This window comes from Tachypleus tridentatus, chromosome 2 (genome assembly GCF_004210375.1).
Source record: "Tachypleus tridentatus isolate NWPU-2018 chromosome 2, ASM421037v1, whole genome shotgun sequence".
Lineage (NCBI taxonomy): Eukaryota > Metazoa > Arthropoda > Merostomata > Xiphosura > Limulidae > Tachypleus > Tachypleus tridentatus.
Window position 1 is genome coordinate 78,180,088 of NC_134826.1, and position 118,831 is coordinate 78,298,918.

A 118,831-nucleotide genomic window follows, 5' to 3' on the forward strand; every position below is an offset into this window, starting at 1 on the left:
TGAGCCCACTCACAAGCTTTAATGTAAAAATTAATCTGAACCTGTATTTGCATGGGTTATTAGGTTAATATATTTTAGGAAGTGCATAAAACTTGTCATGAAAGTAAAAATATTAATCCAATTTAACCTTAAATTTTTCTAAAATAAGACATTTTCTATTATATCACAAACATTTTAAATAAAAACAAACCTCATGAATTAATGATGATAATAAATCAACAAATATTTTTCTAGTTTTTATTTATACATTTTATTTTAAATTTTTATACATTGAGTAACAACAATATCAGGTCATACTTTTGTTTCAACTCAACATCACATAAAAGCCATTGTTGGAATGCATTGTTACCAAAACTATTGGCTTTTTTATATATTAGAAGTTTTAATCTAAATGATATACTGCAGAGTATACTTTGTGGCACTCATGTGTTCACGCACATTGATAAGTAATAATACACAGGTGCATACCTTTAGGGTCCAATAAGTATGGGTGCAACATTTCAAGTTTCTAGGTTCTTTCCTAGATATGTCCTATTATTATTATAGCTACACTCATATCAGTAAATTAAAATTAGTTTTAAAACAAACTAATATGAATTGGTAGGTGAATGTAAAATGTCATAACAGGCCTGGCAAACCCTCACAGGAGAAAATAGCTTTTCTCTTGGAACAGGGGTCATTCGATTGCAACACTGGTTGCAAAAAACCTTCCCACAGTGCCTGAAAAAAAAAGATAAGCAAATTATTAAAAAAAATTATAAACTGTTTTACAAAATGAAAAAATACTTCATCTATAACCTAAATTTAAAAAGGAAAAAAATACAGTCATATACAGTTAGAATGAAATGAACTTGTTTTACTACTAAAATACTGACTCCATGTCAATTTCCAAAGTAACAATGACACAACCGATCTCCACTTACTTCTAGCAAAAACATTCTATATATGTTTAGAAGCTCTTAATGTTTTTGCTTTTCAAACAATCTTGGGTTCTTCACATAATTTTTAAAGAAAGCTGTTCACATCGAGCATAATTTGTATTTATTGCTTTAGTAAATTCTACGTTTACATATATTTTAAAAATATCACTTAGAAGAACAAAATATTAAAGTAACACATTTAGAAAAACTTAAAAATTTGAAGATAAAAAGTTTAACTTTTATTTGTAATTATCAAGGTTAAAGTCACAGCAGTTGAAAAATTGTATCAAGTAATACACAATGATTCTTAATCACTTAGATTATCCTTATTTTGCTAAAGAAAGAGATGCTGAAACACAAGATAAAATTTAGCAAAGTATAGATACTTAGTGAAAGATAGTAATTTATAGAAGATTTGAACAACTACACTTTTATATTTTCTATCCCTTAATAGAAATATCTTTTCTGAAAGATACTGAAAGTTATACACTTAGTTTGATTTTTATTCTTTAAGCTGAAAAAAAAAGTTGTTAAAATCATGATCTAAATAGACTAAGCTTATGTAACACAATCCCTGTATTTTCAATGGGCTTAAATTTCAACCAAATATGATAAAAAACAACTATCAATTATATTTATATTGCACTATGCCCAGTGCAATATAACATACTTATTATAATACAAAAAAAAAGTGACACTGTAATCATGTTGCAAAATTATACCAATGTAACACAGCAGCAAGATGTCTATTTATAACAGGGTTCACACTGTCAATGTCTAAATGAATCAAAGAACACTTCTAGTACCTCACAAACATATTTCCAGTTGTGTATTCTAATACATAATGGATCTAATGTACATTTTCAGCAACACTTTGTTATTATAAACCAACACATCTGAATAACTATGTAAGATATAAAACAATTAAGAAAATATGTGTGCATGACAAAAAAATTTCAATTTTTTTATAATGAGTAAAGATTTTTTTGAAATATTGTACTGTCAATTTTGGTTTGTATTTTAGTGAATGCTCCTGAAGAAGCTGTAATGTGAAACAATGAATGTCTAATTAGTTAAAAACAACACTTATTTCTAGTAGCAATAAATTTTATAAAAATTCAAATAATAAAGTTACTTCAGTTCAGGTTAGTGTTGATAGAAAATCCTACATAAAAACTTTTGGGCTAAATATGAATTGACTAACAAATGTTTACAAGTATCTTTTTAACACTAAATATTGTTAAACATGTTCCAATGAAAGTCAATACAAATACATATACAGACACGTATGCAGTTAATTGAAATGTAAACATGAATTCCAACAAAAAAATGTTACTGCAACAACTGAAAAATAATAAAATCAGTAATAAGTAAACTTATGGATTAGCTCCATAATACATATTTAATTATGCTACAAGTTTTTAAAAACAGTGGGCTGTTAAATGTTTATGAAACATACTAAAACCAATTTCCCATATTCAAATAGTAGTAGTGGTATATCCATTCAGATGGATGAGTAAGTAATATGAAAATGACTATAGGGCCTCAACACGTTACAGTTCATGTTGTTATGTCTGGTCATGCTCTATCTGATAACAGCTCTTCAGTGTAATTTCTACACAAAAAGGTTCAGTTGTAAGACTTTCAGGTCCTAGACCCTCATCATGTCTGGGTTACCTTCTAGCCATCCTTTATAGGGAAGATGGGGCACACCATATATGTAAGGATACCCCCAGAACCACCTAAAGTCTGCCTTTCAGTGTTGACTTTTCTAGCTTCAAAACTGTGTGAAAGTTTGTGCACAAAAAAAGGAATTTACAAGGACCCATTGTGAATTAACACAGGGATTTCCTCCAATCACAAGTTAACAGTTACAGTCCATTCAATATTTATGTTAACATATCTTTTGTTTGCTCAACTGTAAATTTATTCATTCAGTTTAGATTGATAGTAATGCTTGCAGTAATTTAGAGAATACTGAATGATTCTCAATCTTGAATAGACAAAGAGTCTGAACCTAGTAACTGTTAGAAAGGGTTCTAAATTGAAGCTTTGTAGTCAAGAATACAATAATGCTACTTGAAAATCAGTTAAGTTTTTGAAATAATGTTGAAGTTGGTTTTCATCAACAAGCAATCCTAGAACAAAGTTTTGAAATACTTTCAAGTAATTAGTATTGTGGAATTTTTTTGTATGATTAAGTTTTTTATATTAGATGCATTAAAATTCCTGGAAGACATCAGGTAATGGTATTAAGGTTTTTTAAGTACAGTAAGCTAGGTACATGACAGCAAACTACTCAAATGACATAAATACTTTTATATTGGAAACATAAGTACCAGATATAAATTTATCATGATCAAAACTATTGTTGATAAGATCCCTGACAAAGGTAATGGTGAGGATATTTTGTAAGATAAGGCATAAGATTTATTGCAGCAATGTGACTGCTTCAGTCACCATCGAAAAAGGAATGTTCTGGTAAAATTACAAAAAACAAGGAAAAGTATTATTATTAATTTTTCCAAAACAATTTTTCAAGAACATTTCATTAATTTTATAACAAAAAGAAATTAAACAAACACTAAATCAAATTCCATAAATTTTCCCATACAGCATATCAATACTTTTCAGAAAGTTTATACAGGTTTTATGATATTTTAGTGGATATTTACAAAGGAAGAGGGGAAAAGAAGAAAAACTGTCCTCAATCTCAAAATGCAATAAAAATTGTTTTACTTGATAATTTTACTGAGAAACAGTCTAAGACATGAAAATATAAAATCATTTTTTTACTTTCATTAATATCTTTGTATTACTGCTTCTAACATTTCTTTTGTGTTTTTCACTATTTTAAATTTCTTCCAGTTTGTCTTATATAAACATTTTCACATATGCATGTTATTCTGTAGACACCAGTTCTTTTCCATTAACTCACTATTTTTCTTCAGTTATATTAAGAATCTTGCTACTCTTGTTCTTTGTTCTATTGAAAAGATGTTTTTAAACTGTTGCATTATTTGTCAAGGTAAACCAGGTATCATACTATAATTAAACTCTTGCTTACATAACACTAGAAAAACTTTTTTATTGCACAATGTAACAAAACTTTTATCCTGTGTACACGTAGATTTAGAATAGGGGTCACGATTTTCCCATATCACCTCTATTTTCTATCATGGAGAACTCTATTTTCCTCCATTCTCAGGGTGCTGATATGATGCCATGAATATGTCTTATGCATATCTAATGCACTGGCGCCATCTATATAAATATAATAGTACTGTCTGCTGTATGTTTATGTAAATACTTCACAGGATGTGGATATACAAGTGTTTTTGCAGGGGTTTTTTTACCACTACTTCACCCCTGTTGATGGATCTTTATCAAATTTAACATGAAGGTTTCTTGGGTTCCTGAGGAAATACATGCAAATTCACAATTTCACATTTTGTGTTTTGCTGTTTTTATGGGCATTTTGGTTGTTTTTTCAAAATTATATATATAAAGGAAACAACTTTTAATCTCCTAAGATAACCTTCATTAACCATGAATTTATGTAACTTCCGTACAGGGTATGGGTGACCCAGCTAGTAAATGGTAATACATTTCTTTCTTTTGTTCTTTCAGCAACTGGTCTTAACATAATAATTTTCTCCCCATTGTTTTTGTTTCTTGACAACTCTGTCAACAGGACCTCTCTCTCTGCTACATACTTAATCAACACACTGTAATAACTTAATATCTTCCTGTTTATAACATAATTTTAACATTCTATCTACAAAGGAATAAAAAGTAGTGAATTTTTAAGAATTAGTTTCACATGATTTTTTATTAGAACCTGGTAAATAACAGTTATTGATTTTCCTTACTTTTAGTTACTCAAATGTCCAAATTCAAAGTACAGTTTATAAACACAGAATCAATGTTTAACAATAGATTCTCTTTTTGCCTCCATTATTATGTGATTTAATTATGGACGGTTGTAAACTTGAACCATTATGAATAGCAAAAACAGGAATTTGGTTATGGTGTGTTGATGACACCTTTTTGATATGTTAGCAGTGTGAAAGTACTTTATTTTACAAATTACCTTAATAACATTTACAACTCTATTACATTTGCACATGAATAGAGGAAAATAATTGTTTAGCTTATTTTGGACAATTTAAAGAAGGTAGCTGGACCTCCATTGGTCCTGCTGTCAAGAAAAATGATTTTCTAGAGACAGAGCAATGAATGAATATGAAACCTTATTTTTAAAAGCCAGCAACTTTGATTCAGAAAAAAGGACAGAAACCCCTCGTTTTCCACGATACTCCATGGAAGATGTTTGTTGTGGATCAGCCAAAAGAGTAAATACAGATATATGTATATCAATGAGATAACTTAAGTGGTATTGTGGAGCACTCCATTTCACAGGGGCACATGTACAACCAAGGTGGACAGCATGAGCTCTTTCCCTTATCCTAGCTCAATGCAGATTTTGGGTATATATATCCTAGAAGAGAAAGACCAAATGCTTGCTTGCTTGTAGGCTGTATGACCTTATCCATGAACCATTAAACAAGAGATGTAAAAATATGAAATGGTTGATGAAATTGAATATGAGAAAAAAAGAAATACTCTGCAATAACAGAGTAGGGAAGTGTCAGAGTGAGAAGCAATAAACAGACAGGAAATCCAAATATATCAAGCAGACCAGAGATAGGGAGGTCAAAAAAGTACCAATAATTCAGTCCAAAACACATAAGTAGTATATAAATCTGAGGCTTAGAAGGAGGAGACAAATAAAGGAGTAGGCATAGATAAAGAGATAAGATCAGGCCTGAATGAGAAGAAAACAGCCAGAGCACAATGATGAAGACCAGAAAAGACCATCTGGAGTCAAGAAGAATGACAATATCATCCAAGATGGATATTTCTAAACAAAGATAAACCCATGGAAGATCTGTTGAAATAGAGGTTATTCCATAGAATATGAACTATGTGGGAAAAGGAGCTGATCACCAAGACTTGAGCTCCTGGCAAAAGATATGAATGGACTCAGAAGTATATGGTTAATACCCCAAACAAAAAGGATTTGAAACAGGAGCCATAAAGATGGTTTTGAGCAGGAAATAGACTGAGAAATAGGCATAGTGGAACATAATCAAGTAAACATCAATAGCAGCAGGAAACATGCTCAACAACAAGTGAAAAGGTCAAGTGAATGCTTCTCCATCATTCAAACATCAGAAGTCCAGTTTTCATAAAAATATGCCATTCAATAAGAGAGAGAGAGAAGCATTAAAAAAGGAAGAGATGCAATACTGGGATGCAGGAAGTAGTACGGGTAGGATCTAGTCACCACGAGAAGTCCTTATGGAGAGGCTAATAAAAGAAGTCAAAAGATGACATTCATCAAATACTTACATCAACAAAGTCTACTGTAGAAGATGAAAGAAGGATAAAACAAGAAATGTAAAACCTGGTGATCAAAAATGTCATGGCTCACAGACAAAGAAAGTAGGCTGAAATCAGTGAGAAGAAAATGCTCAAAGTATCTAACACTAAGTGGGTGTGAGAAAGGGCTGAGATCCCAAAATTAGTCTCTCTTCCAATTAAATAGCTATGATAAAAAAAGAGAGGTAGGAGAAGAAGAACATCAGAGAATAGGCTAGCAAATATAAATAGTCATAGAAAAGGGATGCTGGCAAGAAATATCCAAGGGGCCAATGCTGAGTTAAAGGAAAGAGCAAGGAATGGGAAGATGTAAAGAAAGGCAAACAGAACAGAGAAAATAAAGCAAGGATGAACCAAGAGAGAGAAGTCAATGAAGGTGTCTAACACATTAGTCATGGCTAACCAGGGGCAGAGTAAAAAAAAAAATCATTGATGGGGTTGGAAAGGGAAGAAACATGGAAGGAGGCTAAAATGAAGAAGTAAAAAATAACTGTTGGTAGAAATTGAGGCCAACATAAGAAGAAAAGTACTCACGGAAGTCACTGGCAAGAAGAATGATGAATGAAACTTTTGATGAAGAGGAGACAAGATCAAAAAAAGAGAAAGTCTAAAATTTAGAATGGTAAAGTGAGAAAAAGACTGATTTAAATTAGCAACAAATTTATTGGTGCAAATGCACATGTGGAGTTAGATTTACCAGAAGATGTGTCACCCTCCTATTGGTAGAGGGCTTTTGTCACATGTTGACATCATTATGTAGTGGTGCAATTGCACCAAGTGAAATTTGCCTCAGGGCTAATGGGATCCAAATATCTTTGGCATACATTGTGGCAACGAGTTATTGTTTCAGAATTATAAATGTATAAATACTTTTACACTATTTTTTATTCTCTTTAAGCCAAATCAAAAAGGGTAACAATGTTATTTTTGTGGAAATTTTTATTATTAATTTAAAAACTCAAGCAGTAGAAACCATAATAAGCATTGCAACTGTGGTGCACAAATCAGCATATAAATACATATTCATTTTATTCATTTACCTGCAGTGATGTTTTCGACAGAAAAATCCAAATTTATTACCACACGACATACAATGGGTTACTGCATGATCAGGCACCCATAATGTAGCACTCACATCAGACTTCTCAACTTTTTCCCACTCCTGATCTGTCTCTAATTCAGGAGATGATCTCTGGGATAAAAAAAAAAGTATCTTTATACACAACGATAAAATTACAGAAGACAGAACAAGACTAATATACAGGGCATCATAAAGTTAAAATAATTAAAACAAATGAAATATAACATTGTTTTAGTACTACATGAAGAGTATACAGTTCAAAGTCTTTTTCTGTTCAATAACAGAATTGTCAGTTGGGCTGAATGATGAGATACTGTGAAATTCAACTTTGAGTTTTGTAGTATGAATCTACAAACTTTCATTTTTTTTCATACATCATTACAAATAAGCAGATGTCCCTCTGAAATATGCAAGGTATTTTCTTGCTGAGTTACTCTCACACTGATAACAAAAATATGATTAAAGTTCTGAACATTGTTGGTACAATTCAGAGTGTGTATCAACTTGTGCACTCCACTTTTCCACCTTCAATATGACTTGTGTTCCTTGGGAAGGTGTACATATATAAGCTTTGGTTTCTCACCATAATCAAGCTATTCTTGTTGACAGCCTTTCTGTTAGCATTACTCACTATGAATTTAGAAGTCAACATTAACTGCTGCTGCAAACATTTCTACTAATATCATAATTTTTGTAACTTATTTCTTTGGTGGCCTCACTCAAATAGCTTGGCTTTAATGTACAGGGAATTCCTGTAGTTGTACATTTGGCCCTTACTAATTCATGTTTTCAGACATTTGTTCCATATTGGCTACTGGTGTCCCTGGCAGGCTTCACATGTATGTGCAAGCTAAATTACAAAAACTCTTTTTCTTCTGATGATTCAAATATCAATAAAATGAGCATCAAAAGGAAATTTTAAAACGTCTATACAATACAGATTAGGCAGTACATTGGAAGCTCAACAGCATAAATCTGCTTCTTTCTTATGATGATGATAATAACAATAAAAAAAACCCATCTTTTGCTCAAGTCTGTTCATCTTCATTACCTGAAGAGAAGGATTAAGGATTTCTGAGTTTGTTCTGATCTGATTTCTTTTTTTCTACTCACGTGTTTTTTAAAAAGTTAAATCTAGAACTAACTTCTGTTGTGCCTGAATGTGTGAAAATTCGGTTGGCACCATTTGAAGTTCCAAATTCAAACAAAAAATACACATATGTAACATTTAAAATGCAAACAAAAATATAACAAGGTAGTAAATGATAAAATGATGACACAATTAATTGATGTAAAGTTAAAAAAGAAACAATCAGTATAAAATAATGAGTGAAAATACGACCTACCAGTAAGACTACCAATCAAGAAGTGATCATAGAAGAAAGGGTGTTAGTGACAACAGGAATTGTGTCACTCCTATTGAATACAGATAAGGGTAGATAGGAGTATTAAGACTAGTGACATGTGAAACTCTGCACATGCAGAAAGCAGTATAAGTCAAGGTAAAATAGTGTGTTAAAACTATACTGTTTCAAGTTTCTTTTTTTCAATTCTACTGAATCACAGTTTGAATTTTTGTGGTTTAGATTGATTTTCTGCTTCAGATACCACATTTTTGTAAACCTATGGGTCCTAACAGCTCTCTCCAACCCCCTCCTCCATCTTCATGGGTCTTCTGGCTTTGTGTATTTGAGTTTACCTTGATGAAACTTACTTTAATGGAAGACAACATCCTGTTGTAGAAATGCAAGTGTAGAGAATAACATTTTGAAAGTATTCCACCTTTGATCTTCAAGTCCAGGTGTATGCTGTGTTGTCAATTTTTATAAAATTCTGGTGAACTGTGTATGGTATGCTATGTTTGGTTTGTTTATTGCTGTTTCTGATTGCTGGTAACCACAAGTTACTCACAACTATTCTAGAATATCTGTTTAGAGAAAGTTTTATTGTTTAATATCTTCCAAAATTTTTCTGTATTGATAATTCTAATTTTTTTACCAGTTTGCTTTGTGTTCAGTTGATGTGATGTGTTCTGCAATAACTGAATTTTGTGATTTTCAAGAGCGTTACATGATCTTCATGTTATTTTATTCTTGTTATGGGTCTCCTTTCCATGTTTCAAATGCATGTTTTGTTCAGAAACATAGAATTTCATAACATACATTTTTGTTTTTCTCATTGGTAGCTTTTCATCTGTTTTTCACTAGAATGGATATTGATATTTTGTAAGGTTTCCATTGGATGGCTATGCTGAATTTCTTGGCTATGTGTTTGAGGCTTTTACTAAAACTTTGCAGATAGAGAAGGTAAATGGTAGTGGTAGTAGTATTTTCCTTATATTTTTTATGTATTGTATTGTTCTTCAGGGAGTTTTTGAAGAAGGAGGAAGAGAAAGTTTATGAAATTTTGTGTTCCTGCAGTGAAACATACATTGTATAAATGGAAAGAAAACTTGTAACAAGAATAATATAATATAAAGACAATACAATAATCTCAAAAACACAAAATTCATCCATTGCAGAACACACCATGTCGACTGGACACACAATAAACTGGGAAAAACACTGGAATCATCAACACAGAAAATTTTTTGTAGACAAGAAAAATTAAATAATAATTTTAGATTAACAAAATAAAACCCTCATTAAACAGAGATTCTGGATCAGAGGTGTGTAACCTTAGGTTATCACTGACTGAATCTACAGGATGTCTATACAACAACTAGACAAGGACAATTAAAGAATCCTTTTACATTAGCACAATAAAACCTTCACTAAATGGAGATTCTGGATTAGAGGTAAGTAATCTTTGGCCACCACTGGTTGAATCTACAGCTTTTCTCTCTGCCAATTAGAAGCAAGAACCAATCAACTAATCATAAGATGCCTTCCAAAATCCACTAGAATACTATAAAAACTAACACAACAATACACACACACACATACACTGATCTGAAGATGAAAGGTGAAAGACCTTTGAAACATCATTCTCTACATGTACTTCTACAACAGGCAGTTTCTATCCATTCAACTTTATAAAATTGTTCAGGTAGAGTATTCATAATAAAACTAAGAAATGAGTCAATCTTATTTAATTTTATGTTTTTAGAATTAAAATTAGTTTCAAACATGTACTTATTTCTCTACAATCTCCATGAAACTGAAACTACAAAATCTGGATTATTGCATGAATACAGAGTTTAGATAATTCTCCTACATTGGTACACTTTAAACTTTCCAGTTGTTAACTTTTGTTTACAAACTTGTTTATTTATTTTAATAATGATCCAATTAATAGTAAAAAATAACTTCAATTTTAAAACTGTTGTCTAATAGTTTTTTATAATAACTAATGAGCTGATAATAGAAATGGCAAGAACAAAAATAAATGTCAATTTAAAAAAATGTCCATGTAATATGAGTTTCTTAAGAAGAAGATAAACATAAATTATATGAGATATTTTTAAAAAAGTGACATAAATGAAAGAAAATTTTTTAAAAATTTGGAGCTGGAAACCTTTAGAAACAATATTCATCAAAATAAATGTATGTAATACATTAATGACTGTATGTAAATTCTGTGCTGTGCCAGAATTTTATCATGTAAAAACTAAATGATACATAGAAAAGCATATTTTTATTAGCTTGTAAATGAATATTAACTTTTTGTTATATTTCATAAATTTAGCAGAAATTCATAACTGAAGTGGTTTCATTTATCTGTTAATTAGTAAAATCCCTTTTACACAGAAACTGTTCCACTCACTGAAACATGAATGACTTTGCTTTCATTCTATAGTTGTGTATGAACACAAGCTAGAAACAATCTTGTGTAAAACTAACATTTTTCTCTGCACTTTAGCACTGGTTCTATCATCTATGATTGGTATCTGAACCTTTTTTTAGTCTGTTTTCTTTATATAACAGTGCCTGGCATTTTAAACTTCAGTTGTAAAACTTTTAGCCAATCCTATCCAGAGGTGTCAATTTCAGTACCATATTATTCCAATTGCTGCATTTCACATTTAACAAATCATAGAATGACAAGCAAAGCATGTGAAGAAACTTTGTTCTCTAGTTTTTACAATAAGAATGCATATTTGCTTATTTAAAATTTTGTCTATAATAAGTTATTATAGTAACTACCATTTAATGTAGAGGCTCCATTTAGTAGCAGTCAATTATATTTTTTTTTGTACAAGTCTTAAAAAATTGCTTCATGAAAAAGAACTGTATCAGATATACGTATATATGTAATGCAGTATTAAAAATTTATTTATATTGATCACTAAATTGAAAAATTAACTGAAATAGATATTTATTTTTGGGAAAGAAGTTGATCCACAAACATTAGGGTTAAGATCTATCAAGTGGCAAGTGCATGGTCTTTACGTGAATTTGGCTTAGTGATTTTAATTAAAAGAGTTTGTGATTTTTGTATTCTTTTACATTTAAATTAGCAGTGTTAAATTCAATAATTTAGGGTAATTTTATATTTAGTTCATAATAAAATATGATTTAGTATTCAAAAGGATAACCTTTTGTGGTTTGTATGTACAACTAATACTGTATAAGAATTTTCTATTCTTCCTTCTTACTATCTTTACTTTGTAGTAAAACACACACTTCTGTTGTTGTTGTTTTATAACTAAGACAGTATAACTGATATATAAATTGTTTATTCTCATATTTTCCAAAGGGTTTAAAACTCAGGGTGAAGGTGACAACAGTGAAACCCAAATATGTTGATGTTAAAAAAAACAACACATTCACCTCAATAACAGAGAGGAAGCTGTGACATTCTCACAACTGGGTAGTCAGTACACTTAACTTTGGTATTACAGTATAAATCTTGCCTATAATAAGAGGCATGTGACCTGGAGTAATTTTTTTTTTTAAGTGCTGTAAAGTGATGTTCCTTGTAAGTTATGGTGTCTGTGGTAATCACTTGTAACAGGATGGTCAGGTGGCCTTAATCAATCCACATACACTGTAAGTTATTACATACATTTACTAGTAGTGGCAATTGAAGTTTTGTCTCTGTAGTAAAACAACATACAGTACTGCACAAGAGTGTTAAGACAAGAGAAGATTTTGTCATTATTTCCATTTTATGAAGTTACTTCTTCCATGTCATTATGAATACACATGTCAACACCATGGTAATATTTCACTGGTCTCTGTTGGCAACTGAATGAGCCAGGGTGAGAATACTTATCATTCTTTAGAATCCCAGTATACTTGTACCAAGGGCATGTCATACAGTTACAACAGAAAGTGTTCGTACCCCTGTGTCATGAGTAGTTTTTCCTCATAACTTAAAAAGTATTATGAGTAGGATAATGAAAGTGTAGTATATTATAAATATTATACTAACACACATCTACATAAATTTTTATGTAAATTGAACAACAAACTGTTTATAAACAAATAACCAAACAGAGGAGGGGCAGAAAGTGTTTGTGCATCTACTTTAATGGTCAGTTGTGTAGCCTTTCAGGTGAATTACTTGGCGCAATCTCTCCTCATAGCCCTCCATGATCGTTTGACAGTAGGCGACTGGTATTTTCTTCCATTCTTCTTTACAGAAGGCCTCCAACTCTTGCAAGTTTTTCGGATGACGCTGATGAACCTTGGTCTTCAACTCATGCCAAACGTTTTCAATTGGATTGAGATTGGGTGACTGCGATGGCCACTCCAGAATGCTCATATGGTTCCTCTGCAACTAGGATTGCAGATATTTCGATGTGTGCTTAGGGTCATTGTCATGCTGGAAGATCCAACGACGCCCAAGTTGCAAGTTCTAAGCATCATTCTTGATATAAGTGCCTAATATATCAACGTACTCTTCTTTTTTCATGATTCCGTTGACGCGGTGAAGGCTGCCTACACCAGAAGAGTTGAGGGAACCCCATAGCATGATCGAGCCACCTTCATGTTTAACTGTAGGGACGGTGTTCTTTGGAAGATTTCATTCCCCCTTTTTATGGAAAATATAGCAAACATCATTGTGGCCAAAATGCTCGATTTTAGTCTCGTCTGACCAAAGAATACTCTTCCAATAGGTAAAGGGTTTATCTACATGCTTTCTTGCATACCTCAATTGTGCTTCTAAATGAACAGGCTTTAAATATGGAGTTATACAAAGATGGTATGCTTTGAACCCAGAAGATCTTAACATGCTCGTAGCTGTAGAGGTGCTTACTTCAACCCCAGTTTCCCTTACCCTTTCTTGCATACCTCAATTGTGCTTCTAAATGAACAGGCTTTAAATGTGGTGTTATACAAGGATGGCATGCTTTGAACCCAGAAGAGCTTAACATGTTCGTTGCTGTAGAGGTGCTTACTTCAACCCCAGTTTCCCTTACCAGTTTCTGTATGTCATTACGTGTTAAACGAAGGTTCCTACTAACTTCTCTAAGAACCTACCTCTTGGTTCTCTCTGGAATTTTGTTGGGGCATCCGGAAAGAGGGAGGTTAGCAGTTGATCCTGTCAGCTTAAACTTGACAATTATGCTTTGAACAGTATATTTTGGCACATTAAGTTATGTAGTAATATCAAAGAGAGACACGTGAGACTTGTATTTTACAATAATTCAGTTTTTTAAATCACTGGACAGTTGTTTCCTGTTTGCCATGATGACCAAGCAGATAATGATGGAGATGGTGCTAAATTGCCAGAAGTACATTTTTTGCTGGCTAAACTCCAATAATTATGAACCCAGTGTCTAGTTCTGGAATGGTATAATGTAGTTTATTCGCCAAACTAAACAAAATTTTTACGGGAATATCAGTTTTTTTCACAAGTTCTGAACTGTATGAACACTTTCTGTTCCTCCTACATTTGGTTATTTGTTTATAAACAGTTTATTTGTCATTTAATTTACATAAAAAATTATGGAGATGTGTGTTAATATAATATTTATAATATACTATACTTTCATTATCCTAATCATGATACTTTTTAAATTATGAGGAAAAACCTACTCACGACGCAGGGGCAGGAACACTTTCTGTCCTAACTGTATGAGTTCTGCTTGAATGAACATACTTATCAAATTTAGGGTCTGAAATAACTGTTATAGTACCCCAAGCAATGTCTTAACTGTATAGGAAAAAGCTACCTGGTACTGATATATGATAGAAGAAAGCAATTTAACTGCACTCTATAAATAAATAAAAAAGTAAAAACATATAAAATTTGAATTATAATCCATGTTTTCATGTCAATTTTATTGACATACACTGCTAATAAACTTTTTAAATTAAATTTTGAAAATAACTCTAACATGTTGTGATATGTGCTACTTATCATATCTGTAGTGAGAGGGTTAATGTATCCATGTCTAAATCAGTTTGAATATGTTTACTACACAGTGTTAATCATTTCAGATTTTCCAGATAAAATGAAAAAGAGAAACACATTTGTATTTCCAGCAGTGCTAGGAAATCCAAATTTGTAATCATAGTAAATTTAAAATGTAATAATTATTACACAACTTAGATTTTCAAGCATTACTTTTTCTCTCATATGTTTTAAAATATCACTTAGAACTCATCTGAAAATTCATACTAAAATAACAAACTAAATTTGTAAAAAGAGTCCAAATATTCCATATTTTAATTATTTTCTGTGCAAATTCACATTACTGATGTAATTATCATTGTGTAGTTTCAAATATTTAGATTTTTATGCATTCTTCATTTGATTTTCAATCATTTTAATATATGGTTTTAGTTGCATTTCATGCTGTTCATTTTCTTTGGGTACTGTTCTAATGTTATGGGGTGTATTACATTTTTGATGTTTTACAATTTTCTTTTGTATGTTTAGCTTTATATACATTCTTTGCATTTTGGTGCATTACACATTTCAGTCTTTTTTGGTATGTGTGATATAATTTACATTACATATTGTTTATTTTTTCTTGTTAATATCCTTACCTGGATTTAAATAATTGTTGATTATTTGGCTAAAGACCTTATAATAAATCTAGTTTTCTATGGTAGTTCTTTTGTTGTACTAATGAGAACTAGTATGCCAGTGGAATGATAAGCTATATTAAGAAGATTAGAATAAAAAAAATAGACAAAATCTTTCAACAGCTCATACTAAATAAATGTACAATAAACTTGAGAATATATATTTAATACTTGTAAATCTTAGAGGCTAACTAATAAACAATTTTAACTTATCTTGCATAAATGTTGTTAATATTTATACGAAAAAAATTACCATTTTGCTGTGAGTTTTGTAGGCCAAATGCTGTTCCACTGAATGAATTAACTTATGCTTCAACCGGATTATTTCTTGCCTTAGACTTCCCACTTCTGCCTGATGGATGAAGAATGCTTTTTAACATACACACAATACACTTCTTCATTATAGTTTTGGTATATTAATCATAATGAAAACGTACAGTCAATTACTTTTCAAAAGTTTTTTTTTTTACAAAAAAAGTTGAAATATCAAAAAAGGCAAAAAACCCCAACAACACTGAAGTTCCCAACACAAACAAATAAAAATGCATGATTCTTATAACTAATTAAGCATTCATATAATAAAGGTTGTTTGGCAGTTCTTGTCACGAAGCAACAAGGCCAATCTGAACCAAACAACCAGTAAAAAAGGTAAAATGATTACAAGAGATAAAAAATAAATCAAGTTAAGAAAAAACCAATGTTCAAAAGTCAGATGAAAGATCTAAATAGAATTTAAAAAGCTAATGGCCAATAAAAAGTTTAAAACACAAGCAAGTTGAACAGTTTCACCACTGCCAATGACACTGTCCAACATCAGAGATAAATCCACAGAAAAGGCATGATGAAAATGGTGCTTTCACTCATGGTTGTAGCAAAGGCACAACAGTAAAACACTGGCTATTGTTACTTGAGTGTCACAAAGGCCGTACATTGGTTCATCAGTCCCAGATAAAAGAAAACAATGAGTTAAAAAACTGTGACTAATGCATAGCTTAGTAAGGACACCTTTCTCCTTCCAATTTTTAAGGAAACAAGACACCCAAAGAATAACAGAAAGTTTGATCTGGAAAAGCTTTTTACAATGTTGTATACCCCAAGTCAACTACCAACTGGTGTGAAGCTGAGCCTTCAAAACAAAACTGTAGTCCATATATGGGGCAGACATGACTGTAATGGCACCAAAGCAGACAGACTTAGCCATGGTATCAGCATGTTTGTTCCTGCAGACTGATGTGGCCAGGTATCCAGAAAAGTCGGTTAGAAATAGAAAAGAAAGAAGGATGGGCTAATGTTTTAGAACATCAATGAAAACAGGTTCAGAACTAATACTGAGCAAATCCAGAGCCAGTAGAGAGCTAAATGTGTCAGCGTAAATAGTACAATTGGTGTACTGCATAGGTAAACAGAAATAGCATACAATTTGGCAGTGAACACAAACTGTAGAGGGGATCAAGTGACAAAAACAGGGTGGGTACATGCTGGTCAACCAATAGTGCTACCCCTCTGCATGATATAACAAAAACTTGTCCATCACACAACCTATCATTTTCATATAAAAAAAGCTGAGGAAAGGTGTCTGTATCAGCAGGTTTCAGAAATGTTTCCTGTAAGGAAAGACAAACAGGATGATAGGAATCAATCAAGGCCTTATTGCCATCCAGATTAGATTGACTCTTTGACAGTTCTACTGTATAAAAGGGGCCATTTATATTCAGGTGGAGATAAAATGTTTGGAGAACCCTTCGGATTATGACCATGTTATTTTTTGTTTTATTAGAAAAAAGTCTGTCGACCTCCATAGATTATGCCCTGGGTCAAGTGGGCAGGTTTCTGTCAGTAGATGTAGATTTCAGTGACTGCCTGGGTCTGCTTCCTTTGGCTCTGGATTTTGGAATCTGTTCGGGACCACTTTCTTTGGCCCTGAGATGTAAAATTATTATTGGTTCATGCCATTGGTCACAGGAGAAGATGTTGACTTGTCAACTTATTTATCCATAGAGGGCAAAAGACACTTCACACAGTTTGAGAATGACTCTGTTGGAGGCACGGAAAGATCTTCCTGCAGATCTGTAGCAATGGAATGAAATGCAGCAGCAAATGCCTGAGATGGAGACAATAACTTCTGAGCATCAGGGTAAGATATGTGTTAACCATTTTCAAATGTTACACCATAGAAAACACCTAGATACTAAGTAGGGAAACAAATGCAAGATCAAAAAAGCCCTTCTTACACAATAACTCAAACCAAAATTGTACTAATATAAAGGAACACCATTATACCTATACTAGTTAATAACCTAACATCTAACTGCAATGCCCCCTGCAATCCTGCACTCATTTATACTTTTGAACCTAAGACGTGCCTGACAATAGTCAGTTGCAAACTCTCTTGTTAACTTGAAGGTGACCTAAGAAGGTCGAAATGTTGTTCTGTACATTATTTTAATTAAAGTTTAATACTCATACCAGCCGTCTTGAGAATACAATTTTATTTCAAAATGGGTTTCTCAACATTACAAAACACATAGGTGGACATTCATATCCAAGAGGAGGTAAACTGAAAGGACAAAACCTTCTCTGGGAGGTCCCCTCATCACATACAAGCATTCACCATATATTAAAGAAGGATCATAATGTTGGTATATTCTAAATAAACAAGCATGTTTGCTTAAGATGTTTTGTAACTACAAATAATTTGATAACAATTACAGTAACTGTCTTCAGCCAGCTGAATAACTATTAATCAGTCAAAAAGGAATGGACTTTTAAAACCAAACCAGTAAATCAAGTTAACAAAGTGTCACTAGTTATCATTTTGAAATAAAACTTATCATAATAACATCTTGCGAGGTTTTCAAAGTAAAATACAATAACAACCTATATTTAAAAATAAAAACAATAAACTCTGCTTAAGCTGTATTATTAAACATGTAAGCAGCCCTAATACAGGCCTTAATGAAGAACAACCATGGTAAGATCTGAAGTTAGTTTATAACACATACAAATCCTCATTATAATCAGATTAAGAGTTTTATCACAAATAAACACTTGAAAACCTCTATTTTCTTGAGACTTACGTAGATGGCATTATTTTATAGGCACTATATATTACATGCTATAAAGATGTTGTGTTTGATTTGTTACTGATATCTCCAACTGTCATCATAAGAATAGTTAATGACAACTGATTTAAGATAAATGTAGCAGAAATAAAAATTTACAAATATGTTAATTTAAATGTATTTTTCATTTGTGTTTCTCAAAGAAAATACTTTTGGCTTATTTTACAAACAAATGTGAAAAATACAAAACAGTTTTTTTAATATTGTCCAAATCATTTTTTAACAGATTCTACAATGTATATATTAACTTTGACAATTACACATTCTTATTATGTACAAATTTTAGATAAATTCCTTTTTTTTCCCTTTTGTATATGCAAATTTATTAAATTTTAATAGTATAAACATACCTCATGTGAGATAGCTATTTCCTGTAGTCTCATTTGAACTTTATCTTGGAATATTCCAAGTCCATCTAAATTTCCTGATATCCCAAAATCTCCATTCATGTTGATTGTATTTATGAAATACATATCATGCAGTTTCCCTATATAATTGTTTGTCCTTGTTTCTTTTTTAAAGGTTTTTTCACTTCTTGTAATCAAACTGACATCATTGTTATTAGAACTTGTTTGCTGTTCTACTGTTGACTTAAATGATGATGGGAATATAGTTCCAGATACAAATTCTGATGTTGATTTGCCATCATTTGACATGCTTGGTATATTACCAATAGGTAAACAGTTGTGAAGCTGGAATCCATAACCTTGACCTATATGAGGCTTATGTTTAAAACAGGATTCAGCCAAACAACCTAAAAAAGATGACTCTGCAGTTTTATCTAACCATACACTTTCAGTTTCTTTCTTTAATGGTTCTTGGAATGCCTCACATATACATGTATTACCCATTTTTTGTTCTATGGTAGTTAAGCACATGCATTTTTTTTTATGTTTCAGAACTAAGTTATCATCCTTCTCCACAAAAGAGTCATCTTTAGGCCATAAAGGTTGGGCTGTCAACCTTATCTGCTTGGATTCTGGTTGAGACTGAACTAATGATGATTTTACACTTTTTATATTATGATTAAATGTCTTCATATTTTTTCCAATAGATGAATCACTACAGCATCTTTGCTGGTAGATAGTGTTTTTCTGTTGCACTTGGGTCAAACTTTCATAAGAATTTGCTCTGTATGTTTTTTTTGGTTTGGCAAAATCCAAGAGTGGAAAAATCTGCCCACCAGTTTTAAAGGTAAGATGTTCCTCTGGACGAATATACAGTTCCTCCCAAAAAACAAGATGATTTAGTCGACATGATGGTCTTAGAATCTGAAAAAAATACCTTTGATGTTTCAAAATTTTATATATAAGTTGCAAAGATGTTTAATACAGTTTAAGAGGAGTTCAACACAAATGATGGCTTTTACATACAAACTAACCAACTGCACAAGTATCACATGACAATTTAATAAATAGTATAAATTATGGCATTCATATAGAATTTAATATATTAAATATAGGTGATAAAGTTAACATTTTTTACTTCAAAGTGAAATATGCAAATTGGATATTCATACTGAAGTAAGAAATATGAATTTTACAACTAGTGTCATCTTTTGATGCTGAAAAAAACAAAAACTGTTTTATGTATCTCAGAATGTATTATTTCTATTGACTATAAACATGTCCAATAGCAATATCAGAGAGAATAACAGATATTTCTTAAAGGTTAGAGGTTATCTATTATCTCACAGTCTAAGTGTGGTGTAACTAATGGACATCAGTTCCTCAAATAAATTAATGGCTGCAACTGCACTACAAGTCATCCAGCAAATAGCCAAAAATATACTCCAAAAGTTGGTCCTTTAACTAGACAACTAATGGTGTTGTATATTCCTTTAAACCCCTGCCATAAAACAACTAATCTTCAATGGATTTCTCATGCTGTTTGAGCAATCTATACAAGTTCACAGAAAAATTATGTTTCACACTGTAGCCACATTTGAGATTTATAAATAGCTGTAAAACAGCCTAAAGCAAGATTCTATACCATTTCCACAAAGAAATGAAAAGCACAGTGATGATGGCAAACTATTCTTGGTAACCATCAAGTATTGGTAGCCATATTTATTTGGAATTGCTAAGACATGGCACTATGAATGTTATATTGTACAAATGCAGTGTCTTAAAACCATTAGTGATGACATATACAATTAATGTTGGTTACGATAGTCTCTAAATGATGATAATGTGCATCTGTAACACACTCGAATGGTTAACAAGGTCTTAGAAGAAGAAAGTATCAATTAACTAGATTAGCAGCAAGCTCAACAGCTCTGAATCTGACTAAAATTATGTGGAAAATAGTAAGTGTAACTTAATTGACCTCCAAGTAATTCTTATGTAGGTGTAGTCTGGGCAGTATTATTCAGCAGTTTAATGATTCAATAATTTTGAGCACGTTACATCAACCTATATGTTACGTTTTTGTCCAACATCATCATACACTTACCAAAAATGTTTTTCTATTAATTCACTAGAGGTACAAAGTCAGTAATATAAAATGAACAGTTATATATGTGGACTCCAAAACTACTTTACTTTGTACATTAAATCACATGAATGGTCAGTTGGTACTTGTTTTATAAAAAAAATGAATTAATGATGATATTATTTAATAATAATAGTTGTGCTTTATCATACATGTTGTTAGGAAATAAAATTTTGACTATCCATTACTGTTTTGAGCAGTGTCAACAGCTTTGGAAAATATAGTTAAAACAAACAGAAATAAATAGTTCAAAAGCATTTTAGTAGTTTGTTAATAAAAGTTAGACTACATAAAGTTCATAGCTCTCTTTCTAAACTTATACTACCAAACTGTCATTAAGTGATATAAAATTGTATAAAATTATAAAAAATATAAAACAACAATAAATTTGTTTTTATGATAAAAGTATTTATTTACCTCTTTGTTGTGAATAAAAAGGTAGTTCAAGAATGCATCTACCTTGGAATTTAAATAAGCCCATACTGAAAATGTCTGTTGATTAACACATTCCTTCTGTCGTTGTTGAGCTGTGTTACACAAGAATGTTCCAAAAAGATTTGAAAAACTATGTTCTGCTAACTTTAACTGAAAAAACAAAACAAAACACATGATGTATTTCTTAGAAGTAAAAAATAATACTGTTGTATAATGAAATTCCTAATTTAAAAAAGTTATGTTAACAAAGCATTAAAGCACAAATTTCTTTATTTTAACTGTATTAATATTTTTATTCATCTGTTCACTGAAAAAACTTAAACTGAATAAGTAAAAAGAAAATCACATGAATCTAATCAGAAATTTAATTACATAAAAGTATGAGGTCAAGTTCAAACCAGACAAAAAAATCCCAGAGGGCCATCTCTAAATGTGGACGATTATGACTGAACAATAAAATAAAACTTTACATCATGATAAAGCTATGTTGTTAGCAATTGTATTGATCTATCAGATGGAAAGAGTCTCAAATCAGGTATCAATATAAAAGAATGTAAGGAACAAAGAGCAAATGACAAGGTATATTTAAACATTTCAATCTTAGTAGTTGCTTAAAAATAAGCTACAATCTGGTAAAGCTATGTTGTTAATAATCATAATTAGCTATCAAATGAAAATAATTTCAAATCAGACATAGCATAACCATGTAAGGTACAATGAGCAAAAGAAACAGTATCAAATATATTTTAAAATATGACTAGGCTTTTAGAAATAATCCACTTAAATTGTAAAGTTTCAGTACAAGTGGCCTCAGCACTAAATTCGATTGTTACTATTTTATTCATTTAAATATCACATAAATAGAACTGTGTGAAAACTAGTGTTTAACAGTATTAAATTTACTATTTTTTTATATTTACACTATATTAGAAAAACTAAGCTTTATTCTTGTGGTCCACAATGTCTGAAGTCTGACATCTGATCCCACCCAAAGTGTTGGAAATAGTGTACATCCCAAGCTATACTTCATATTCAAGCCAACTGGTATAAACTTTTTATTAAACATGTAATTATATACTTTAAAATTGCTATATTTTTATTTCATTGCTTAGCATTAAACTAGTCTCAAAACAACTAAAAAGATCTGATAATAAAACCTTGTGGTAATTACCTATGGCAATTTTATTTTACAAAGTAAAAATAAAAATTTATCATTTTCAAACACTGCAAATGAATTTTCAATGTTGCTCTCTATGTGCAAATGGTTATTCTCAGAATTTAGCCTTGAGAATGGCAAACACAGGTTAAGACTGATAGACAGTGTATCCCCACAGCTGTGTGGGTCATATTTCTGCAGTCACCTCCAAAACCTAGGGTGCATTTTATAATCCTACATTGTAGCTTGTACCTCGGGATCTTTTCAGTTTATGCAGCATGCTTTGTTTAATTTGTTTTTGTTTTTCAGCTTGTTTTTGAGTTAAAATAACAAATTATATAACGTTGAGGTCGAATTCCTGCATCTCGTAGATGGTTGCGTACAGTCTGATCGGAAATCCTACGCAGCCCTGGTATGGTTGAGGCAGTAGACGTCGCAGTGGTGGTCCTATCCCGAAGGTGACGTAACCGGATGTAGCGATCTTGTGCAGGCGTGGTCACACGAGGTCTGCCAGATCATGGACGGTTACAAGTTGATCCATGTTGTTGGTGATGATTCCATAGCCTTGTGATGGTGCTTGGGTGGACATTTACAGTTTTGGCAACATCTGATCGAGATTCGCCTGCTTCTAAGCGACCAATGGCGTTGTTGCGTTGTGCTTCAGTCAGTCTTGGCATAACTGTATTGCGTGTCGGTGGCTTAACACTGAGCTATGGAAACCGAGAACCCGTCACTTTTATAGGGATTTTGCATATGTTGCACTTGCAGAATATGCAAATCTCTCAAACAAATTTATTGGACACGAATGCGTTATGGCGAAAAATCCGATGTTTTCCTCCGTTTTCAAAGTGCACAACTTTTATTGTCATTTTGGTCTGACAATCAGTGCCTTAACACGTGTAACATCACATACTCTGAGCTTGTAACGTTATTACATATATTTCTCTTTAAAATAAAAAAAATATCCCTTTAGTGTTTCTTGTTTTGAAGAGTATATATATGTACACAACCAAACTGACTAGGTGCTTGAGAATATAGCCATATTGAGTATATAGTGGCAAGTTTTAAAGTGTAATAATCACAGACTGTATTGTAATAACAGAGTAGAAAAAATAATTAACCCAATAAACTGGGTTCTAAAGCAACTGAACCAACCTGTATGGACTCTTGACAAAAAAGATAATTATTGAAAGCTCTGAATACAACTATGTAACAAAAATTCATATATATACATGTGATGTATTTTAACATATTATTTTAAAATAAGTGGATTATGTGTTGTTTGTTTATTACTGCAATTTATCACAAAGTCTGAGATGCCTATTGTAAAGAATTGCAGCCCCATAAAAAAACTAATATGGGTACGTTAACCAAGATTATACAGTGGAAACAGCAGCAAAAGATGTGAAAAATGACAGAAAAAGGTTTATATACACAACTGTAGTAGTAATGAAAATATTGTAAAGATTACAATCAGACTAAACAACCATGTCAAGTGACTTTAATAAATGGATAGAGGGAGATGAGAGACTTGAGCTCAAAAACACCATAAAGGAGAGTTTATTACATGACAACAACAAAAAACTAGAGAGAAAAGGGTGTCAACAGAGGAAGAAAGGATAAGTATACAAATACAGTAAGGAGAAGATGAGAAGAGAAAGAGATAATAAAAATACAAATTGAGAAAAAAGAAAAGAGTGCAAAGACTAGAAGTTGAGAGAATAAGAGATACAAACTGAGATTATAAAGTTCACCCAACACAAAGTTGGAATGACAATGGAGTTAGAGGCCAGTCAACTCAAGCTGCTTAAATTTAATGAACAAAGAGACAATACATATGCTATTCTGGAGATATAAGAAAGATTTAACCAAAGTCAGAGCAATAACAAAAGAGTATGCAGGTATGATATCAGAAGATGCCATGGACTATGACAAGTTAAAAGTAGTGTTATTAAAATGCAATAAACTTATCAAAAAAAGTGTTTGCTGGAAATTCAGAGAAAGTCATACCCAATACTGGAGAAACTGTATTTAAGTTTATAGTACATTTAAGGCAAAACTTCACTAGGTGGACTGACATAGCCAAGTCTGAAAATAGTTTTGAAGGACTAGCAAATCTACTAGTCTACAGATGATAAAAAAAACAGTATATGAAAACCCATGAAGGGAATGTAACTGGAAAGTCTATGAATAATGAGTTAATGTTGAAATTAGAGGTGGTTAACCAGGAGCAGGATGCCACCAAAGATGACAAAATATTAGAAGACAAAATGGAGAAATGATGCTATGCTTGTTATAGAATGTTATAGAAGATAGCATTTTCTTCTCTGGTGAATATGACATATTGTCTCTATTCTCTTGTTTCTTGCACTACCATCTTTCTAGGTAACTTCATCTGCTTTTATTGAAATTTCTATTTCTATGAATAAGAATAAACAGTGCATGACTAATGGTCAGCTCATGTTAGCAAATGGGTCAACAGTGCCAGTGGTGATTGAAGCAAGCAACAAACATTGTGAGAAGCCACAAAATTATAACATACCAGTAGGTGAAGGCTATCTATGTTAGGGTCAAGAACATGAAGGTGCTATAAGACACTGGGTGCAAGGTACCTCCATGTGTATGTGATTCATGAGGCATTAGAAAGTTTCCCAAAGCAAGAATAAAGTTGGACACTCAATACTGTGTGGAAAACCTAAAGCCATATGTATGAAGGCACCCATCGATGACTTGGAATTACACAAGGCAGTAGAAGTTTAGATAAACCAGACATGAATAAAATTGATGAAGCACCTGCAATCACTAGTAGATTTAAAAAAAAGAAAAGAAAAGCAAGCAAGACATCAAGCCTCCTGAAAGTATGGAAAATTGATATCATGAATGGAGGCCAAAAGGAACTGAAGGAAACACAGAATAAAGACTTTTTATTCCAGAAAAATTTCAGACAATATCCATGAAAAGGTTGAGCACAAAATAAAGGAGTAAAGGGACTTGTAGAACAGAAAACTGAAAGGAAGTGCTGTTATGGATCTATCTATGCAGTTCTTCTGAGGAAATTAAACAGATTCTAGTACCAACTGAATACTGGACTCAAGAGAAGAAACTGGCTCATATGTCAATTGTGGGAGAACATCTAGGAACAAAAAAGATTGTAGACTGAATCACCAGCAACTTTCATTGGCTGGAGGATCATTAGAGAAGTGAGCAGATTATGCTGGTCGTATGGTATATTCCAAAGAGCAATACCTAGAGTGCAAGCAGCTGAAGTGCAACTCAGTGAGATGCTTCTCATACAAGAGAACAACCTGTACATTCTGAAAAAATCGACTCTGTGACAATGTTATGCAGATGCCACAGCACTGTTGAAGAAAGAGAGCAGTAGAAGCCCTCAAGGATGTGTTCTGCAGAAAATGCTTCCTAACATAAGTCTTCAGTGACAGAGTAACCTGCTTTACTTCAAAACTGATGCAAGAAGTGTGCAAACTCATAAACATTAGGCAACTCTTAATCACCCCATATAGCTCCAGATGTAATGGAATTTGTGAGAGAGTCAGCTACATGAGGGCTATCTGTGCTAGCCATTCCTAATTTAGCAGTGAGACTAGAGAGAAGACAGATAGCCATCATCACCCACTGTCAACTTTTGGGCTACTCTTTTACCAATGAATAGTGGGAATGACCATCACATTATAATGCCTCCATGGCTGAAAGGGGGCATGTTTGGTGTGACAGGAATTTGAACCCTCAACACTCAGATTGTGAGTTGAGCACTCTAACCACCTGGCCATGCCAGGCCTCCAGAACCTGCATCAGGCTCACAGAAGTGCTATTTGTGTATTGTGGCTAGGATATATCACACTGTGCATAGTGATATCAACTCCAGTCCAAAACGAGTCAGCACTGACAATTAATCATTTGGTCTTCCCTTCAGTCCCAGTGAAGCATAACATGAAAGTAACATTTACCCTGCAAACTAAGTGAGAGCATATGTTAGTTGGTCCTGTGCCAATTCAATACCAGATCACTAAAGAGTCTAACATTTGGGCAGCAGTAGGATGGGGAAAGCCAGCTAGGAGGGTGAACTGTAATACACTGTCAGAACTCCACTGCCTTAATCTCTACTGAGTGACCAGGACAAGTGAGAGGTAAGTAATCCCATGCTTTACTAGAGATAAAAAGGGGATGCAATCACACCAAAGAGCACACAGGAACACATCACTATAAGACAGTGTAAAAGGAGACAACAGAAATCTGTTTACAAAGGTAAATTTTTTAAGAAAGTGGGAAGAGATAACCTATCTGCTTTACTCAATTCAGTTTATAAGCTTTGTTACTTTGTTACTGTGCATCATGAAGATACTTCTAGCAGTCTTGTGAAACATTCCATCTCACAAATGAATTTCAGACCTTGACAGTCCTACACTGTGTAGACTTTGGGTAAGTATAATCTTGTTGTCACCACTGAGTGAACTCTAATGAGGCTTGAGAAGGCCCTGGTAAGGGAAGAGAAAACAGAACTTATCCAGCCAGAACCAGAAAGAGGTGCATAGAATGGTAGCAACTCACAGCCCAACAAAAAAGAAAACAGCCAAATAATGGAAAATTGAAAAGAATATATAAAAAAACTGATGGCATACATGTCAAGATATTAAAAACCACAGATGATAAGAAGGAAATAGGTTTGAAGGGAAAGATGATATAAAGAACAGGAGACCAAAGGTTCAAAGCGAGGAAGGATAAAAGCATGAAGAACAACATTCAGGTCTCAAATTGGTAGTAAAACAGAAGGATTAGATGGATGAAAAGAATGGAAGATCATAGTGAGGACAGGGAAGGAAAAAACTTGATGATAAAGGAAAACTGGAAAGTATAAGAGAGAGCTGTCTAGAAACCAGTGTTGTTCAAAACTGACTTACTCTGGTTGAGAAGTCAAATTAAAACAGAGATGAGGAATACAACAATAAGGAAAGAAGAGTGTAGTGATAAACTGTGAAAGATACACCATTTCTGTTGCTAGACTAGTCTGGAACATCTTGAAAGAGCCCAAACATGCATGAATTAGGACTAACAAGATGACTAGATGAAAGAGGTAGGAACAATGCTGACAAAAAAAAAAGAATGGGCTACAGGAACAGAAGAGGAGGACTGGAGAACACTCAACAATGAAAACCATTTTTGAGGTGACCAAGACGCACAAAACAAGGAGTGTCTTATATTAGGGAGAGAAAATGAGAGAGGAGAAAAACTAGTTAAGCATAGAGAAACAGGTTAGACCAGTCCTACTAAATTCATCTATAGCCAGAACAGATGGATGAGTAACAGAGAAGTATTCAGATGAGAACAAAGCCACTGGAAAACTTGAGGACTGTGAAACTATTCCAGAGTGAAAAAAATCTTGTTAGGCCTCCAGAAATGATCTGCAACAAGATATAATGTTCCAGTCATACCTGTTGAGAATGGACCGAGAAAAGAAGGTCAAGAGCATGTTAACAGAGCAAAACTGATTGCCACATGATGACTGAATTAAGAAATAACAGATGAAGTATCTGTATGAATCATAACTAGAGAACCATGTACAAATCATAAGGAAAAGATCTAAAATTTGATGAACCTCTAAAAGTCCCAATCAACTAAGAAGAAGGGTCAAACTGTCTGGGGACCATTGATCCAAAATCTCTATAGAGTTAAAACAAGTATCCTATCCTGTCAGAGAAGCATCTGTAAAAAATGGAGATCCAGGTGAGAGAGAAAACGGTGTAAACGATCAGGTAAAATCTTTGTGCAGGGAGGGAAGAAGATAAATGATGGAGGAGAATAGATCCCAAAGAGGTTCCACTGATAATACAGAGTCCACTGACAACAAAGTATGTGAGCATGTTCTGCACATGGAAAAAAAGAGAGGAGAGAGCAGTGGAAACCAATCACCTCATGTCCCTGAAATGAAATGGAGAAGGTTACAGCTTGCAGAAATAATAATTGAAGAGCATTCTCAAATAAATCAGATACTGAGTTGGTTTGAGATAAGACTTCTCTGGCTTGTCCAACCAACGAGAATATGCTGCTTTCCAAAGGAGAAGAGTATGGCTGTTGAAGGCCTGTTAAGACTGAGAGCACTAAAAAATGTCAGCCATCCATGTAATAGCAGAATATCAATCCCAAGCCAAGAATGTGATTAGAACACTATTCAGCAAAAAAAAGAAAAGAAAAAAGGTTTGATGCAAAACCAAATTAAAAGGTGCAAAACTGATGAACATGACATCGATAAACAATATGAACGTAAATTCTGAATGTAAGGGAAATGGGAATATGAAAATAAACATCCAAAAAATCCACCTTTGTCACACATAATCCTAAAGCAACAGACCACTGGACGGCGACAAAGGTTTCAACAGTAAATTGAGGTTAGTTGACATACTGATGGAGACATGAAAGATCTAATACCAAATGTCAAAGCCTGATTTTTCCTTGGTAAAGACAAACAGATGGGATAAAATCCTAAAAAAGATAAGAAAACTATTAGTGTAATTGGCCAATATGTCTTACAGACACTAGATCCCTTGAAGGAGATAAAATAGACAAGTTAAGAGGAGTATAAAAATGAATGGTAAGATCCTCTGAGAAAACCTGCAACACTCATTGATCACTGTCTCTAAGCCTAGGGAATAAACACTGCCGAAACTGAAAGTGATGAAGTCCAGGAACAGTACAAGAAAGGATAGGAAGGGGACAGGAAGAAGACAGGAAGTGGGAGGATGGGAAAGAAATAAGTAAAGAAGGAGCTTGTTGGTCAAGGAAAGTGATGCTTTTGAGACTTTCAAAGAGTGAAAAATAATACCTCAAATTTAAGATGTACCCTAATTTTTCATTAAGAAAAATGTGAAAAAAATGTGTTTTTTAAATTTGAAGTGATATGGTATTTCCATACTAATTAGTGTTCTGTAGATTCTTACCATAAAACATGCCTTTATTTCAAAAACTCACAAGATGGAAACAGTCACATCTTTACTCGAGTGCACATTGAAGAAGTGATGAGTGAATAATTAGTATTGGAGGAGTCAACCATGTTAGAAGGATATGTTGCACTTCCATTAGTGGATAGTTTTTACATGCTCATTTGCATGTAACAATGCAGCAATATTATGTATAAATGTGATTTTAGGCTGGAGGCTCAAAAATAGTGGTGAACAAAAAAGTTTGCATACAGAGGGCAGCACTTAATTGGGGAAGCTATATATGATAGGAGGTTAGGCATTATATAAAAATATCAACTGATAATTCACACAATGCTATTTTGACTGCTGTGAATAATAAAACAATGTTGCTTGCCCACAAACAATCACTTAAGTACCTAATTATCTATGCTCACAACTTGCCTATTGGATCCTGAACTTCCTGACAAACACTAAACTCTTATGCTTGAAGAAATGTAATTCCATCATTCTAAAGCTGACCTACAAATCATACCAACCTAAGTTAATAATTGAAGGGCAAGAATACATTCCATGTGTGTCTATCCTACTATAACTTCATGCAAAGTGGCATCCAACAAAATGTTTAAAAACTCTGAAATATTATTTTTAACTTAGGCATTTCATTAGCAAATATTTGATCAGCTCATGCTAATCATACCTGTATCTCATACAATACAAGCAGTGAACAAATAATATTATATAATGTGGGTTAAGAATCACCTAAATTCTTTGTTTGCAACATTCACATTACACCCAAATAAATAACTATAGACAATGAAAGTCTAGTGTACACTTTAATTAATGCAGTTTCTTTATTATTATCTTTATTTAAAGTCTATAAAATTTTCATCAGAAAATATTTTATGGTGTTCTATCAAGTCATATATTCTTACACAGAATTTTTTCTTGCTAAAGATTTTTCCATTAACTCTAACAGAATAATATTTTTTAAATTAAGTTTTCCCTGTACTGCTAATAAAAGATGGTCAATGTGAACCACTAACATAACTGTCACTATAACAAAGAAAAGTATATGTTGACTTATGGCACCTAAAACATGGCAAACTGATAACTTTCACTATCATTTGAAATGATATTCTTGCTGTAAATTTATATTACTCATAATATCAAAATAAAGTTTCAATATAATTGAAACAGTAAAACTTTAATAATTCAAAATAATAATTATGTTACTAATAATTCAGGTTGAGGAGTTAAAAGTTTATAGTTCACTGCCACCATTTCTTTTTTATGCATAAAACCTACACAATATTAAGAATTATTATTAATAAACAAAGCTTACCAAGTACTGTTGGTTGAATTCAAATTCACAAGGAAATTGGTGTAGCAGCTGATTAACACAGTCCAACCACTGAAGGAACACTGGTGACTTTTCTGAAGGGTCATCTCTTCTAGGTCCTGTGCCACAACGGTCACAAAATTTATGGCCAAAGTCCAGCCATTCTTTTTCAACTAAGATGCGAAACCCCTTTAAGTAAATAAAAAATTTGGTTCTTAAGTTATTATTATCATATCTATGGAATTAGAAAGCCCTAGGATAATTATGCTGGTGCTAAATGTTAAAAGACAATTTTCTAGTTTATCATATTTTATATGAAAACTGCATACCTATTAAACTAGTGAAAATGAAATTTAGAAAATAACATAAATTTGATGAATAAACACTTCCAAATTCTTATGATACTGTTACTTTACCCATTCACTATACCTGGTTCTTCTGAAATGCTACATGAGTTTGTTTTTTTTAGAGCAGCCTTACCTTCAATCAGTATACATTAAATCATGTTTATTTACACTGCTACACAAAAACTATCAAATGAAAAAACTACATTTTTTAAAGATGGATGTCAGTATCACAGTTCACTAATTAATAAAGCCAAAAGTAACTGCTTGCTGGGCTATACCAATTTTTAAAATGATGTTTTATTGGATGTTTATTAATATTTTTATTTATGGATCTCATTGTTAAAGCCTTTGTGCTTTTTGTAATAGTAGTATTACTTTCATAAAAGTAAAATTTTGGTTAATATTTTTATTTATGGATCTCATTGTTAAAGCCTTTGTGCTTTTTGTAATAATAGTATTACTTTCATAAAAGTAAAATTTTGGCTGATTCTGTTAAATGCATGTTACCACAGACTTTAGTATATTGAAAATCTAGTAACAGTTTGTGTTTCATAAGCTCGTTGCTCTCTTTGTTTGTACTAGTCTCATCTATGTATGAACAACAATCAATCTGATAAATTACATTCCTTATGTAGTTATTTTTACATTTCTTAGTTAACATGCTATCATGTTTTCCACCTGATTTCATCATTAACTTTATGTTAATATCTAACTTATATTTTGTGATAGCATTATTCCAAATTTTTACTAAACTTTCAGTGCTATTTGGAATGTGGTCATAATCAGGTTTATTTTGGACTTTACCACCTGTTCTATCTAAGATTTGTTTTACCATTCATTTAGTGGTTTTTCATTAGATGCTATTTTTCTCCTTAACGTTAACTAAAGCATTACAGATGATGCTTGCATTATTACAGTGTTTTAATAATACTTAGTTTTAGTTTGTGCTGACAACCATGGAACAAACAATTCAGTTTTTTTTTTAAATAAACTTTTGTAACAAATGAAAGTTTGTTTTTGGTTACTAAAACATTAAAAAAAGAAAGAAATATAACCATTCTTCTCCTCTTCACTGGTGAATCTAATAGCATGAGCAGCTCATTACAGTAATTATGGAAAGGCTGTACAGAGCTGAGATTTATAAAACTAGAAAATCTGTTATCAACAGAGCACAACAGTGTTTATAGTGATGCAACAAGAGCTCTCTGCTTTAATTTAACTATAAGTACGTTAGTAAGAATACAGAAAATAGGTCTAACCATAAGAATACCTTTATTTTGGTCAAAAGTTATATCTTGATATTCAGAATCAGTTAAATCTCTCGCTACGAGCTCAGTCAAACTGGCCAAGTTTGTTACCTGAAATTGACCTTTATAGTTTTAATACAATAACTTCTAATATGCTCTGTATATCTTCATGTAATTTCATGAGCTTTCAATAAGCATTATCTTTTTTGATAAAACATAACTAAGTTGTTAATGATATAGTTTTACTATAAATTTTTCTGTGAATTTATACAAAATGGTGACTGCTCTGAGAACAAAGTGATTTTCATGTTACAATTAATAATACTTTAGTTCATCTGAAAATTTTCAATTGTCATTTGAGTAATCCTTAAAATGCCCTAAGTAAATTTCAAACTTTATTTTCTTAACTAAAATTTTATATCTTATGTTATTCTCTCTACCCAAACTTTATTCAAGGTTGGTCAAATAACCCTTGATTTTTCTAATATGACTTCGAATTGTAATATGAAACCACATTTGCTTATTCTTAATAACTTAAATTTTGTAATAACATATTTCTGTTCATATGTAAATTTTATTGTCCTTTGAACAATGTCTAACTAAATATCCCACTACATGAGTTGTAAATCGCTTTGCAAATGCTTGGCTCATGTTACTTTATCAAATTACAGTAACAATTATTATTATTATTTATTTTACCTAATTTAATCTAAAAAAGTTTCTAATTTTTACATTTAAGTTACTTTTATAATAATAAAAAATACACATGAAAAGCAGACACTTTCCTTTAACTATCCAATTTTTCTGGCTTTCCAACTATACGACAAGAGCTGTTAAATATTTAGTTAAGTTTTTTATTAATTTCTTATGAGAATAAAGTTTGAACAATGTAATACATCATTTGATAGATTAGAACGTTTACTTTCTATTCATTATAAACACCACTGTCCTATTCTCAACTGAGTAGAATTCAGCACACTCAGGAGGAAGCCTCCATGATCCACCATCCACCAAGGAAAGAAACTGGTAAGTAAAGAATACAGGTGACAATGAAACTCTATTTAGAAAAGCGGACTATTCCTGATTCAATCACAGGAAAAAGTGGCAGGGATGGGCAGCAATACTCTTCTGTTTTACTTATATTAGTCCATGAAAATACAATCAAGGTGGGAAACATTTTTATGATGCATAACACTATGAAGAAAACCTTGCAAGTGGTTTTGAGGAAAACTCATCTCAACAGTGGGTGTTACCGACTTGAATAGCCATACAGTGTCAGTTTAAGAATAAATATACCTGGTCAGGCAACACTTGGAACTGAGCAAGATCCATATATGTGAAAAAGCCCATGCAAAGAAGAAAAATAGTATCTACCTACTCATAGAAAAAACATGCACTCAAGATGGCAAAGGGAGGTAAATATTAACCTCTAGAACAGGAAATGGCTAGAAAATGAAGGTAACATAAAAGAAAAATATGGAGAGTGGTCAACACGTTAGCACAAACTATATTCTTTAATGGAGGATGGAATCATCAGGTCTTGAACTTCTTGGGGACTATGAACAGACAGAAATGATTTCCTTGTTCAACAGTGCTTTTGTGAAGATTTAGAACTTCCCTGGAAAGGTACTGCCTGAAAATGGGATTCTGAGAAGGGGAAGAAGGATATGGGAGGTAGAAAGAGAACTGAGATGAAGAACAAACCCTTAAGAAAAAAACCATGGAATCCAAGGATTTGTAGTGAAGGGTGGTGTTGAAAGTTAACCTCTTAGATCCATATAGCAGGCACTGATAAAGAAGAGGAAGGAGAAGAAGAATATATGGGAACAGGTTCAGGAGGAGGAAGAGACAAACAGGAAACCAATGAGAAAAGGAATGAGGAAGGGAGGATAACATGATGTAGATACAGGAAAATTTAGGTTGGGAAAACATTACTGAAGTATTCATATCCAAATACCACAGAAAACAAAAAGAATCCAAGTACTAGGAGTACAAAAAAGGAAGCACAAACCTATGGCAAACCACAGCATGGATTTCCTTACATATTATGTGGGAGTGAGATACTGACCCTTAAATGTAACTGGTCTACAAACCTATTGGTATGAGTCTGGAAAGGGGGAAAAACAAGATACTTGACCATACACTTCACTTAAAAGGGAAGGAGCCAAAAGAAATGGGAGACAATGAAGAAAACATACCTGGTTTATTTAATTCTAGGAATGGGTGCCTGGGTGTGTCCACTGGAGCTAAACATGACTGTGTGACATAGGAAGAGAGAGGAAATAGGATTACAAAATCTTTGACCTGTAATTTAGGTACTCCTGAACAAGGCATGAGAAGATAATACTCAAGCAAATCAGAAGCTTGCATGAAAGTGACCAATTCCCAGTGAACAAAAGGTCGTAAAAACTGCTGCTGATAATTGTGGACCCAAAACCACTGTAATCATAGAAACAATAGTTGTAGTAATTGTAAAGTGAAACTCAGAATTTATTTCAACTGAGAGTGGAAGTAAAAAATTCCAAACAGGAAGTTTCAAAGAATCACATATTACAATAAAAAACACATAAAACTAACTAAAATTTCAGAACACAAATGCAGCAGATAAAAGAAAACTAAGATCCCAAGGAAAAAAAAGACAATTAACTGAATTAAAAGTCCATGATATAAAATACAAGAAAAAAACACATATTGTCACACTTAATCAAAAAGTGAATCTGAGTTAAGATAGATAGAGGGAGTCAGCTGTGGAAGAAGGTGTCTCTCACTCCTATTGGGGAGGGTTGTCTCATGCTCCTTTGCATGTTGCATCATGTGAAACATGCAAGAATAAATATCAAGTATCAAAGCCAATGAAAAGTGATCATTTGTGTATACAGAGAACAGTATAAGATGGGATAAGATATTCTGTAAGAAGAGGTAAAATACTGCATCAGAATAAAGAAGGTACATCAAAGCTTACCAAATGGGCAATGGAGTCAAAGTTCTTTAGCTTTTGGAGAGTCTTTTGCATTTTTTATGAAAAATGAGTTCCCAGAAACATAGGGTAAAAATATCCTAACTAGATACATAAATGCATCATAGCTAAAGTTGTCATCTGCTGAAATAATTTTTGTAGTTGAATAGCTGAAATAGTTGTTTCAAATATATTTTTGGGGATCCATAAATTTGTGGAGTCCTCACATCACATCAGTACTTCTCAGGTAAAGGTTTAGGTTATTACTGAATAAATTATCTTTTTTAGATTTAATTAAGTGCTTATTTAATCTTATTTCTAAAGATTTGGTGGGAAGATTAGGGAAACTATTAAACTGAGATTGTTCAAATTTTTTTTTTTTTTATATAAAAAGCAATTCAATCCAGAATGATAACAGCATTACCTTTGTCTTCCTTAAGAATGAGAAAACTGTGTTGAAAGAAATAAAATCAGATAATGGTAAGAAAACCAGGTAGAAATATAGGTAGTCTGTTAACTATGAAATATAATAACAACAGCATAAAGAATATAATTTATCAAACAGATTGTCACTCATACATTTGTGAGACACACTGGAAAAACACAAATCAGCGTAAGTTTGTGAACATTCTAAAGACACATAGTACACGCATATAAGAAAAATTAGCATAAACCTTAAATTATAAAACTAATTACTCTACTAAAGACACCAAGGAGCTTTAATAATAAGATTCATAATTAACAAATATCCAGATGCACCATTTTATCTTTTTAAAAGTAGTTATAATCTAAACAATCAAGGTTAAAAACAACTGATCTTAGCCTTTTTACTCAATTGTCCACCATACTGACATTAATATCAAACAATAAAATTTAGTTACTTTTATTCAATAGTTTTGATATAACGTAAATAAGCACAAATAGTTTATTTGTTCGTTTGTTTGTTTAGAATTAAGCACAAAGCTAGACCATGGGCTATCTGTGCTCTGCCCACCATGAGTATTGAAATCCGTTTGTAGTGGTATGAGTCTGCAGACACACTACATCTATATATTTAGCATTAAAGCGTTTTTTAATGTTAATACATGTTAAGAGGTATTCATAAAATCAGCAATGCAAGGTTTTAATCTGAAAACCACTCTATAAAAATACAGAAAACATGAGAAGTAACTTTTGATATGTTCAAAATCATCTGAAAAGATATATTTGCTTTTCTTTTGTTTGTTAAAAAAATCTGGAAAAATATGTTATTAGACTTAAGTAATTCCTTCACTTCACATTTTATTGTTAATATTGAAAGAACACAGATTCATTCTTTTTTCACATCACCTCAAATGTTCTATAAAATGGGTCCAGCATTAGCTCAGCAAGTGCTACTATTTGGGGCGTCCTATCCCAGCCATCTGAGCAGTGGACAAGTACTGGCCGATGATCAATATCAACAGAATTAACCACCACCAAAGCAGCATTTAAAAGATCACTGATGTAATGCAGCCACCTAGTATTTTCTAGACTTGAGAGCCAACTGCAAAATGTTTTCAATTCAAATTTTCAGACAATAAATATATTAAAAGCAGTTTAAGAAAATCTAAAATTAAAAACAAGTAAATAAAGGTAAGAAAAATATTACAGTAACTTATGACAAACATACAGTAATATTTAACTTTACAAATAAGAAATACAGCCTAAAATACATGTAAATAGAGCCCCTCAAAGTAATTACTACATATTTACCCAACCAAATAGTCTTCTACCAGTAAAACAATAATGTTAACAGTTATCAATAAAGTTTTTACATATATATGGGTGCATCATGCATCAAAAAAATTGTGCAAATAATTTTATGACTTTTTACTATTAGTATAAGAAATAAATTACCTTATAACACCAAAACATAGTTTTTGTTAATTAAACATTCAATGTTTAACTCCACAACTTCTTCAGAAGTATTTACTAAAACAAATTGAAACTGACAGTACAAAACTTCATGCAAACATCATTCTCAAAATTAGCACATATTTAAGTCCAAGGTATTTAATATTTACTAATTTATATTGACTAATTTTAAGCTTCTTTTTATGCTTAAGTATAAATAAAATATTGACTTTATTTAGTCATATACATAAACAAGTAACTTCTGTGTTTCAAAGCAGCTTTCAAATGGAAGAATTACCTTAAAAAGTATTGAATGCTTATTGTTTGTTATAGGTCTAGGCCTATAAATACCAAATGTATTCATCTTAACCCATGTAGTCTTACACATAATTTACATATTACCATTGTGGCATCTAGTCTTCAGGCAAAATTTTGTTCTTTGGACAGCTATCATCCTGGAAACTTGACCAAAATGGCTAAGAACTGTACAAAATAGTGTCAAAAGGACTATGAACCATACTTAAAGTAAATATAAGTTGTTAGTAAAGAGTATAGTGACTGATAAGGTCAAAAGCATTGAAAATATGAGAGATGAAATATAAAAATAATAACCATGCAAAGTATGAGCATTTTGGTTGCATGCTAAACTACTGTAAAACAAACAGTGGCCATCCGTGATGACAAGAAAACCCACTTGTAGAGAAAAATATATATGTAAAAACAGCTGGTATGGGTAGAGAAAGCTCTACGTAGAGGAGCGGTCAGCTATTGGTCAATTACCTCTTTCTTTCTTTGTGAACATGATAATGACCAAAGAAGGTTCAAATGTTCACTCCTCTATGTAGAGCTTTCTCTACCCATACCAGTCATTTTTACATAAACAGTGGCCATTTATAAGCAATACCACCACAAGCAAAATGTCTCTTATCAGAAATCAACTGAAAAACGAAATCTCAGCTTCCTTAACAAAAAAGGATTTCATAGTACAGATAATCCAATAAATGAGGAGGAGATGGATACAGTAGTAACACAAAAGACGACAGGTGAAAATTATACAAAAATGCATGAGGCTTCACACAGCAACTTTAACCACTGTCAATGGCACTTACATACGTTAAACTGGTATTCTAATTAATGCTTGCCATGTGTTAATTTGGTCTTTATAATTTCCTTCTCAAGCTCTAGAAAAAAACTGTCACCAGTCAAATTAAAATGGCTATAAAGCATGAGTATCTTGTGCCTTACAAACTCCACCTAGGTGAGTCCTAGAAACTGTTAACTCCTAGCCCATGAATAAAATTTAACATTTTTTTATATGTAAAATATATTTCCAATAGGTACTTAGCACCTCTCAAACAAAAGGCTATCTTAATTGTTAACTACTTTTTAAGCATTGCTAAAAGTATTTTAGTAATCAGTACACTAGTTTAGTGTAATTTCTGAACATGTTCATATCCTATGACTAGTTTCCACCAATAGTACTGCATCACCTATAATGGTGCAACTAGTTCTCTCTTCTATACCTGCTTAATCATCATTTTCAAGAATAGGCAGGTACTATAATCAAAACAAGGGTGGGAATATTTGAGAGGAGATGAGTACTTAATGCAAATACATCTTAAGTTCAAGGAAATGTTAACAAGTGAAATAGGTTTACTTCCCCACATATGTAAGACCAAAATCCCACATTGTTGTGCACAAACAACAAATCAAGCAGAAAGCAATCACACAGAATGAATGGGTGTACTTGGAGAAGAAAATGAACACACATTTTAGGGTATCATACTACTTCTGAAACAGGTTTACTCTTTGCCCAAGAATTAAGAAAGTAATATAAAATGGTGCATAAAATGTAAAGTTTGCACAACTGTAATAGTTTTACAAAGGTCCAAACTATCTGTACAAACATATAATGAAACAAAAAAAAGGAATAACAACATGTGGCTAGGGCATGTAGATCATATAATAAATATCCAACAAACTCAGTCATAAATAAACACAGTAGTGTAGACCAAGCAATCAGAACTGTGAAAAGAACATAAGCCAACAGTCATAAATGGACAAACTCCCATGAGAGAAAGAAATATGAGAAACTAAACCTAGCATGATTCCTTTCATGGGGAGGTGAAGGCAAGTATCTAAAGATGTGGTAATGTGATAGATTTGATTTGAAGAAACATTGTGGAGATGGCAGTCTTCAATGGACAAATTTAAATACACCATCCTAACAAGTTGATAAACACAGTTGGTGAGGATTACTAGAGACAGATCACAGAAAACAAAATGGTTCCTGGGAATAAATAGTTGGGAATGTGATCTTCAAAAGGAAGCACTACAAGTCACATGACACCTCAAGGATCAAACCAGAAAATAAAAAAGACTATCTGGAATAGAACAAAAGTACAGCTGGAAGATCAAAGGTAAGGAAATAGGTGAGAAAGACAAACCATCTTAGACAGGAAGGGCCAATCTGGGTAGAGGATCACATCAGAAGAATGACAAAGGTTACAAAAAACATTAATGACATAAATATTGGAACAAAAGCATCAACAGTCAAGGGAGAGAAGAAAATAGGTCTTAAGGGAAAGACAGTACAAGGAACACAAGCAAGTGGTTCAAAGGGAGAACAAGTAAGAGCATAAATAACCACATCCAAATCCAAATCTAATGCAATAAAAAGATGTAGAAAATGAGCAATATCAAAGGAATGAAAATGGAGGGTAATGACATGGAGGAGAAAATGTTATGAAAGTAATACAAAAGACAAGATGTTCAATAGGGCCATCCAATAACTGGACACAGTCAAAGTGGAGAAGTCTTGGTCAAACAACCAGGTGAAGAAGAGGGAAAGTGATGGAAGAGACCAATGTCAAAAGGTAGACCAATAGCAATGATAAACAGTCAAAAAAGAAAGTCTGACAGTTTAGGAAAGGAAAGATGCTATACAATAAGTCAGTCCCTGCAACAAGGAACTGAACAAAAGGCAAGTAAGAAGACAGACTTTGGTGGCATTGGTAGCAAAAATGCCTGAATGACAATGACAGAAAAAGAGACAAAGACAGAGACAAGGACAGGGAATATCGCACATGTAAAGATTAAACCAGAGAAAACCAAGGCAGTGTTGGTCAATACAGAGCAACCAACAGAGCAACACAAAGAGTGTTATAGATGAGGGATATAGCTTTGGATAGGAGTCAAGTTGGAGGGTAAGCATAGATGTAAAGATCTGTCCAATTCTGGCTGAACACATCTACATCCAGAGTTCATGTGTGTGGAATGGGAGGTCAAAAGGAACGATGTTGGGTGTTCCAGAGAGTGTCAAAAACATTGATAAGCAGTGTCCACACCCACAAAAAAACCTGTGGGGAAGAACCTGATTGGGATGAGAGGAATGATTAGCAATAAAATTCATGGCAAGCTATCACCACCAGATTGTGATTGTGTGCACAAAAACAAACCAGAGAAATAGAGTTAGTTCCACTTTGCTTGGTGATAAAAATGATGACAGTAGAATTCTTGGAGTAGACCATAACCACCTGCCTCCACAGAAGTGGAAGGAAATGTCTCAAAGCCCAAAGGATGTTGATGTGGAGTGCAGGCATCTCCACAGACCACAGACTGAAAATTTATTGAAAGTTGAAGAAAGACCCCAACCCACCAAAGATACATCCATGATCAGATGTAATTATGGATAATGAGAAAGAAAACCCCCACCATGATCTGATCCCTGTCAAGTTACCAGGTGAGGTCCACCTTGATTACGGAAGAAAATGGTAACAGAATGGTCCAAGGAATCTGGGAAGAAGTTCCAACGATTGATAAGTATCCACTGAAGTAAACAAATATGAGTTCAACCTCATGGGAATGATAGATTTTGAGGAAGCCCACATCTCCAAAAGAGATACAACCTCTCACACCACATGAGAAAGACATGTAAGGGTCTTTGTGACTGCTCATTCTATATCCCTGACATGAAGAGAAAAAGGCTGGGCCTGATTGAAGTATGAATTGAAGAAAAGCCCCAAATGAACCAGCAACTGAGTGAGGGCAAGAACCTCCTTCTCCATTTTGATAAGAAAAGCCATCTGTCCTGTTTCCTGCAGAAACAAACACAAGTAACTCAGTGACTCCAAACAGGAATTGATGAGCAGGAGACAATTGTACATATAATGATGAATGCAAAGGCACAGTAAGTGAAGGTGATGTGAAAACTGCTCAACAAAATATGTGTAGAGCTGAAGAGAGATCAAATGTCAGTGCCATAAACTGAAACTCCTGACCTTTGTGGATGGACTAAAAGTAAAGGACATGACTCAGAAGCCATGGCAATATGAAGTTAGACATCTGTTACAACAAATTTGATCATTAAGAGTCCTGGGAAAAACACTGACCAAAGTGAGAGAGAGAATTCCATAGTGATATGAGGAGGCTCCAGAAAGGAAATCAGTCTGGACAGATCTATAATTGGTTTCCAAATACCTGTCTTTATGAGGACAACAAAGAAATGGGGACAAAAACCTGGATGAGTGGAAATTACTCACTTGATAGCTCTTTTGTGTAAGAGGTCTTGAAGAGCCTCAGAAATATGACTGAAAGAAGAAGGATCCTGATGAGGAGGAAAGGAAATTGGAGAAGAGGAAAATAGAGACTGGAGCTGAAGGCAAAAATTTTCCAATAAAACCCACAGATCTATTGTGAAGTGCCATCATACAGTTCAGAAGTGGAGTAACCTGGTCCCTGCAATTAAGGGAACCTCTGTCATATCATCACTAATGCTGGCATATGTTTAAATGGGTATGGGTAAAAGAACAATAGAGATAAGAATGTCTTCAAGAAGGTAAAAAACAAGGGTAGGAAGAAGGAGGGCAGGAAACTAGGATAACCAAATCCTGGGAGGTAATGGGATGGCAAAACAAATGTATGGTTAGGGAGAATAGGGAAGAATATAAACCAGCTACATCAACTGATGATTTTAGGGAATCATGCAGAAAAGAGAACTGTCAGTTTTTTTAAAGAGGAGAATGGGAGATGAGCCCCTTCCAGTAAAACATTGCTCCCTAACAAGTCCCAACAGCAAAACAGCCAGATACTGAGGTAAAGGGTAAAGTCCTATAAATGAGCCATGGTGGTCTAAAGAAGGGTCTTGAGAACTTCTCAAAAGACATCAAAGAATGACGAAAGGCTTTTACTCTCTTTAAACCAAGGACTGAACATTTTCAGGAGATTAAGTTGATCATTTGTCTTGGGAGTTCATGCTACATGCATTGTTGTATATGGGAGAAACATCACTGTCCATTATATTAAATCTCAAATTAATATTACAAATGCAGAATTCAAAAACGAGAATTTAGTTAAATGCAAAATTGCAGAAAAATGGAATATAAACTTGAAATTTAAAAAACTGTGAAATTAGACTTCAACTAAGATAATAAAAGCATAATTAAAAAGTGTAGTAACATTTGGAAAAATTAAACATGCATCTAAACTGTATCATGCCAATAAAGAAAGTGGGGATTGAACAGCAACACCAGAGGGCGCTAGATGTATCTTTATGGATGGCACAATACTATTGGTAAAGAGTAGTCATATCATATGTTCAGAAATGGGCAAAACTAGTGGGGTATAAAGATTAGTAGGCTGATTATTAAAATTCTTTCAGAAAGACTTGGATAGCAGTCACTGATCAAGAGAGCCTTTTGTTGTGAGAGGAGGTAAGTCTGTTTTCGAAACCTGATACATTGGCTTTTGAGCCAAGAGTCTTAAAATCAACTCATTTATTGGACAGCTGTAAAGACATTTTGTATTCTATCTAGTGAAGTGTTGTTTTACCAATATAGGTAGTTTTACAACTACCAAAAGTATATTTATATATAATTCATGACCCATAGGAATGGGCAGAGTGTCTGTTTTTAAACATATTTTACATTCTAAATGTTGACATAAATACAAAATATAGCTTAATTTGTAGGTGACATGTTTTGATCATTTTTTAACTTGATATACGAGTTTAAAACTTTGTTTTCCAATCAAAGGAATGATAAGAACCAATAGTCACTGTATGGCTTTTTGGTAGGTTCTGTTTTATTTGTTAAATATTTTTCTGTGAAAGAAGGAAAGAAATTAAGTAAATAACCATTACTTTGTAATATGTCATGAACTTTTGAATTTCTGAGTGAAAACGGTAGTAGTTAGAACAGATATTACACACTGTATTTAGAAAACTTAGAACAAGGTTATATTTGAAGAAGTCTTGTATGGAAGTATTAAAATGAGTGTATAAACCAGTAAATTTTTTTACACTAAACTATGTTTATTATGTACAAGGTCTAAAAAAACCTAGTTATTATAAATAAAGTTATATGTGGCTGTTTGAAGTTCAGGTGTTCTAAAAACCTTTCTGGCATGATCTTTACTGTGAAAAAGCAGAAAAATATATAATACTGGTTTGTATAAAAAGGGACAATTATGTCACTGACAATTGTAATGACATAGAGGGATATTTGCAAGGGTGCAACACAGAGGTGATCCCATCTGTGTATCTGGTCATAAAGGGCAAATTTAAGAAGCTGTCAAAATATTTTTTGATTAAAGTCAGAGTGCAGCACTTTTTTGGTAGGGAATAACTGTTTTCTCATGTATAGTGTTAGTGACTAGGACCAAATGTCAAAGCTGGCCACAAGAAATTTGCCTGAATTAAAACATTTAGACATCTCTTGGGCAAAAGAAAAATAATCTTTAACAGTAAATTTGTTCACAGTTACTGAGCTAAGTGCAAGATATTTAGCAAGTTTGTAGGTATGAGAACCAAGAGTAGATAGAACAAGTCTGATAAATAAATCATTTTTGTGTATTTTTGGTAAGTTACAATTAAAGTTTTCCAAATGTGATGCCAGAAATGAGTTTACAATTTTTAAAGCTTTTCCTTGCACTTGAGAGTAAGCTTAAGCCAATTATTATTGAGAGGTTTAAACTTTGTTCTGTCATTTAAAATGTCTTTATTTTCAAGACATAATCAGATCTGTATCTGATTAGATAAAAATGTTTGAGTTATAAGTATACTCCTTTTAGGCAGAAACCTCAATCTGTGTGATATAATTTTCAACCCTTTAAAAAAAAACACCTTATTTTATTACACAGATAAATGGAATGGTGATAGGATTTAATTCTAAAAATCTAAAAAATGGTTGAATAACTGATTCCTCTATTACAAACCAATATTATATATAAAGTAAGTTGATAATACTTTTCTACTCTTTCGAAACACTGACCACACCAAGAAGTTTTTAGTATAGCTAAACTCACAACACCCATGTATAAACTTCACTTGCGAGATGGAATAAAACAATAACTTAGATTTTTTAGACATTCAATAAACAAAATTCACAATCTATTTGTCAAATCTATTTACTGTAAAAAAACTATTTAATGACTTATAATCTAGTTTCAACATTTTTATGCCATATTTCTTCAAAAATAACCTTGTTCTAAATCTTCTAAACAGACCCTACAATATCTGTTCTGACTATTTCTGTCTTCACTCATAAAATTAAAAAATTAAATGACATATTACAAAGTAATGGTTATCCACTTAATTTCTTACCCTCTATCACACAAAAATATTTGACAAATTACATAGAACCTACCAAGAAATTATAGACTTTCTCAAAATAACAACTAGTTCTTATCATTCTTTTCATTGGCAAACGGTTTTAAAATCAAATATCAAATTCAACAAATGATCAAAACCTAATTACCCACCAATTAACCTAAGCTTAGTATTTACATCATCATTAAGAATTAAAAATATGTTTAAATCCAAAGATACTTTAAGCATTTCTGTGTACTTGTGGATTGTATGTGAATACACTTGTAGTATCTGTAAAGATACCTATGTTGGTGAAACAACTCAGCACTTACAAATATGTGCACAAAAGAATATGGGAATTTCAATAAGAAGCAGATGTAAAGCAAGTAATCCACTGAAGTCTTGTATCCAACTGTACAGTGAAAATAAAAATCACCCCATACTTCTAAAAACTGAAATCACAGGTTATAAACTTTTTATTAAAGAAAGCCTTTCCATTTTCAATGATCACTCAACACTAAATAAAAATGTCATCTCCTCCCTGTTGTTATGTTATCAATGTAGTCAATTAGAGAGTATATGTTTTTAATATTTATTATTATTTTAAAGATACAATGTTTATACTTATATTTAAGCTTTTCTATATAATAATTTCTCTTAACAATGTTATTTATTAAACATGTGTATGCTGTACATTTTATTATACATTCGATTACACTTTTATCAATCTAATCTTCCCAAGCTTCTAATTTAACACAAAACTTGCTCAATGCTAATATTGTTTTTTTGTACTTCAAATATTATAAACTATTTTTTCAGATATTAATGCTGATGATGGAATTTAAGTAAATTCCAGGAATCTGTATTAAAGATGTTTTTTTAGTATTACCATGTTTTTAATATTTATTATAAGCATAGTAAGTACTGAAATAAAGCCAAAACATTTAGTAAAACATCAGAATATTATTAACTTTACAGTGTGACTAAAAACAAATTTGTCACAGCTAAACTTTTGATACTTCTGTAAAAAGAAAAAAATATGTAATTTGTCATTTGTTCTGAATAACTCAGAGAGTTCAACTTTCAATATTTGTTTGGAGTCAAACTTTGTTATTGTTTTACTGAACTATAATTACATTTTATTTCAAGATATTTCCACATGAACAATTTACAAAATTATAAATAGCTTTTCCTTAAGTTTATTACTTCTAGTGAAATGATATTCTATACAGACAATCTCTTCCATGTACTAAATGTGAACATAATTTCTGGAAACTAGTTATCACTCTTTCTTTTTTTAACCAAGAAAGATACTTTACCTGCTGATTAATACTTTAAATTACTCACCAATCTGACATTTCAAATTAGTACTAATAACACCTAATAAAGAAAAGTTTCTGCTTTAGTTAATTATTTAAGTTAGCAACTTTTCAATAATGCAATTTGTTCAGACCTGTCCCTAAATCTTTTAGCCTGCATTTTTCACAATGCAGCACCAGAGCTAACTGGCATTTTATTCCCTTCTTCTGCTAATAAAGCATATTATATAACTGCACTGGTGGTACTGATTGTTGCATGCTATGTAGTATCAGTCAAACAAACTGAGCCATATCTCACATGTAATTATGTGCATGCTGGTAGATTGTTTGTTTGTTTTGGAATTTCGCAAAAAGCTACTCGAGGGCTATCTGTGCTAGCCATCCCTAATTTAGCAGTGTAAGACTAGAGGGAAGGCAGCTAGTCATCACCACCCACTGCCAACTCTTGGGCTACTCTTTTACCAACGAATAGTGGGATTGACCGTCACATTATACACCCCCCACGGCTGGGAGGGCGAGCATGTTTAGCGCGACGCGGGCGCGAACCCGCGACCCTCGGATTACGAGTCGCACACCTTACGCGCTCGGCCATGCCAGGCCATGTTGGTAGATGGTTGATTTGCTGTTACTGCATGCTTCTACTTCCATCTGTCTTTGTGCTTAATGATCATACATCACTGGTTCCAACACACTTTGAATGATCAAAAATGACATCAGATAAAATGTTCTTAATTTGTGAAATATCACAGAAAGTTGCAAGCATTATGCAGATCTGTATTTTGAGCAGAAAATCTGCTTTCAAAAATGTAGATCTCTATTTAAGCATAGGGTCTCTTTATTGTTCAAAAAAATTAATATAACTTACAAACTAATGCACTTTAATGACAACAAGTAAGGCAAAAAAACAAAAGGTTAAATATTTTTTATGTTAGTTGTTGGTAATATTAAGTGGAGCCTATGCATACTCATTTAATATTTTCAGATCACGTTGGCTTCATAAAAAAAATAGTGCCTCGAATCATTTACAAATAATTACTTTTAGTTATTGGATATCACTACTTTGTGCTCAAACAAGGTGTTACAAATGAATTTTTTAATCCACGTTTGTTATAATTCTTAAATTATGTGTATCTTATAGACAGGTTCACCAATATACAGCTTTCACGTATAATTATGTGACATGTGTTGTCTTCTAGAATAATTCTTTACTGGCACAAACATATGTAAGTAAGAAGGCTGAACAATTCCAACATCAAACTTACACCATCCTCAACATCACTTAACATGAATGCAGCACACTGAACTGTCTAAAACAACTCAACAACATTGAGATTCTACCAGCAGACAAAAGAAATAGTATAGTCATCCTAAATGTCAACGATTATGAGACAAAGATCAAACAGAAAAGACAGAGAGACTCATCAATAGAACACTGAAAAAACTAAGGAAACAAAACTTAATCAATGAAAAATTAGCCAAAGACTTAAGATCCAAGAAAAATTTCCCTCCTTAGTCTACGGACTACCTAAGGTACACAAACCTAATTTACCTTTAAGGCCTATTGTCAGTGCTCAAAACTCAGATGCCATCAACTGGCTACTTTCTTAGTACTTATCTTATCTCCACTATGAGGAAACACTGAACATCACATTCAGATCTTGGCAGATTTCATAGGATAACTCAGAAAGCTACACATCAAATGCCAAGATATTATTGATCAGTTTTGACATCACATATTTATTTACCAAAGTTTCAACCTCAGAAACCCTTCACATCACCAGACAACAACTGCTGAATGACAACTCTCTACCACACAGAACAGATATGTAAATAAACACTATTATGGAACTAACAACTATTTGCCTACAATCAACCTATACAATCCAATACAATGAGGAATTCTACAAACAAACAAATAATCTAGATATGGAATCACAACTCTCTCCAATCCTAGCAGACATTTTCATGAAAGACTTTGAAGAAACTTTAGCCCTTTCATCCACACCTATAAAACCAAGTTTCTACAGACATTATGGAGACAACACCTTTGTTATTTGGCCTCACGGTCATGAAAACTTACCAGCCTTCTTAGACCATCTCAATTCCGTAAACAAAATAATCCACTTCACTGTTGAAATTGAGGAACAAAACAGTCTACCATTTCTTGACATACTCATCAGCAAACAAACAAGTCAAATCATCTCAAGTGTATACAGAAAACCCACCCTGCACTTCCAGTCCTATCATCCAACCTTAATAAAACGTGGTATACTTCAATGCCTAAACAAGAAAGCAGAAAACATTTGCAATAAGACATCCATTGAAGCAGAATGCCAAAAGATCTCAGACACTTTTAAACAGAATGTTTACACCCCCTGCTTCATCAAAACTTCTTTGAAGAAGACCATGACCGAAAGAAAAGATCAGAAAGTCACCACCACTACCACCAGTTACCTACCATACCTACAACATTTCAGTGAAAAACTCAAATGCATAGCCATGAAATTTAACATAGAAGTCCTGTGGAAATCCTACAATACCTTAAGGTCCATTCTGGTAAAAAACAACAATAACGACCTACCAAGGAGAGTCTCAAAAATGTCATCTACGAAATTCTGTGTTCCTGCAACGATACATACATTGGAGAAATGGGAAGAAAACTCATGACAAGAATAAAAGAACATGAAGATAGCACAAGACCCATTAAAACACAAAATTCAGCCATTGTACAGCACACCACATCAACTGGACACAAAATAAAGTGAGAGAAAACTAAAATCATTAACACATACAAATTCTGAAAGACAAGAAAAATCAAAGAATCATTTTATATTAACACTATTAAACTTTCACTAAACAGAGATTCCAGATTAAAGGTGAGGAACCTGTGGCTACCATTGGTTAAATCTACAGGAAACATCTCCTCCAATCAGAAACAGTGATAATCCAACCAATCATAACATGCTCTCTACAATCCACCAGGACACTGTAAAAGACCAAGAATACTTTACACACAAACTGACCTGAAGAGGAAAAGTGGAAGACTTTCAAAACATCGTCCTCTACACTTGTGTCTCCACAACAGGCAGTTGCCATTCACTCTACAAAGTTTCATCACTTCCACACGTACTCAAGGAAAGTACTTATGAGTTTCTTTTAAGGATAAATTTGAAGGTTTCTCCAAAACAATACTATATCCTCAACAGACAGTAAACACAATCCACATATTGGCCTTATATCCTGAAAATAAAAATGTGATATAATCAAAAGAAACCAACACATCAGTTATAAAAAATGGCAGTATCTAAAGTAAAGGTTGTCCTGCAAACAAATCCTATATTCTGAACAGTAACAACAGCAGAATAATCAATCTCAGTCCCTAAACAGTTCTGATGGAAAACCTGAACTGGAGAGTGAAAGTGTATCCCCAGAGAGAAACAACTAAAGATAAGTTTACATCTGACAGCTATTTAAGGATGTGCATGTCTAAATGCCATACTAGCAAGCCTGACCATACAGTAAATTAGCACCTGAATTAATATCTCCTTAACACATACCTTAAAGAAAATCCCTAATCTTACTGGTCAGGTATAGGATGGAGGCCAAAGTGAGCAAGTTAAAAAATATCTGCCTGATGCATGTAAATCTTCTACTTTAGAATAGAAGACTAGTCATGATACGCATAATTAAATGAGAATGCACATCATTATTATTTTTAGACAAATCAAAATCAGAAAGTGATGACCATAACTGAATAAAGTAGTTCTACAATCTAAAATAGCAAAACATTAACAAACTTTAATCAGAAAAGCAAACACCAAAGGACAATAACACACCACAAAAAGAAGAGAGAGAAACACTTCTAGGGCCTTCCTAGAGGGGGTGAGAAATGAAAAAAAGAGAATAATTAACTCCAATGAGAACTGAATTATAAAGTAACACATACATTCAGATGTAAAGCATAATTGAGAACATAACTTGAGAAGGAAAACTCAAACACAAAATCACCTGGCAAAAGGCCAAAAATAAAACAACAAAAACTTGGCACTAAATGATGGTAAAAAATAAATACTGCCCCAGTAGCTTTCCATGTCAGTACAAGTCATACTCTGCAGTTGATCAGATGCATAAACTAATAATTGATGAAAAAGTTACTTGAGAATAGTGGCAGACAATATGGTGTGATAGGGTTTGCTCAAATTTCAATAATTTTGGTACTCAGCAGCAAAGGAAAACATTATATCTAGGTTTTAATGATACAAAATTTACTGTTCATTTAACTCTCTTCCTATAGCTCAGTCAAATAAGTTGAGTTCATGTCCTCAAACAGACCTTTATGGTTTTAATACTATAGCTTTAATATATTTTGTTTATCTTCATAAAATTTTACAAGATTTCATTAATCATTAAGAGTTATTTATAGACAAAGAAGCAGAATTTTTAATGAGGTATTTTTACTAAATATTTCTCTGTGTACATACAGTGTCAATGTGTTGGCTGTTCCAAGTGCAAAATTATTTTCATATTAAGATCAAAAATACTTTTTTTCATTTAAACGATTTCAAATTTTGTGTTATTTCTTAAATAAATTTTAAATGTTTTTCCAGTAAAACTTTATACTTTACCATACAAGGCTGGTCAATTTGACCAACATTGTAACAACCACACACACACATACATATAAATCAAAATAAATCTGAAGTACCTTTTTCTTTCTAGAATTACTTTAAACTGTAACATGAAACCAAATATGTCTGTCATAAATACATTTAAAGTTACATGAGTATACATCTGTTTTTACTTAAATTTTGTTTTGCATTCCTTTGAACTAATATTTCTGCCAAAGTTGTAAATTACTTGGTGAACATGCAGGTCATGTTACCCTATCAAAGTACATAATGCATGAACTACTCATGAGTTGTTCACAACAATACTAGATAAACATTTATTATTATTATTTATTTCACCTAATCTAGTCTTAAAAGATATCTATTTTATCAGTTTAGTTACTTCTATAATAATAAATAAAAAATACACATGAAAAACAAGAAAAAGTATATATTTACTTGAATATTCCTTTTTTTTTTTTGCTACCAACTATTGATAAAACTTAACCCTATTTTTTATATCAGTGGTACTATTGCACTAACTAATTTTTATTTAATTAAGTAATGCACTAAAGAACACAGAATGATAATATGCAAAAATTAGATAATGTTCCATAACTATCACAATTTTTCTGGCTTTCTTACTATGCCACAAGAGGTAAGCTCACTGATGCGTTTCCCAAAAAAATAAAGTTTGGAGTGGAAGCATAATAGACAATTCTCTGTACTGAAATCAATGTACTATAATACATTATTTGACAGATTAAAATTTTGAATTTCTATTGGCTACAAATAATGCAGTATTAAAGATAACTAAAAGGCAATTTCTGAAAAACCAGATGTAACAAGTGGACATGGCAAGAGGGGTCCAATTTTCTATTTTACAGCACTATAACTAAATAAGAAGAAAATCTTATGCTTTGCCTAAGTAGTGAAAACATTATACTGAATAATTTACAATAAATTTTGTACTTCTTGAAGGGGTAACAGATAAATTGGAAAACAGAGACATCTGTAAAGAAAATGTCAAAATTCCCATACTATGTGAAATTCAAGATTTTGTATTAATATTACCTTTAAAATGAAGAACTTAAAACATATATACTATTAAGATTTGGGTTATTAGCTTCATTTTTATGTCAAAGTTATTCATATACCATGATAAGAAAGTAGTTTAAGTTGTGAGAATTACGTTTTGAATGCAACTCATTGAAATCTTGTGACATGCATTTTTAAGGGATAAAAATAAGTATATAAAGTACACAGTTAAGAATTTGTTTAAAGTTGTGAAGAGAAATGAGCACATAATTTTAGATTAAGAAATATTTTGGTGTCACTTGATGCTGTGTTAATGTTCACCAAAGTAGCTGTGAAAAAAACTTTTGCATGTATTGAGAAAAAACTAAAAGAAAATAATAATTCAGCTTCGAATTATTATTGTAAGTTTGTAAGTTATTTGTATTTTATTGTAGTTTTAAGACTGGAAACAGTCTCATTTTTGGAATTGTGTATAAAATAATCATTGTTTTAAAAAAATGCAATTGTTTAAAACAGAAGAATGAGCCAAGGTGAAAGTGTTAAAATAAATAAATGAAATGTACTTAAAATGTTCAACATTTAATGTTATACAGATTAAATTACATTTTCCCCCTTGACCTCCAATGTTATTTCTCTGCTGTCAAGACCTTTGGACCAAGGTGCCCATTAGCATTACCAAGAACTTTAGGTGTGTCTGATACCGCTTGATAACTTGATTTTATTTTTTAAAAAAATTGAGAAATACAGAGATAAGTCCTGGTTCAGTGGTTTATACATGGAAACTCAGAAGTTTTATTTCTGCTTTTGTTTTTGTAAAGGGCATTATCAGAGGAGGTTGTAATGGATTTACTGTTATACATTTATTTTAATATCTATGTTTGTTTCCATTTACTGTGTATAACTTATATTGTCAAACATGTATTGTAAAAGTCCTGCCTCTTCTCTAAATTTGTAGAAGATTCTCCAGCATAAGAATCAACGTGTACATGTAATACAAGTGATTGCCAGTATTGTTACCAAGTGAACTTTTCAGAACATTGTCTTAAAGATTATAAATTGACACATGGGGAGGCAGTTTTAATATATTGTTGGTTTGCTACAATCAATATACTATAAACCTCAGAAGCTATAATTGTGCTAAATATTTACTAATCAAAAAACAGCAGATAATATTTGACTGTGAATGTTTACAATATTTGAACATTACAAACTGTTTAACTTCAGTGAATTAACTTTGGATGTTAGTATTTCCATGAAAACATCACATGATTTCATCAGAAAAACTTTCATGTGAGAAGAGAGATATACCTTACCCATTAATTGAACTTAACATTGAATTATTCATTTGTCATGAACCATTGATAAAATATTCAGTTCCAGACCAGATAAAATATTCAGTATTGTTTGTAAAACCTCTTGTAAATATACAGTTATTTCTAATAACCATTACTATAAATTGTATTGTTATTTGTATATTAAAATATATTTGTGTTAAGAAAGAAAATTGTGTGTATCAATCTTGTTGGCAAATTTCATAAATTTGAGACAAACTAGCATTCAATTAACTTCTAAGTTAAAATTAAAATTTCTGGCTATTTGAAATTGTGATAAGTACCATACATAACACAATAATCAGAGACTTGTCTGAAATAAATTATAATATGTACCAAGAGCCAAATGTAATACTAACGTTTCCTGGGCTGTTGACAGCATACACAGGATTCGTAGACTATGAAAGCTTTTACGTATGCTGTGAATATTGGCAAGATTCAAGAACTTGATTTCACAATTAGGATAATATTCTGGACATTCACAGCCACCTCCCTTAGCTCGATTGGCTACAGCTGCAGTATAAGAACGAGCATCAAGAATCCATAGTTTGTTGGTCATTAAAGATGATTTCCAACTTTGGATTTCTGTGTTACAAATTAAAGTACAAAATTAACCACAGATAAAAAAGTATTAACAATGAAGTATTAATAATCTATTGATAGCATTAATAGTAACTCAAAGAATAAAATACTTTGACTTTTATTAGGGCATAAACACAATGTAAAGCATGAAAAAAGTTAACAAATTGTACAACTCAATAACAATTGTATTGCTTTTTATGATAAAAATGCCTCCATTTCAAAGTTTTTATCTTTTTATTTAAACACAAAAGCATAGTTTAGCTTGGTTTTAAAATCTGAAAATAAAATACTCTGGCAGTTCCTGAGATAATTTTAGTAGGGGATAAAGTTACCAATTTACAGCATTAGTTATAATATTAAGTAAATGTGTCTTGTAGACATTGGATTCCTGGGAATAGCTATGTCACAAAAATAGTAGTTGACTGATTTGTGATTATTATTATTAGTTAAGAATTATAAATAGTCAAGGAGATTCATTTGTGATCTTTAAAAAAAGAAAACACAAGCAATATCTGGTACTGAGTTTAGTTTATCTGGACAGTTTATGACTCAGAGTATAATCCTCCTGTTATGTTCAATATTCAGTTTTGTCTGTTATGTTTTGAGCCATCTTGAATCAATGTAATATCAAAGGAATTAAAACAGCTTTCATTAAGCATCTTTTACACTTGTATGTTAACTATTAGAAATTAATTTAAACTTTCATTACACTAAACTTAAGGTGTGTTTAGTTACATAAGAATAAGAAAATTAATGTTTAAGGTTTAAGTAAAGGTTTTCAGAAAATGTATACTTAAATGGCACAATTCTCACTTCTGACTAACAGCAAGCAAATATGTAATAAGTTAAAAACAGAATATGACATGTTAAGATTTGATTAAATAAAGATGTTACTTGAATATTTTAGCAACTCTGGGCTTCATTCTGTACACTAAGTATGTTTTAATATTCATGGATATTGACTAATGTTAAAAAAATTATTCAAGGACTACTGCTGAGGAAGTTGGTCATTATGCATTCTCAAGACAGCTGGTATGGGTATTAAAACTTTAATTAAAATAAAGTACATAACAATGTTTCAACCTTTTTAGATCATCTTCAGGTTAATCTTATGTGCTATTTAACATTAAATTTAAAATTCAAATCTAAATTAACTAACAAAAATTGAAAAAATAAATTATATAGAAAAATTATAAGATTTACCAGTTGTTTCAGACTGAGTACGATGCTGACAAGTTACTTCTGGACTATTTTGAACAAGAGTGGGATTTCTTTTTGAATCAATAACATAAGCATCTATTATGGCTTGTAAAAGATGTTCATCCTGCTGACTACGCCATCCTAACCATCCTACAGATGGCTGACTGGAGCGAGCAATGACAGTACTATTCTTTCGGTGTCTTAAATTAAAAGATAAACATATTAAACAAAAACGCTGGTCACAATAGTAACAAAGTTTAAGTCTTCAACCTGACATGAGTAGCATTGTCATGTTATCTAGCTAACTAGAGATATTATACTTACATGAAGAAATGTGTAAATGTATTAATAACACAAAATGATTTCTACTTAAACTATTTTACACAGAGAACATGGAGCAAGATTAAATGTTTTATACATAAAATTGAAAATATTTTCCTTAAAATGTTTTGTGTGGTATCTTACTTATTTCCAAAACTTGTGTAAGTGAAACTGATAAGTATATCTGTTAAAAAAATTTAAGTTTCTAATTATTTTCAAGAATTTGTGTGTACCTAAATATACAAATATCTCAAGTAACAATGTTTTAGCAAGTGCCTATTTATCTTTTTAAATCTAAACTTATGATAAAATTGTCCATTTGATTTAGAATAACGAAGTTTCAACCCTTAAAAAATGTGAATCCTCTCAAATATAGAATTTTTAAGGAATGTATATAATCAACGAGATTGGGTTTCATTTGTATTTTAATAAATTTGAATGCTTTAGGAACAAAGCCAACTGTTAATATATCACAGTTGTAGAATTTTAAGTTGCTACATGTGGAACATTAAGTAAAATTAAATTATTCTTAAAAGTTTAATTAATATAACTGTAGTTCTATTGAAATTTCCTTGAAATACTGAAATGCATTATTTTCAAGAGAGCTTGATGAAATAGTTTTGTCTTATTGTACAAAACCTAAATATATTTTGAAGATTTATTAGTAATGCTAACTGAATTTTTTATCCTATCATGACAATTTACATGCAGTGAGAATGCAGGTGAAAACAAGCAACAGTTAAGAATTCATATGAATTTTAAAATTGCAACTATGAAGCCTGTTATAAAGTACACAGCACTCAATAGAGTGCATATGTCTGCCACACACCATTTATCATACACGGTTCTCAAAAAATACAAAAGTGCATCCATATATGCATCATTATATGTGGATATGTACATGCAACATTTTTGGTAAAACAATGAGGAATAATATTCTACATATATCCAAAAAGTTTCATTAAAATTCAATGCTTTTTGACTGAGTTATAGAGCAAATATTGTGTAAAAAATTAGCCATGTTTACAGAAGGAGATTTGTTAGATTTTCATAACCTTGCCTCTCAAGACAGTAATCACTTCTAAGCTGAGTCTAGTTTAAATATATACAACTTTCATCCACATCCATTCACTTGTTTTCAAGAAACCTTGCTGCTGTTTATTGATGTGTTTGTTTTTAAAGTTAAGCACACAGCTACACAATAAGCTGTCTGTGTTCTGCCCACCAAGATTCTAGCATTATAAGTCCACAGACATATTGCTGTGCCACTGAGGTGCAGAAATCTTGCTGATAAACACAAAGAGCTCACATAACTTCCATCCACCTTTGATGGCACAGGTAACCAGCAAGATTTACCTTTTCTTCTACACAGTTCTAGTTTTTTCCTTTCAAGATGTTTTGTTTATACTGTTTACAAATTAAATTACTGTGAGGTTTAATATGACTCAAAAAATAACTAAATTTTCCCCTGTTACTGAGCATAATGATAAACAATGAAAATACTTCAATATCTAATATAGAAGCACATTATTTAAGATTTAAAAATTACAATAATTTATAAGGATATCAATGTAAATATTTTTTATAAAATAAAATATTTTGCCTTTCCAGTTTATGGTTTACTCTCTTTTAATAGTAATGTACCATACCCTTCTGTTATAAGCATTACAACTTTGCAATTATTCAGATATTGTTAAATTTGTAATAAGTTGTAATATTTTATCAGTACTGTTAAAATACTGATACAAAAATTAATAGTTAATTCATTTCACAAAGCAACTTTAAACTATTCTGTAACATATGTAAGCATGTATTAAATAAATATGAAGAAATGAAAATTAGGGAAAATTTACTTAAAATTTCTAATAACTATTTTTAATTAAGAATAAGTCCATTTAACAACTTGGTACTACTTTATGCAGATGTACACCTTGCCACATATAAAGGCTTGTTTAGAGCATGAAAGTCACAGTAGACTTAATAAATGGGTGGTGGTTGAGATCTATACTAGTTTATTTAAATAAGTGGATGGGACTCTTCATACTAGTTTAATTCATTTACTAGGCTACCAATCAGTGCCTTTGTACCACGATGAGTGATGTAATGCCAAGTTCAAGGGGTAAGTTTTTAACTCACCCTCAAATGTTAGTCTTATTTTTCTTATTCTTATTTTTCAATTAATATTTTCTTCTTCTTTACTTTAGAAAGCAGTCACCTTTCCACAACTGTCTGCAGGCTGTGAAGGGTGATACATATATGATATGTTGTAGGCTTGAGCACCCACAACTCATTCTCCTAATTTATATTTCTATATCTGTTGCTACTCCTTTATTATATTCATTTATGTGAGTTTGGTGAATTGAGATTATGACTGATAGATGGTGTTAAAATGCAATGTGGGTCCTACTTCTTCAGTCACCTCCAAAACCTAGGGTATATTTTATATCCCACATTATAGCTTGAACCATGGGATCTTTTCAATGAATGCAGCATTTTTTGGGGAGGCTTGTTTCTAGGTTATAACAAACTAATATAACTAGGCAGAAGTTTAGATTTGCTGTTTTTAATGCAGTCCTTCCTTTTGATTTTGTTTACTTAACTTTATTGGTATTACTTTTCTCTAACATGTATATATTTACACACTTTATGAGAGCATCCCAACCTATAGCTACAAAGCAATGTAATACGATTAACTAGAATCATGAGAAGATAAAAGACACCAAAGTGGACAAACATTTTCCTCAACCTGAAGAAGTCCAAAAGGAGATTTCCAAGGCTCAGAATAATAGGATCTCATATGCCTTACTTAACATGAGGAAATACAATTTATCTGGAATTATAAACACTCATCCTCACTCCATAACAGTGTAGACAAGGCAAATTCCTCTTGCCCCTAGAATTATGAGGAGGATATAAAACAGACTATGCTCAACCAGGGGACCCAGAATGAAACCACTCTGCATTCAGAAATAAGAGGAGAAAACAGACTCTCTTCCATGAACAATGTACTGAATCTATATTGATCAAACAAGAACAATGCTCAAATCAACTAGATATGCAAGAGTTTAATTTGGATTGGTATTACAAGTAGGCTGGTGCTTCTCCTACTGACAACTGGGAAAAAGATCCAGAAACCCTGGAAGGAGAACCTTCAACTTTGCTCTCTTCTCCAAGTGTGGATGAAATCCACTATAGCACTCTGGAGGAAAAGCATCTATCCATCACCCTGGTGGCTGGAAATTGGGTGTGGTAAGGACTCTTTAACTCCACTAGTACAATCTGTAGAGTAATGCAAATTGGGAAATCCTGAAAAACAGTTCACTTTTTAGAAGCAAACCAACCCCAATGTTTCCAAAAATCTGAAGGAACAGGCAATATACCCTTACGTTTTACTCATCATAGTTATTGAGAGGCAGTCCAGCATTATACAGTAATACCAACCAGTCAGTCTACAGGTGGTCTAACAGAACACCTCATTTCTATAGAGCATGTATTAACCTAGATAAAGTACATCAAATTAGTGGTTGCTGTTGAGGATTGGTTTGATAATAGCAGAGAGAGATCTTGTGAAAACATGGTAAGGGTCACAGAAAATTAAAGTAGAGACAAGTGTAAAAATGAATACTCACCTCCTCTGTTATAATTTAACAAAAGTAGTTAAGGTAGCTGCATGGTATAATTAAAAATCTTTAGATGAAGATACTGCCAAATCGTTCAAGTATTGTGAGATAAAAGTATTGGAGAAGGTCTACGCACTGGAATCAGGGAGATTACAGAAGATGCATGTTCCAGAGTGGCCAACCTGTCAATCACTAGTGCAGAATAAAGTGGGCGAGGTACTGGAAGCCATGCTGCCAGTACTGGAGGAGATCCACATACTTGCTTGCACAACGTCCTCCAGCAAACAATTCAACTAAGCCACTTAGATGATAGAAATGTAAGATATTTTATTAGATGTGACTCACAGAAGATTTCTCTCTTCCAAAAAGAGTTCAAAATAAGTGATATGGATCAGTTTTGTACCCACCTTGTCAATGTATTCAGGGATACATCCTGGGAAACTTAGTGATTCCAGTGAACATAAAGTAGTTGTTCAGCATCTCTAAGGATATTAGAAGAAGCATCAAAATCATCAAGACCCTCACTGGACATAACAAATTAACAAAATCTGATTGGTCATAAAAATGAGAAATAGCTATCAGATGAATTGTAAAAAAGGATTTATCCCCATCCCTGTCTGATAGTGTCTCACTGAAGCAGAACTTGTCTAAGGACGTAGGTAAAATGATAAAACATCCTGTGTACAATCACCACAAATCATTCTGACTGATAATGCTGTAGGTCAATAACAACAAAAATAAACCTTCAGAGAAAGGCAATATGTGGCACATGAGGCTAGGGTTAGAACAGTTATTGAGAAAGTACATGTTATGTATACTTAATACACCAGTAGGTAACAGGAATGATCATGTTAATTCTGAAGCTTATGTTCTATGACTTACATGATAATGAAGAAAAAATTATATCTAAACAATAATGCTTAGGTGTTATGTGGTTAAGCAGAAGGAAGAAGTATGTAACAGTAGGAGCAAATTGAGCCCTGAAAAAATACAAAGTGCAGCATTAACAAGGGAAAAGAAAGGAAACAACAGATAGAACACTTATATAATGTGGGGAAATCGAGATATGCAGAAAAAAACAGGTAAAGAAGTATAGGGTGGAAAGTTCCTCTATTTCATCAACATCAACTTCAGTTTCAAAATCTGTGAAGGAAGAAAAATGGAACAAGGTCCCACTGGGAAACATGGTCCCCACAATATAATAAACAATGTAACACTACTCTTCTTCTTACTGTGTATTTGACCTGAATGGTACCTTTTGCAATAAAAGATGGCTGTTACAATCTCAACAGGCAAGAACTTCCTTATTCTTGGTAACATTGAGTGATATTAGTATTCACATTAGCAGAAAAGAAATTCAAGTTAATATGGGAATTCTTATTGAAAGTTTGAAAATACAAAGTTATGGAAGTAGGAACTTAAACAACTCTCAACAAAATTAGACATGTTGAAACAACCATACTGAGGAAAAAAATGTCATAATTAGCAAATGAGCATAAAAAGAACATTTGTGCAAGGAAGTGTATCACATGCCTATTGGTGAAGAGTTTTGCTGCATAATGTCATCAGGCAATTGCACAATTTCCTGTGGTTCATGTGAATAGTAGGTGGGAATTTTTACAAGGCTGAAGGCATGCAAGTGTCTCAAGCAGATCAGCACAATTTAAGATAAAAACAGATTTCTGTGTAAGAAAATAAGTGATCGTATGAAAAGATTAAATAATGATCTTATGGTAAATTAATATGTATTGTGTGTTTTCTCTTTCATCTTGTGTATATATTTATAAAAGGGAAATAAAAAGCCTTTATTTTTTCAATACTCATGTCTTTACTACACTTATACTAAAACAAGGAAGGTCAACACACACACAAATAAATTGTAAACCTGTTAATCCAAAGTTTACCTATATTCAAGAGTACATTTAGTCTGATTTTAATCACCTTATAACCACTTAGTGGTATGAAGACACTGTAAGAATAAGATTTGTTTATTTATGTTTGACAATTATATTCAAGATTATTATTTTAGTTATTCTGCATAAAGATAACTTCTTTAAGTTTTATTATTTCCATTCAGAAAATTTATTTTGGTTGGTTGGTTTTTTGGTATTTATTGGCACAAAGCAACCATGCTATATGTGCCAAACAACCAGTAGAAAAAAACAAGTAAAATAATTGTAAAATACAAAAATTAATCAAGATAAAACTAAAAAAAACTACCAAAAATAGGTATAACCTTAAATAGAATTAAAAAGGCCAATGGCTCTTAAACAATTTACAAACACTGGTAAGGTCCACAGTATCACCAATGCCAACAACATTGTCAAGCATCAATAGTAAACCTATGGAAAAAAAAACCTGTCTAAAATTGTGCCGTCATTCAGAGTTGTAATGATGACACAAAAAGTAAAATATGGGAGAGTGTCACAAAGACCACACATTGGCATCAGTCCCAGATAAAATAAAATGACGAGTTAAAAAACTGTGATGTATGTGTAGCCTTGCCAGGAGAACTTCCTCCTACTGAATATTCCAAACACAAGATGGTCAAAGAGCAACAGAAGGTTTAATCTGGAAAAGCTTGTTATTTTGCTGCTCACTTCAAGTCAACTGCCTATGGCAGTGATAGCAACAGAGCAGGTGGACTTAGCTGCAGTGTCAGCAAGCTCATTCTTACAAATACTGACATGGCCCAGTACCCAGAAAAACTGAATAGAAACAGAATATAGACAAAAATAGGCCAGTTGGTTTGCAGTATTGATGAGAACAAATATGAAGCAATTCCATGGCCAATAAAAAGCTAAAAGAGTTGGCATAAATACTACAATTGGTGTACTGCATAGCTTCTACATAATCCAAGGCAACAGAAATGGCATACAACTTGGCAGTGAACACAGAAACTGTAGAAGGGATCCTGTGTGCAGCCAACAAATTACAACAAACCAGGACAGAGCCCATAGAGTTATCTAATTTCAAACCATCCTTCCATTGATATTTATATGAATGATTCAAAAGATGTTTGGCAAACAGAAGATGGTACTTTCAATCAGAATTATCTGCCTTCCTCAGATTACTCAAAGAAAGGTCACAGGGGGGGATTGCAATAAACCATGGTGGGATGAGCTAACCAGTGGAGATAGCAGTGTCAACCAAGGAAAAACCCAATTCAGCCAGTTGAGCCTGGCTGGACATGAAAGCCAAAAGGAAGAATGTCACCTGTCTATTCTGAAAAAATCATAGCCCACTGAGGAAGGAAAACCCAACAATAGGTGGGATGCTGTGGTAAGGAATGAAGTTTTGAAACATACAATAAAGAAAGCTGCATGTAGCAAAGATGAAGAGGAGGTTCGTGAGCCTCGGTGTACAAACTCTGAACTGGAGAATGCAAAAAGTCCCTGTGCAGAGCTGAAGTCTGAGATGGTGAATGAGGTTCTACATCTTCAAGGCTGAGGTTATGGCAGAACTAGTTTAGATCAAATGAGGGCATGGTAGATCTTTAGCATGGAACATCACTCTGCTCCTCAAGAGATGGAAGAAAGGACATAAAGGATGTTCAGTACCTTTGCACAGTTAAAGCATAGATGCTTGATGTGTGAAATGAAGATCAGCTTATGGTCAAAGATAACCCCCAAGAACTTTGCCTTAGGGATCACAGGAAGAACATCATCAATGAGACAGAGTTTGGGATTGAGGTGAATACCATGTTGGCAGCAAAAGTGCATGCAAACAATTTCAGAGAAATAAAAGATACAACCGTTTGCTGTGGACCATTTTAACAAATGATCGAGGGTGGTCTGAAGCTGATGCTCGATGACTGGTATGAGATGTGGAAGTTGTTGACATAAATCTAATTTGCAATGGTAGGAGAACATTCTGCAGTGATAGCATTAATCATCACAGTGAAGACAAAGCCCTGTGAGACTCTACATTTCTGTGGAAAAAGAGTGGGAAAGCACTAAGCGCTCATGGAAATTGAATCACCAGACCATTAAAACATTTTGAATAAAAGTGGGTAAATTGCTATGCAACCCATACAAATGGAGGTCTGATAAAATACTGCATCTCCACTTAGTATCATAAGCCTCCTCAAGGTAAAAGAATATGGAAACAAGACGTTTGATAAAGGTTTCTTTGATCAACATTTCAAGTCAAATCAGGTGGTCCACAATGGAGCTCTGTTGTCAGAACCCACACTGGGTGGGTGAGATGAGATTGTTTGATCCAAGGAAACAAACAAAATGAGAATTAACCATCCTCTCTAAGACCTTTCAAAGAAAATTCATCAAAACAATTGGATCACAGTTTGAAGGAATCTTGGGATCCTTCTCAGGTTAAGATAAAGGAAGGGCAGTGCCAATTATCAGAAAAAATATTCTTCTGCCTGGTCTAGTTAAAAACAACCAGAAGAATAGCAAGAGAAGCAGAAAAGAAATGGCACAGCATCTTGTAGAGAATATCATCAGGTCCAATTCATGTACTGCCAGACTGATGAAAAGAAGCTTGAGTTCAGCCAGGGTAAAAGGGTGATTATACTCATATAGACAATTGATCTGAATGAAAAGAAGCAATCATTCTGCCCAGGACTTAATGTCCAAGAAGGTGGGGAAGAAACAGAAGTTCTAGATGCACAAGAAAAGATTTTGCCAAAAGTACTGGCAATGCTCAAGACATCTACAATTTCCTGGCCATCACTGAGCTAGACTGAACGAGAGATTGAAGTATATTGCCCATTAATCTGCCAAATCTTGTACCATATGATTATGAAATTGGTGGTAGAAGAGATGCTAGTTATAAACTTAATCCAAGATTCTTTCTGGCTGTAACATCTTACCTGCTGAGTATGGGAATGGGCCCACTGAAAAGCAATGTGATTTAAGTGTGGGACACGTATGAAAGGAATTTGGAAGGCAGGGCTACATCACAAACAAGGATACCATGGAAAATGTGTTGAAGTTTTAGGAATATATTAAGCAGCCGCCTGGACAATGCAGTCAGTCACTGCTGCTACACAGATGACAGCAGGATCAAGTTCCGAGGGAACAGTGAAAGAGGTTCAGTTGGCCTGATCCAACTTCAACCAAGACACATAAGTCAGGTGGCATTGATCATGACCAGTCTCCCTCAAAATGATAGAAAAATTATCACTGCCTCATGGGTCACTGTCTACACTCTAAAGAAAGTGAGAGAATTGTGAAGAAGAGTATACGAAAAGACCAACAGCCATAAAAGGTGCATGAAAATAAGTGTAAGAACCAGTCTTGAAGAGAGTAAGGTTGTAATCAGAGAACATACACTCTATGGAACGACTCCCTCCCATCAATATCAGCTCCACCCCAGGGAATATTATGTCCATCATAGTCCCCCAGGATTAAAATGGGAGATGGCAATGAGAACATCAAGGTCTGATTGATTATAGGTCTCTCAAGGAGACAGATAGAGAGAACAAAGAGTGATGGTATGACCCAAGGAAACATGGATAGCAATGGCCTTCAATGGTGTAATGAATGACAACTATAGGGTGGGAACATGCTAGTTGACCATTAGTGCCACCCCTCTATGTACTCGTCCATTACAACTGTCATTCTAGTATAAAGAAAACTGCCCAAAAATGACTGTATCAACAGGTTTCTGAAACATTTCCTGTAAGGAAAGATACACTAGATGATAGGAATCAATCAGGGCCTTACTTTTACCCAGATTAGAATGAAAACCTCGACAGTTCCACTGTATCTAGACAGCCATTTTTATTTAGGTGGAGGAGAACTGGGTGTAGAACACTTTGGTTTATGGCCATGTCATTTTTCTTTATTAGAAGGAGGTCTCTTGACCCCCATGGATTCTACCTTGGATCAAGTGGGCAGGTTTCTGTAAGTAGAGGTAGATTCCAGTGACTGAAGGCATGAACAAATAATCATTCTACATCTTGGAGCCAAATAATGTGGAATCAAGCAGTCATTGGATGGAACAGTGGGAAAAGAGAAAGGAGCAGACAAGGAGTTGTTAACACGTTTATCCAAAGAGGGCAAAAGACTCTGAACATTGGTTTGAAAATGATTCTGTCTGCACTCTAACTGAAGCAGTGGAACATAGTGCAGCAGTATATGTCTGAGATGGAGATGAGAACAATAACTTCGAACCTCAGTGTAAGAAATGTTCTGAACTATTTTCACTCTGTATCTCTTTCTCCTCCACCCAACTAAGGCAAGAAAGAAAGTAAGAGGGGTGAGAGTCACTACAATTATCACAGTGAAGGTCCAATTCCCATTCCTAGACATCACAGTCTTTTGCTACCTCAACGAGTATGTCAAAGAACCATGACATGATATCTTCGATTGACCAAATTGCTAATACTGAAAACATCTGAAAGAGTTGGGAATATATGGTTACACCTTACACTTCAGATAACCTACCTTGACAGTAGCAGATGGACATGTTGACATGAATGTCAAAATCAGAACATTGGTAGGCAGCAATTGGTAGGAGTGGAGATACATCTCACTGCAAAAAATCCTTGGGTGGGGAAACCAGTAAGGATCTCTGACTTAGGGATGTTCTTTAAACCCCTCTCAACAATAACTCCTAATGAGAAATTTAAAGTAGCAAAGGAAATAACCTAAATGGGTATATCCCAATGGCTTTCAAATGCAACTAGAGCTTACTGTGTTTTAGGGTGGATGTTTCCTCCAAGATATCCCCAGAATGTAGCATCTGGACTGACTTAGAAGATTCAGCAAGCCCCTCTAGTCCCTGCTAAATAAAGAAAAGGAGAAATCTTCCCTAAAGATTTGTGAGACAAAGAATGTAGTATGAGAAAATGAAGTACAGGTGCAGAAAAAGGTAAAAACTGCTGTTTAGTCTTCAAGATGTGAGCACTTATCAGTGAGCTGTTGTTTTATTATTTTATTCCTATTTGTATTTGAGGGATTAATAATAAAAAAATAAATATTCAGTGCCTACTACCTCAGCCACCAGGAGACACACTACAATACCAAACAACAACACTGCAGCAATACCATGGTTTTGTGAGCATTATACCCAAATACCAGCATTTGACACAATGTCCACAACACTGGTACTCAATTGACCCTAGCCCGAGTGGACTAGCCAATTGACTCTTGGGGCCCACCCCAATGCAACCTGCCTACAGGAATTCAAGGCCAAAGTGGTATGTTGGAGATGTTTGTTTTGAAATTTTCGCAAAGCTACACAAGGGCTATCTGCACTAGTCATTCCTAATTTAGCAGTGTAAGACTAGAGGGAAAGCAGCTAGTCATCACTACCCACCTCCAACTCTTGGGCTACTCTTTTATCAATGAATAGTGAGAATGACCATTACATTATAATGCCCCCACAGATGAAAGTGCAAGTGTGTTTGGTGTGACAGGGATTCAATCCCACAACCCTTAACCACTTGGCCATGCAGGGTCTCTCATAAAGAACTTAAAAAGAATAACAGAATTATGTCAAGGAATTATAGAGCTTTTAGTCAGTTATAAGTTAATTGGTATAGAAAAGCACACTTTAGATAAGTCTTTTCAAATGATAAAATAGTGGGTGAAGCCAATAGGGTGGATTCAATAAATATTATATCTCTGTAAATATAAAAGGTAGGAGGTTCTTATTTTACATTCTAGCTTGCCAATATCAGAAATCTGAGGTTATGATTCACATGAAAGTATATACATTTTATTGTGAGTGTCATAAAATGTAATCTGACCAAGCCCAGAAGATGATGTACCAATAGGACATACAAAAATCAATATTTAGAAAATATTTTTATATTTACTTTAAAATTACAAAATTAACTGATGAATAATACTAAAACTTGAATTATAATCTACAACTTGATACCAGATTTACTGACATATGTTTGTAAAATTGTGGTTCAATGAAATTTTGAAAATCTACAAATGTGATAACCCCTTCCTGTTTAAATAGGGTTAATTAGAAATGTACAATTAAATTTTGCCTGTGATTATACAGTGTTTTATGTTATGTATGTAAGGTTTTATGTGTGTATGTGTGTGTGGTAGTGATGGCTACTGTACAAAAGTTACACTTTAAACCAATGCTGGGATTTTATGTCTCTCAAATTAATGTAAAAATGTTGTAAGTGATAAAATGTGAAAATTATCAAAAAGTCACATACCTCCACACAATGGTTGGAATACGTCTAGAGAAACGAAACTTGGCTGCTGCCTCTAGCTCTTTATCAGATAATGATGCTGGGATTAACAGAAATTGAGGATAACTAGAGCAGAGTCTAAAGGAATGATAAGAGTGAAAACCCATATAAATAAATAAAATGAAAAATATACATAAAAAGAAAATAATCCAGTTCTAATGAAAATAACTTTATGACCTAATAAAGTTTAATAACAATGTTAACAAGTTCCATGCTACTCTTGAAACTGCTTCCTCTATTGCCAATCATGTTCAATCTATGTAAAATGGATTGGATGACAAAGTCAATTTTATACTATATACAGAGGGCAGACAAAAAATGTGGCCCCCCCCTTTAAAAATGTTGTTAATTGGTTATACCTTTTATTAGATCACAGAAACATATATAAATCTATATGTTTTTGAGATATGTTCAAATATGATCTCAACTCCTACTTTCAACACTGGTTTTCATAAATACATGAACTTTTCACAATTTTGGTTATACTTTCTCATAAACAATGTTGCACACTTTCTCACAAACAATGTTGCACACTTTCTGTAGTTTCTCAGTTTTTCTGTTTGTGATGTAATTTTTAATACTATATTAACTTCTTAAGCTCTAAAGAGTACTTTTTTTGTCAGCCAAGTATAGCAAACCTTTAATGCTTTTTATGAAGACTTACTATGGCTGATTACATTTTCATTTTAGGCCTTTTTTAAAATATATTTTGAGATAAATATCATAGAGGTTTGGGTATATCTAGGTGCACGCTTTTAGTAAACACAAGAAGTTCTGTATATAAAAATCTTTTTTTAAGTAAGTTTTTTATTACAGATTTGTCCATAAAAATATAGAATTAGAGTGTTGACTGCTCTAACTACTAAATGGCTTTCATCTTACAATTAAAAATAATTTTCTTCATCTGAAAATTTCCAATGTTCATTTGCTGAGGATTGACAAACCTTCTGCATAAATATTAAATGTTTTTATTGGTAACACTATATAATTTATCTGTTACTTTCTTTACCTCATTCTAAACAGACTTGATTAACCTTGTAACCACCCTAAAATAAAATGAAATAAAGCTGAACAAGACACATGATAACAAAGTGATTAAAAGTTTGACCAGCATGGGAACCCAACATCCAGATGATCAGAAATAATAAAGATGTCCCTGTATTAAAAAACATCCCTTTCACATCAATCAAACAGGGATCACCCTCAGTGCAGTAAAATCCTTGGTATATGAAAATTTTCAAGGGATAGTGCAAAAGAAAGAACCATAGTAGCCTACATGTTCATCCACCATTACCCACAACACTGTTGCAGTGAACATGAATCCAAATGAGTGAGGAAACATAGATGCCTGTAATGCAAGTATGAGGACCAGTGCTAAATCCAAAACTCAGTTGCTAGTAGGACACCACTGCTCCACACTCACCTGAATGAATTCAGTATTGTTTGTATTGTACAATATATATCAATCACATTCAAGAGGATGCCTCCATGGTTCACTATCCTAGAAACTTGGAACTGGAAAGTAGTAAAGGTTCCCATATTCTACTGGAAGAAACAAGGGAAGAGCATGTGGTAAGGAGTCTGGAGGAATGTTAACATCAGGGACAGTGCACTGGGTGACCATGAAAACCCTATTTCAAAAAGCATACTACTCCTAATTTCATCAATCCAAGTAATAGCAGGGATGGACAGCTATTTCCTTCTGCTTTACTCATGAAGTCCATGAGTTAGTATGGTCTAGAACAGGCATATTAAATATAAAGAAATGTATCATAAGAGAAAACATATGAGCAATCTTGGGGAACACACCTTTTTTAACATTTAATGGCCATGGAAATTATATGTATTAAGCCACCATGGCCTCACATTGTGTATTTGACTAATTTATGTACACCTGGACAAGCACCATTTGCCATAGAGCAGGATCCTTAAATTAAGAAAGGGACATGCCCCTGAAAAATAAGAAGTATATATACAAAAATATAACTTACTCAGTCACAATCTCACTGAATTCTGTAGAATGACAACAGGTGGAAGAATATAACATGAAGGCAAAGAAACAGCTATCTGATGTAGATAGCAAATGAGAGATGAATGTATATGGTGTGTTCCACACATCAAACTAAAAAAAATTCCCTCCAAGCAACAACAGAAATGAAATGCCAGGGAAGAGATAACATACCTAATCTGGTGATAAAACATCTGGAACAAATTACAGGAAGAATACACCAATCAATTTAAAAGCCAAACCCAAATGGTGAGGGTGAAAGAAAAGTAAAGGTCATAAATAGAAGATGGTTGGCACTTAAAGAAGAGGTAGGAAAGTGCACTACACAAGGAAGCTGTGGAGCAATATAACAATGAAGAGCATTTTTAGAACATAATAGTCTTTCTGGATCAGACTAGGAATACAGAATGGAAATGGAAAGAAGGGAAATTATTCTCAAAAGTCATTAAAGGTTTGAGACGTAAAGACTGATCCAGATAAAGGAGAACACATGTGGAATGATATGAGACACATCAGAGGTAAATAAATCTGATTGATGATATCCATAGACCAAGATGATAAGGAAATAATTTTAAAAATGGTGAGAGAGTATGAGAGGTAAACACTTCAAAGTACTTGGAAAAATGAAAGATGTGGAATAAGACAGCCTGTGACAAGTGAGAAAATTCATAAGATGAGGAACAGTAGGTCAAAAAGGTGAAAACACCTGAGCTAAAGATTAATGGCAGAAAAATTCCACTTACACTGATAAACATCCACAGAGGAAGGGTGAATTAAGTAACCCACCAAGACAATCCAGATTTCCTTGCAAAGGACTATGCATAAAGACAGATGGTAGGAAGGTTGGAATGAAACACAAATGGCTAATATTGACATAAAAGGGAAAGAGTAAGAAGAAATTATGGGGCAAATTAGAGCTGGAGCATCTGCCCAAACCACAATGGTGCCAGTCAGTAAGGAGAAATCAGAAGAATTTGGCATGGAATGCTGTGGAAGATACAAATTACTATGGGAAGGAGAAGAATGTGAAAATATTCATAAAAGTATTTGATGGTCCAATCTTGGCTGAATGCCTTAACAGCCAGTGCAAATGGAGAAGGAACCAGAAACCAAAACAAAGGTAACTTGGTATTGAGAGATGTGGCAAATGTATCCCAGTGAGGAGTACCCCATCAAAGGCATAGCTACTGGAAAACTTGAAGATTGAGAGACCACTTGAAGATTTAGAGAAGTTTTGTCTGGTTGGGAAAGATGATCTGTGACAAGATTGAATGCACCTGGAACAGGACATGCAAGGAGACGAATACAGAGAATGTGAGGCCCAAAATAGAAGATCAAAGGTTTGACTATAGAGGGAAGAAGAAAAGGTGCTGCCTTGGTGATTGATATAAGCTCATAACACAGAATTATTAGAATGGATCATTACCAGATAATTCCTTGCAAGAAGAAAAACATTATACAAAGCATGATGTACGGCAAAAAGTTCCACAATGTTTATATGGCAAGACATCTCAACTGGAAATTACTGACCTAAAGCTTCCTGATGATCAACTCATGCTCCCCAGCCAGGGAGGGAAGTGTCTATGAAGATAACCAAATAAAAGGATAGAGACAAAGTTAATACACTCTCCTGTGAAAAAAAACAAAAAACTAAGATAGTGCCTTGATTGACAAGATAGGAATCCAAAACTTATACCTTGGTCATTCACAAACATGGAGAAAAATCCCACCCAAAAGTGAGAAAATACTCCATGGCAAAACAAAAAAGAACCAAAAACTGATTGGCTTGGAATAGATCCATCACAGGCCACCAGTCCCTGTTTTTCTTGGATACCACAAACAACCTGGAATAAAAACCTACAGATGAATAGGGTACAGGTTCAATGGCTTTCTGGGAAAGAAGATTCTGTACAACCTTGGGAGGATGTTGACAGGTGGTAGGATCACGAGGTAATGGAAAGGGTATAGGTATCCAAAATAAAAGAGGACAGAGAATAGGAAGTGGATTTCAAGTCCTTTAGATAAAACTCAAATATCTGTAGTGATATTGTACTATAAGGGAACAATATCAGATAAGCAAGTTCTCCACTGGAGCAGGACCCTCAGAGTAGCCACTAGTACTGTTAGTGATATAATTGTTCTTGAATAATATAACAAGTGGAGGAGCCCCTAGAGGTTGAAACTATTAAAGGCTGAAAAGCAGTGGGATGGGACACAGTAACAGCAGATTGTCAGGGCTCTGAATGAGATAAACAATCAACAAAATATGAAAGGGTCAATTGCTGTCTTACACATTCAATGCATTCCTAAAACAGATTGTTGGGGAAAATAGACCATACCTAATTCCCAAAGATAAGTAGATGGAAAACAAACTTGAGAAAGTACAGCATCTCTCCACAGAAGATCCCCAAAACAGAAGCAACATTTTTAAGGAATGGTCTGAAAAAGATAAATGTGCCAATGTGGAAGTAATTAGGGAAAGAGTATCCCTAAAGAAACCCTCAAGATATTGGTAAAGTTCCTTAGATGGTCAAGAAGTGTCATAGAAGAGTTTAGAGGGTAAAACAAAGGTGTAAAAACTGAACATAGGATAAACAAACAGGATGAACAAGGTCCACCCCACATGTGAGAAAAAGCAATTCCATCAAAAAGTGGAAACACATCCTCATTGTTGATAAAGCAAACTGATATACAAATGTGTTGAGGGTGAGGCATGCTAGTGCCCTCATGAATCTCAAATAAAAAATGCTCTGCATAAACTCTGATATTTGGGGAAGGGGAAAACACAAAATACTGATAAGAAAGGGTATCGTGTAAAAAGGAAGGTCAAGGATTATACCTGTTATTGGTTCACAAAATATATCTACGATTTCATCAGCACCAAATCAAAACATAAGAAGCACATGATCATTATCAATCTTGTTTCACTTAAAACAATAAGAAATTATTATCAATAGCATATTTAAAGTTACTGAAATTTATGGTATACCTGGCAAGTTAAAAATAACTGTAATGACTAATTTGTGACAGGTTGAAACACTAAAATTTAAACTGCATGTCACAAGTGTTGAATGCAAAGGCAAACTGATTGTGTCACTGATGTGTAATGAAATTGTACTAATATGGTCAGTGTTTACTTCATGCAGTTTACCATTTCAAGCATCTAAAACACAGAAAATGCTTAGCAGTAGGCTCTCATGGTGTAGAAAAGGCAAAACATGTGCATGTAGTGTTTTAGTGGAAAAACTGTTTAGTAGTTGCATGTGAAACAACAAAAGAAATTCAACAGGAAGCTCTAAAGAAAAAGAAAAAAGAACATTCATTGTCAGGTGCTCATTTAAAGGACACAATGAACATTACAGCTAAATATAACATTGTTAATATTTCAATGTGGTTTACAGCTTAGAGAAGAGAAACAGGCCTACCCGTGACACTGATGAAACACTAGAACTAAGTGAACATTGACAGCTGTCTCCATTCTCAGTTTTCAGCAACTAGAACATAAGCAGCTCAAATGAAAAATCAATATTTTATAACATAATCAAGGAAGAAGCAAAGGTAGGTATAATAACTGATGAAACACCAACAGCTTTAAAAGCTAAGAAAAGTGTGTTAGTCATTTGTTTATGCTTTGAAGAGTAATTTGCAGATGAGTTATTAACCATTTTTGTTCATTTGAAAGAGCTATCATCTATGACTGCTAGTAGTAAATTTGAAACTTTAAATGAATGTTTAGAAAACCATGGGTTTGACAAAGAATACTTGTCCAAAAATCTCATAGCTTTTTGCTCAGATGGTGCCAGTACAATGGTTGGAAGGCACTCAGGAGTAGTAGCAAAACTCACATAAATATATCCAGCGATATGAATCATTATAAAATATTCTTGGACAAAATATATTCCATCTATCATCAGTCCAATAAAAACCAAACAGAACTAAATGAAAATGAACAAGATTTTGGGATAAAAATTATCAAAATGGGGCATGTCCTGGGGCCTCACTAGTAAGCCTGTGGTGTGAGAGCATATCCCACTTTTCTAGAAATTCAAACCTAGCTGGGATGGCAAAAAAATAAGTGTATCTAAACTTTTTGCATGATTTAACTTTGGTCACTGATATTCTGAAGGAAATTATCTTATTATCAAATGCAAGCAATTTTTATTTTTTACATTTCAGAAATCAGGTGAAACTTGTAAGATGTACAATAAGAGCATCATCAGCTCTTAAAGAAAATTTGGGGTGGCACAGAGGTTGAGCAGTTAATCCAGTCTGAAACATTTAAATACATTCAATTTCATGACAGCCAGAGTATCAACTGAAAGGCTGCAGGACTGCCTAGAAATAGGTTGATTCAAAGTGTAGTTGACAAAATAATAGCCAGGATTTTATCTATAAGCCTTTTCAATTTTAAGAAACTTACTTAAAGTCAGTTTTACTGTGAGAACCTCCTTGCACTTTTTGATTTACCAGACCAACATCTTGGAAATATAATGAAACCTTATCATCATGGCTGGAAGATTAAAAAAAAAAAATATTTGAATGCACTGATAAAATTTGAAATTGACATAAGAAACTACTTGAATTTTGTTGATTTCTCTTCTAACTACAATTACTAAGGCTAAAAATATAATGAGCAAAATTGCTATAGCAATGTGGAAGCAGAACAAAGCTTTAGTGTTATGAATGATACTGCAAAAGCAGAAAAAAAAATTTTCTTTTTATCATATTTCCAGTCTAATGACAATACAAGTACTGGGAATGCCTGCAGCAGACAAGAATACTGTGTTGTATGTCAAGCTAATGATAGTAAAAATTTGTGAGAAAACTGATACTCATCCATCAAAAAACCAGCAGGCTACATAGAAACTTCTTGAATGACTTGGCATGACTGAGCAGGTCATTTTATATCTTTATGTTTTTCTCTTTTTTTGAGGGGGGGGAATCCATACAAATATATAGGTAGGACCACAAGTAATGGTCATTTCAATACCTAGTTATTTTTTTAATAAAATATAGCTTTATTCTAAGGCAATTATGTCATTAGTGGGTATAAAGGGTACATGAAGTAATTTCTGTCAAAAGGCTAGATTAATAGCTATTGCCAATTTAAGGTTGAAAACCAGTTATTAAAAAAATTGTAAGCACACCCATGGAACAAAGACAATGTGCTATATTAAAAAAAACACAGTATTTAACTTTGATCTTTTGCTTTTTTGCTGTCAGATGTCAATGGACTTAAAGCCTACTTTTTATAATAGTATTAGTACACAAAATAATTTCTATTTACTCAACTCTTTCACAGAGGACTCAACATAATATGCACGAGTTTACATACACAGTTGCACACATTAAGTATTTGCCCTATAACTTTTATGCATAAAACATAACTTATTATGTCTACCTTTACAAAAAAAAGTACAAAAACTTTGTAATCTTTAGTGAAATATTTCTACTACAGATTTGTTTCTTAAGGTATTGAGTCTGTTTCATTAATAATCCAAGTTTGAAGTAATTTCATGTTATGATTAAAAACTATTTTTCATCCCCAAAATCTGAAATATTATTTATGTAACATCTAAAACCTCTTAAATACATTTCAAATTTTTGTTTTCAGCAAGACTTTATATTCTATGTTATTTTCTATGCCCCAGGGTATGTCAAATGACCAATCTCATAACCATCATAAAAAATCAGGAATAAATATAAATTACATTTTTTGGTGCCAGAATGACTACATATTATAAAACAAAAATACAAATGTTTAGTCCAAGTAGCTTAAGTCTTATAATACTATATATTTATTCTTTTTTATTATACTGACCTTCTAGTCATGCCTAGCTAACATTACATAACTTGCATTAATGTGGTACATGTGAACTCATATTACCATATCCAATAATTTAAAAGTAACCCACTCTTGGCTGTATTTAGTGGTCTAGAATTTTGTAATATACAGTAACATTTAAATTATTATACATTGCATACGTATACAAATTATTACTATTTACACATAAGTTATGTAACTTAATTTTCTTAAAATATAGAACAAAAATATAGAAGTAAAGCAAACAATTATCTCTTTCTTGCTACGACTTTTGAACTCGGTTCCTGCTGGACACAGGTTGCTAAGCTTTTTACAATTTTACATGCGAAGGATATAAAAAAAATTGTCTTTAAGTTTTACATGTACGCTTGTATCATGATTAACTATGCTGATACCACAGAATTCCATTATAATTTATTGAACTAAGTAAGCTGTATTTAGGTCTGGAAAAAAGTACAAAACTTTGAGCAAACAAAAGATATAACTTACCTCACTGAAGTCTTGGTTTGATAAAATTTGATAACCTTTTCACAGATTAAAATGCCAGAGAAAACTACTAGGGTGACATTCTGAGCTTTTGATTGGTTATTCACATCATATATTGTGGTATGAATATATAAGGGTCTGTTTATAAAAATAGAGAGAGGTGAGAAGGGCCACTGTGTTTCATTTAGTACATTAGTCATATCTCATTATTATCACTACCATAATTAGTGCTCTTTTTAATCTTGCAGCTGTTAGCTCCATTGAGATTGGTAAGATCACAGCAAATCAAACCAGAAATGGGGAGAATGGGTGGGAAATCATAAATACACTTTCAGTTTAAAAGAATATTAACTTGTCAATCAGTATCTTTCCTCCTCTCATACTTAATCGGTGAAGGGCTGGAGAAAGATTGATCTCCTTTTAGGAAGCCCCAAAAGGTAAACCATGGGAGAAGAAATGAAAAACAACACATTCATTGGAGACTTCACCACTTCTGAGCAAGGTATACTCTTCACCCTTTAGTGATGTATGACCAAAAAGGACAGAAACCCACTGGTGATGAGTGGCTAAGGTGCAACAGACTGTAAAAGGGAGTTAGACCTCAACTAACACTTGGAGGCATCTTGAAGCATTGGAACAATCAGGAAAGAAGAGACCATAGGAACTATGAAAACAAAAATGTGGCATACATTAAACACAGTAGATCTACAATGTTCTCCCATCAACAAGAAAAGGCAATTTAGAAAACACGATTACAAAATGACCAATGGAAGATGGGGAAAAACATGGAGGACCACATAAAAGTGCTAATTTGGAAGGGAAGCAGGATAGGAAGGAGGGGAAAAAACAGAAAGAATAAGCAACATGAATAAGACTAGCAACTGGAAAATACAAGGAGAGTCAATAAACTGAAAATTGGCAGATATTATCACCCTATAGCTCACAACAGAAAAAATAGAAAAGCAAAAGGACGTTATGTGAGGAACTATAGAATAGGAAGGGCTATGACAGACCAAATGTGGTACGTGTACAACATAAGTAGGTAAACTGTTATGAAAGAGAAAAAACAGCACAACAAATACATGAAGATAGATATAAAAATTTGGCCCTTCACATGAGAGTTCAAACAAAGCCTGGCATGATGATAGAGTGCAGGTAAATACAGATAACATGCCAAACTGTAAGTGATAGGAAAGCATCAGAAAGAAAGGAAGGCAACATAAAAAACCAGTACAGCAGTAAAAATCACAAGTGAGCCAGCCAATATGTAATCAGCAGTAGAATACTCCATGGAATGGTTTGAAGTATGACAAGTATAAGTAGGAGAGTATGCATCTAGGTACCATGCATCTGAAAGCATGAATTACTCCTGCCAAAACCAGGAAAAAGTGTATTGAGAAGAGTGGCAAAAATGTCAAAATCTGGGAGACTCCACAGAGCATACAAAAACTCAAAATAAAAGGGTAAATTTGAAGACCACACTGCAGGAAGAAATTTACTGGGATGAAATAACTGATCAATGACCAGATTCAGAGCACCAGAAATGTGACATGCCAACAAGGTGGTGGGATGGCAATGGGTCTAACACAGAAGAGCCAGAGCAAAAAAACAGGTCTATCAATGAAGTGTCCCTTTCATAGTGATGTATAAGAGTACCACATAAAAGTTGGAGTGAACGATCACCAACCAGTCCTTCAAGCCAAAAGGAAATGAAGGAAGGCCCAACAAGTAGCAAAACGTTCCAAGATTGATATGGAGAGAGGACTTGGAAAGAAACTGATACACTCCAACTGGAAAAAAAACCATCCATGAAATGTGACATTCCAAAAGAAAAAGAGGAAAAATAGATACTACACCCACAGTGATATTGTTGTGATCTAACTACCACTCAAAGTCAGTCTGTAAGAGACAGGGAAGTGTATAAGAAGCATCTTAGGGATTCTGATCAAGGCTCCATTGGCCTGTCTAAACTCACTGAGAATGATACATGACAGAACCACCAACAGGAATGAAGGCTTGAAGAGAAACCAATATCCCCAAAAGAAAGAGGGAGAACCTCTTGCATAGTAAAAGGAGAGGATGAGATGCTGCATGTAGCAAGTAAATGAAGTGAAGCAGGTAGGGCCCAAATATCCTGGGAGTTGAAAAACATCTCGAGATGAACCAAAAATCTGAGTAGGCATGTGGAAACATCACTCCACTTTGATAAGTCAACTTACCATGACAATTACCTGAAGAAAAAACTGAGGGCAATGGGAGAGATGAATGGAAGATGAGGACCAAACTTACTGAAATATCTTTCAGAACCCATGATTTGACCATCAAAGATCTTTAAGCATGGGCAAATTAAAGAAGTCTGGTCTTCAGTAGACTTGAACTGAGAAAAGTGTTCAGAATAAGACAAATATGGGAAAAGGTAACTGAATTATTGGGGTCTCATTACCACTAAGGGAGAATCAACTCCAGCACTGTGAGTCCAAATAGGGCTGTTGTCACAATAATAATAAAAAACATGATCATCCACAATATGTCAGGGTCAAGGCATACTGATTCCCAAATGCAAATGATCCCCAAAAAGACTCGCATGAAGCCACAATATTCAGGAAAGGAAGAAACACTGAAATAATGATCCAAAAGCTAATCCCCAAACAGAAAACAAGAATAGATCGTAACATACCTGAATAATCAAATCCACCAAAATGAAAAGAGGTTTGGGCAAGTCCCACCAAACAGTAAGCAACTGAAAGGCATATTTAGGAGTGGAAAATAGGCTGTCAAAATATAAAACTTTTTAATCATTGAAAACTGTGATAAAACAATCATCAATTTATTCTGTTTGGTACATGAAACTGGTGAACTCCTCAAGGACTATGGTCATCACTTCATAAGCCCAGCATTGTAGTTCTGACCCACTGAAGCAGTTTTAGTTGTGAGTATCTGAAACTGCAAGTGCATAACTCATGAGATTGAAAGATAGATAATTCATAACTCTCTACAAAATCAGTCAAGTATGAAACACAAAAGCAATAAAGAACAATATAATTAAAGTTGAAAAGTTAAAGATAAAAACTTGTAGATAAGTGAATCAAACCACAAGTAAAAATATGTTTCTTCAATAAAACTGTTAAACAAGGATAAGTTAGCAGCTGCAGGATTAGAAGGTGCAGTAGTTATGATAGGCAGTAGTGTCACAGTTCTATTAGTGGAGGATTGTTGTGTAATCATTTGCATGTAAGTAGGCCAAAATAATTGGAAGTGTCAAGGTTAGTGGGAAACAAGTACTTACAATGATAGAAAGCAATACAAGCTAAGAAAACGTTTTTGTGAGAGGGGGGGATATAAAATATTGTATGAGAACTCTGCCTTTCTATGGGTTATAAATAATACAGCATAAAACATTTGAAAGAATTGTTGGCAATTTATCTAAGATAGGATGTGACAAATGGGCATAGTAAGTTGGTCTCATTTTATAGATTATGATGCCATAAACAAGAAAGACTTAAGGTTGAAAAAATCAGGTTTTGCCTGAGCAATATCTATGTTATATTGAGCAATTTATGCTAAACTCCATACTTCAAAAAGGAATGGTAATTAAATTACATCATATTAAAAGTTTATGGGGAGATTAAGGTTTTTTTAATGTTTCATTATAAAATTGAGAACTCAAACATAAAGAATATTAATATATGATTTATTAATTGCATTTTTGTTGCCAAACTTATTTATATACACTGATTACAAAGTTGTTTAATTAAACTTTGAATGCAAGCTTCTTTAACCCTTAAACAGTGGGAATATTGAAGGTCACAGCATCAATTGATGATGGCTGCTGTCTAAAGGTTAAACAATTATGATGCACACATTTTATCTACCTGTAGCATGAGGATTAATGTTAATAATCACACAGATATTTATGTCATGCAAACTGATGGTTTGAAGAAAATTCAATACTTATAGATTGGTCATGAGAGTAACTCCAGTGAGATAAAACTAATAAAAGTTAAACAAAAAACTTATTTTATTTATACATGTAAGATTAACATATTCTACCTAAATTGCACATTTACAAAACCATATAATTGAAAAAAATATCCCAAAGAATAACCTCCTAACTAATTCTAATTGTTCAGAAGAGATGTAAGAGCAGTTAAAACGGGATGTAGTAAAGAAATATAAATTAAAATTAACACACGTTCTATGTTCTACATTAACTCAGATGCTTGCAAAAATGCCACAGGTATATCTAGCACTAACAATATGTGGGCCTTTTCATCTACACAAAGAATTTCAATGACTAAAATGAAAGATGAGTGTTCATTACTTTTTTAAAAAGCTAGACCTTTTTGTATCTTGGTGTGGTGATTTGAGTCCCCTCCATCTGTAACCCACATATAACAAAACAAATCATAAAGTGGATAATATTTGGCTTAACTCTACTAGTAAAGCAGAAATCACAGCTCAAAATCAGTAAAAGAAAAGGTAACAACTACTCCAAGTTATTTCCGATAACCTTTTAAAATTAAACACATATTTCAATTCACAAGAAACACATTCACTGTGGAGCTTCATTTAAATTATAGTAATGAACAATAAAAGTACTTATGAAAATGAATGTGTATACATATTTTATGAAACATAATGTGAAGGATTGGAAATATGTTTGCAAAATTGTAAAAAACATAAGCAACAGTCAAAAACTAATATAAAAATAAAAGCATACTTAAACTACAAGTATTTTCAAGCAAGGCTACATTAATAAGCAATCTAACCAAGTTACAGCTTGCCTCCAAAAAAAAAAAAAAAAAAAAGACAGCCAAAACTTTTCTATGACAATGATTACTGTTCATAATTCATAATTTCAATTTTCTGGTCATTTCATGAATAGCCAAGTTTAGCATTACTATCTATAAAGAGTCAGATAAAATATAAATGATTATGTAAATAAGTATGTGGTGCTATTGCTGTACTGATTTTGTTTATCTAACTTGGAATGTTCAACATACAAATACTATTTCTATAACTATCATACATATAACCCTGTATATACAGAGGCTTTTGCAATATCTTTGCTCAGAGCCCCTTGATCAGATCCTGTTTGTAATGAAAAGTTTCAATGCATAAAGATATGTAAATAGATGAATTTTGTTTTTAATGCACAGCTAACATAATATTATTTTACTAATTGATGTTTTAATTTTGGGTACTAAATACTGATAACTTCAATATTTATGAAATTAGCCATAAATGCGGTAATATACAAACATCTTAATGTTTCAGTAGTAAAATATAATAAACATATGTACCTCCAGGTGGACAGGTAACTGTTAAGACGATAAACTCTCAATTGAAACGTTATTCTCTTTAGGTCATAATTCACTAACATTCCTTCTCAAAAACTTGTCAATGTTATGTGACTTCCATTTATTAAAAGAAATTTATATAAAGTTTAGAATATTTCAAATGACCTCTTCCATCTTGCTCCTCCTTGAAAACCATGTCAAGCAGATATCTATTTTAAACCCATTTTGATTTTTAAAATGTAGATTTCAATTATATAATACAACACTGCTGGGTGAATAAGTAGTAGATATTCATATCTTGAAGTCCATAACTAAAATCTGGATTGAGAATATTTAATTTTAAACTCTAGTTCTCTGTAGACCTTTTAACAAGGAAAGAAAGAAGTGATATGGCTGATTCATACTGACAAATGTATGTCTAATCCAGCAAGTGTTTTATGTTCTAAAAGAGCAAAAATACACAGAAATTTAACCGAGTGAAAAGAAAGAAGTTGTACCCATAAAACTAGCAAGTCCAAGATCTCAAGGCAAGAGTCAGTACACCACAAAAACCAGAAAAGATAGTTCAATGAATTCAAATTATGCTTACTATAATGAACACTCTCCATTCCAGAAAGATGAGGTTGGTTGAAGTTCAGCCTAACAAATGCCAGAAGGTAACTTACAAATTGTATGAAATGATTCCAGTGAACAGCACTCAATCTCTGAAGTAGATTATGCAGATATTATGATAATTCTATTGTCAAATTTTGAATATTTCAGGAAGCCAAAGGAGAAATTGGTAACATAATGTAAATAAAAGGATGTTAATATGGTGAGAGTGATAATGAAACCACATGTATAACATCCTTTATGTAACAATGAACAGCACGAGCAATGTATCAGTATCAAAAGTTGAATGTGACAGAAGGTGATTAAAAAATATGCCATATCTTCCAATACAAATAAAATCAGTATTGGTTAAGAAGGCTGTTTAGCTAATTTATGATTGTAGTTGGACAAACTGTCCAGGTGTCTAATCACACAAGGAAAAAACAGGTCATAATATCAAAAGTAAATGTTGGAAGCTAAATACCATCAAATCAGCAGAGAAGATGGCCTGAAACCAAATGTGTTGGTCACAGATGAGGGTGTATATATGATACATGAAACACACAATCCCATTTTCTTCCACTATTTTTGGAATAAAAAAAATGCAGGAACAATTGATCCTAGAGAGAATCTTTGGTCATATAAATGTCTTAAAAATATGTTCTAACATTAAAAGAAGTAAAAATAAGACTTGGTATCAACTTTGAAATAAAAAGGGGCCAAACATTTAAAGTGATGAGAGATAAAAGCAATGTACCAAGAAGCCACCAATGACAAACAGAACAGAAAAATGCATAAAAGACAAGATAATCTACTAAAAGAGGACTACTATAATGTAAAAGACAGACTGTATATAAAAGAACTGCTTAATAACAACACAGGACAGAAAGGACATACCTTTATTAAATAAAGACAGGAAACAAACTCAACTAAAAAAGGAGTCAAACTCTGAACCAATAATCACTTGCAAAACTAGGTACAAATTATGTTGTTTTTTTTAATAATATTGTTTGTAATTATGAGACTATACCTTACATGGTCCTGTGGTGAGAGCATTAGACTTGCGATCTGCACAGGTTAGAAGTAACATAACGTGAAACCTCAATATCATTGCTGATAAATTTATAAGACTCCGACTGTACTCTTAACAACAACATACCTAAAATTCCTGTTGATATGAGTTACTCTCCAAGTGCCATGTAGGTCAAAACCCATTCGTTTAGCCTCCTTTACAATGCTACAGTCATCTCTATTATTTCGTATGTATTGACAGCCTAAAATCAAAAACATTGTGATGTCTCAAAATATAACATTACTCTGTTTTCAATGACACTTTGAAAGACTCTTTGGAAATCCTAAATATATTTGTATTTACAATATGACAAGAAACTATTATTCTACTGAAAATATGAACAAAAGTTGAATTATTATAAAATTTCTAATACATCAATTTAAAGCATAAACATAAAACTATTAAGTCATACAAAAAATTTGTGATATGCTGAGTTTAACCACAAATACATAAAGGTAAAAAATGTAGCTGTTCATAAATGACAAAGTAAATGTCATATTGTAAAAAGAGAATTAGCATCACTAAGGTAACAGAAGCACAATTTAATAAGTTTCAAATATTTATTCAAATCTTTTGAATTTTTAAGGGTTTTAAAAAATGAAATTTGTAATCTCATTTACATAATCATTAATATCTTTCAAATGTTCACTCATAAATAGCACAGAATGACAAGTATATTATGCATACCACTTAGGTTTGCCAAATGCTCTCTATTTGAGTTTGGACCATTTAGCTTATCACTTTCTTTTTCTATCTTAAAATGTAACAAAGCAAAAAAGTTATCAACCATTTAATTTTTAAGGAACGTCATTAAATATTTCAAATTTTCCTACAGAGACATTTATAGAAAAACAGTTGATAGTTTGTTAATCAAGATTCAAAAAAAAAGTTCTTATAATGTGTTTTATCTTTGGATGGGTCCTTCAGATTATTTGGTAAAATAACAGAATGCCTATCCACTTAAAGATATATATATAACATATTAGCTTATTTCTTCAATAACATTTGATACACTCTATATCCACTGGTATGCCTCATCTCACAAACAATACTTCAACCAAAATTCAAATTACTGTATATCAAGCTTACTTATAAATTTATGAGCAGAATTTAATCATTAACCAACTTGTTACAAACCTGCTGACAAACTCATTAACTGAACTGGAGATAAATAGAGACAATAACTCTCACTGACACTAAACAGAATAAATCATTAACTAAATAATTCACTAAGTCTGGTATTTATATACAATCCAGCTTTCTTTAAAACACAGATAGTTTTCAGATTTTATCACAGCCCTAACTTTCACAAATATTTTAGGTCTTCCATCATCGTATTGTTATAACATCTAAATTAAAATATTAAAAACATAACTTATAAAACACTGCCCCCATGCCTGATTTGTGAAGTCCTTTTAACAATCCTAATAAAAAAATAAAACAGTGCAATAGTTTTTTGCTCAAGTTTCTGCTTCCTGATTTGGAACAGCACATGCTCCTGGTTATTTGGTGAAACACTTCATCAAAACCATAATGTATATATTCTTGAGCGATGCTCCAGTATAATAATATAACTGCCCACGTTTTTTTTCTTTCATGGACTTTTTTTACTCACTGCATAGTTTACATGGTTTACACCAATTCTCTACAGCCTCCAATAAAAGCATTTTCTTACTCTTTTCACTGAGTTTCCACCTGTTGGAGGTTTGTGCATATGATGGAATGCTTCTATAGAAGTACTGACATTATTTATTGTTTCTATGTGTTGGCTTTTTCTTATTTCTAAAATAAGAAGCCATTTTCAAGCATAATGAATTCCACTGTCCTCAATAAATATTTGTGTTTGGACTATATAAATCCAGTATATGCCATAAATGATTTTCTGCACTATTCTGGATCCAGGTTTCAAATTTAGCTGTTGCCTAAGAATCTGACTATATTAGTTCTTAATCAACACTTTTTTTTTTCAATCTACCATGTTGGACTATGTTGGACTACTGTACTTCAATTTTGTCATGTTCATTAGCTCATACTTCTCTCGTTACACAGTGTCTACATTTTTCAATAATATGTGAACTTCAGAATATTGCATCAGCATTTTAATGGTTCTATCCATGATAGTGCACAATGTTTAAGTTATACTCCTGAAGTTTCTGGAGCCATCTTGCTATCTGAAGTGCAATGTCAAATAACCCATCCATAATCTAAATTTTTGTCTATATAAGTAATAACAAAAATAAATAAGGGCTAAAAAACACTTAGTAGCTCTTTTCAAGTTGTGTAATACCTCATTTCTACAGCATTCATTGTAAGCAATAACATATTGTTTTTCTTCATTGTACTTGTAATAAAACTAGTTCCACTGCAAAAATCACTGGCATTTGTGTCTAACATGATGAATTTTCAAGAACTGGGTATGCTAATACATGAGTGGTGGTTAATTATTTCTTCCGTTTGTTGAATGCCTATCCACAACCATCCATTCAACAACATTTACTTGTGTTTCAAGTTATATGTGTAAACGAAATACTAAGTCACAGAATTAGTTTACAAGACTGCCTTATGCACATTCATTTTCACCAACCAATTCTAAAAAAAAACAGAATATTTGGCCAGTCTGTGGATACTCTGTTTCTACTAACTATGTATCACAGGAAACCTATTCTGTTGATAAAACAATTCACACTTCTTGGAATTCAGCTTAAGGTTCTCATTTCTCATCTGATCCAAAACTTTCCTTAGCCAGTCATTAACACTGCCAAAGGCTTTACATGTGTGAATATGTCCTATATCATTATGTCTATAAATAGGTCAATCAAGAGTATTTCAGAAAGAATACATTCCATAAGTTATTAAAATGTTACAAGTTCATTCCATAATGCACATGGCTCTTTTCATTTCCTGCAGTGAAGGCTGTCTTCTCTCAACTTGGTTTGTTGATTTGTTCTTGCCAATATCCATTCTTTAGAGACAATGCTGAAAACCCTAGATAAAGCCTCCTTCATTGCAACTTCATTCACCTTCTCGTAGTTCATACAGAACCTTGTGGATCCATCCTTCTTCTTTGCAAGTATAATAAGCGATGTCTGAGGACTAGTAATCAGTTCTATTACACCTTGTTCCTTCCTGGCATCTATATCTTTTACAGCATCTGCCTTTTTTTTTTTCAAATAAGAGTTGTCTGGATGACAAATTGGCACTGCATATTCAGTGCTAATCTTGTGAGGTATTTTACTTGTTTAGCCTAAATCATAAGGCCCACTGTGAAAAACTTCCATAATCTTGCCACTGATTAACTCCAAGGTCTAAACATCTCTGATCCTACAGCTATTGTAAGTGGGGTACCAAGCTGTTCTTATGCAAGGATTTTACATCAGACATTCTATATCTTGCCTCATAGGTGACTAATTCAGATGTTTTTTGAGTTAGAAGTACTGCCTGTACAGCTTCACATCTTACATTGTTTTGTTCATGATATCTTTATTCTTCAGATAAATAAGAGCTTTTCTAACCATTAATCAGAACACATTGAAGTGTCTAGTTCTTATTATCTTAAAGATTTATTCCTAACATGTCCTGGTATAATAACTTTTTTATTTTAATAGTACAATAAATGCTTTCTTTATTGTCATTAGAAGTTCAATCTATGGTGATGTAATTGTCATACAGTGCATGGGGGGTTCCTATTCACAGAAAGCAAAACCATTAAAAGCCAACCTAAACTTGAATCCATGTCTCTTCATGAAACTAATTCTTAGTTTGTTCTATTCCTTTATGTTTGTTTGTTTTGAATTTCGCACAAAACTACACAAGGGCTATCTGCACTTGCTGTTCCTAATTTTGCAGTGTAAGACTAAAGGGAAGGCAGCTAGTTATCACTCTTTCTTTATGTTAATCACACACAAAGTTTTCTACATTAATTATAATTTTCAACTTTTTTTTTAACTTTACATTTGAGTGTTGCATCAATCCATCTTCATATTTGAAGGCACTTTCTCCCCTTTCATTACCAAATTGGATTGAACAGTTGTAACTATAGAACCAATAATGATCAACAAAATGCAAGGCTTCCTAACAAAACACTCATTGACTTATAGCCTGGTTTTTTTAAATAATAAATTTGTTATAATCTCATTTGAGAAAAATTGGGTTATCTTATCTGAATTTCACTCCACAAGCCCAGCTAATTCTTATTTTTTTCAATGCTTGATTAGCTCTTTTTTTATCCTTTGATCTGGTTGGACTCAAAGACTCACCCTTAGTGCTGTTTCTTTGTTGTATGAACTTTATTGTAATGGTTATGCTTTCCACATTAATAACAGATCCCTTTTTCTAACATCTTTGAAATTTATTCTATACAGACTTTTTCTTTCTACAGTTCCTAACAAAATGTTCTTTCAAGTTACCCTTGGAACACCTATTATATTCTGATTTATTTCCTACACACTGTCTACCCAGCTGACTATTAATTCCTTCAGTTCTTCCTGATTATCACTGCAGGGGTAGGAGTTATTTCAAAACGATTTGATATAATAATTACTAAAGGCACCATCTAGACACTGCAGAATTACTATATCAAGTAATGTAACTATAGCTCATTTAGAGATGTACACCTACATTTTTCTGCCTAATTTGCATATCCTCATCTGTTATAACATGTAAGTGGGTCACATATGCTAATAAATCCATCAATTCATGTATGGCATCCAGGTAAGATAACTGGGCAAGTCTTCCTGAAGCTTTTACAAGTATAGCTATTGTTTTTATTTCCTTACACCCTACTTAGGAAATATCCTACTGGTATCACTCCAAATATGTCAGATAAAGCAATGCTTGATAGTTGTTATAGTTTTCAACTGAATGATTACTTAACACTATAGGCACAGCATTGGTACATTAGACTGATGCTGTATTGTAGTAGTAGTATTTACCATAAGTCTGAATTTAATCAGTCAATCTTCACAAAATTTGGTAAACTTTATGTGAACATTAAAAGTCTACCACACAGAAAAATTAACAAATTTTAATGAAGTGTTTCTACTAAAGATCTGTATGTGAATTTCCAAATACTTTACTGAGTCAATATGAGTGAGAAGTGATTTTCATGCTTAAAATAAATACCTTAATCTTACAGTTCCATATTTAATTTACAGAACCTACAAAACCTCCTTAATTAATGAATATCAAAAGCTTTTTTTTTCACTAAATCTTTTTATTTTATCTGTTGACTTCTTTATCCTAACACATAAATCAATGAATGTAAAAAAGAAAAGTTGAAAAATATAAATTAATGTTGATTTTTTTTCTTTCTAGAATCAGTGTACATTGTAACAGGCAATTACACTTATTTAGTTCTTCAGTGGAAGTAATGGATTTTTCACATCTGGCTTCATTTAGTTTTATTGCTTTAACTTTACAACTGTACATAAGTCTCAGAGTACTCTAAAACCATTTTTGAGGAGAACACCCTGTAAATAAATGATAATAATCACATTATGCTATATTTACATGATTGGCTTGATGTACAATATCAAAGAGAAAGAAATGTTTCATATGTAATTTTAAGTTTTCTTATCTAACCTAACAGGTTTCCAACACTTGCCTGTTAGTTACTTTTATGACCATAAAAAATATACAAAAAAAGAAATTTAAGACTTATGTCTGGACTGATGCCTTTTGCTTTCAAGGGAAAGGTGTTCTAAACTTTATTTTGCTGGAATGCTGTTTATTATTCATCAAGTAATTCATGTTTATTTCAAATATACATTATAGACTATCAAAATATGTATTAGGCATTAAAACAGAATGTCCCAAAATTACTGCAAGTTAACTGCCTTTCTACCTAAGCTATAAATAGTTTTAAACATTTTCAATTAGCTGCTCAATGTTGAACACCACAAATGCAAACATTGAAAATGAGTCTGAATATTTACATTTCAAGTGAAAAATAAATCAGAGTACTGCATCATTATAACACCATTAGTTATAATGACTAACTGATTACTCATAGTACCAGTGCTCACTTTAGGTGTCAGCAATTGGTAGGGATGACAGTGCAAAGTGGCTTTGAGTGAGTTGAAGCCTTGTATAGTAATCTATGTTGCATTCTTTTTTTTTCATGTCCAAAGACAAAAACATGCCAAATATTCCATAAACATCAAACCTGCATGTGACCTCTTCACCAACGTTTTGCTCCACTACATGCAGCAAATTCATCTGCCCAATTTTTTCTGTACATTTGAAAGGAGAAAAAAAAAGTACTCCATGAATAAAAATGGTAAATTATGACCTCTATTGCAAATTTATATGCACACGGGATAAAACATTTCGCAAAGTTGGTGGTTGCACATCACATAATAAAAAAGTTTTTCCAGTATCATACATATAAGTAAGAGTTACACTGTTGTATGATTTCTTGCATACAACACTGTGGTGTCCTGACTCCTACAAATATTGTAAAAATTTAGTATCATCTGCTCCTTAGCTCATTGCCACATGGCTTCAGAGAATACAGTCATTACACTCAGTCACAAAATAAATGGAAAAAGCATGAAGTGTAATGCCAAGAGATGTGAATATCAAGTTAAGATGCAAACGTGATATTGGGATGTTGGGTATTATGGTAAGAATATGAAAATGTGACTTAACTGTCAAAAAAGCAAGAACATGTCATCAATATACCATTTGTAAAGAACAGGTTTAAAGTCAGATGGACAGTTTTCTAGCCACTTATATTCACGGTAGCATAGAAAACTATTGGAATTTTTAGACTCGGAGATCAGAGAGGATTCCACCTATTTCATCATAAAAGATATCATTACAGAGAAAATGGTTTAATTTTAGTTGATTATATTGTTCGCCCACCTACATCACTCTTGGGTGAACATGGCTCCCAATGGTAGCATTATAATAAGGTAGTACTGTAACTTGTATAAAAAAAATTGTAAAGATGCTCTTTCTATTGGTTATAAATAAGACAATGGCAATGTTAAAGTATATTACATTTTTCTTTGAAGACAGAACATAACTAACACTTGAAACCACTGGAACTTGGTGAAATTTCATAATTAGAGCATTAAGGAAAAGGATGACATATGCACATTTCATAAATACATTACGTATTCCTGACCACAGTTTCACCAGTAAACAACTTTATAGGTGAAACCATGGTTATGAATAAATGATATATTTGTGAATATACAACTGTCTTTTCTTTCTCAATTCTGTAAAGACAAAATAATATGAGAAGGGTAGGTCATGTGGTTCTGATTATATATCAGTAAAGCAAGACTGAAGGTTTCAAACTAATATTTTGACTTCAGAATAACTATATGATACGTTTGTAATAAGTTGGACACTCAGGCAAATAATGGTTGAGAATTATTTAATAAATGTTTCTATTCAAGACTAAAATGTGAAAATGTAGATTTTTTTTAAATTATCAACAAATTTTGGTACCAAGAAACATATTCACATTATTAAGAACAAAGTTTTGAATGTTCCTCTGTAAAAGGTTGTTGTTATTGTTGTTTTCAATGGGCAGCAAAATCCAGTTATTTCATCAATTCACTCTGGAAATAATTTAAAACTGAGCCAGACATGTTTTCCCAATTGGTTTCTCAACCGAGTATTGTTAGTGAACTGAACAGCTAAATTATATAATTGATTTTGGTGGCAGCACAGCTAGAGCAGGCCAGGAAGGTCCTGTGGTCACAGGTAGCACACTAGTAGTGATAACATGTGTAAACTAAATAGTTTTAGTAAATTGCATTTTAAGATAAAAGGTGCAAGAAGAGATGTGGCTAGTTTGATCTCTGAAATTACTAATTTATTTTATTCTGTTATTTACATTTTTTCCCACCTCAACGATTTCATTTTGTATTTTTTTATTTTGTCATTGCAGTCTTTTCATACTTCACTGATGTTCTTCTGTACTTTTTCAGTCTCATTGTTTTAATTCCTCTGTACATCTACTCTGTCAATCTTTTCTTTACTCACATTTATTTTCTCTTATTTCTTCTTTAAATGATGTCTCTTTCATTTATCTCTTATTTTTTCTCTCATTCTTCTAATTTGCTACCTCTTTCTTCCTGTTCTTCTTTCCACTGTTTCATGATATCCAGCAAATATTTGATTTTGTTTCATATCTGAATGTTTTCATCTTGAAATTTAGTCAAAATTCTATTTTGTTTTCAACAAAATAGTTGCACTTCAATACCAGGAGTGTAATGTCTTTGATTGCTGGTCAGGTTCTATTAGATTATTGGTAAAAACAGAGTGAAGTTTAGTCCATGTAGCAATAATGAATTTAATTAATAATAATGAAAATAATTTATTTCTTCAGTAGCATTTGATACAGACTGTGTTCACTAATAAGCTTAACTTCACAAACAACATTTCAAAAGCAACTATGAAACTAATATATATCTAACAAAGTCATTAACTCACTTGCACTATCTCCTTGCTAATCAATCAATAACAAACACACTGACTAACTGCAGCACAGAAAATAGATATAATAACTCTCACTGTCTAATTTACTAATTTAAGTGACAATGACCTGAATAACTCATTAACTAAATAGTTAATCAGATCAGGTACTTATATAGAATATAATTTTGCTATTTAGGAAATTTCTAGAACATACTTCTTGGTAATGTCTTGACAAGTTCCCTCTAGCAAACAAACATCTAACACAAAATATTAAAAATATAGCTTACAAAAATGTAAGTAATTAAAAGGCATAAATAAAACTAATATACTGCTACTGGCAATTCTAGGCAAGGAAAAAAATTATACTTTTGACAAAGAACTCAGATGACCCATAAAACGATCTCAATGGCATATATATATATATCAGAGTAAAACCTTTATTTGGAACTAAAGATATGCATTGCTATAAATACCTGTATGTTCAAAAAGATATCATTATTTATTTTTATAGTCGTTTTATTTTACATATGACACCTTAGAAAGCAAGAGAGTAACATAATTATTTACCTAAAAACACAGATTACAGCCTCAATCCATGCCTATTTCACTTCTCTAAAATTACAACTTAAAAAGCAAGATGAACACAGTAAACTCATGGTATTTATTTTTTTCACAAAGGCACAACATCATAAAGTTTTAAAACATTTTATCTGCTCTCTTATAAACATTCTACAAAATAAATCTAACTAGTGTTCAGATTTAAAATTTTGTTTTAATATGAATTTCAACATTTATTTTGGATAATTTTATTTTTAAAAGTCCAAATGAATATTCATATTTTTTACTTTTTTTTTCTCCACCTGCAATTTTTACCTGAGAAGCATCATTTTTAAACTTTCCATTTGTAGGTTTGATACATATTTAACCCTTACTTTTAGCTCAATATAGTTTAAAAATAGCAATTTGTTTTCCATTGGTGGTGTTAAAAACTGTAAAATTAAACTACACTTTTGATAATTTTATTACCTGAAAATAAGATACCACAGAGCTCCCTTATTATTTTTATGAATTTTAAATGTGTACATTTCTAGTTATTATGTCAGAAGCCTTTCCAGCTCAGACGTCTTCAAAAAACTTAACTATATTATGGTTATATGTACTTAGCATACATATAAAACAATGACAAAGTTAAATAAATAGATGTTAATGGTTAACCTGTTAACCTATTTGATTATTTGTAATTACCTACTGTAATTACTTTAGCATCTGCTTTTCTGTTTAAAATATCTCCTATGGATAATTTTAAAACTATAGTCTTACAGTTGATATTTCTCACATATGTTTATAGATTGACAGAATAACTTTTCACAATTTCTAACAGGAAGTACACTGGTGTATTTTACAAATAAATTGTAAAATATATTAAAATAAGTAATATATATTAGTTCTTAACAATATACAGGGTATTTTACTTGAACAGTTTTTTTCAAAATTAGGACTACAGCATGAAATGATTAAACCCATGAATGCACAATTGCTTAAAATATGTGTGAAACCTGACTATCAGGTCAATGCTCAGTACACATTATACAACAGCATGATATATAGATACGTCATATATTGGTTTTTATGTCATTATAAGTTGTAATATTGACCAAAACACAAAATTAATTTAGATTTGAAAAAAACATTCAATGTTTATCATGCACTTTGTTAGAAACAGCTGTATTTCAAATATGATGAATTTTGTGAGTTATTAGTTTTTTATAAATGTAACTGAAAAGTTAGACAATATGATATAACTGAACTGGAAATGGTTACTTCTTTCATAAATTAAATTAATAAACAACCATTTAATGAACCACAGCATTTTTTTATTTCAACATTATATATTTTTATCCTGTAAGTGCTTTGATAACTATATAAGCAAACAGAAAATCCAGAAATATGACATACTTTGCTGTAAGCATAAAAACACATCTTTCCTCTGCTCCTTATAACACTGCTGAAAGAAAGAAAATGCAAACACTTCCTCCAATTTCTGTGGTGGTGCATATGCAGCAAGAAGAAGGGACAGCCATTTCTGACACTCTTCACTTGTAGCAAAGTTACAACTGCACAAATAAAAACACAATAATTAATTGCAATTATTCAGGAATATTGTATTTAAATGCTAACATATTTATGTGCAAGTCAAACAAAACAAACAATGATTAATTATATATTTTAACAAAGATAAAGGATTCATACTCCAAATAAACATATCTTGTAAAAAATGTACGAAACCAGTGATGAGTCTAGTGATGAAACTATTTACCTGGAGTAAAATTACCATTAGTTTAGAAAATATTCACTCAAGTAACAGCTAAAAGTAACTGTTCTGGATGACTTCTTAAGTAAAAAGGATCTGGTTACTTTTGCAGAAATAAAGTGAAAATTATAATAGTGATAGCATTATTAAAAATAGACTACATTCAACTTATATATGTAAAAATGGCTGGTTTGGGTTGAGAAAATGTTTATTTAGAGGAGCAAACAATGTTTCAACCTTCTTTGGTCATCATCAGGTTCACAAAGAAAGAAAGAGGTAACTGACCAATAGCTGATCACATGTTTGAAGGGGGTTGTGTAACTAAGTGTAGGAATGTAGAGGGCATGGTAAGATGTTTGATTATATTTATTAATATAGGTATAAAGGTGTTCCTCTGTACAAACATAAAAAACATATAATCAGCTATCAGTCAGTTACCTCTTTCTTTCTTTGTGAACCTGACAATAACCGAAGAAAGTCGAAACGTTGTTTGCTCCTCAACATAAAAATTTTCTCAACCCAAACCAGCCATTTTTACATATATATTTTTCTCTACAAGTGGGTTTTCTCATCATCACAGATTACATTCAACTTAAAATCACACACAAAGGCATTAATAAATATAAAGTAACTTTTAGTTTTATCAAAACAATTACTATTACTGTCGCTCTTCACACACACTATTTATAATTTAACTTCAGCACTAGCTGAAGTTCCTACTAGACAGATGAGCTCATCTCAGTGTGAAAAAAATAATTGAAGAAATAAACAAATGCCCACATGCTGCAATTTCACTGAATTTCCCACTACTGTTTTTAGTGAAATTAAGTCTTTCAACTAAGGCCATGGATGGTTATTTGTATCAGACATAATGATCACAGTGAAATAAAGTTATCAATGTCAACATAAGATGTAAAATGACTGCTTTTGTCCCTGCTCAACAGCACAGGAAATATCATTGCTTTTAATTGTCTTACTTGAAAGAATACATGTGCTCTTACTGATTTAATAAAAGCTGTTACCATAGCAACTAGTACGACTTTCTCCCATGTTTTATAATGCAACACTCTTACAAAAAAAAAATAGTGGAGTAAAAGTAGATAATTTCTTCTTGATTTTACTTGTATAAAAATAAAAAGTAAAATATTTTTAGAGTGCTTAAGTAACAGTAAATCCTAAAAAAGTTTCTTCAGTAGTGTAATGTTACCTCTTTAATCTCAAACTCCTGAGGAAACAATAATAATGTTATTCTTTCTTTATCATCTGTACTCTTATTTTCCAAATGATGTTTATCTCACAAGTTTCAAACATATATAAACAAATCAAAACTTAAACAAGATCTTTACAGATTTGTAATTATACAATCATCACAAGTACTTGTGAATATCAACATTAAAATCTGACATCTAAATGGTTTTGAAAAAAAATGATTCTCCATTGCTTTGATAAGTAATATCAGTTATAACTATTTTATAAATAGAATTCAATTATACAAAATATAAAGTTTCTGCAACATGCCTCCCTAATACTTCATTATATTTTTAATCATACTCTATATGTTAAAAAACATTGGTATTCAAGATATATTTTGAAGTATAAAGGGATAATATCATCACTGAAGCTAACAAATGTAGTAGACTAATTTATATCTCTGCTGTAATGGTTCTGTGGCAGTTGACAACTACCTATATTTTACCCTTCCCAAACTAGAATATGGATACAACTTTATACATATACATAGATATAAAATTTAAAAACATTTTTCTTGCATTTTTTGTTAACATGTTTGAGAATGGAAATGAGTCATACTTTACTCTAATCTCCATCTTGGGTAAAGGTTGCATACTACAGTGATCATTCTGGGAGACTGTACATTCCTGTTCAGGTTTCTGTATTATCTAACTCTTTATATGCAGGTTGTACCACAGTGAAAATGTAATGCAAATAATTAAAAATCAATCCAGTAATTTATGTAGCTAATTACGTTTACTATTTTTATCTTATTCTTTAAAGAATCCTTCCAGTTTCCATCCAGTAAAATGTCTTCATTCAGATACAGCAGCCAGTGTCTGATCAAAAGCTACAAGAAACCGGCCAGCTTAGAAATTAAGCAGAAGTACCTATTTTGTTTGTTATGCATGTGCTGAGTACTTTCGTTTGGGGCCTGCTTCTGACTTATTCTCCTTCAATACTTGTACATTACCTTTAAAACCATTATTAACTTCAATCTTACCTGTTACAATTTTACATTTGGATAGCACAGTTCTGCCTTGAAATGGTTAAAGATCCATGCTCAAAAACATCCAAATATTAAAAATTCCTTCAGATCTTGCATAGTGAAACATATTATCTATAAGTATCAATTAGTATCATATAAAATAACTGAATAACCCAAATTAATGATTGTAATTATTCTAACTATTCAAGTAAACAAAATATTGTTTTACAATTTATCATTATTTTTTTTTAAATAATTCAAGTTTCTTCAACTTCAAGTTAGCACAATTGTGAGGCACAATATTTGTTTTGGAGTTATGGCTAAGTAACTAAAGATATCTGATACTTTTCTCCGAGCTTCTGGTGAGTGAAAATGCCATCAGCCAGGAGTAACCACCATCAGTTCTTGGACTACTATTATTTTGCAGCTAATAACAAAATTAATTTTTCCACAACTCAAAAGTTGTTCAAGTTCAGGTTTATATCAACTGAACTTACACATGACACAAAAGTTAATATTGCTGTTGACATGACTTCATGTAACAGAACACATGCTGTTCAGCTTGTATAAATGTGAGGGTGTATGTTGTGACCACTGGCTGTATAACCAGTCAAAATTATGCCTGTTGTTTTATGTTCACCTTGTTTCGATTAAACAACAGTTCTGTTTATTGTTTACTCAAGACATTAAGTCATTTCTCTCTAAAAATTAAAAAAAATGTTATTAAAAGTTTTCAAAATAATGCTTAAACAATAAATAGTGTTAAAATTCTTAATACATTCAAATGTACACAGTGTGAAAGTTTTATTTATAATAAAAACAACAGTGAATACTATTACAAACTAAGACGGCACATACTAATGCAAGTTTTTAACATATTATCTAAATCCCTCACTCTACAATGGTTTTATCTTAAAGCCCTACATCAATTCCCAAACACAGACTAGAATTTTAGTACACAAAAATTGTTGCCCTGATATCTTTTCAACTAATTATCTCCTGTTTTGTCACAGACTTGGTGTGACAGACTCATGATTGTCACCATCCCTTCCAGTGAAATCAGTCTGCATTCTTCTGGCAATGTTTTAGGCAATGCAATAACTTAGGCATTATGCATTATGTTTGTAACTTTTTTATTATAATTAAGTATATTTCTAGCAGCTTATGAATTAGTAAATCAGTATATCACCAAGCATAATAAAAAATGTTACCACATAAGTCTTTCAACACCATCTGCCATGTACAATATTTATAAACATCTACTATTATAATAACTTTTACTTATATATTAACATACAAACATAAACAAATTGACATTCAAAAAGAAGTTCTTATTTTCATAACTGGGAGAAAACACAGTTTAAATTATATTATAAAAATATATACGTGCCAGGTTTGTACAAATAACATTTGAAATGGGAGTTCTAGAGTGTGAGATCAAAATCCAACACAGTGTGCAAAGCATAATCAGCATTCAAAGAATGCTATTCCTAAGGGGTTCTGGGGCATGGCCACTATAAAATTTGTAAAAAATAGCTACTATGAATTTAAATCTGGAAGTAATTGTGCATGAAATATAGTTTAAACAACTGCATCACTTCATGTAAAATCCACAAACATCCAACAAAAAGTTAACAAATTATCATTCTGTGGTAACATTGCACTGGAAGCCATATTTAAATGAGTATGAACATGTATATTTTACTGCAGTAAAGTACTGTATTGCATACATACAAAATAGTTATTAACTGTTAAGTTATATTACTTACTTAAACAACTCCATATAACAATGGTTTATTAGTTATTTCAATCATTGGCTATATTATTTAGATGTAGATTGTTGTGATTATGAGTTTAGTAATAAATAGCATATAGTGGCAATTTTAAAATGAAATTATCTCAAACTGTATTCTAATAACATAGCAGAGAAGTATAATCTTGTCAACTGTGTTCTAAAGTTATTGAACTAGCCTGTGTAGACTTTGAGAGAAAAAAAACTACTTAAAGCTCATGACAACAATTACACAACAGGAAGTAAAGACAAAACAGTTGTTCTAAATATTTATTTCAAGATTTTCTTGTTTTATGATTAAATGTTGTTCAGTTAAATTTTTCTGTGTAACATTATTTCAGTGACCTCTGTACAACTAGTCCAATATGATACGGTTAAATTGTGCTGGAAATTTCTAAATGTCTTGTACTTCGTTTTTTGAACATTAAATTATTTACAAATCACTTGACAAATGTACATCCAGCAGCAGAATTGTAAATTTCATTAATTCAAACCTATGAAGTTTTATACAAAACTAATGCTACTTCATACATTTGTAAATTGCTTTAAAAAAACTAAAATTACAAAACTACACTACAGTTATTAAAATGTATACCAAAAGTAAAAACTTTACAGTGAAAATGCACCACAGCACAACAGTAAAATTCCCAAAGAAATGTCTTTATTACAAGCTATAAATACAAAAGTATTATTAATAAGGGTTTGTTTGTTTTAAATTTCGCACAAAGCTACACGAGGGCTATCCGCACTAGCCATCCCTAATTTTATCAGTGTAAGATTAGAGAGAAGGCAGCTAGTCATCACCAACCACTACCAACTCTTGGGCTACTATTTTATCAACAAATAGTGGAATTAACCATCACATTATAATGTCTCCACAGCTGAAAGGGCAAGCATATTTGGTGTGACAAAGATTCAAACCTGAGACCCTCAGATTATGGGTTAAGTGTCTTAACCACCTGGCCATACCAGGCCATTTAATAAGGGTAAAACCCTTTTAATTTTGAAAAGAATTACAGCAAGTTTATATTCATTGTTCTTTATTCACTGAAAACAAAACACTGATTATTAAACAACTTGGACATTTAACTGTGTCACAAATAACTGCACATAAATTAATATCACTATAAAAATTGAAAACATTACTGAGTCATTAATCTATTTAAATGAACAGGGCTACTGGTTAATTAGGACTAGCTCTAAACAGACAGTAAGCACTGAAAAAGGAATACAGGTCTGGATGTCATGTGCCACTTAAACACTCCATTACATTGTATGATTTACTGATTTCTCAACATATATGTTCTTAGATAGTTTCTTTCAACCTTATTTTAAAATGTAAACATAATAATCTCTTTAATATGTTCATTTTTTAAATTTATGCTCACAGCAACAAATTCTTACATAAAAGTTTGTATTTTTTTGTACTCATGAAGTCATTCTAAGTTCTTTACACTGATGATGGAATTAGAAACAAATTGTAAAACATCAATGAAGTTTTTTTTGGGGGAGAGGTGTTGTATTTTTTTATTTTGGCTGTATAATTTATTTTAATATCTGCAAATAGATCATCTTGTATCATCACAAATTTCTTGTCAAAAGTAAATGTACCCTCTATTTATTTAGAATTAGTACTGAATTATTTCTGATTCATATATTATCTTTCACACACTGTCAAGAATCTTTACTGTGTTAATCACATGAAACCTAAGGACAATTATGTTTAACAACAAATTAATTTATTTAGTAACAGTACTAAAGTCAGGTCTCAGCAACAATCCTATTCATCCTTATTCCTTATTAAATTGATACACTGGTGAAAAGACTGAAAAAGAAAGTACAATAAAACCTGATGGTATTTTAGTACTTTTCTGATTTATAGTTAATTTCACAACATAATGTTAATTTTCAACAACAAAAATTCACTAGTTTTAGCAGTCTTGTGAAAACATGAAATACAAAAATTCTTAGAATGGTAATCATGACCTTAGATTCTTACATTTTGTAAAGTACTGTGTATATGATATATTTTCACATACTATTGTTCAGAGTTAAAATCAGCAAATTACTTTAAAATTATTGTACCCAAAGATGTCTAAGATATTAAATGAAGATAGTTTCAAAGTGTTTTTGAAAAACTAAAGTTGAAAATAGGGAAATTATTATGATGTGAGAATAATCAATTAGTTAAATGTAATGAGCAGAAAGATAAACAAATTCCACTAACTGTCCAACTCTACTACAAAAACTGCAGATTCAATTCACTTTAGTACTTTTATGAATTCATACTGCTAGTTTCTTCTTAATAAAACTCACTAGATACACACCAACTGATCTGGAGAGATTTAACTGCTACTGCAGTAGCAGGACTAACAGAGTTACTTTTTGACTGGTATTGTGTTTAATCTCATACTGCAGCTTATTGATTTCTCTTTCCTTCAGGGTGGCCAAATTCTTTCCACAAAATTGATATGTAACTTTTCCAGACAAAATTGCAAAATTCTGAGACCTACACACATGTGCATGTAACACAGTGATATTTCAATTTTTATTTATAAATTAATATTCCAACCTAATCTATGATCAAATAAAAAGAATCAGATAATTATCATTAGATAAAGGAACACTGAACAACTGGTCTAGCTATTGTAAAATACATCAATAATAGACTTATCTGAGCAGCATGGTTTACATGAATGTATGAAGATTAAAAAATAAATAAAATATGGGTGGCCTAGCCATGACTATCCTGTTCTTAACAGTTGTAGAACATGTATATAGCAAAAGCTAAGTATGATTTCATCATACAATCAGCAAGTATTACACACTCAATTAAACAGTACTTGTTCTCATATGTAGCTTTTATTTTTTATTTTTTATTTTTTACTATTTCAATGGCAAATAAAAAGTTCTTAGCAAATACTTAAAGTTTCCAAAAAGTTATGGTTAATCAGAAATCATATTTCATGTCATTGTTTAATGCTTCAATATCATCACCATCATTATGAATAAAACTAAGTTTTCACTGTGAGTAACAAGTTGTTTTTCACTTCACTTTTCAATTAAATGCTCTCTTTCTATTCTTTTTTTCCTACATAATACTTCATTATGTACACAAAGAATTCCCGTTCCAAAAAAATAGTCAAACAACAGCAGCACTGCAGCATGCTTCTACAATATCTATATTGTAGCTTACAGTGTTCCCAAAGAAGTAACAAACGGCAAACTGTATTTCAGTGCTCCATTTACAGTGAAGCGCCATTAAGCCGTGGACCAGTAAACCGCGAAATCGCTTAAGCCGCTGTAGCAAGTCTTGTGAGCTAGGATTATCGCGGCTCACCACTAATTTAAGAACGTGTAAAAACGAGGCTTACGAATTTAATCCTGGCTTTATAACTTCAAGGAGATATTTAAAAAGGATTTGCTTTAATTTGGGAAATAAATAAAATATATTACAATAGAAATCGACCGTTAATCTACCTTATCCGCTCTCTATGTCAGCTTTATGGAGGCCGCCATTGTTACCAAATCACACCTCTCGATACATTAAAGTTAATCCGCGGTAAATCCGTGAGAAAAGTGATCAATAATTAAAGTATTATTTTTAAATCGATAATCCAATATAATGATCACGCAATGGCCCGGATGAGGCTCCTCGGCGGAGCTGTTGGCAACTTCAGCTTTTCAGTCACAAAGGTTTAAACCGTGGACCACTTAAGCTGCGGTTAAGCAGGTTGACCCCCCAAATACCGCGGCTTAACGGCGCTCCACTGTATTTATGTCTATGAAAGTGAATCCCAATTCTGAGAATCCAAAACATAAAAACGTTCTTTATTTTGATTTTAATAGTGATTTGTACATTTATTGGAAAAATAAAGTTTGCACCACCTTTAGCTATGGCATTTTGTTTTCTTCTTTTTACCCCATAGAGAATATAAAATACACAACTCCCACCTAACTCTCTAAATAATGTTTATTTATTGTACTAGACATACTTTAAAATAAACATTGTTTAGCTCTAATGAATAAATTATTTAGACCATTTTGTTATGCTTTCTCATAACCTAGACTTGACTCTTAACTCTGCAGAAAATTCTAAGACAGAGAAAGTTAGGACACACGACCATTGAACAAATATAAATTCAGAATATTATATGATTCAAAGAAACTGATATGACCACTTTATAAGTACCAGCATGAGCTTTACTGTCCATTAACAGATAATACAGTTATGTGACACATAAAAGTTATACCTTTCCTATACTAAAAAAGTATTTCCCATAAGTATTTATCTCTGCTAACAAGATCAGCTATTCTCATTCAGTACTGCCATCTATGTGCAAACTCTTTCTTATACATGCCATAAGCTTTGTGGAATTACTATATTCCAACATGTCTTGCACGTAAATTTCAGGGCTTCACATCTTGACCTGTAATAGCATAACATGTTCATATGATGCATTAGACTCCATCTACACTCCTCTACCAAACCTTCACTTAAACGTTTGGCAGAAGATGTAAATACTAAAGAAGAGAGAATGGTAAGAAATGTGAGGGGAGGTAAGTACCTATTGGAAATGTATTTGCAGTATAGAAATATTATAATTTCCAATATGATACTTACTACTGCTCAAAAGATTACCTATGATCCCATGCTGAGAAGAAGGAGGAACCAGTGCAAAGGAATGACAGAAGTACCCCCACAATCATCTGAAGTAAACTTCTGACAGTGAGAGAATTAAATCCAAAGAACAAAAGAGGGGAAACACACCATTTCTGAATCAGATATACTCTTTGTCCATGTGTAGTGTTTGCAGTACATGAAGGTAGAAATTTTGAGGGGTAGAGTGGCTAGGACAAATCAGACTGTACTTGGTAAGTCAACTACATCCAAAACCTCCTTGTGGGGTAGTGACATCCAATAAAGGTAGGGTAAAAATCATCATATGAAACCAAGAATAGGGAATTAAAACTCCCACTGATTTCTGGGTATGTCATAAGGATCATCACTGATCTAGTGATCCAGGAATTGTCATCTGGTATTGACAGGATGTCTATCTTATGTAATCATCTCCCCAAACCATAGCAGAGGCCTGCACCACCCAAAGGCAACTAACATCCCCTTAAAAAGAGCATGAGGGATAGTCAAAGATAGAACCAAAACAATCACATGCACCACTACGATGACCCAAGATACAGAGAGAGTAATTAAGGAAAATGGACAACTCAAACTTGTATGAGGACTTGTGATTATTGATTTGCCCAAATCCAAAACCTCAACACAAGGAACTCCCATATTCCACTCAAAGAAGGAGAGTGCTAATGATGTGAAGAGTCTGGAGGAACATCATCACTTGAGGCTATTCAATGGGTAACTATGAAACTTTACTTTCAACAGTGTACCATACTGAGTTATTCATTTGAGGCAGAACAGGATGGGTAGCAATGCTCACCATGGAGATGGACTGTTTCACAAGATCACTTGAAGTAAATAATCTCATGATATTTTTCTTCATAAACATTTCCATTCCAGACTGTACTACCCATGGAATGCATGGATAAAACAGGAGGGGATACTACTGGTCCAGGTGATAAACAGTGAGATAAAGGCCTATGTAAAAAAGTAAGAATGAATAAACTTTACCAGGCAGAAGTCACACAGAAGTCTGAAGAAAAACCACAGGTGATATATGAAACCCTGACAAAATTAAAAACCATAAGACATTGTAGAAAGTGGAAGATGAACATATAGGGAATTGTCCACATGTCAGAATGAAGAATTTCCTATATTGGATAACAAAGATATGAAGCAAGGGAAACAGTAAGGCATAGGGTCAGATGGAAGGATGACTGAAACATGTCCAGAAGAAAGAAGGTAGAGAAGAATAACCTATTTGAGCCAAAAGGTGAACCCAACTGGTAAAGGAAGAGGGTTATAATCAAAAAGGGCTTATTATCACCAGAAGATAAAAAGTCAGGATCATGTATCCCTAAAAGAATGAAGAGCTCTGACCAGACATATAAGCACATCTGTATCTGGTGAAGGTTAAAGGCTAGAAAGAGAAGGAAAGGATATGTAAGAACATGAGTAATAACCCTTTTGGGCTGTCAACATTTATATGAGAAGTAATGAATCAGATAAAGGAAAGACAGGTAGTAGGAAATGTGTTAATGGCAAACAAATCTGACCATTGACATCCACAGGCTAAGAGAAGGAATCAAGTATTACAAAAAGGAAGTAGCATTCAACATTAAAGAGTGGCTCAAATAGAGATAAAGCAAGGGAACAATTGACCACATGAATGCCCCAACACGGAAGGGCATGACATGAGTGAGGGTGGCAAAGCCAAAAGGGGAATGCATAAGCATGGAAAGTGGAAACACCACAGTATCAGAAAAATGAAAGGTAAGGGATAAAAACTGCATGATATTCATAAAGTGAGGAAAACAAAGATCCATAGTTGAAGAGTCAGGTGAGAATTTCCAGTACACAAGCCAGGGTAAACCAGCCAATGGGACCACCACCTGGCAGTACAACAACTGTGGAAGACTTGTCAATTCTTTCATCTACACTACCATGCAAAGGTATGGATGGAACTAGCTAACAAGGAAGCAACTTTATGTGTTAAACCAGACTGTGTCGCTTAGAACCTGATAAAAGGTAAGTGTGAAGACATGGAATGTAAAGGTTAGGATGTATAACATGATCAAGTTTGACAAAGAAAGAAGGGAGAAGTAGAAGATGGATAGAAGAAGTTGATGTGACCTAAGAAAACAAGTATAATCTGGTCAATAGGGAGCAATTATGAGGATTCAATGAGGAGTGGAGTGGTCAATAAATCACCCAATGAAGTGAAAATATCAATGGGACATATAAAGATACCTGTCTTACCAATCCAGGCTGAAGATATCAAGTACCAGAGCTAGCAAAAACGATACAAGCAATCAAATTAGATGGAACTTGATGTACAGTCCTGTGGTGATGGCATTCACGTGTGGAAACCTTCACTAATGACAAAAACCTGGAAAACCACGGAATTGAATTACCACTCAGTGGGATATATTCAGTTCAGGTGTGAAAGTCTATCAATATCATATGGAAAACAACCTGCATAGAAAATGTTATAATGCAAATGTGATGTGCATTGCCCCATTAGATAAGATCCACAGACCAAAACACAGATCTCTGGAAGGGATGCCTTCTGACTGGATGATTGTGTCATAGCCACAAAATTGGCCAAAGGAATCATCCCACCTAATGTCAGGCAAAAAGAAGGAAATGACATAACACCTGCTGTACAGAAAGAAGCTCCAAGAACAGCAATATGCAAAGCACCAAAGTTTGCAAACTACTGGCCCAAAGTATCGTTGTGGTTGGTTGGTTGGTTTGGTGTTTTATGGTGCAAAGCAACTAGGCTATCTGCGCCAAACATATGGTAAAAAGTTAAAAATAAAGTAAAATTATTAAAATTCATAAAAGGAAATTAAGGTAAAACAAAACAACGTAAAATTTTTTAATTAAAACATAAATAGCATTAAATCCAATTCTTACACCTAGTCTACAATGGTAAGAGAAAAACTACAGTAGTACAAGTTGTAAAGGACTTTCTGTAGCATAATTGTAATTATCATAACTTGCCAGGATGACTAATGGGTAAGTTAAAAAAAACAGCATTAGTCACCTGAGGTTGGCCTTTTGAGTCCTGGTTTCTAGTTGTTTGGCATTATGGCAATTTTTCAGAAAGTAAAGTCACAAAAGTTTAAAAAGACTTCAATCAAAATTTTAAATATTATAACTCACCAGCATAACTAACAGGTAGTTCAAACAGCAGTGTTAGTCACCTGAAGTTCGCCTTTCCGGTCCTGATTTCAAATAATTTGATGTTATGGCCATTTTCTAATTTCAAATCGAACTAGATTTACCATGATTCCTAAAAAGGAATCACATTAAAAAATGTCTAATTTAAAAATTAAAAAACATAAATAGCATGAAAAAGATTAACAGCCTTTAAAAAACTAAAAACATTATAGATAAACCTTGGGACAAAACATGTCTAAAATGGTGCCATTGTTGACAGTTAAAACAACAGCAAGACAATAAAATGTGGCTTATTATGACCTGAGTGTTACACAGACAATACATTAGCGCATCAGTTCCAGATAAAAGAAAATGATGAGTTGAATAGGGGACCACAGTCCATGTATGGAGCAGGCACAGCAGTGATAGTGCCAGAGCAGACAGATTTAGCTGCGGTGTCAGCAAGCCCGTTCCTGCAGATACTAACGTGACCTGGTATTCAGGAAAACTGGATAAAAGTAGATGTTAAAGAGATATGGGACACTCGGTTTTGAATATCGGCAAGAACAAGGTGAGAACTAACATGAAGCGATTCCAGGGCCAGTAGAGAACTAAGCAAGTCAGTATAAACAATGCTATTTGAGTACTGCTTAGCTTCTCTGTGATCCAGGGCAAGAGAAATGGCCTACAGTTCAGCAGTGAACACAGAAGCTGCAGAGGAGATTCTGTGTGCAACCACCAAGCCACAACAAACCATGGCAGAGCCCACACAGTCATCTGATTCTGAACCATCTGTATAAATACGAATAGAAGGATGGTTCAAAAGATGTTCAGCAAATAACAGACGGTATTTCATATTGGGAGTGTCTGCTTTTCTCAGATGACTTAAAGATTGGTCAGATTTGGGGACTGCTGTAATAAGCCATGGTAGGATGGGCTGATCATTGAATACAGCAATGTTATCCAAGGACAAACATAATTCATGCAATTGCACAAGGGTACAAAAGCCAAAAGAAGCAATGACAGATCATCTGCTCTGACAAAGCAAGGCCCACTGAAAAAGAAAAACACAATCCCAGGTGGGGTGCTTTGGTAAGGAATGAAGATTTGAAGCACACAGTAAAAACATTTGCAAACAGCAGAGGTTTGTGGCAAAAGTGCATACAAACGGTTTCAGAGAGAGAGAAGTTAAAACCACTTGCAGTGATCCACTTCAGTAAACGACTGAGGGCAGTCTGTAGCTGCTACTCAATATACCTCAAGTTCGACAACTGACATGAGATGTGAAAGTCACAGGGCCCATTTGCAACAGTGAAAGGGAGTTGTTCAGTGATGGCATTAATCTTTATATTGAAAAGTGTGACATTCAAAACACAGACCTGAAGGACTCTAAGTTCCTATAGAAAATAACAGGAAAGTGTTGACCCCACATGAACTTGGAATTTCCTTCCATTAAAAGGTTTTTAATAAAAATGGCAAATGGCCATGTAACTCATATAAATGGAGATCTCTCAAAATGCTATACCTCCATGTTGTATAATAAACCTTCTCAATGTCAAAGAATATTGATTGATACATGATGTTGTCGTTTGAGAAATGCTTCTCTGATTGACAATTCACATCGAATCAGGTGGTCCATGATGGAGCACTGTCATTGAAATCCACATTGGGTGGGCAAAATGAGGTTGTTCAATTCGAGAAACCAAACAAGATGAGCATTACCATCCTAGTTTGAAGGAATCTTGGGATCTTTCCCAGGCTTAGAGAAAGGTAAGACAACAGCCTGGTGCCAGACATAAGGAAAAACATTCTCCTGCCAGATCCAGTGCAAAACAATCAGAAGAATCACAAGAGAAGCAGGAGATAGATCATGCAGCATTTCATATTGTACATCATCAGATCCGACCAATGTACTGCCAGACCGATGAGGGACCTGTTTGAGTTCCCCCAGTGTAAAGGGACGATTATAGTCATAGAGACAATCGGCTCTAAAGGAAAGAGGTGATCTTTCTGCCCGAGTCTTGATGACTAAGAAGGTTGAAGATGAAGTAGATGTGCTAGATACATAGAAAAAGCTGACACCCAGAGTATTGGCAATGCTGTAGGTATCAGCTACTTCCTGGCCATCAGAGAGCAAGATCGAGAGGGGAACAGAATTATATTGCCTACTGACCTTTCGAATCTTGTCCCATATTACTTTGGAACTGGAGATAGAAGATATGCTGGTTGTGAACTAAATCCAAGAGTCCTTCTGGCTTTGACATCTTACCCATCGAGTATGTGCAGAGGCCTAAAGGTTTGTCTCAAAGAGAATGTACTATAAGAAAATGAGGTACAGGTGTTACAGATGTTGAAGATTGCTGCTCAGAATCTTCAAGATGTGGTCATTTAACTAATGGACTGTTTTTTCACTATTTTATTTAAATTTCTATTTGGAGGATCCACAATAAAAGAAGAATTTTTTGGTGCCCACTAACCCCCACCCACCATGGAGCCCTATGAGGGGATGCACTACAATGCTAAACAAGGACACTGCAGCAATGCCAGGGTTTCATGAGCATCCAAACATCACCATTAGATATGATGTCCACAACACCTGTTGAAAACATCCAACACTGGTACTTGGTTGACCCGAGCCCAAATGGACCAGCAGATTGACCCAAGGGACTATCCCAAGGCCACCCATCTGCAGGAATTCAAGGCCAACATGGTATGTTAGGGTTGGATGCCTCAAAAACCAGGATTCTCTCCTCCCCTTCACATGTCACCACACACGGCAAATACGTGGGTGGATGTTTAGATCCCACAGGAGATAAACTGAAAGAACAGAACCTTCCCTGGGAGATCCCCTCACCACGTACAGAAATACACACCAAGGGGGATTGTGGAAAGGTACTGCTTGAGGATTGTGAGGGTAAGATAGAGGTGGGAACATTGAGCATGGATTACACTAACAGAAGGTTCAGGGACCACATCCAAAGGAATAAAATCAAATCCAACAGTTGTTGTTTGAAAAATGGACAGTCTGCCCTAAAATATGAGGCCATACTTATCTGAAGTTAGCAGAAGGTGAAGCATACGAACACCATCACCTGAATGAAAAGTGAACTGTTCAACATAAACACAAATGTTGGGGGATAGGGAAAACCAAGTCGAGTTGGAAGGTATAATTATGAAGTAATGAAGATAAAGGAGTAAAAGACAAAACATCACATACCTGAGAAATGAAGTCCAAATACACAGTGGAAAGTCAGACAGAATCTTCAGGAAAGTTATGAGAAGGCATGGCAAATTCAGGAGAAGATAAAAGGCAATCGATGCCCTAATCATCCTGGCCAGGTTCCACATGTTCAGGAGGAAGTGGGGCAAAATGTGGATATAAAGACTGACCCATGTAATTTTCAATCTCCCTGTGAATAAATGTGGAAAAATCTCCCAACACGTCACTAGCATTTGAAGTCTGAGGTAAAGCTTCTGCTAAATGTGAGACATCTAAACTGGTGACAGTAACTTTGGAATTCATGTTGTAGCAGTCAAGAAAAACTCGTGAGGACAAGGAACCCACATGAAGTAAAAATGTATCTCAAGACTGCTGGTATGGGTATTAAAACTTTTATTAAAATAAAATGGATGCAATCTAAGAACATCAAAATGTTGTTCTCTACTTTATTTTAATAAAAGTTTTAATACCCATACCAGCCATCTAGAAATACATTAGTCAAAAAGAACTGTTTAAAGTAAAAATAAATGTAACCATAATACAGGTAAAATGTACCTGAATGCCTTCAAATTGTTGAGGATATCAAATTGAAGGTACTTCAACAACTAAGCCAATCTAAAGAACTAATTGAGGCAAAAAAGAAAGACATCTGTATACAAGCTCTGCCAAATGAGAAGTGATAGTTCAGTAGAGGCTCACAGAATGTGTTTTGTGAATGAACTGTGCTCCTACAGGTAGACAGTTATGCACGATGATTTGCATGAGAGATGTGTTGAAATCAAAAGATTCCAACAGGGGTGCTTGTAGCATACATGATAAAAAAGTTTACATAAAGAGGGCAGCAACTAATGGGAACAGTTAATCTTGTGAATGGAAGTTAGCACCATACTGGAAATACCATGCTAACATTATGTATAAAGTACAATGCAACAATATCAGTGAAGTCTATATCAGAGAAAGAAGCCAAAATGTGGATACTAAGTTTAGTGACAAAAAAGAACACCCATGCTTTAAACACTGCAAATCAAGCAATATAAAAATAGAAAACACTAAATCAGAGATAAAAATGTAAAGAAATGAAAAATTAAAGAGGCACTTTTAACACAAGAATTTAAATTTCACATTTAACCAGCTTCAAGGAAGGCTTTTAGTCCAATAATACCTCACTAAATATGTTCATGTATGAAATTATACTTCTGACCACAAACTTACAGTTAAAAACACATAATTTCCCAACAATGTTACCTATCATTATTATTGTTCTCATGACACATGGTCAATAAATGTAACCTTTCAAAGTCATTCTTAACCTGATGTTAACCAGACCAGATTGAAATTTTGTCTCTTATATTGCATTTTTAATTGAAAATTATTTTATAACCATATCATCTGTCTCTGTAACAGATTTGTTTGTTCTTAAAATATGCCTACTCTGCATACAACATACTGGTGAAATATAACTTTCTAGAATTAACTTTCATTGAAATATATATATATATTTATGCAATATTTCAATGTTAAGCAGTACAACAGAATAACTTTAACATAAATTACCTGAAAGAACGAGCATCTTTGCAAAACAGGTAGAGAACTGAAACATTCTGACACTCTGTGTAATCAATTAGCCCCAAAGGAACAGTAAAAACACTTTTGTTGGAGTGTGTGAAAAGTCTGTAGTTTGTAAGAACAATTACACCATCATTCAATAATCCTGTACGACTGATTCTTTCTCCAGGAAGCATAGAAAATGGAGTCAAGTTGCCAAACCAATCACATTCTCTGGAATCAACCAAAAAGTTTTGTGATTCTGAACTTTTGTATGAGTGAAGCTCAACTTCAGAGCATGCCATAATTCCTTCTGAATGACCACTAAAAAATAAAACACACACACAAAAAGATTAATTGTGAAGTTAACTTTAAGTAAGCATGTAACAAAGGAAATAAAAAAATAATTTTGAAGGTACTCCTTATTTTCAACACACAATGAAATATTGATTTACTTTCATTATGATTTCCACATTTTATACTTTATGATACCTAACTCTTACTTGTACATATTCACATCGTGGAAATCTGAAGAAAGTTAATATTAAAAGTTTCTGTATTTTATTTTAAAAGATATTTTTAAGTTAACTTAATGAGACACATTTTAAGCATTATGTAATAAAAACAAAACTGCTTGATTCTTTATCATGCAGTATCATGTAACAAGTGAAATACCTTTTAAAACTTCAATAAGGCAAATGCTAAACACATTATATTTTGAATAGCAAAAGTTATTTTTGTGTATTTACTGTACATCTTCTTATTCAATTTTGTTAACATTTGAAGGTCTACTCTTGAGAATTCATAAGTGTACAGCTGTAAGTCTTGTAACTTTAATAGAAAGCAGCCAATGAAGCAATAGGGTATAGTAGACATTTTATATCGTTGTTCTAATAATTAAATAACATTGGGAAAAACTGTAAAGAAAGATTTTAACTCTTCATGCCTATACAATGAAAATGGCACATGAAAAATCGCCTAGTTCTATCTTAACACTCCTACGAAAAGACGTTTCTAGTCCTGATTTCTCCAAGCCCGTTCCCCTGGCCGTGGTTTCGCTAGATAGTAGATAGGGACAGTGGGAATCTCGTTAATTCATTCATTATTGGATTTAAATGGCAATTTCATTTAAATACAAAATTATTAGCCTAATATTAATAACCTTTTAAGTTGCTCTGGGGCCTATTAGGCCCCACTTTTCATAGGAGTGTTAAAACAGACAAAGTACAGTTAACCAACTAGCTAGAGAAAAACAAAAGAGCTATAGAGAAAAACTAACATTTATATTCATCATAGTGACACTTAGTAGAAGGAAGGAGCCCACTATAAGTAAAACACAAATTTGACAACGATGAACTGATGACATCAACCTCTTAGAAAGAGTTGGGGTTAACCACAATTACTGGAACTCTTGAGGCAGCATTCATTACAGATTGTGGTGTAGTCTTCAAAGTTAGAAGACCACCAGGCAACACCACTTGAAAACTTATAGGGATACTGAAAAAATATCATTTAAAAATTCATGTTGGGAGCTAAAAATAAGTTTCCTTAGGATGAAAATTCAGTTCTCCAGAACAGAAAGCAAGTAACAAGTTCAAGGTGCCAAAGATATCCAATTCAAAGAAGCTAGCTCACTACTCCAACTATGTTATATTACAAATGCTATTTTTCTCAGTCAATCAATCTAACCAAGAAACAATGTACAATAAATCAAGTAACTTGACAATGTCCAAGTACACCTCTAGTAATAGTGATTGAAGAGTTGTTAAGAATAATAAAGGAACTATTGGAATTTGCTAAGGAACTGAGTCAACAACTAATGTAAGTGCTGTACTTGTGTCTTAAAAAAGTATTATCAAATATTGTTTTCTGTAATCTCTATCTGAGTCATTCTTTATTCTAACCATAAACTCCTCAAGTTAGTGAGTTATGTGTTCCATTCACAACTTTATCCTTATATAAATAAATAAGTATGACTGGTGATAAAAATTGAAGCTCCAATGACTAGCCTAAACACCTGCCCATCACAACTGGTACAGCCAACAAGAGTAACAAAAAACCAACTGGTTAGTTTAAAGAAAGAGTAGAGACCAGTTAAATAGTGTAAGGAAATAAGTGAATATGGCTACTTCTGGCATAGACATGACTACAGAAGAGGGAGGTTCATAATTTAGAGTTGACAAAAGGGCTGACAACAATTATGACACTGCAGCAAGGCATCTCGCACACATAGGTCCACACGACACAATGCATTTAACAAGTACTAGACCATTGTATCATGGTAGGTTCAACAAAAACATTAAGGGTTTTATTGTTGTTTTAAATGAAGCTGCCAGAATATCAGGTTGGACTGATGTTCATAAAATAACTACTTTGAGATCAAAAACAATGGAAGAAACAAAGCACTATATTGGGGCTGATAGTGAACTATGAAAACAAAGACTTTCAGTATTTAGTATATAGATTCAAAGAAAAATATGGAAAGTGAGAGACACCAAGTATGATTCAAACAGAAATAAGCAATTTAACTCAGCAATGAGGCAAATCTTTTTTGAGTATTTGATCATAAGTTGCAAGAGTTAGGAAAGTTATGAAGTTATGCAGAGCTTATGCACACCCAAATAAGCAAATGATACAGGACACTTTAAAATCTGATTATGAGCAAGGATTATTGAGTAATGCTGCTTGTAGTCATGTAAATGAGGCAAAAATACCTGAAACAAACTTGATCAAAGTATCACTGTGATAAATGTAGTAAGTAATTACAAATCTGATAAAACAGATAGGCAAAATAAGCAAGGTATGTCGAAAGATTTCCAGTGTTTTAACTTTGGTAGAGCTGGCCACACAGCAAAGAACTGTTTCCAAAACAACAAAAAAGAAATAAGCAAATAGTGTGTTATAATCATGGAATTAAAGCAATATCACTGACTTCAGCACTTGCCCATGATACCTAGTGTTTATAGCATTACTAAATCTGGTGTCTTTTACTAGATAAGTCAATCGATTTGTCATTTTTGATCAGACTATTCAGTTCAAAGTGTTTTCATACTAGAGATGTTTGGCGTGGGTATCGCATGTTGTGGAAGAGGTTTACTCCACATAGATTTAACCTTGCAATTAACAAGATACCCTGCACAGCTATCAGTTTCACTCAGAACTTGATGCACCTACAACAAGTACAGCAGTCATTTAAATTAATCGTTCTCTCACAAATTAATAATTTTATGTACCTAACCTCACACATGAGTAGCCAAGGCAAGTCACTTATTTTAATAATTTTAAATGCACAGCACTGTTTTTACATTGTATAAATGTTACTTGTGCATTCAAATACAAAATACCATTATAAAAAATAAAAAAATTCTAATGTGAAACATGAGTTTTATCTCTAGTTTAAAATTATTACACTGGAAAAAGTTTTAAATACACATGTAATATTGATTTTTTAAATGATATATCTAAACTCATTTATGATAACAACAATGCCAGGAAAAAACTGTCCATTTATTCACACCAGTTGCTTTTCTCTGCCTTTATTTCTAGTTAAGCAATGGATGATACAATGAATCTATTTAGTTCCTTATTTTGGGAATGGTGATTATTGGAATTCTTACTATGTACTGGAAACTACCCAGAATATGACAAACTGTAATGTTAGTAAAAACAACCTTTGGCCTTGGTGAAATAGAAGAGTTAAACCCTGTTGACTGCAAAGTCACAAATAAAAAATATCCACAAGTAGGTGTAAAATACTAAAATAACCTTAGCTTTTACAAACAATGAGACTAGAGGGTCAAGTGTAATGTTAAAACACATGATAAAACAGATACAACTACTTGCAATAAGAAAACTAATCTGCACCCCCACCCCAATATCAGAAATGTTTTTAAGTTCAACTTCAAAACATTTTGAAGTTAATTATACAAGGTTTGAAACTTTAATGTTTTTTTACTATTTTAATTAGAATTCTGAATATAGATATCAACACTGTACTAGTACTATTAAAGTACATCTTTTCAGAACTACATAAAATGAAAGAATGTGATATTATAAGAATTACTGAAATTTGACTACATTTAGAAATATTGAAATTCTTTTGTAATCCAGTTTTATAGAACAGTTATAAAACACTGATAGACTTTTTGACAGAGGAGATGTTGGTGCCTCTTCATTAGGGATACATTGCAGCAAATTATGGCTAGGGCTGAAAACAAAAATGCTACAGTGTCGTTAAAAGATTGAATCTGTATGTGGTTGATAACTAAGATTTTAGGCTAGTCAGTTTTTAACTGGCAGTTACCATAGGTCATCATATTAGAGAGAAACTATGTAACAAAATCAGTAGTAATACTAATAAGAATACTGATGCAGCAATTATGCAAGACTTCAATTATATTTACATTGATTTGGGATTTATACAGTTAAACAGCAAGAAAGATGAATATCTTAAGTGATTCAAGATAGTTTTATACAACAAATGGTTAGAGAGCTAACCAGGTAAAATACTGTTTTATGTGAATCACTAAACCACCAATGAGCATATAACTGCAAGAGTTTAAAGTATGGGAACATTTACAGAAACATAATTATCATATATTTAAGTTCAATATTTGCTGAATGATAAGGAGAAATGACAGTTTAGTTTCTAATTTTCAGAAAGTTAATTTTTAAACTATGTGACAAGAATTATCATTCATGATATGGGATAAACTGTAATATACTGTAGAACAGATTTGGAAAAACATTTCAAACAGTTGCTTTTAATTCAAGATAGGCATATTCCCAAAAAGACAAAAAGGATAATACATAAAATAGAATCTAATTGATCTAATCAGTATACTAAGTATATAAACTGTAAAATCAGAGCTAAATGCCACAAGTTTTATATTAACACTCCTACGAAAAGACGTTTCTAGTCCTGATTTCTCCAAGCCCGTTCCCCTGGCTGTGGTTTCGCTAGATAGTAGATAGGGACAGTGGGAATCTCGTTAATCCATTCATTAATGGATTTAAATGGCAATTTCATTTAAATACAAAATTATTAGCCTAATATTAATAACCTTTCAAGTTGCTCTGGGGCCTATTAGGCCCCACTTTTCGTAGGAGTGTTAAACTAGCAGGCATGATGGAAGCTATTACACAACTACAATAAGGCGAGGGATTTGGTTTAAAAAATATACTGGGAGATCCAAAATGGCTTACAAAAAAAAAAGAGCTGGTTGATAATATCAAACTAACAGCAGGGAATTGTTAAGTATACAAAAAAATACAGCAAATGTTACAATATCAACTGTGCCCTTCAAGATCACGCAAGTGGAATTCAATAAGTACAACTTTTTTCTTTCTCACATCCACTAACCTTACATTCCAACTACCTAATCTCTTAACTCTACCAATGTGATATTCTTAGCTTCTTTTTTTTGTGATATCTAAGTATACCAAGTTCACATTTCTTCTCTCATCCAGATCATAAATAACTTTCTTCAAATATAGGTTATAGATTACCAAGATGAGATTTTCCTTAATGTAACAAAACCTAAGAACAACAAAGGCCATTTGGTCCATCAAAGATAATCTTAGATATTCACCCTTGAGAAAAGAAAAAATTTAAATCTATTAATTTTTCAGGATATCATCAATTATCCTCATAAACTGTAAAATGTTTGCCTCCACAACTGAAAATGGTAACTCATTCCATAAGTTGATTATCCTGTTAGTTTGGTTTATTTTGAATTTTGCACAAAGCTTCATGGGAGTTACCTGCACTAGCCATCCCTAATTTAGTAGGGTAAGACTAGAGCAAAGGCAGCTTGTCAGAACCACCCACTGCCAACTCTTGTACCAATGAATAGTGGGATTGACAATTACATTATAATGTCCCCACAGCTGAAAGGGCAACCATGTTTGGTGTGGTGGGGATTTAAACCACGACCCTCAGATTACGAGTCGAATGCCTTAACCGCCTGGCCATGCCTGACCTATCCTGTCAGAAAAATGAAACTGTCCTTAGTATGTTAAAATTAAATATACAGGGTGGCCTGTACGTCTCTACCCATCCATATGTTATTATGTTATATTCAATTACACATGTATTATAAGTTTCTTTTATTCAAAGAAATATGGCCAATGTAAGCCCATTTACACTTGAAGAGCGTATTGTAACATGGCGTCCCATAATATTATGCAGCGAGAATGAAGGACAGCACACAGATACACTGGATACATAAGATATATGGATGGGTGGGAACTTACGGGCCGCCCTGTATATCCTCATAGTATCACTATTACTATCTGAATTTAGCACCAGTCAGAAGCCATTGTCTTATTGATACCCAGGTAACCTTCTGAACTTAGTATTATGCGGTTCAAACTTGAGAGATCTGTAAAAATTAATCATTGTCAATTAAAAATAAGACATGTTCCTTGCAGTAATAACTAATATTACGCTAGGGGCAGCCTTTTTATTTACACAAAACTTTATTAAAATTTAAATGTTTTCTTGTCGTCCATGTCTTATAATTATATATTCAATGTAAATTATAAAAACAAAAAGACTCTATACACACTTCAAGTTCAAAATTGATACCTATTTTAAATAATCAACCTCAAATTATACAAAATATTACCCTTCTCTACTCTCACTTCCCATTGACACAGTAAGACATTCTTCACAAAATAAACACAACACAACTCAAACATCGACTATGGTACGATCAAAGGTTTGACAAAAACGACAAATACTGGTTCAGACATTTATTTTCGTACGCTTAAGCTGAATTGGGAAGTTAAAACAATTATTTTTTCAGACATCTATGTTTATATATAACTATATACATTTTAGAACAGGGGAATTTGTGTTCGTGTGTTTATTTCTTAAATTCACCTTTCCACAATGTGCAAATTTTGAAAACTTTTGTAAAACAGGTTAATATGCTTTATTGGATATTTTGTACGCGTAGAAACGTACCCATTCATGATAAGTCATGAAAAGATTATTGACAGTGTACGTATATTTTATAAAAAAAAATTAATAAGTTGCTACACATAGATTACCTAACCAAATCGCATCAGTAACAACTGCGGAAAGACTAATAAAGTGGATTTAAGAGAGACTGGAAGAAGGCCCGGCATGGCCAAGCGTGTTAAGGCGTGCGACTGGTAATCTAAGGGTCGCGGGTTCGCATCCCGGTCGCGCCAAACATGCTTGCCCTTTCAGTCGTGGGGGCGTTATAATGTTACGATCAATCCCACTATTCGTTGGTAAAAGAGTAGCCCAAGAGTTGGCGGTGGGTGGTGATGACTAGCTGCCTTCCCTCTAGTATTACACTGCTAAATTAGGCACGGCTAACACAGATAGCCCTCGAGTAGCTTTATGCGAAATTCCAAAACAAACAAACAAGACTGGAAGAGAGATCGTAAAAATATTTGTTTTGTTTTTTAATGATAAAGTTGGTCACCTAATGAAAATGAATTGGCATTGTGGAAAATTCTGATAGATCTTAAATTTTAATATACAGTGCCAACTGAAGTTAGCACTCAGTCAGAATCGCTTTTGTTTTATTATTATTGTATTGACTTCAGAATCTATATAATTTTGGTTGAAGCTTGCTTGTGGTAGGCGTGTTTCAAGTGTCTTATGTAGCAGGGTTACTTCGTCTCTACCTTTCCTTTTTTTATTGAGTTTGTTTTATTCACACTTTGCCTAATTTCAAGAAAGGCTTACCACTTACTTATCAGATATAATAATATTTTCAGCTTGTTTTTCTGGTTATGGCAACTTGTTTCCTTTTGATACGTGCGGTAATTTACACTTTTTGTGACTTGCCACTGGTGTGCCTCCCACTTGTACAGCGGTATGTCTTTGGATTTACAATGCTAGAATCAGGGGTTCGATTCCACCTCCGTGGGCTCAGCAGAGAGCCCCATGTGGCTCTTGCTATAAGAAACACACATGCTTCTAGTGTTAATTTTATTGGAATGCAATATCAAGTGTTTTTGTTTTTTATTGTACCAGAAAATTGTGCACAAAGCACAATTGGTTTGGTTTGTTTTGAATTTCGCTAAAAGCTAACGCAGAGTTATCTGCGCTAACCGTCCCTAATGAAGCAGTATAAACTAGAGAAAAGGCATCTAGTCATCACCACCCACTGCCAACTCATAGGCTACTCTTTTACCAACAAATAGTGGGATTGACCGATACATTATAACGCCCCTACGGCTGAAAGGGCGAGAATGTTTGGTGTGACTGAAATTCGAACCCATGACCCTCAGATTACGAGTCGAGTGCCTTAACCACCTGGCCATGCTGGGCCACCTGAAGTAGAACAGCTGTCAGCCACCACATATTGAGCATATGTATAGATGTCAAGGATTGTAACATCATTTGTTTTATTATAATATTTAAACATATACATTTGCTGTACTAGAAAGATAACTTTTAGCTTTTATATTATAAGTAGGAAATTACACATTACATTTCACCTTGGCGATTTAGAAAAAAATACCATATGCAGTTGTTCAATGTTCCACCACTTCCCATCTTTTGCTCATTCCTGAACTCCTAAGCTCACTGCCTGATTTTGCTCGATAATAACGGTCATAGTGGTCACTTTAATTTAGACAATTAATTCAAGAGACTCTTGCCTTTATGTTTTTGAGACATTATTTGCTAATATAATGGAAATTATACTCTACATGGATTTTCAATCCACCACATACTACAGAACTAATTTAACATGCCACATTTTATCTACTTAATTGAAATCAATTATCCTTCAACAACAGCTATGATGAACGTTATTGTCAACATCTAGTTGATGGTAAAGATGAAGATAAGATGTTCAAAAAGCCAAGTAGCAATGTAACTTCTAAATCTCTCTCTTAATTTCTCACAGTTGTGTTGCCTAGGGTATTGATTAAGCTGTCATAGCTTTTTTTGCAAACATAATTGTAACACTCATACAAATTACACCAATGTTGGAATATATGGCTCCAACAGGACTCTCTTCTAAGACATATGAGCATCCAATGAAAGGGTTAACCACAGTAGCTATATATGAGTCATGTGCAGTGGGATCTTAAAATTCCTCAAGAAAAATACTTGTTTAAGCAC

The 118,831-nt window shown here is 32.9% G+C and overlaps 1 protein-coding gene across 5 annotated transcripts; it reads right to left on the minus strand.

The window, feature by feature from the left end:
• Nucleotides 1–225: 225 nt before the first annotated feature.
• Nucleotides 226–116,505, minus strand: LOC143244297 (phosphatidylinositol-3,5-bisphosphate 3-phosphatase MTMR3-like). 5 transcript variants are annotated; one of them, XM_076488689.1, is made up of 14 exons: nucleotides 116,346–116,505; nucleotides 109,726–110,040; nucleotides 92,789–92,946; nucleotides 82,487–82,601; nucleotides 67,083–67,196; nucleotides 54,996–55,192; nucleotides 53,570–53,795; nucleotides 36,785–36,980; nucleotides 30,909–31,094; nucleotides 21,461–21,628; nucleotides 18,901–19,821; nucleotides 15,682–15,780; nucleotides 7,406–7,557; nucleotides 226–720 (listed from the first exon to the last, which is right to left on the minus strand). In XM_076488689.1, exons 1-14 carry the CDS (start codon nucleotides 116,366–116,368, stop codon nucleotides 588–590), a joined length of 3,003 nt encoding a protein of 1,000 aa, XP_076344804.1. In that variant the 5' UTR covers nucleotides 116,369–116,505; the 3' UTR covers nucleotides 226–587. The 5 variants fall into 5 exon arrangements, with proteins under 5 accessions (XP_076344804.1, XP_076344805.1, XP_076344806.1 ...); XM_076488690.1 differs by lacking the exon at nucleotides 116,346–116,505 and adding an exon at nucleotides 116,024–116,142; XM_076488691.1 differs by lacking the exon at nucleotides 116,346–116,505 and adding an exon at nucleotides 115,972–116,114.
• Between the last annotated feature and the right edge of the window lie 2,326 nt (nucleotides 116,506–118,831).

Coding starts and splice junctions, on each gene's coding strand:
- LOC143244297 (XM_076488689.1), bottom strand. CDS start 116,368: ATGGGAAGTGAGAGTAGAGAAGG. Junction 53,796..54,995: donor TACTCAGTCTGAAACAACTG/GTAAATCTTATA, acceptor TTTGTAACACAG/AAATCCAAAGTTGGAAATCA. Junction 721..7,405: donor TGTCGAAAACATCACTGCAG/GTAAATGAATAA, acceptor TTTTTTTTTCAG/GCACTGTGGGAAGGTTTTTT.